General features: G+C 40.4%; 1 protein-coding gene and 1 pseudogene across 1 annotated transcript; one reads left to right on the plus strand and one right to left on the minus strand.

Annotated features, from left to right (window-relative positions):
• Positions 1-6,727: 6,727 nt before the first annotated feature.
• On the plus strand, positions 6,728-113,377 carry itgb5 (integrin, beta 5). The gene is made up of 15 exons (XM_069935299.1): positions 6,728-7,090; positions 7,274-7,359; positions 14,583-14,790; positions 15,588-15,837; positions 34,155-34,323; positions 35,030-35,191; positions 40,149-40,244; positions 40,334-40,423; positions 45,660-45,794; positions 52,864-53,293; positions 91,283-91,505; positions 91,780-91,880; positions 96,675-96,794; positions 102,486-102,652; positions 108,678-113,377. The coding sequence occupies exons 1-15, from the start codon at positions 7,018-7,020 to the stop codon at positions 108,771-108,773; spliced, it is 2,406 nt and encodes an 801-aa protein (XP_069791400.1). The 5' UTR covers positions 6,728-7,017; the 3' UTR covers positions 108,774-113,377.
• LOC138760250 (activating signal cointegrator 1-like) lies at positions 54,114-60,539 on the minus strand (annotated as a pseudogene).
• Positions 113,378-144,179: the final 30,802 nt, after the last annotated feature.

The following is a 144,179-nucleotide window of genomic DNA, read 5'->3' on the forward strand; positions in this document are numbered from 1 at the left end:
AGGGAAAAAGGAAAGATCATATTGCCCATCGACCCTGAATAAAGTTTGAAGGGCAGTGGTCAAATTAAGGACAAGATGGGCCAAATTATCTCCTTCTGTGATAAGGAGGAAAGGGATTGATGGATTTGCTCAGCATGGAGCCAAATGGTCTTCTTCTGAGTCATTAAAAGTAAATATGTAAATTGTCTGACCCAAACGAAGCTTATCAGTAGTGATAAACAAACTATCCTGCCAGAGAGCTATCTTTCTTAGCCCTCTGCCCTCTCCCCCATTGCCATCTAGCTTCCCCTTCCCATCTGCAAGCCTGATCTCCTCCCCCTTCCCATCGCCACCAGATTCTTAAACTGGTGTTTGTCCGATTTCTGGAACTCCTGAAGAAGAGTTCAGGCCCAAAGCATAAGCTGACAGAACAGCCTACTTCATGTGTGGGACAGCCTCTCAGGCCACAAGTTCCTTGTCGACACAGGAGCTGAGATAAGCGTCATTCCCCCACTTCCCTGGAGACGTGCATGAGACCACATGGCCCCACCCTAAGGGTAGGCAACAACTCCACTATCACCACATTTGACCACAAATTCATACGATTTGGGGAAATGGATTTTCAGTGGCAGTTCACTTTGGCGGCAGTGGACAAGCCCCTGCTGGGTGCAGATTTTCTCCGGGTGCACTCATTACTAGTGAACCTACACAAGTGTCTGGTCCTCATGGAGATGTTCCAAACTGTTCCCCTTGGTACGTCAAATGAACCAGCCACCCATCTGGCTGGGGTGGAGACTCCCAACAACCATTACACTCGCCTGCTCACCAACTTTCCCGATATCCTTCACCCACTATTCTCCTCCAGCACCACATCACGACTAATGCCTAACCCCCCTCCCATTTAATCGCGAGCCTGCAGGCTGGCGCTGGACAAGCTCAAATTGGCCAAAGAGGAGTTCACGCACATGAAGGAGTTGGGCACTGACTGCAGATCTGACAGCCTGTGGTCTTTCCCCCTTCCAAATGGTACCCAAGGCCAGTGCCGGTTGGCGACCGGACAGAACTATTGTCATTTAAATGAGGCTATAGTCCCTGACCGCTCTCCAGTCCCTCACATCCAAGACTTCACAGTGAACCTCAACGGTGCCTGGCTCTTCTCCAAGATCGACCTGATCTGTGGATATCATCAAATACCAGTGCATCCAGATGACGTACAGAATATGGCTATTGTCATCCCGTTCGGCCTCCTCGAATTCCTCATATGCTGTTCAGCCTGAAGAACATGGCACAGACATTCCAGCAGCAGGTGGATGCAGTGAGGCATGGCCTGCTATTCCTTTTCATTTACCTGGACAACATCCTGGTCACAAGCAGCACATCAGAGGAACACATGGTCCACCTCTCATGACCTTTTGCTCACCTGGCCCAGTTTGGTCTCACGATCAACCCCGCGAAGTGCGAGTTCAGCTGCGAGCAGACCAATTTCTAAATTGGGGGATTGTTATGATAATAATATTGAAGTCTTTTGATTAATTAATGATTAAATATGATATACCTCGTAATACTTTATTTTGTTATTGTCAATTGAGGTCTTATTTAAGAGAGAAACTAGGATCAGAAATTATTTTAAAAGACCCTTCAAATTTGGAACAAATGATGGTTGATGGAATGATTTAAAAAATTATTTTATTTGCAAATATATTATTACAAGAACAGACACCGAAAGTAGGCTTGTTCCCAAAGTCCTGCAGGAGTTCAGTGGAGATTGTCACCTTTTAAAATAGGTTAATCCCCAATGCTGCTGTCATTATGCACCCCCTTTTTAACCTGATGATCCCCTCCATCAAGGATCTCCACTAGACCGTCGACTCCATGGCTGCTTTCACTGCTACCAAGGAAGCCCTGGCGTGGTCCACCACGCTCGTGCACCCATGGATGGATGCACCCACAGCACTTATGGTCGATTCATCCAGTACAGCAGTGGGTGTGTTCCTCGAGCAATTGGAGGACGACACCTGGAAGCCGCTTACTTTCTTCAGCCAATACCTTCACCCACCGGAATGCAGTATAGCACTTTCAGCAGGGAGCTGCTCGCCCTCTACCTTGCCGTCTGCCATTTCTGTTACTTCCTGGAGGGACGGGCTTTCACCATCTACACCAACCACAAATGATTAACCACACATTCCGCAAGGTATCAGACCCGTCATCCACTCAGCAGCAGAGACACCTGTTGTACATCTCTGTGTTCACTACATCTGTTCGTCATCTCTCTGGAAAATGCAACATTGTCACAGAAGCCTTTTCACGACTGGCCATGTGCCAGATAATTTGGTGTTGGTACAGGGAGTCAACTTCTACAAGCTAGCCTGGGCCCAACAGTTAGACCTGGAGATAGACTGCTTCCACACGGCCATCACGGGCCTCCAGCTGCAGGACCGGCCCTTGGATGACGGCACCACCACCATCCTCTGTGACATCTCCACAGGCTTCCCCCAGCCAGCGGTACAAGCAAAGTGGCAAAAGGCAGTTTTTGATCTCATACATGGTTTGTCACACCCCTCCATTTGTTCCATGGTCCACATGATTTCATCCGGCATGGCCTTCGCAAAAGGGTCATGGAATGGGCACGGGCTTCCCCGGACAACCAGATGGCAAAGGTGCAGACCCATACATGAGTATCCTTCCAGCAGTTCGAGCCTGCCTCACACTGCTTCCAGCATGTCCATGTGGACATTGTCGGCCCATTGCCCATCTTGCGGAGGCACCACTACCTGCTCACAATGGTAGACCAATGCACCTGTTGGCCAGAGGCAACTCCACTTCTCGACATAGCCGCTCTCATGCGCAAAGGCCTTCCTGTCTACTTGGGTCTCCTGTTTCGCTGTTCTTTCCCAAATCACCACCGACCAGGGTGCGCAATTCACATCCACCTGTGGACCAAACTGTCCAAACTCCTGGGAACAGAGCTCCACCACAAGACTGCCTATCACCTGCAGTCCAACGGCCTGGTAGAGTGGTTCCATCAGCCCCTCAAATTGGCCCTCATGGCACACCTCAAGGGTCCAAACCGGTTGGACGAGCTACCCTGGGTGCTCCTGGGAATCCACACGGCCCCAAAGGATTTGCACTCTTCCACTGCTGAGTTGCTTTATGGACAGGCCCTCACTGTCCCAGAGCAGTTCCTTCCCACTCCCCCTGGCCCAGCCCAAGAAAATGAAGCCACATATGCACATATGGGAGAACTGGGTTCTCTTGCCCCTCCATGACCCTCACAGCATGGTCAGCCCCCCTCTCATGTTTTCCATGAATTAATGTCTTGTGCTTATGTCTTCATACACAGGGGTGGACACAGAGCACCTTTTCAACGTCCCTATGAAGGACCCTACCAAGTGCTCCGCAGAACGAATTCCACTTTTGCCTTAGAGATCAGAGGCAAAGAGGAACTTTTCGCATTGGGCCGCGTGAAGCCGGCCCACTTGGACGAGACCCAGCCGGTCCAAGTACAGCAACCAGCGGGCAGAGGCAGGCCACCGGTGCCGGTTCTGGGGGGTGGGGTCATGTAGTGACACGCAATTATGCTATGACGAACCGGCCCTACTTGTTACGTGCAGTCAGCGCGGCAGTCACAAAAAAGTTGGCGATGTACACCTGTCTCTTCTGCCCCAGAATGGAAGTTAGCATGCATGCTTGCATCAGCACGACACAAGCAGCGGGACGTACGTGCGGTCTGACTGCCAGCCTAATAAGCGAGTGCAAGAAGTTTGAATGAACATTCTGCTGTGACACTCGAGCTAACAGCCTGCTTCTCCAGTCTGTTCAGCCACTCTCTCAAAGCATGCTGCAGCCACATCACTGCATCATCTTGGACTTTCATTTTTTCAAACTGCAAAAATAAAAATACTGGGGTAGAGAGATCATCAGGATCAGGCAACAACTGTGGAAGAGAAACAGAATAACTATTTCAGATTGTTGGCCTTGCATCAGAACTAGAAAATCATATTTCAAGTTGCAGGGATGGATATGATAAATTGAATGTATGTTAATGGGTTGGAATTCTTTATCCACCCTTCCACAGGACAGAGGTATGGCAACCTTAGTCTCCATCCTATCATAGGCAACTCCTTGCCATTCATCTATCCTTCTTCAGTTTAAAACATGCCTATTTTAATCACATTTCCTGTTCTGATGAAGGATGAAAGGAAGTATTGGGGCAACCTGTAGCCTTGTTTTACACCAGTCTTCACTGAGATTGGGACTGATGTAGTTGCATTGATTAGGATCATGGCTTTATATTCCAGGTTGATGGCTTGCATCAACACTGGAAAATCATGTTTTAAGTGGAAAGGAAGCATGGGTTTAAGGTAGAAGACAGTAAAAGTCCAAAAATACAGAGGCCAGATCTGGACCACTCGAGAATCCTGACTTCTCAAAAACTCTCACCTGAAATCCAGACCACCCGAGAATCCGGATTTCTTAAAAAGTTCTCGCCTGAAGTCCAGACCACCCGAGAATCTGGATTTCTTAAAACGTTCTCGCCTGAAATCCAAGACCACCTGAGAATCCAGATTTTAAAAAAAATTCTCTCCTGAAATCCAAGACCACCTGAGAATCCAGACTTCTCAAAAACTCTCACCTGAAATCCAGACCACCTGAGAATCTCGATTTATCAAAAACCCTCAGCATTCTTGTGCATACTTGCATGAGTAAGTGCCACAGCAACAAGCGACCATGTGGAAGTCACAGAAATATAAGAATTTTTTTTCTCTACCTTGTATTTTATATGAAAAAATCTTTCATTAAAAACTTTCAAAATGTACCTCTTTCTCCTCCTTAAGTTTGAATTTTAAAAGTATTGACCAAGAATCTGGAAAATCTGAAAATCCAGACCGACCCAATCCCTGAGCAGCCGAGATTTTAGGACTTTTACTGTATCAGCCATTATCTTGAACAGTCTGCCAGTTTTGAATTCTCTACTGCCATTCCTATTTCTTATATTTTTATGTTCCAATCAAGGAATGCCTTACTTTTGCTGTCAATGAGCTCCTCAGCCTCCCGGTCATTCTCATCAAATCAGTCCTGCTTCTTAATAAACAGAGAATGCTACTTAACACCTTGTGTATGTCCTGCCATTCAATATGATGACAGAGATCATCCAAATTCAGTATGTTTCCCACTCCAGAAGTCAACTGTCTGTAAACAGCTATCAATTATGATGGTCTTCAGAGCAGCCCATAGAATTGACCCCAGCATCTGCAGATTTTCTTTTTAACTCCATGAATTCTAGACACTGTTATTCCTTTTGGGTGGGAGTTGACAGCTTGTCTTTGGGAAGGGCTGAGTTGAGGGTTCCTTGAGAGCTTCTTGGGGCAAAAGCCTCTTTTAAATTGCAACACCTGGGTAGCCTTCCTGGGACCACGGTGCGATTACTGGGGCAAAGATACTGGAAGCACCTTTTAAATTGCAGGGGGATCCACTCATTAAATTGCCAAACCGGCGATTTAAGGGGGAATTACCCCACAATGACGGGTCATGTACTCACCGGAAGCACTGCTGGATGTTCGGATGCTGCCTGCCCGGTGACGCACACTATGCAAGCACTGATGCCACTGGAATAAGCGGGTCGGCCATTTTTATTTTCAAGTCATCCGTGGACGTGACCTGGGTAAGTTTAACTGGGTTCCCTGACTACTTCTGAGGTAGGTCAGGGACCTGGTTCGATTCCGACAGGGTTGACCGGGTCAGACCATTTCTAACTGTGTTACTAGGGCACTAATTGCCTGGTTAACCCCATTTTACACGGCAGTTTGAAAGGGCCTGTCATGCACTATCAGTAACCACCGAGACTAGGCGGAGGGAACAAAAGGCTTTAATAAACAGAAGAACCTTGCTGGCCCGGATCCAGGTATAGGAATGGCGGGAAGGGAGAGGTGGCTCGACCTTTATGGCCCAAGACCAGAGGGGAGGAGTGTGAGTCACCAGTGGGTGGGCCAGCTCCGTCTATACAGTAGCCAACAATAACAATGTACAATGGAGGGAGCATATCGCCACAGGGCCTAATGTGACCGATAACACTCAAAAATGCCAAAGGAACTCAGCATCCATGGAAGGCAATACCTGACCTGCTGAGTTCCTGTGCGTTTCCACCATCGGCACACTTCTTGTTTACCGATCACGTCTAAAGGGGGTTTTAGGTAGGATTTTGTGGTCATCTATAATTACGCCACTAGGTCACCAGGTGACCTTGTTGATAGAGCCGTCCAGAGCTACAGTCGTCTTGCAGAGAGACAAGACCTGGTAGTGTCCATATTAGTTTATTAAAGCTGTCCTCTACTCGCATTGTCAGTACAGAGTTAAGATTATTCATGAGCCGAAACTTGGTCAAGGTGGACCAGTGGGGCTGGAGGGCCTGTTTCTGTGCTGTGTGACTATTATTAGGCTTTGGAAATGATCGCCTTTCACTGCGGACGAGCACTTTTATTGATGGCTTCCACGTAAAGACCTCTATGCAATGCGTGGACGTTGAAATGTACGGCATCGTTCTGCACGAATCGAGAATGGCCGTGAAACCTTGCAAGGGCTCACCTTGCAGTAGGTTCGGGACGGAAGGGGGCGTGGAACCGAACGGGTTAATTGGCGAGTGCGCGCTGATTGGGCCGGGGTGCCAGTGGCGCGGTCCGATTGGCCGGCCACGTTGACGGAGGCGGGCCGTCGCCCGGCGGGGCGGGGCGGCGTGCACGGTCGGGGGGGTGGCGACGATGGCAGGCAGTTGAAGCCGGGGCAAAGTCGGAGCTCTGGGCGCTGCGGGTGGGAGCCGGGCGCTGGACGGCTGGCCCGATGTCAGCATGAGTTTCCCACAGCGCGTCGGTGCAGAAGGCATTGAGGGAAGCGCTGGTCCCCAGACGCCCACCGTGCGACCGTGATCGTTGCAAAGTTGCGGGTGCTGTTCAGTCGTGGCCCCCGCGCTGGTCAGATCTGGGGGGGGGTGGGCGGGGGTGGACATGCTTTGAATACTGACGCTCAACCCACAAGCCCAAAGCCATGTCAAGGAGGACAGTTTTGAGTTGCTTGTTCTCAGCTTCTCTTGCTTGTCTGGTTTTGCAAGACGCTGGCGGTAAGTTGTCTTCTTGACGACGCCTCCCTCGGTGTTTAATTACGGGCGAGATCAAGAGCCTGGCTCGCACTTTGTGGGCAAAACAATGTTGCCCTTTGTGACTTTGAACGTCCAGTGTCTGTCCAGGTCGACAAAGGGGTGATCACGCACACAAACTGATCGCTTTCTCTCTTTAAATCGAAGGTCTAAATACTTGCACAAGTGGACGGGCTACCTCCTGCAAAGAGTGCTTGCTCATTCATCCCGACTGTAGCTGGTGTGTTCAAGAGGTACTTGGTCTTTATGAACTCGAATGGGGTGAGGTGTATTCATCACTTTGCTGAAGCGGATTGTTGCACTGCAAAGATTCAAGATTCCCTTTTATTGTCATGGAATAGATGAAATGTAACGTTAACTCAAGATGATCACAAGTTCTTGTTGATCTGACACTAATTAGAATTATTCGTCCACAGTGAAAGGTGATCATTTGGAAGTATGTTTAAATATGGGTTTTTTTGGGTTAAAAAAAACCTAATAATAGGCACACAGAACAGAAACAGGCCCATCTGGATACTTGAGCTAGGCCTATTAATAACCATGTACAGCACAGAACAGGCCAATTTGGCCCTACCAGTGAATCCCATATCATAAACCCTTCCTAAAATCTCCTTCAACCAGAGCCTTTAAAGGGAGTCACGTCAGATTTTCATCAGTGGTCCCTAGACTTGAGGGGGAAGGTAAAGGAAGTTCAGCCGAAACACTGACATACAGAGAATAAGTGCAGTTCAAAAGTCAAAATCGACAAGTAATGATTTTGGCAGAACTCCATTGGTATATATTGTGCAGTGTGCATTTAAAATGCATTTATGTTTCCTGAAGACTTCTTCCAGTGACCCACTTTGTATAGCACTTTCTCCTGATGAAAACTCTCCTTTATCACGACCAGTAGGATGGTTTAGATCAGTGGGTCTCAATCTTTTTCTTTCCACTCACATGCCACTTTTAAGTATTCCCTGTGCCATTGTGCCCTGTGGGATTGCTTAAGGTGGAAAGAAGAAGGTTGAAAACCACTACAGTTTAATCGTGGCTAATTGACTTGTTATGTGCACGGTTTCATAAACTCTGAAGGAAATGGGCCAATGACAAATTTTCTCAAGGAAAATATTTCAGTAACAATGAGGTCTAGAGCAGAGATTCTCAACCTTCCCTCCCCACCCACATACCACCTTAAGCAATCCCTTACTAATCACAGAGCACCAATGGCATAAAGATTGCTTAAAGTGGTATGTGAGTGGAAATAAAAAAGGTCGAGAACCACTGGTAGATGCAAAGGTTAAGTTTAGAGATGCTGTGCTCTTTAAGAAGAGAAATGAAACTACAATGAACAAGTATGAATTTCATTTTTTAACTTTACATCACAGCTGCTTAGTTGAAATATCACTTTTTTTTTAATGTATATTTTTCTTGACACTGGCATGTGTATTATAGGCTGTTGCCAACACATCCACACTAGCCACAATACATCTGTTTTTGTGTATCTGCTTAAAATGTAATTTAAAAAACAGATGCTTTAAGTGATATCACAAAGTAAGGATAAGGGAATATTATTTTGGGGTTTCCCAAGTTTGTTATTGATGCGTGATAAAAAATCTGTGAAGAAGCAGTCGGGTCTCAATTTAAGCTGTTGATGAATCTATCATGTGTGTACACTTTCCAAATTTGATGACAGTTTTTCCTGAGTGTGGAGGTATGAACCAGTGGATGTTAAAAGTGAGGTGGTATGTCATGCATGATGTCATTACACCACTAGGGCACCAGGTGGCTCACCTGGTGACCTTGTATACAAGCCCAGGGGAATCCCTGCCCCCTTATTCTGGCCTAGGCTTGTACAGAGGCAAGACCAAGGCCTCAAAGCTTAGCTGTATACCAGTCTATTAAAACTAGTGTTTTACCTGCGCTCTGCCTTGTGTGGTTTGATGCTAGTAGCCTACAAAAAGCTTTGGCATAAAATGTTGACAGTGTTGTGCTTTCTGATTTGCAGTCCCCTGGTAATCAGCAGAAATTAACAACGAAATATTCTGTTCTTTATACTAATGCAGGAAGAAGAATAGATAATCTTTTTAAACCTGATCATGAGTATTTTGTAATTGAGGTTCATTTAACTATTCTGGTTCTGTATCACTTGAAACAGTCATCCATCGTAATCCATTCATCTGTGAACAATTTATGAAAGTTAGCATCTAGAGTTGCTGATCAGTAATAGCATCAAAAGTGAGCATAATCAGGCTCATTCTGACTTATTTACCATTTGATGTAAAGTGCTAGATGCCCCTCCGACACTTCCTTTCTCCCCCCCACCCCCCCCCCACCCCGCCCCATCATCTCCAAACAGTCAACTAAGTATTGTTATTCTTGTTTTCATATAGAAACAAATGTGGATGCCATTGAGACTGCTAAATGACATTGAGGTTGTAATGCACAATGGTCAGCCTGCCCTTCTATGTGGGTTTCAGCTTGTCAAAAAAAGTAGAAAGATGCAAGCACTCTGGATGTGCACCTACCCACGTTCCTGTTCCATACACTCAAGACCTTGGGTGTTCCCAACAAACCCTGACCCCCACTACCGGCTTTATCTACTTGCCAGATCAAATGAACTTCACATTGGCAAACCAGATTCACTGACACCACATGAGAGGGCTGCGGAGGAATGTGTCATATTGATCAACACTCCCTGTAATCTAAGGTTGAACACATAAGTATGTAAATTCATGACTAACATGTCAGTAGATAGTGAAAACTTGGTGTATATTTTTCTTTAATCAACAAATCTGTTTAATTAGGAACATGGTGATGATATTCATATTGGCAACTTCTGGCAATTTGCACATTTTGGTTTCTCGTTCTCTGAATTCATGAGATCCTCTAACTTTACCCACAGCTTCCCCTTTCCTTCCCTCTCCCACCCTCCCCCAACCCGGACCATTTGCTGCTCTTATTCAAGATCATTTTTTAAACCATTTCTCTGCTGTTGCCCATCATTCCCTTTCTGACAACATCCTGTTTATCAGTATAAGTCAAAACTGCAAATGGTGGAGATCTAAAACAAAAACAGAAAAGGCTGGAAACACTCGCCAGGTCAAGCCACCTCTGTGGGAAGAGCAACTGAGGCCATGTTTCACATTGAAGATAGTTTGCCAGTTCTGACACAGGATCTTCAACCTAAAACATTGTTTCTCTTCCCACAAATCCTTTCTGAGACCCAGCACTCAATTCCTCAATCCTGGGATCAAACTATTGGCTACTAAATGTGCTTCATGACTACAGTATGAGGTGGTACATGTTTGACTCGTGTCTGTGCGCAGGTATTGTCCCCTTCCCTTTTGGATTTTTATCGTTGTCTCTCTTTGTACCCTCTGTTCTTGTAAGTTACTAAAACTTGCACCGAGATAGATTTCCAAATTCATTGAATGTGGTTCATCATCCATTTATTTCCATTTTTTTCATCTCTCATTTTTCCAATCGGTTTTCTTCCTCTTATATTAAAGTGATTCTTTATCAAAGACATCAAAAAAGTCCTATATGAATGTGACTATGATGAACAGTATTTATAAAAATAAGGTGTGTGTGCGCGCGTATGTATATATAATATATGTGCGCGCGTGCGTACATATATATGTGTGTGTGTGCGCACGCGTCCGTATATATAATATGTGTGCACGCGTGCGTATGAATATATAATGTGTGTGCGCTTGTACGTATATATAATGTGCGCGTGCATGTGTATGTGTATTTATATATGTACAAGTATACACATACTGTACATGCATACATATATGTGTATGTCCATGTATATGTTTATGCATATATTTGTGTTTGATATATAGTCAAAAATGTATATATGCACATATACTGTATATGGGTGAGCATATATTTTGTGTATGTATGGAGAGAGTTGTAAGAATTGATGTGTTGTCAAATCTCATGCTGTTGGATATAACACTTTGTGGTGTGGATAGAAGATTGATTAGCTGATTGAGAACAAAATGTTGGAAAAGGTGTCTTTTTCTGTTGATAAAATAGAATGAATAGTGTGCCATAGCGATCAGTGCTAGGATATGCAGATTTTATGATTTTATAATCGATGAAATGACCAATGGTCGCTAAACAAGCGAATAAAGGCAGGTAGGAAAGTTGGTCACAAAGAGGGTGCCTGAGCATACAAAGATGTTGATTTGTTAAATTACTGGGAAAACATCGAAATATCAACTATTACAGGTCAACGGTGAGAGGGAGAACATTTAAAGGGGATTTGAGACTTTTATGCGTAGTGGTATCTGGAATATGCTGTCAGGGGAAGAGATAGAATCAGATTCTGTTGCAATATCTAAGAAGAAGCATTTAAACCAACACGTGAACAGGTGGGGAATAGAGGGGATATGGATCATGTGGAGTCAGATGAAATTAGTTAGATTAGTATCATTGTCAGGGAAAATGATTGGCTGAAGTTTATGTCCCTATGCTCTACAGTTCTCTATTAGGTTTCAGATATAGTCTATTTGTGAGACTATATCTAGAAAATTGTGTACAGTGTTGGTTTTATTTAAAGAAGCAAGTTAACAGGAAGTATTATTCTGATACTTGGGCTGTGCATGTTGTTTTCTGAAGAGAGTTGGACAGACTTAGCATGTTTATCCTGGGGTTTAGAAAGCAACACCACTGACACCAGGCTTCACTCCATCGAGCTACCTTAACAAAGCAGCCTCTCTCCTCAAGGAACCCCACCACCCAGGCCATTCCCTCTTGTCCAGGAGCCTGAAGATGAGGACCCAGCAGCACAAGGACAATTGCTTTCAGATTTCTGAATGGACAATAAACCACAGGCACTACCTCACGTTCTCCTATTTTCTTGCACTATTTATTTATTTTTGAAATTTAATTTATAACAATATTTGCCCCTATGATCCTGCAGCAAAACAAAGAATCATAACAATAAATTCTGATTTCATTGAAACATCCAGGATTTTGAGGCATATTGACAGGGTGAATATGTTAGAGATTTAAGAACTAGTGGGGTATAGTAAAAGATCACTCATTTGGATAGAGGAGAGGCATTACATTTTTCTGAGAGTAATAGGGCTTCCTCAAAAGGCAGTGAAAACAGAGTCTTTGAATATTTTAGAGGTAAATAGATTTTTTATGTCAAGAGTGGGTGTATGGATTTGATGTTATGATCAGGTTGTCCTGGTCAACGGTAGAGCAACTTCAAGAAGCCGAGTTGCCTGCTCCTAACCCTGATTCATATGTTTTCAAATTGGCTGTTACTGCAGCATCCGGCTTCTCTTTCCCTCATTTCCTTCATAATTTTCCAATCTAAACACATAAAAAATTACTAATATATTCAGTTTAATCACTATTTATTATAATTCTACCATGCTGAAGATTTGTGCCTTAGGGTCTTTTATATTCTCTGTTCATGTTTTTAAATCAAATGATATTCTCACTTTGACATTCTTGCATTCTATTCTATGGATGATATTTTGTCCTCTACTACTGTCTGAAATGTGGGTGAAGCAGTCATCTTATTAATCTCTAAATAGTCCGTGTTCTCCTCTAAATACAGTGATTAAAAGTGTTGCCATTGATTCTTGGTGATTGGTTACATTTATTTTTGCAGCTGTTAGACTTCTGATTGCTCTCTGTTTTGCTCAATTTGAACTTTTCCTTGTATTTTCATGCATTTTCTTTTCCTTAAATACATTTTTTATCTCTCATTTTTGACTCTCTTGCTTAATGACACAAATTGAACATTTTTCCTTTTAGGATTTATTTACTGTAAATAACTCCCTCAGTTGATTTATTAATTTGCTCTTTGGGCTAAATTAGGGTGCACTATTTAATACTAGTTTATTCACAGTTTGCCCTCGTTTGTACATCTGTTTGTTTAAAGACTTTAGTTTCTTACTCTCAGTTCTATTCTTGAAACCTAATATCAAATGCATTGACATCACTGTCATTTATTCGGATGTATTTCTTTACTAAATGATTGTTATGGAGAAAGAAAAGATTTTTATACAATTTCTCAAACATTCATTGATTAGTCTGACTTACTTTTGGAGGGTTCTGTTAGTCACTTGGTAACTTTAATCAACAGTAAATAAATCTTGAACTCCAGATTTGAATTTGTAAAAAGTCAACAAATTATTTTGATCTTTTTGTATACCACAGTATTCCTCTGGATGAGATGCTTACAAAGCAGCATTGAATTGAAAACAAATCTGAGCCACCAGTTTTAAAAATATTTGTCCATGTGGTTTTGTTCCTCCAAAAATAAGAAAAGAATTCAACACAAGGAAATTATTATCTCAATTCACCCTTGATGGCTGGAATAGGCCAGACTTCTGAACTGTTTGGCAGAAGCCAAACTTGAGCCACTTCAGTTATTTACTGCAGTCAAGATTAATATTAAAAATGTTTGAGGTAGTTCTGGCCAGCTGAGGGTTGAAAGACTAATTCAATCAAAAAGTTTGAAAGGATCCTGAAAAATCACAGAAGTTCTGCTCTTTGATTTGTGACTTAAAGGAGAAATTAAAATGTGAAACCTATCCAAATTTATCTATGTATGCCCAAATAACTGTTTTGAGTCTGCTTGTCATGCAGAAAACTAAGGACCATGGTCTTGGGAGGGAGAGGTAGCTTTTTGAAGTTGCATTAGATATCTCATTACTTCATGAAAATATGCCATGATGTTTCATAGGGAAAATTGTTGACGACAAATTCCACAATTTTTATTTTCAATCCAACCTGAGTGGGAGGGTTTGGGTCAGGCCACCTTTTGCATCATCTCTGATGTCAGTGGAAAGTAAATTTGGCCATTTGCTGACAGAAAAGGGAAATGTGTAGGAGGTGAGTGATGGGAAAAATGCTAAGTTATTGTAGAAAAAGAAGTAACAAGATTAGAAATTTTCAGTTGAGTTTTGTTGTTGACACAATGAGACATGGCAATATGAAATAGAAGCTTGAAATGAACTGAAGCTGATGAAGGAAGGAATTTGGGGGGGGGCTCACAAAAATGATGAATAGTGCCTGTCATGTGTGTTATTCATATTTTTAAAATAGTTACTTCTTGTGGATCTGAAGTGTAAGATTATTGATTATATTTGTCCTGCCCTAAAGTAAAGCAAAATTAATTTGCACCTGAGGTTGTATTTACAGAGTTATTTATTTTTTTTGTCCTGCAATACCTTGTTTGCCTAAAAGGTTGAAAAATATAGCTCTTCTAGAATGGCTGAAGCATTCCTTAAAGAGTTTAATGCATTTTGCAGAATGTTAGTGGGAGAACACACAAAAGGAAATCTAATATTAAGAAAGTCATAATAATCCAGATATGATTTAAAAAAAGAACTGTGATTATTGTTTCGTCTGAATTTACTTAACAGAGGAATTTACATTTGCCCCAATTTTTGTATAATATGGCTAATTGATGTTTATTGTAATTTCTTCTTTTATCTTTAAGGAATTTGGCAGCAAAGTAAGCGTCTCTTCAAGATGTGACTTTAGGGAAAGCTTGATTAAAAGAGGATGCCAAGATCAGTTTATAGAGAGCCCTCAAAGCAGGATACTGATAGAAAGAAACCTCCCATTAAGCCACAAAGGATCTGGATCCTCACAATCTGATGTCATTCAACTAGTGCCTCAGAAGATTGCTCTCAATCTAAGGCCTGGTAAGGAGATGATTCTGCTCGATGGCGAGGGAGTACTTGGATTTGAAAGCTTAATTGTTTTCCAGTCGGGAGTTTTCAATAATGTGTTTTTGTGGCATCCTTGGCATTCTGTATCAACAAGTAACTGGATGATTTGGGCATGTAAGAGATGGACGGACGTCTGAGGTTTGACTCTCTGACCTGGCAAATGTAAACTGAAGGAAATGAGAGAGAAGAATGAAGTTTAGTATCACATGCTTAAGGTATAGGGAGATCAATCGGCCCTCTTCTGTACCAGTGATCTTTGGTTAATATTTTTCTTGGTGAGGGAAAGTTTTTTTTAAAAAATTGTGACGTGCAACCGTAGTCCCATTCTGCCCCTTATTGTATTAAGAAAGTTTCCTGCCCCAAAAATATTTTTCAGACTATTTGGACTGAGTGGAGGACATTGTGCATGTTAACAATGCTGTTGATACACAAGGTTTAGTCATTGTATTTAACGGTGGCTCTGAAATGTATTCCATTGACCAGTGAAATTACCCAGTAAAATAAGTTTTGATAGCATTTACTTTTTTTTCGCAGCTTTGATGTTTCAACATAATTATTACGCAAAAAAAATTTGCAATTTCTTTGCTTTTTAACTTTAATGTTTTAATTCAAAGATGGAAATTTTAAAATAAAAGTGTGTTTTGTTGCAAGCTCTGACATCCAAAAACTTAAAGGGGTGAGGATAATTTCAATGAACTTTGTTTGATGTTGTTGGTGGTGGATTATACCGAATTGTGTAAAGTCACAAACATTATTTTTATGGTATATAGACCACAAGACTACATTTCGCATAAAGGTTCGGCAGGTAGATGACTATCCTGTGGATTTGTATTTCCTTATGGATCTTTCACTCTCCATGAAAGACGACTTGGACAACATCCGGGTTCTAGGAACAATGTTATCACGAGAGATGGCAAAACTCACCAGCAACTTTCGTTTGGGCTTTGGAACCTTTGTTGACAAACCAACATCACCATTTTCGTACACGGGTCCCAAATATCAGAATAACCCATGTGTTGGGTGAGTGAAAATGAATTTCTGTTATTTATGTATTCCTTTGAATTCATTAAAAAAAAAAATTAGTAGTTCTCCAAATGAGTATAGGGTTGTAAAATTCCATATTGTATTCTTGTTCACGGTATTTGTTAAATGAAATATCTTTTTGAAATTGGGTTTCACGTTTTTAATATCTTAACGAACTAACCATCCCTTCTTTCCTCCCCCCCTCCCCATTAGTACTAACACAGGAACAGCAATGGAAGATTCACCAGATAGTGGTAAATTCAAAATAATAGGCTTTATTAAACTATTAATCACATAACAGTTATTACTTAACTCACAACTTGCTTAACTCCAAACTTAAACCCCACTATGTGCATAAAAGGGAACTTCTTCACTCAGAGAGTGGTGGCTGAGTGGAATGACCTTCTGAAAGAGGTGGTTGAAGCAAGGTCAATTTTGTCATTTAAAGAAAAGTTGGATGGAAGGGGATTGGAGGGTTTTAAGGCCCAGTATTTTAAAGTCATGTTGAACTTAAACGTCTATTAAATTATAGTTCAGAGGTGATTAAGAAACATCACGCTCTTTTAAATTGTTGCGTAAAGCAGTAATGAAGTGTGTGTTAACTCTGATTCAGTCCTTAGACTGTTGAAACTCACAAATCTTGTTGAGTTATTTCCCCAGGAAGAAGTTTCTCCTTAAACTCTCACACTGATGATCTTCAGCTCCCTCTTAGCTTCTTAAGAGTTCTGCAGCTTCTTTCAACAATTATGAGGCTGTCTTCTAATAACAAAAGGAGAGATTCTGAAGTGGCTTACTCAAAACCACTTAGAACAGCACCTCCTCCTTCTCCAGAGAATGCAGTCAATCTTCTGGTTTCTTCTTCTGGGCTCAAGATGTCTCTGCCTTCAGATACCCTTAAAAATTGTATGAAATTAAATCACCAATGAGGTCAGTCTAAATTCCTGGAAAACGTGATCAGTTATTGGAATTTTAAACAGTTGCCAACCCCAGTTTCTTGTAAACCATGTGACCCTCTAACTCTGGCTTGTAGATGTCATGACTTCGAAAGATGACCTCACTTCTTTTTTGAGAGCCTTAAGTATATCACTCAAATGGCTCTGAATTTTATTTCTCTTCTTCAAGAAGTTATCATTGCTTTTAAGAACCACACCTGGTGATTAAGTTTGAATTAAGAACACTTCTGTTCCATTATGATCTGGTTCTTCTAGACGCTGTGACTCCAAAGTGACACTTTGCTCCAAGTGCAATCATGTCTTTGCAAACTTGCTGTGTCCTGTGTGTGTAACCCTGTTCCAAACCCACTACATTACTTAAGACATTTGTAAGAAATCTAGCCTATCACCTATCACTAATAACCCAGATCCATTACAAATATCTTAGAAAATCTTGTTTTGTAGCTGATATTTCTCAAATAAATTGTTCCATTTCTAGTTCATATTTAAGAGATCATTAGTTAATAAAAGACCCAAATTCAGGATTATTGTAAATTGATCATTGCAAATTCATGATTGTGAAGCAAAATGCTTAGAAAACAAATTTAAATTTTAGAAAAGAATTTGAGACTAACTGATTCATCAATGTGTCATGCTCAGGTCATGCTTGTGGGGAAAAAAAATTGGAACTTAGTTTTATTGTACCTTCCTAATATCTCTTTTCATTCAGGCATTGCACAGAGGAATTAAAGACTAGTTAGGGTCTCAGAAATTGTGCCCTAACTTGATCTGTACGTCATTTGTTACCCCGAAATCTGACTCCTTTTCAAATTTGAATTGTACATCATAATGAAGAAAAATCCCCAAACACCTGTCCAAGAAATTAGAAACACTCTTTAGGAGGCAGGTGTTCATATGTCGATGATTATTGCCTGTAGAAGACTTCATGAACAGAAATACAGAGGCTACGCTGCAAGATGCAAATCATGTTGGCCTCAGAAATGATGGCCAGATTACAGTTTGCCACCCCTACCCCCAGAACCAGCAGAAAGTTTTGTCTGTCTTTTAGGTTGTAGACATCTGCAACATACAAGGGGAAGCCTTGTCCACATGAGCTGGTTTAAGCCTGTCAATAGTGAAAGACTGTGGCTTCCCTCCAATGTTCAAAATGCAGGTTGACTAGTTTGTCTGAATATCCTATTTCCTTCAAAATCAATAATTTCTTGGCCAAAAATGCATTTATCCGGATTGTTGGTCAGTCGAAAGTTTTGAAGACAAAGGTGTATGAAGATGTTCCAAATGCTCTTCCTTAGTCCCACTGGCCACTAAAATGTTGTTGAGGTAAAGAAAAACATTGGTCATTCCACGTCCTAAAGCATCCATCACCCATTGAAATGATTGAGCGGCATTCTTTAATCCGAATGGCTTTCATAAAAATTCGAACAACCCAAATGGGGTAATTATTGCTGTTTTTGGAATGTATTCTGGCTCTACTGGTACTTGGTGATGGCCACACACCGTCTATTTTGGAGAAGATCTTCGCTCCATGCAAATTAGCTGAGAAATCCTTTATATGAGGTAGCTGATAACGATCTGGGATTATGGCGTCGTTAAGCCACCTGTAATCTCCATAAGATCGCCAACCTCCATTGTGTTTTGGGACCCATATGTAATGGAGATGCCTAGGGATTGTCGGACCTACAAATTATGCCTAGTTCCTCCGTCTTGGCAAACTCTTCCTTAGCTAAGTGCAGCTTCTCTGGAGGCAAGAGGCACTCTTTAGCATGGATAGGAGTGCCCTTAGAACAAATGCGGTGAGTAACACCGTAGTTTGCAGTGGAGGCAGAAAATTGTATAGTAATCTCAGGGAAATCTTCCAACAGCTTAGAGAATTTATCTACTGGTTTACTTAATGTTTGGAGGTGCAGAGCAGGGGTATAGGCGTCTGCCAGAGGAATGGTCTGAAAAGTATTTCCATCTATTAGCTGATGCCATTTTAAGTCAACGAAGAATGAATGATCCCAAAGAAAATCTGCACCAAACACAGGTCGGGATACTGCTGCTATAATAAATGGCCAAGTGCAGAGATGATTCTTGAACTTGACATTCATCTTCCTGGTGCCAAAGATCAGAATATTGGAACTGTTGACTGCTCATAGTTGCAGGTCTGGGATAGGATGGCTTGTGTCAAAACCGGTGAGTTGAAATACACTAACTTCTGTACCTGTGTCCACCAGAAATTTTCACTGGGACAACTGGTCCCATACATACAGTAGGTTTGCAGGTTTCTTGCCAACTGCTGCAGCCCTTACTGGCAGTTGGCCTGGGTGTTTCCCGCATATGAGCAGGGTGGAAGGCCCTTGCGGGCATTTATTCCCCAATGCCTGTGGTAATAACACCAAGACCAGGTGTCCGCAGGCTGCTTGCTTTTCTTAGGATGGTGCCCACTTGTAGGGAGTGGTGTGCGAAGAGCCTTAGAGTGTGGCAAGGGGATGATATCAGAGGGGTTGGTTGTGCAGACTTTCCTTGCTATGCTTTTTAGCCAGCTATAGAATGTCTGCCTCCGCCACTACAGCCCTCGGGTCTTCAAATGAACACTTGGGTAACAAGAGACTAATATCATCTGGCATTCACGCTAAAAATAGCAGCTCAAATAAAATATTGGGTCTTTCGCCAGCTGTCAGGACAGCATTTCATCCATTAGTTCTGAAGAAGTGCGGTCTCCCAATTCATTGAAATATAGTAGTTTGGCTGCCCTTTCCCTGCGGGCTATACCATATACATTTAATAAAATTGCTTTTGAAAGCGTCATAATTGCTGGTACGTAGGATGTCATTGACCCTCTTGGCGACGGCCTGGTCCAGGGCACTGACAAGATGGTAATAACGAGTGGTGTCCAACTGAACTTTGCAAAGATAAAATTGTTCTTCGGCCTGTTTGAACCACAGTTCAGGCTCAGCTGTCCAGAAAGTTGGTAGCTTCACAGCAATGACTGCAGAGTCCATGTTTGTCCAAAAATGTTTTTGGACTCGTCGGGGTGACCAGTTGTGGCCACTAGAATCACTGTGGACACGACGAAATAACCACACAAGGTATTTTTAGAGTGAATCAAACAGATTTACTCCATCACCCATGCAACCTTTTAAAAGCCCAAATCTCACACTCTTGCATGCTGACATCATCACGCAGCCGTCAGTTTGATGCCTTCTGGGATTGTAGTGCCCCCATAGCGCTGCTACAATAGCAAGTAAAGCACAATACAGACGTGCAGAGTTTCAGAGGGAGTTAATTAGTACAGTGCAAAGGCAACAACTTATTAGTGTGTGGTTCATTCAAAAATTTGATAATAGTGGGAAAGAAACTATCCGTGATCTCACAATTGTGAATCTACTTCCCATTGGGTAGAGGGTTAAGGGAGTGTGGCTGGGGAGGGATGAGTCTTTTAATATGTTGGCTGTTATTCCAAGGCAGTGAGAAGAATGCATGGAGTCAATGGAGGGTAAAAGGGTGTTGTGATGGTCTGAGCTTCATTTATGGACTGGCTAGCAAGATAGGAGAAGATTAGATTTGGAATTCAATTCGAATTTGTGTACCAGGAAACAAAAAAAATTATTATCTGACATTTAATCTTTGTGCAATATAATCACTGTATATTAATCCCATGCTGATTAAAACTGGAACAGTTGAATTGACTTAAATTTGTATCCATTGATAGTAAAAATATACACTTGAATACAGAATTTACGATGTTCATGTTATGACATCACACAATGTAAGGTTCAATGTAAAAAAAAAAATCCATTTAACTATTGCTCCGAATAATATGTTGTTTTTCAGCACGAGGCTGGAGGGGTGCATAGCCAAACTGGTAAATTATATTTTAATAAATTGAGCTGGCCTTTCTCATTTGTCATCATACTCTATATCCTGACTCACTCCAACAATTGTTAGAATTGATAATATTCAAACACGAACAATTCTCTCCAAAGATCTCGATTTTAAATCTAGTTTCTATGCCTAAGTATGTTAAATGAGTATAAGAAAATGGGAACAGACGTGAGGCATTCAGTCTTTCGTAGCTGAAATGCCCTTGGTCTCGTCTCTTGGGCACCATTTCCCTGGAGCTCTCAATTCCCTAAATTTTCAAACATTTATCCATCTCTTTAAATGTTTCCAATGACCTAGACCAAGATATCACAAAACCCCGGGGAGGGAATTCCAGCAATTCTGTACCTTCTGCAAGAAATTTCAATTGACTACTTCATTATTTTACAAATATGTCCCCTGATCTGAGATTCTCCCACTAATAGAAATATCCTGTCTACCCTGACATGCCCCTTTATAATCTTGTATGTTCAAATAAGATTCAAATTTTTTAATCTTCAAAGTAAAATCTAATTTATTCATTGATAATAAACCTTCTCACAGCAGAAATTATTTTATTTAGTCTGAATTGCTCCAATTCTAGAATATAAACAAGGGGATAAAATCTGTGCTTGGAAGTTCCTGAACCAATCTTTTGATAAGACTGAATATTTTGCTCAATCTATTTGATCTGTTGAAAATACTATTTTCCTTTTAGTATTTTAAATGGCTCAAATAAATAATGAATTAACCTATTTACCATCATTCAAGTCCAAGCTTCTCTTTCATCATGAAAGTTGGATGTGCAAATGCAGAATATTTTATGAATAGATTTCTTTTGGTTTGTCTTTAATATGTGTAACATATTTACATGAACTACAAGAGTCGAATTGTGAGGTCTGTGGTCTAGTTCTTTGGAGCATACATGTGCCAGCATTACAGCCATGCAGACTTTTGTCAAAATCAAAATGATATTTTATGTTTCTGTGTTCATGGTTACATTGGAAGAAGATTAAATTTTATAAAACACATCTTCAATGTTTAATTTAAAAAAACCTTCAGAAATTGAAAATTAATGAATTCTTCATTTTGTGTTTTTTTTCCTCATGGGCTTCATTATGCACTGATGAAATGAGTGTCACACATGAAAATATGCAGCCAGATTTAGCTTCTGGTTTGTTAATGATGAAATCACTAATTGACAGCCTAAACCAAAATCTGGGATTTATGTTTAGCTATAAATGTATCCATTATCCTTTAAGTCTTTTCAAAATAGGTTTTTTTCCCAGAAATATTTTGCAGAAAATTGTCTAGCCATTCATTTCTAGTCAATTAATTGTCTTTGACTTGGCTTCGCGGACGAAGATTTATGGAGTGGGTAAAAGTCCACGTCAGCTGCAGGCTCGTTTGTGGCTGACAAGTCCGATGCGGGACAGGCAGACACGGTTGCAGCGGCTACAGGGAAAATTGGTTGGTTGGGGTTGGATGTTGGGTTTTTCCTCCTTTGCCTTTTGTCAGTGAGGTGGGCTCTGCGGTCTTCTTCAAAGGAGGTTGCTGCCCGCCAAACTGTGAGGCGCCAAGATGCACGGTTTGAGGCGAGATCAGCCCACTGGCGGTGGTCAATGTGGCAGGCACCAAGAGATTTCTTTAGGCAGTCCTTGTACCTTTTCTTTGGTGCACCTCTGTCATGGTGGCCAGTGGAGAGCTCGCCATATAACACGATCTTGGGAAGGCGATGGTCCTCCATTCTGGAGATGTGACCCACCCAACGCAGCTGGATCTTCAGCAGCGTGGACTCGATGCTGTCGACCTCTGCCATCTCGAGTACTTCGACGTTAGGGATGAAAGCGCTCCAATGGATGTTGAGGATGGAGCGGAGACAACGCTGGTGGAAGCGTTCTAGGAGCCGTAGGTGATGCCGGTAGAGGACCCATGATTCGGAGCCGAACAGGAGTGTGGGTATGACAACGGCTCTGTATACGCTAATCTTTGTGAGGTTTTTCAGTTGGTTGTTTTTCCAGACTCTTTTGTGTAGTCTTCCAAAGGCGCTATTTGCCTTGGCGAGTCTGTTGTACAAAATGTATAAAAAGTGCTTTGCTATTTGTCTTTTAAATTTGGGAGCATTGACATCATTCCAACTGAATTTAGAAAAGAAAATGGAATGTAAATAATTGTAAATTATTTAGTGTTATTGACCCTTCTGAATTTTTGCTTCATTAAGCAGATTACACGAAGCGTATTTGACTATTAATATGCATACATTCAGCTGTGTTATTTGAAATCTTTGCAAATCATTCTCGATTTATCCAGCAATTCTAACAAGATTAACCAGATGGTTTCAGGGCAGCTTATCACTGCAGCAACACTGGCTTCATCCTGTCGGTGTATTTATTCCCCTTGTTCCATCCCTCCTCCCCCATCCTCTCTGCAACCTGTTTCCACATTTTTCCAGTTCTGATCAGCCTTCCTCAACTTGATGCTTTAATTCTGCTTCTATTTGATCAAATGCTACCTGACCTGCTGAGTGTTTCCACCCTTTTCACTAATTCGGTTTTAAATCCTTCAAACCAGTGAAGTCAATTCACTGAATAGCAAAGTTAAAACTGGCACCTTTCGAGAACGATATAAAATTGTAAAAACTCATCTTTAAATTGAGGCAAATATAATTAAAATAAATGTGGTAGTTCATCAGTAATTCTTTATAAATAACAAAATGCCATATTTCTGGTTTTTAAATGCATGCTGATATTTTAAGTTTCAGATAATTTTACGTATGATATGAACTCAGTGGTATGAACATCTGTGGAGAAAGAAGCAAAGTTAGTATTTTATATTGGAAAACTTTAATCAGTTCTCGTTCTCTTTCAAGAGATATTTTCAGATTCCTCTGGCATTTTTGTGCTCGTATTGTATTTCAAGAATCTGCAGTATTTTACATTTAGTGTCATAAATTGGGCTATAAATTCCCTTAAATGTAGTAGTAAATATAGGTATGCTTAAGAATTTTAAATATAATCATTACGTTTTTGGATTGCTAATGTTTCCATTGCTTGCAACCATCACTTCAGCGAGCCTTGGGCTATAGCTCGAGGTTATAACAAGAAAGAAGACACACAAAGGGAGTGTAGTCAGCACTGATTTTATTGAGATGCAGCTCTGCCTTTTATAGGCAGCTGGCTGCATCACCACTGGGGCATGACTTGAGCGGAGCTGGCTTCCCCACCTCAGATCCGCAGGCCCAGATTGGACCTCCTGTGATCGCTGATGGTGATTGGTTGATTCTGGTGCTATTACTGCAGCCTCTGGGCATGGGTCTCCCATCCCGTGTGCTGCTTGCTCGATCTCCACGTTTGATGGCTATTTTCTGTGTCGGCCCGCGGAGTGGGCTGGCTGGCCCCTGTGCTGTGGGGTCGGGTTAATGACCGGCTGGTGAAAATCCAAGTGGGCCAGTTTCAGCTGGTCATGCGTGAAGGTCTCCTCTCTGCCGCCAATGTCCAACATGCAGGTGGAGCCGTTGTGTTTAATGACACAGTAAGGCTGTTGAAGAGGTGACCAGTGGGCCCTGTGTCAGACAAATACGTAGTGACAGTCTGAAAAGTTCTTTGGAACAAAAGTGCTGGCTTGGCCGTGCACTCTGGGCAGTGTGCCCAGGTGCTTGTGCAGTCGAGACACGGTGACTGCCGGAAGCTCCCCCATATCCTTGGAAGCAGCCAACAATTCACCTGGGATGACTAGAGGCGCGCCATAGACCAACTTGCCAGAGGATGCCTTGAGATCCTCCTTTGCGGCACTATGAATGTTGAGAAGGAGCCAAGGGAGTTTGTCATCCCAGTTAGGTCCAGTGAGCTGCTGGCCCTCTACTTGGGCTATCTTCAGGTGCCTGTGGAACCTCTCCACCAACCCATTAGCATGCGGGTGGTAGACTGTGGTGTGGTGGAGTTGGGTCCCCAGGGCATTTGCTAAGGCAGTCCATAGGCTGGAAGTGAATTGGCCGCTCTGTCAGATGTTAAGTGTTCAAGAACCCCAAAATGTGCCAGTAATGCCTGTTCACACGCCTCAGTAGAGCTTTCAGCCAGTGGCACCACCTCTGGCCATCTGGTCAGCCTGTCAACCATGGTCAACAGATAACGTGCACACCTTGATATAGTTAGGGGACCCACAATGTCTATATGCACGTGGCTGAAATGATGGTGGGCTGGTTTGAAGGGCTGTGGAGGGGCTTTCATGTGGGTCTGGACCTTGGATGCCTGGCATTGAGTACATATTTTGGCTCACTGAGTGACCTCCTTATGGAGGCTGTGCCAGATATACCTATTGGCCACCATTTTAACTGTAGTCTTGATATCAAGGTGAGCCAAATTGAGGACCAAATCGAAAACTCAACTCCTCCATGCGACCGGAATGATGGGGCAGGGTTTGTTAGTTGAGGTGTTGCAGATCAGTGTGTGGTTACCTTGGGCAATATGGATGTACTCTAGTTGGAGGCCGGTGGGAATGCCATCTGGTATGCTGATTTGTCAGGGTCCATCTGCTGCGCTTCAGCTGGGGCTGCATAGTCGATGCCTGGGGTGGGGGTGTGCACCGCTAGAGTAGCTGGATGAGAGAGAAGGTCGGCTATCTCATTGGACTTCCTGGCGATATGCTCAATGCCTGTAGTGGACGTCGAAAGAATCAAAGAAGGCTTGTTCATCCAAACCAAGGCTTTTTATTAACTAGAAGACTGGAGCGTATCACATGTAGGTCGACCAGTCCAGAATGATCTGGGTCTGGCTAGGAGCAACCCTTTAAGACCTGACAGTAGGTGTGGCTACGCTCTCAGCCAATTACCACCATCCTATACCACAATATATTTGGACAGGTGGTGCTGTTGCCTGGCTGACCATGGGTCTGACACCTTGCTGAAAGCAAAGGTGAATAGCTTGTGGTCTATGTAGATTTTGAACTTCCTGCCCTCCAGGAAGTAACGGAAATGCTGAATTGCTAGGTATACCACTAACAGCTTCCTATCAAAGACACTGTACTTGAGCTCTGGTGGCCTCTGGTGTTTACTGAAAAAGGTCAGCAGTTGCCATTGTCCGTTAACCAGTTGCTCAAGTACACCCCCAACCACTGTGCTGGAGGCGTCTACCATGAAGGCGGTTGGGGTGACTGTCCTTGAGTGCACAAGCAGGGTGGCATTGGCTAGGGTGTATTTAGTTGCTTGGAAAGCCTTGATTGCCTCCTCTGTTCATTGAATGTCCTTCCTGGGCCCTGCCATGAGGGGGAATAAATGGCTCAAGATGCGGCCCGCTGCCAGTAATAAACGATGATAAAAATTGACCATCCCTGCGGACTCTTGCAGTCCCTTCATGGTTGATGGTCTTGGGAAGGAACCAGTGGCGTTCACTTTTGAAGGCAACTACCTGGCCTACCATTTGTCAATGATATGGCCCAGGAAATCGATTGTCTCTCGGCCAAATTGGCACTTGATCAGATTGATGGTTAAGCCAAACTCATTTAGTTTGGAGAACAATAGTCTTAAGTTAGCGGTGTCCTGGTGCGGGAGTGACTGGCTATTAAAATGTCATCGAGGTAGATGAAGACGAAGTGCAGATCCCGGCACACTGCGTCCATCAACCTCTAGAAAGTCTGAATTGTGTTTTTTAGCCCGAATGGCATTCGGAGGAATTCAAACAATCCAAAGGGTGTTATGATGGCAGTTTTGGGAATGTCATCAGGGTGAACTGGGATCTGATGATAACCACTGATGAGGTCCACCTTAGAGAATATCCATGCCCCTTGCAGATTAATGGTGAAGTCCTGAATATGAGGCACGGGATATCTGTCAGGCGTGGTGTCCTCATTAAGGTGATGGTAGTCTCTGCACAGCCTCCAACCTCCTGCTGCCTTTGGTACAATATGGAGGGGTAAGGCCCATGGGGTATCAGCACCGCACAATGCCGAATTCCTCCATCTTTCAAAACTCTTCTCTAGCCAGGTTGAGTTTCTGGGGGGGGGAAGATGCCACACCCTGGCATTGAGGGGAGGGCCCTCCTTAATGATCTGGCGTCTCACCTGTGTTTAGGCTCTGCCGAGCTGAAATGAGGGGTAGTGATGGAAGGAAAATCCGTTAAGACCTGAGCAAATTCGTTGTCGGAAGAACTCACTGAGTGCAAGTGGGGGTCAGTAAGTTCAGTGCCCTTGAACAAGAGAGTTTAAAAAGTCTGGGCATGTACCAACCAAAGCTCCTTAATGTCCACTAGTAAGAAGTTGGCCCTGAGGAAATCGGCACCCAGTAACAGTTGATGTACGGCCCCCACTGTGAACTTTCAAGTGAATTGTCTGTCCCCAAAGTGAAGGGGGATTGTACAGGTGCCGAATGTCCGTATGTTGGAGCTGTTTGCTGCTTGAAGCTCTTGGCCCACCTTCCTGCTGCGTGCCTCGAGGCTGGATGGGGGAAGGATGGTGTACTTCACTCCAGAGTCTACCGAAAAACATCGGCCTGACAGGGAGTCTAAGATTTGGAGGAGGCTATGCAGTTGGCCAGTCATTGCAGCCATCAACGACGACTGGCCTTGACGTTTCCATGGAACGCTCAGGGGGAGCGGTATCGACGGGCCTCAGAATCCTACCATTGATGATAGAAACAATGTTGCTCACCAGTGGGTTTTGTTGTCTGGATGGTCGGTCAGTGGGCTTCCTGGCTGGGTGTTGCTGATGGGGTGCCATCACCTGTTCGAACGTAGCACAGGCATCCCTCCACTGCCCATACCTGCCTTCCTGGGCTCGTCAAAGTCTTCTTCTAAGATGAGCAGCTGGATCTCTTTGGGTAGCCGCTTAGGAGATCTGCTGGAACTGCGGTCAAGTGTTGTGGCCATCGGGGAGAGCGAGCATGTCGCTCATGAGGGCAGAAGGGGCCCTGCCCCCACACTGTCTACGTGCAGCAGTTGGGCCATGCGCTTATGCTTCAAGAGCCCGAAAGTGCAGGTTAATAGCTCCTTGATAGCCACATACTTCCCTTGCCCAGGGGGCTGCTGGAGGAAGTCGATAATGTGGGATGCGGTGTCCTGATTGAGAGCGCTAACTATGAAGTAGGCATGTCGCTAGCGGAGATCCAGCAAATGGCGAACTATACCTCGGTCTGCTGAAACCATACCCGTGGTTGCAACGTCCAGAAGCCCGGCAGCTTCATCAATACCGCATTGATTGTAGGTTGATCTTCCATCGTTGAGTCCAAGGCACTGTTTGGACCAATCAGGATCACCACTGTAGCGGGTTATTATGGTTATAGCTCAAAGTTATAACAAGAAAGAAGACTCTCACACGAAGGGAGTGTCGTCGACACTGAGTTTATTGAGATGCAGCTCTGCCTTTTTGTAGGCACTCAGCTGTGACACCACAGCTGAGTGGCTTGAGTGGAGCTGGCTGCCAATTGGCCATCTTGGATCCACAGGCCCGGATTGGACCCCGTGCGATCCGCTGATGGTGATTGGTTGATTCGGCTATTATTACTGCAGCCTATGGAAGCGGGTCTCCCATCTCGGGTGCAGGTTGCTTGGTTGCCATGTTCGGCCATTTCCTGTGTTGTCCTGAGGAGAGGGCCGCTACAACTTAAACATAAGAGTTTCATAAAAATTAGTCAGTGAGCCTACCATCTGTGGTTGGTAAACTTACTAGAGAGTATTCTGAAGGAGAAGATATACATGCACTTGAATGGACAAGGGCTGATTGGAGTATTCAGCATGGTTTTGTGGAAGGGCATGTATCACAAATCTGATGAAGTTTATTTTGAAAATGTGACAAAGAAGGTTGACGTGGCAGAGCTGTAGACATTTTTTATTTATGGCTGCTCTAGCATGTCAGATAGAGTAAGATCCAAGGTGAGATAGAGAATGATGGTTGAAGGTTGTTTTTGGACTGGAGACTCGTGTTGTGCCACAAGGTCCATTGTTGGATCCATTACTGTTTGTCATCTACATCAATAATTTAGATGAAATATAATCGGCATGATTAGCAAGTTTGCAGATGACACACAAGTATCTGGTATTGTAAATGGTGAAGGTGGTTACCAAAGATTTTAGCAGGATCTCGATCAGGAGGGTAGAGAATGGTTGTTGGAATTTAGTACAAAGAAATGTGAGGGGTTCCATTTTGGGATGTCCAACAAGGGTAGAACCTACACAGTGAATGGTAGGGATCTGGGGTGTGTTGTCGAGCAGAGGGATTGAGGAATGCAGATACATAATGCCTTGAAAATAGCATCACAATTTGATAGGGTGATCAAAAGGCTTTCGGCACTTTAGCCTTCATCAGCCAAAGTATTGTAGAAGATACAAGATCATATTGCAGAGGTCCCATTTGGAATATTACTTGGGTCACCATGCTACAAAAAGATGTTGTAATGCTGGAGAGAGTGCAGATAAAATTTGCGAGGATGCTGCCAGGACATGGGGATTGGGAGGTGGGGGAAGTGCTAAGATAGAGAGAGAGATTGAGCAGGCTAGGGCCATGAGCGGATGAGGGGTGATCTCATCAATGTAGACAAAATGCTGAGAGGTGATTGCAAAGTCTTTTACCCAGATTAGCAGAATCAGTAACCAGAGGGCATAGGTTTAAGGTGAAGGGGAAGAAATTTGCATTCAATGTTTGTTATTAGCTCATTCAGAATGGGATTCACGTGACATTTTCTCCCTTCTTTATTCTTTCTGTTTATTCTGCATTGGATTTGTTTAATCTTTGAAACTAAATAAAGTATTTATTGAATGCATATGAGATTGTGTAACTGACAAAATTCTTGTGCTACTTGTCATCGAGTACAGTAACTGAAAACAGATCTTTTATCGATGTTTCAGGAACAGTAGGATACATATCACTTGTCATTATGAAGATTTCCATTAAATTGTATATTCTTCGTCCTCATCCATTTAATCAGTAAACAAAAATCGATTGCGAGAAGTTCCATTGCACCCCAAGGCTGCTCTAGATGGGGAGAGCAATGCTTTGGTCATTGGTTCTCCAATAAAAACTTTACTTGGTGTCGTACAGCAGGGAGCAGGCTCTTCGTGTTTGACTCATTCGACCCAAGTTGGCATTTCAATCATAATCCTTCTAAGCCTATCCTGTCCAATGCCTTTGAAATCAGAAATTGTGCCCGCTTCTGGCAGGTCATTCTAGATATGGAGCACCCTCCAAGTGGAAAATGTTCCCGTTCAGGTCCTGCTTAATCTCTCCCCACAATTTGAGTTCTGGAATCATCTGCACTGAGAAAAATACTGTGGGCATTCACATTATCTATTATAATTTTATAAATTCCATAAGGTCACCCTCGTCCACCTACACTCCAGGGGATTGTTATGGGTTATATTATTTATAAATGTTTTTAAAAGAGAGAGGTTGTAGGGTTTAGTGTAGGTCACTTCTCAAACAGACATTAACATTTCACAAATTTGAAATGCAAGAACTAGGCATAAGTAGAGACTTCATGCCCACAGTGACTTTACAGAAACTTTGAAGAATGCCTATAGAGGCTTCACAAGTAGGTGTTAATTGAACTGATATTGTGGAATAAATGGACTACTGTCTTTAAACAAACAAGATGTCCAGGCTCAGAACTGATTCCGGTGCCAGAAATCTATCTGGTTGCAGTTTTCTGTTCTAAGATGGGTCATGTGATTTTTCAGACAAAGAGAGAAAAAACGATTTTTTTTTAGCAAGTGAGAGCGAAAAAAGTCAGTTCAACAGTTCTTCAGTAGCTTTTGAGACTGCAGCATCACAAGCTGGCAGGCTTGTTGAAAACCCCATTTTGAAGACTGGTTGTGAGTTCTGAGTTCAGCCTGTTTCAAACCCTTCTAGTCCTTATACGAGGAAATAGCTGGCTAGAGTGTTTCTCCTGAAATAAGGGGAACAAGAAGAACTCTGGTGACCTGGAAGAAAAGGTTATCATTTGGAAAACCTGTGATGGACAAGTTTCTTCGGCAAGACACTGAAGAGGCTGATTGGAGGAAATCAAATTATGCTTGTGTCCAATGATCAACAAATCTCTCTCTGAAACCAATGAGAACCTTCCTGAGTGGTAACCATTTAACTTTAAGCACCAGAGCCTGGTGAAAATTTATAAATGTTAAATTCTGTGCACAGTATAAGAATTGCCTGATACCGGTGAACTTGAAGAAGTAAGAAGTGAATGACTCGACTCTTAAAGCAAAGAACTTTCATGAACATATGCACATTACATACATGTGTGATTAGAATTAGAAGGGGGCTAATTTAATAGTAATAAGTTAAAATTTGATCCTGTTTTTATGTTTAAAGAAAATTAAAAGCAACTTTTAAGTAACCATTTGTCTTTGTGAATTTCTATTGCTTTTGGGTTTTGAGGTCCTCTGAGCTTATCTAAGCTCTCCCAGGAACTTAAGCACTTGAATCCCTGCAATATCCTGATCAATTACCTCTGCATCCCTTTCAACTAATAGATGGGAATGATAGGATTATTTTTAATGAATTAAGTATGTGCTCTCCTTTTAGAGGCCAGAATTGGTAGGCTGCCACTGCTCCAATATGGCCTGTGTGGTGCCAAGGGTAGAGAGAGTGGCATCAGACTATGGCAGGTCCTTTCAAAGCAATATAGAACCACATTGTCCCTCCTGTAGAACAAAAAGTGGTCCTTGTCGTGCATCACTGAACACAAGTAATGTTGGAGGGATACAAGGTTGATGACCTTGCATCACAGCTTGAAAATGTGACAAGGGTATTTAGATGTGATTTGGGAGGAATTGTTAGAGCAGCTTGCATATACACATTTTAAAAGACAGAATATTTGCAGGACTTTTGCAGAATGCTTTTTGTAGAAGGCAACAAAGTATCGACAGCAGCTTGCCTGGGAGAGCACGTGATCTTTTCAGGCAGGGGAGAAGAGAAATCAGTTCCTGAAGGACAAGCTGGCAAACTTTGGAAGACTGCCTGGTCAATGGAGAAGACTGTGGTCTGAAAAGGTGACCTGAAAGAAAGAGGATCATCTGGAGAACCCTGAAGGGGGCAAGTTTCGTCAACAAGACTGATTGAGAAGGAATCAGTTCCGGATGTTCTGGAAAAGGAATCTCCCTCTGAAAACCAGCAAGAACCCTCCTGAGTGGTAACCATTTGCCTGTTACGCACCAAAGACTGGTGAACTTTATTAATGCTAACTTCTGTGCACAGTACAAGAATTCCCTGCAACCAGTGAGATTGGACTGTGAGCCAAAGAATAAAATGTTACAGAGTCCAGAGGACCCTGAAAACCAGCAGCAATAGATATGCACCACAACACAGTAGTTTAGAATTATATTTGAACAAGAAAACAGAATTGAACTTTAACTTATTACTTAACCTACCTAACTACTTAATCCCCCCCCCCCCCTAATACTAAGCGCAGGTGTGTGTAATGTATATTTAAGATTAGAAAAGTACTTTGGATCACAAATTTTAGCGGCTGGTGAGCGTTCTTTGTGATTGCATTGATATGGAGGCTCCACAACAGATCATTGGAGATGTTAATACCCAGAAATTTGAAATTCGTGACCATCTCCACTACCTGAGCCTTCAATGAGGGCTGGGTCATGTTCCCCTGACTTCATCCTGAAATCCACAATTATCTCCGTGGTTTTGCTAATGTTGAGCACAAGATCATTGGCATGACACCATTCAACAAACTGATCTATCTTCTTCCTGTACGCTTCCTCATTGGCCGTTTGTAATTCTGCCGACAACTGTGATGTCATCGGCAAATCTGTAGATAATATTAGAATTGTGCCTGGCCACAGTCGTGGGTGTATAATGAATAGAGCAGTGGGCTAAACATGCTTCCTTGAGATGCGCCTGTGTCGATAATCAGTGAGGAGGAGATGTTGTTTCCAATTCATTCTGACTGTGGTCTTCAGATGAGGAAGTCAAGGATCCAGTTGCAGAGGAGGATGCAGAGGCCCAGAATTTGAAGCTTCTTGATCAGCACTGAGGGAATAATGGCGTTTAAGGCTGAGCTGTAGTCGATGAAGAGCAGCTGTATGTATGAGTTGCTGTTTCCACGTGTCTGTCTAAATGTCCTTTGAACATTGTAATTGTACGCAGCTCGTTCCATATACAGACTGCACTGTGCATGAAAATGTTATCCCTCACCTCTCCCTTGTATCTCTACCCTCTCAAATCAAATTATGCCCTTCAGTTCAAGAATCATCTCCCCTGGAGAAAAATGACAGTGAGCATTTAGTTTATCATTACCCCTTATGATTTTATAAATCTCTGATGTTTTCAGCCTCCTATGCTCCATTGAATGAAGACTCAGCCTAGCCAGCTCCCTATAACTCAAGCCCTCATAACAGAGTTTATAGATATGTTTTTGGAAGATAAATTGGGAAATGTTTGTTAGAGTAGGTCACATACAAAAACTTTAAAACAGATCTTATTTAAAATACTAGAGATCTGCCCCATGCTAGACATGTCGGGGCCAACAGTCTTTGCAAGAGATTTGGAGAGTGCCCAAGAGACTTCATTAATGGATTGTTGTTTACAAAAAGGCAACAGATGAAAGATCTTGTTGGAGCCGCAGATTGTCTGGAGCTATTCTAAGAGGGTCATGTGGTTTTGCAAGCAGAGAGAGAGTCAAACAGGCTTTCTCTCAGAGAGAGAGAGAGAGAGAGAGAGAGATATCACTTCTACAGTGTTACAGCCAGAAACAGCAGCTGGGACTGGAACAGGACAAGCTGGCAAAGTTGTGAAAAACCCCATGTGGAAGACAGTTTGTAAGTGCTTGATTCAGCCTGGTCAAAGCCCTTGTGATTCATGCAAGAGGAGAGGATTGGCTGTCTAATGTTTCACTTGGAATAAGAGAAACAAAAAGACACTCTGTGGCGACCTGAAAGAAGGAGGTTATCATCTGGAGAACCCTGAGGGGGCAAGACACTGAAGTGGCTGGGTGTCCATCATACAACAAATCAGTCTCTGAAAACCAACAAGAACTTTCCTGAACAGTAGCCATTTACCTTTCAAGCGCCAAGGCCCATGCACAGTGTAAGAATTGCCTGCAACCAGAACTTGGATGAATGAGAAGTGAGATTGGTCTGTGAACCAAAGAACTTTTCTGAACTTACCTATATGGGTGCTTAGAATCAGAAGGGGGTTAAGTAAGTCAATAGTGAAAAGTTAAAGTTTGATTCTATTTTCATGTTAAAGATCAATAAAAGCAACTTTTGTTTAAGTAACCAATCGTCTAGGTGAATATCTATTGCTGCTGGGTCTCTTCTTTGTCCCTTACAAATTATTGATCTTCCTAAAGTATTCTAAGTGTGGTTTCATCAACACTCTCCTTGTGTAGCTCTGCCACGAGGTACTCAATAACTTGACCAGTAAGAGCAAGCATGCTAAAATCTACCTTCATTAACGATCACTTAAAAGCAATAGAGCTTCTATTTTAAGACTTAATGAAAGCTCTCATTCTGTGTGGCAAGAGATAATATCCTAATGAAAGGGATAATTCACCTATGATAAATCATGTTCTTTTTCACGTAGATACAAGCTGTTTCCACAATGCGTCCCATCTTTTGGATTTCGACATCTGTTGTCATTGACAGACAAGTCTGACAAGTTCAACGCTGAAGTTCAGAGGCAAATGGTATCACGAAATCGTGATGCACCAGAAGGTGGTTTTGATGCGATACTTCAGGCAATAGTTTGCAAGGTGAGAAAGTGTGCTCTGACAGTATTTTTACATCATGCTATGAATTTTCAGGTTTATCTGAACATTTAATCCAATGGCAAAAAGCAGACTGATTGGGGGATCTCATTGGGGAGGTGGGAGGGAGGAGAATGGGATGAGTTGGTCAATTTCCAAGTCAAGACCCTTTACTTGGACTGATGCAGGATACCAAAGTGAAGCATTAACAATTGTTTTCCCTCCACTTGCTGCTGAACCCTCTCCTTTCATTAGTGTTTTATTTAAATTCCAGATTCCAGCATTTGTTATCTCCTTTGCCTCTGTTTAATCCAATATTCATTTCTGGTGCAGTGGATGGGAAGTTTAATCAACATAAACACTTTCTTAAATATTTCAATCCAGACTATTAAATCATGGAGTGATATTTCTTTGTAACTCTTATTTAGTTTTTCAATGCACATCACTTGATGCTCTTCAGTCTATCAAATGCGTACTTAAACTTTGAGATTACTCACTCACCTTGTACACTCTAAGGTTTACCAAATTACTTTTTGTTGATTGCATAGATTGGTACAGAATGATGCAGTAATGGCCCTAATGATTAGGATATTATCTGGACGTCTGCAATGACCCAAGAAGATCTCTGATTGCAGCAGTGATCCTAAATTCCTCATACTTACAGGAACGTAAGATTTAAAACTAAAAATTGGCATACGTGACTTTTTTTAAGGAAAAAATAGGCTGGCGGAAGGAGGCTTCCCACTTGCTGGTGTTTACCACTGATGATGTGCCCCACATTGCATTGGATGGCAAGCTTGGTGGCCTCGTACAACCCAATGATGGTCAGTGCCACCTGGATGAATATAATGAGTATGGCTTCTCTACAGTAATGGTGAGACAACTTCTTTGCAGCGTGATGAGTAATTTTTAGATTGTGAAGAATGAATGAGTTTTAATTCCAAATGTTTTTGAGTCAAGTGCATAACGCAACAATTCATTTGCATTGTATAAAATGTATATGTTCATTTTTTTAATAGAAATAATGGGATGTGAGCATTGGTATTATGCCAAATGTGTAGCAAACTTAATTACATCTGAGGGTATTGATATATCGATGCTGTCCCCTGATGAGGAGGCACCAAAGAACTATGATATATTTCCAAATTGCAGTGGTTAATGGCTTAGAGGAAGTGATGTTCCTGTGCATTTTCTACCCTTGTTCCTTTAGATCAGTGGTTTTCAAACTGCCTCCCCTAAACTCATATTCCACTTTAAGTAACCCCTATGCTATAAGTGCTCTGTAATTGGTAAGGGATTGCTTAAGGTGGTATGCGAGTGGGATGGGAAGGTTGAGAACTACTGCTCTAGACCCAATGGTGACTGAAATATTTTGTGGGAGAAAAATTGTCATTAGCCCATTTCTTGTGGAGTTATGAAACCGTGTACATAACGATTCAATTATGTACAATTAAAACTGTGGTTTTCAAACCTTTTACTTTCCATTCACATACAACCTCAAGCAATCCCTTATTAATCACAAAGTCTTTATGGCATAGGGATTGTTTAAGGTGGAATGTGAGTTGGGGGTGGGGGGGTGGCAATTTTAAAACAACTGTTCTGGATGATGGATGTTGTGGATTTGGATTTGTTTAAATTGCAGCAAGTGGTGACAGTGTAATTGCACAATGGTAAATGAGAATAAAGGAACCTTTATACCCCAATTCTGAGGGAATGTAACAAATTCAGATCATTTTGATTTCATTTCTTTGTCAAATCTGAAAGTACCACCAATTTTCCCTAAACTTTTTATTGCTGTTGAACTTGTCATTTTGCACTTTTGATATACAAGTGCCTTAGAACTGTCCCCATTAACCTTCATACATTATTGGTATTCTAGAGGGGAAATCTAGTTGGCCACTTCAGTTTGTAAATTTATATGTCAGATATCAAATTAATATTCTGTCATGTGCACTGTACCTGACTGTTTTGATTTGGTATTCATTGAAATTCATCCTTTTTTTGGAGGGGAAATAAAGAAAAACTGATGATAGAAATGGGATGTTAGCTTTCATTGGGGTTAATTTGGGTTCAGTTATGATGTAGCTTTTATACAGATTACACTGTTTATATTTGTATGCCATTTCATTGAAATAGGCCATGGTAAGCTAGTTGTGATATACACTTTAACATGTGGAATGCTGTCAGCCACCTGGCTTCCAATGGGAATGGGGGATGTATGTTGGGGAAATAAAACACAGGGCTAGAGAAGCTCAGTAGGTCAAACCATGTAGTTTATATAGCAAAGATAAAAAATACAGAACCAACATTTCAGGCTTCAGCCCTAGATGAAGAGTTCAAGCCTGAAATGTCGGTTCTGTATTTTTTTTTACCTTTTTGCTATTTGTGACAGATTATATTGTATTTTATATATAGATATGTTTTTGAAGGAGATCGATTGTGGGGGTAGTGTAGGACACAAACACTTCACAAAACTGAAATGCCAGAGCTCTGCTCAAGCCAGAGAGCCAAGGCTCCGAGTGCCTTTGCAAAAACTTTGAAGAATGCCTATTAAGACTTCACAAGTAGCTGTTAATTGGACATGCTGTGGAGTCATGCATTATTGTTTTGAAAGCAACGGATGAATGGACTCAGAAGATTGGGTCCGGTGCCGCAATCTGTTTGAATGCAATTTGCTGTTCTGAGAAGGTCATGTGATTTTGTAAGCAGAGAGAGAGAGAAGAGACAAAACAGGCTTTCTCTAAGAGAGAGAAGTGGTTTATGCAGTCATGGGAAGCTGACAGCTTGTACAAAACCCCATTCTGAAGACGTGTTCTGAACTCAGCCTGTTGAAAACCCAGGAAATGGCTGGCTAGAATGTTTCACTTGAAATAAGGGAAACAAAAGGAACTCTGTGGTGACCTGCAGAAGAAGAGGTTATCATCTGAAAAACCCTGATGGGGCAAGTTTCTTTGGCAAGACACTGATATGACTGATGGAAGTAAATTAGTTTGTGTGTTCAACGAGCAATGAATCTCTCTCTCTTTGAAACTGACAAGAACCTTCTTGAGTGGTAACCATTTAAGCACCAGAGCTTGGTGAAAATTCATAATTGTTAAATTCTGTGCACAGTATAAGAATTGCCTGATACCAGTGAACTTGGAGGAGTGAGAAGTGAAATTGGACTGTGAATCAAATAACTTTTCTGAACTTACACACATTACATACATGTGCACTTAGAATTAGAAGGGGATTAAATTAGATTAAGTTAATAGTGTTAAGTTAAAGTTTGATACTGTTTTTACATTTAAAGAAAATTAAAAGTAACTTTTGTTTAAATAACCATTTGTCTTGGTGAATTTCTATTGCTGCTGGGTTTTGGGATCCTCTGGGCCTGTAACGTATTGAAGAACACTGTTTAACTTGCTGAGTTTCTCTAGCATTATGTTTTTACTTCAACCATGGTGTCTGCAGACTTCCTTGTTTTACTTCCAGGAAATGCAAGTTATTTGAATATGCAAGTTGCATGGGGTTGCCAAAAAGTTATTGCATATCGCACGCTAGTATTCCCTGCATAAACCTTAAATAAATTGCCAACCTACATGTCATCCATTTGCCCTTTTAAATAAGTTTTGTGTTGCAATTTTATATTTTAAATTAGTATCAATGTTAAATTCAACAGAAATGATACCATCACATGAAGTGGGAATTAATCAGGGATTTCTGACACTAGTTGGCCTACCTCTGTGCCTCCCTTGTGTATAAATGGAAATAAACTAAAAATGTCTTGTGCTAATTTTGCATAGCGTGTGACATAAAATACACCTGAGTTTATTTTCATATAAACAAAACAAGTGCATAGATAGCTTTGTGTGTATAAAGTAAAATCATTTGATTCTAAAGTTAATAAGTGACAGTGCAATTTTTTTCACTCTGTTCTGGATACTCCAATGGCATTTCCTCATGTTTCAAAACAGAACCTTTGTGACTGGAAGTTGAAGGCTAAGGAGCATTATGCTTCCGAGCTAAGATTTGGATGGGCTGCTGTGCTGTTGGCATATGAATAAAATCATTTCAGAGCCAAGTGTGCCAATTCAATATTTTGCTCGTTTAATATTCTTGGAAATCTTCGGTTGCAAGAGAATTCCAGATGCAAACTTGCCAGATAATTGAGAGTTTACTATATACGTTATATTAATTGCACATAGATTTGCATAAAGAACTATTATGCCTTTTGAAAAGTAAATGAAGTGATCTGAGCAAAAGGTGCCATTTTCAATGGGGTTGTATCATCTTCACATATTATTCACTTTCTAAAACACTTTACGGTCTTACTACCAGGTGTGTGGATTTTTTGAGCATCTTTGCTGCTTTTTATTCAACATCCTCTGGATCGTTTGGAAAATTACTTTAATTGTGTTCAGTGTACTGTAAATTGGGATGGTTAGAGGCTCTGTGGTTAGAATTAATTCTAGTCAGTCTCATGGGAAGCAATGCTTTTGTTTGAGTCCTGCCATTCACAATGGGGAGTTCTGTGAAGTACAGCAAAGGGGAAAGGGATGCAAGGACAGCAGAATATTAAAACTAAGGATAGACAGTCATTTCCACAGGAGGAAGATTCTAATAAATCAATATAGGACAAGTGAAATGACATCCATATAGTCCATAGGAAAGTAAACTTATGTCAAGCATATATGAGTTTAAGTGATGTATGTTTCAGAAGAGAAAATACAAGTGGAATAGTTTCTAATCCTTATTCATTATTTAGTAAAGTGTCACTTGCTGCACAGCATGGTTCCAGTTGGTTCATTAAATCAAAGGTATGCAAAATTTGGAGGGCTATAGATAGGCTTTTTCTACTGAGGTTGGATGAGATAAGAACAAGAATACATGGGTAAGGATGAAAAGTAAGGTGTTTAAGGGGAACTTTTACACTCAGTGGTTGGTGAGAGTCTGGAACAAGCTGTCAGTGAAAATGATGGATGCAGGTTCAATTGTCAACATTAGAAAAAAGAAAATTGCATAGGTGCATAGATGAGACTGATATGGAGGGCTATGGTCTGGGTGTACATCAATATTACTTAGCAGAATAATTGTTTGGGATGAACGTGATGGATCAAGAGATCTGTTTCTGTGCTGTAGTTTTCAATGGTTCTTGCCCTATACTGAATCTCTGTAAAGCCATCCATTCAGTCCATATTCCCTGCTCGCTATGTGATTTGTTTTTAAATTTAGACATTCAGCCCGGTAATAGGCCTTTTGGCTCATGAACCCCTGCCACCCACTTACACCCAATTGACCTATAACCCCAGTACGTTTTGAAGGAATGGAGGAAACTGGAGAACTCGGAGGAAACATGCAGGCACAGGGCGAATATACAAACTCCTTGCAGGAGCAGATTCAAACCCCAGTCGCTAGGACTGTAACAGTATTGGGCTAACCCCTATGCTAAATGTGCCGTTCGATGCAAGTTTATTTCTGTCAAATGTCAATCCAATATCCTTTTGAGATCATCCTTGCTTCTCCCTCAGTGATTTCTAGATCATTGCAACTTGTGATTTTTTTTTTTTTGGAAATGGTTTTCCTTGCTTTGCTCCTTTTCTCTTTGTCCCATGGATTAATTTTCTTTGTTTATTCTAACCTTGTCATATTTTAATTTTTCTGATTTTTGTTTTCTACAACCCTGTATGTTCTTGCATTCTTTCATAAACAAGGGGGTCATATTGGCAGTTATCAACCTTATGCCATCTAGGGTTATGTAACTATGAAAAATGCAGCTTGGAATTGTGGGGGAAGAGCACTGGCTAAAGATGAAGGATGTGCTTATACTTTTGTTGTTCTTTTGGCTCTAGGATTATCCATCACTAGCACTTCTTGGTGAAAAGCTGGCAGAAAACAACATTTATTTGATTCTTGCTGTGACTCAGTCCCACTATATGCTTTATAAGGTACAAGATGTGTTTTACCTATTCAAAGATTTTTTTTTAAAAACCGTTGATTCAATACATTTATACTTCACATGTTTCTATTTCTGAAGAACTTTACCACTCTGATTCCTGGAACAACTGTAGAGATTCTTGACAAGGATTCAAAGAATATCATCCAGCTGATTATCAATGCTTACAGTGTAAGTTGACTTTAGCTTGCTGTTAATGTGGAATGTTGGGGTAATGAATAACTATGTGAAAGGCAATAGAATGGATTCTAAATGCCTCCTTTTGCCATGCTCCAAATGAACAATGTGGGATCACTAAATCTCCAAGAGTTGTTTTTCCTTTGCAGTTCCGTTGTCAGTTTGAGCAATTTCTATTGTATCAATAAAATGCCAATACTATTCATTGTTTGAGTAAAGGCAATATGACTGTCAGTGCAGTAAAATCCCTGATATCCAGCACCTATGGGAGCTAGTAGATGCCAGATAAGTGAGTTTCCCAAATGCTTGAGGCTGCGTGTTGCATGAATGGAGAAGTAACAGCAAGGCGTGCCAATTTTAAGCTTGTGTAGTTTTGATCCATTTATTTTCTGCATTTTTTTTTGCCAGTTGCTTGAGGTTGAACGGGTGCCTGATTTCTGGAAAACATGGATTTTACTGTACTTTAATATTTTCCTAACATGCAGATTAAGGTATGAATCATCATCATCGGGTAAAGTCTGATCAGGTCACCAATTCAGTTTATTTTAACCAAGCATGCAGTTGTGACTTAATAAAATGCGAGGATTTGGCTGTGGTGAAGAATAGCTTCTTTGAACACCTATACTTCCTAAGGAGGTTGAGGAGGGAAAGGATACTGGCCCCCACCTTAACAACATTTTACAGGAGCCCATTTGAGAGTGTGCTGTTTGGCTGTATCACTATTTGTTAAAGTAACAGCAAAGCATCAGATCAGAAGTCAATGTAGAGAATCATCAAAATGGCTGAGAAGATGACTGGGATCTCTTTTTCCTCTATTGATGTCATTGATCAGGAGTGTTGCTTAAAAAGGACTCCAATAATTATTGAGGAATCTTTCCATCCAGCACACAGCATCTTTGACCCACTACCATTATCAAGAGGTAATACTGGCTCAAATACTCCTTTATCTCTTTCCCGACGGGAGCAGCTGAAATATGCTGTATGCAAAATGGAAGAGGTCCTCAATGATTTTGCACACCCTCTTCAGATAACGATCCGAGTGGGACCCATTGATATGGGGGCTGGGGGAAGGAGACTCCAGTGATCCTTTCTGCCACTCATGGTTCTGTGGATTGACCTCCAGCCCATTTCTCTGGGGCAGCTGCACCACATTGTCCTCCTTCCTTCAGCACTGTCCTCAACCCACTCCTCTTCATGCTACTGCCCTGGATCCAGCTCCCACAGTGTCGTAAGTTTGCAGATGACACAACAGTAGTTGACCTCATCAGCAATGACGTTCTGTTGCACTATGAAGAAGAGGTGGAAAATCTCATGATATGGTGTGAGAACCTGAGTCCCAACATTGACAAGGAGATGGTGGACTTCAGGAAGACCAGGATCAGCCATCCTCCACTACAAACCAACAACTCTGGAATGGAGAGCAGCAGGTTCCTTGGACATATCCCATCACTTCACTTGTCTGGAAGGCACAACAGTGACTGCACTTCCTGAGAAAACTGGAGTGGGCAAGACTACCGGACACCATTGTGTGAATAGGAGCTCAATCAAGAGTGTCCTGGCCGGCTGCATCACAATATGGTGCAGCTGCCCCAGAGAAATGGACTGGAGGTCAATCCACAGATCCATGAGTGGCAGAAAGGATCACTGGAGTTTCCTTCCCCCAGCCCCCATATCAATGGGACCCACTGGGATTGTTATCTGAAGAGGGTGTGCAAAATCATTGAGGACCTCTTCCATTTTGCATTCAGCATACTTCAGCTGCTCCCGTCGGGAAAGAGATAAAGGAGTATTTGAGCCAGTATTACCAGGCTGAGGAACAACTTTTTACCCTGGGCAATGACTAAAGGGACACTTAAGCTAACCATCTGAGACTCTCATATTCATGAAACATTATTTGTTTATTTTTTATTTATTTGTATATATGAACACTTGTCCTGCATATGTATTTTTTGTCTGTATTTATGCTATGTCTGCCTGTTTTGCACTGAGGATCTGAGACCTCTGTTCCGACGAGTTGTACTGGTGCGATCAGATAACAATAGACTTGAGTTAAGGTTGCCGATACACTTTTCACATCAGTGAGGCTTGTTCTCCGTGTAATTCTGTAAGAGCAGAATTGTCTTTAGAATTTTGAGGAGCTGGCTCCGGAAATGGTGAGTAGCCCATCAGATAGTAATATAATAAATAAAATAGGAATCTGCTGGGAATAATGAATAACTGACATGAGAAACAGGAGGCAGAGATGCTTGTTTTAATGTCTCCTGCTTGTGATTTTAATCACTGCAAAATGGAAAACTGCATGCTCGCATTGGGTGACTTAAATATGGAGTTAGTTTAAAAGTTAAGAAAGATCTAAAATTTCCAGTTTTATTATTTTCTGAGAGGGGACAGATAAAGTTGCTTGTAGTTGAGGAATGGTTTAAAATATAGCTACTTTCATAGTTGAATATGTAAACATAAGCATTGGTTAGATTAATTTTAACACATTGTTGTAATTGATTGTCTGTATACTGATTATCAAAATACAGGGAGAATAATTGTAAAAGTGAAATCATTGATTGGTATTGACATTCCACATCCTGTCAAATTCAGTCAAAAGGGCAGTGTACAAGTTTTCATTAGGATTAAATGGAGCTTTACTTAAGGGTTATCATTATTTAAAGTGATGACTGCTTGATGTGGAAAGGTAATTAGATTGGACATCATTCGGTTTAGGTTTAAACCTTTGTCTGATTCAGCAAATACTTGGGCAAATTTTCCTATCTTAGTAGCATTGTTTTTAATTCTAGGCTAATGCTTTTAATACCTCTTAATTGCCCTTGGAAAGCTGATGGTAAAGGCCTGTGTGAACTCTTGTGGTCCTTGTTGAGATGGTGTTCTCAAGGACCCGCATGGTATGGAATTTCAGGATTTGATTCTATAGTAGTAAAAGATTGGTGACATACCAAGTCAAGATGCTGTCTGACTTGGAGAAAATGAGCAAGTGTTGATGGTCCATTTATTCTCCAGGATAAATCTGGCAGGATTTGCAGGATGCCTTTGGGAATGTTCCCAGATGTGATTTGTTGTTGATGTGAGTTCCTGGCATGTTGAAGAGACCTGTAAAAGTATTTCCCTAAAATTCAGGATTTCAAATGTTGCTTAAAATAGGGTCGAACTCCAATGGATCTGCATTTCATCCTCAATCTTAACCCTGCTATGAAATTCTAACTCTTCCTGCTAGAATTCTGTCTCCTGGGGATAGAATTTCTAGACTTAAGACATCAAGCTACATGAAAGAATCTTGGCTGTAAAGTGTTTATCCAGAGTATTTGTTTTATTTTTGTAAACACTGCAGATTAACCTGGGAATTTCTTTGAACTGAAGGCCCTCTTAGAAATATACTTGATATTGTTGCATCAGGAGGCAGAGATGTCTCGCATGATTTTTAGACTTTTGTGTTAGTAAATGCAACTTCCTTACCAAACGGTTGAGTCGCGTTATTCAAGATCAGAATTAAATAAGTTTGTTTTGTTTGTGGCCTGATGTAATTATTTTTTTGAAACTGAATTTTGTGCTAATGAGATGTGTAAATCTGCTACAATGCTGATGTTAAATTTAGTTTGTGGAGGGTATTTTTAGTATTTGAGTTGCTGAACTTTTAAAATTCTTTGTCATTGTGAATTGCACTTAAACATATTTCCATCCAAATATTTTAAAATCTGGCCTAGGGGTTCAATTGAATGATATTTTACATTGAACCTGGAGGAAACGAGTGGCAGTGAATGCAATTGAATGCCAGTGGTGAAATGGAATGTGTCTTGATTTGCCATTTGCATGCTGGTTGTGTGTCTGCTCTATTTCCTTCTATTTATGCATTTGGTGTCTATTGTGTTCACCATATTTCCTCCAGTTTTCTCCTTGAAATGATCTTTAGCAAAATGTTTCCGTGGGAAAATTCTAAACATCAAGTTAGGATTTTATGCTTGTCGTGCAGTCTTGTGGATGGAGATGAGGTTAGTCATGCACAGTAGCGATCCAATTCATCGCAAGGTTGGCCAAAGGAGAGCTGTGCTGCCAACCTGCATCCTTCTAATTTCTGAATGGAAAATAATATTAATAAAATCCACTGTTGTTTGGGCACTCCACATCTTAGCTCCAACTGTTTGATCAGTGTTTGTTAAAGTTAACTCCCTCGTGTGATGGTTTTAAACAGATGCATGCCCCTTAGCATCCTGTAAATATTTGGCAGAATTTGCTTCCAGCATGTCTATTTTAGTATGAAGGCTTTAATCGTATACATCTCATTAATTTCTTATCCATATATCAGATATTAGTTTAACTTCTAAACACCAGTTTCCAAAAAAGTGAAAGCGTTTTCCTGTTGGGGTCAGTGAATGAAGCTAGCTTTAAAGTTTAGCAGAATTAGTGCACACCATAAATGTTGATTTGTTTGTACCAACAAGTTTGTTTTTCCATTATGGGTCAAAATGAAATGCCTTTGGCCAGTGGTTGTAAAGAAAACCATCAACGTTCTACTGTTAAATGGTAAATATGTTCCTGATGTCCAGTGTCAGTTTCACAATATTGATTCCTTGGTCCTAACTGCCTCTTCTATTCTTTCAGTATTTCAGTTTTGGCTTCAGATTCCAGTAGGACAAATTAATGAACCAGAAGCTATTGTTTCTCTCCACAGATGCTACCTAATCATCTGAATACTTCCAGCATTTTCTATTTTTAAAAATTTTGTATGCCCATGGCATAATTGTGAATCCACTCTCTTGCTGCACTCAACATGGAGTCCAGTGATGGACCCAAGCAAGTTGGGACTGTTCAGCCTGAGATGAGGGAATCCTCCTCTGCAATCAAACCACAGCTAGACGGACTAGGATTGGAATTACCATTCAGGATGATGGGGGTTTCTGTGTTCAAAGTTACCATTCAACTTAAACATTTTTAAATATCTTAATTTTAATTTAGAGGTACAGCACTATGAAAGGCCCTTTTGCACCATAACACATACTGCCAAACAGCATGAATTAACCTACAAACTCTGTTTTTGGAACATTGGAGAAAACTGGAGCACCCAAAGGAAACCCACACAATCATGGGAAGAACAGAAAACTCCTTGCAGATAGCACTGGTTTTGAACTGGGTCACAGGGGCAATAATAAACACCAATCTTTAAAATTTATTTTATTGAATATTTTTATTCTGATTACATTAAAGAATTTATGTTTCTTTAATCCAGAGTATCCGTTCGAAGGTTGAGCTGACAGTTTGGGAGAAGCCAGAAGACCTTGAACTTTCCCTAACAGCTATATGTCAAGATGGCATTTCACGTCCTGGAGTTAGAAAATGTGGTGACCTCAAAATTGGAGACACAGTAAGTGGACAAGTTTTATTCCCATTTCAATGAATAAAATTTTGCCTTGCTTTATTGTTTAAGTTGGATTTTAAAAAGTGCAGCCACGTCCAGAAACATGAAGCCCTCCTCCGACACCATTTCCTCAGCCACATATTTAGCTCCCTTATCTTCCTAGTTCTAGCCTCACTAGCACATGGCATGGGTAGCACTCCTGGAATCACAACCCTGGAGGTCCTGACCTTCAACTTTGCACCTAATCCCCTGTACTTTTCTTGCCGGACCTTCTCACCCTTCCTTCCCACGTCATTGGTCCCTGCGTGGACCATGACATCTGGCTGTTCATCCTTCCTCCTGAGAATAGGGAGGACTCATGGATCCTGGCACCAGGGAGGCAACAGACCATCTGGGATTCTCTCTCTCTCCCACACAACCTCTTATCTGTCCCCCTAATTATGGAATCCCCTATCACTACTGCTCTCCTCTTTTCCCTCCTTTCTTTCTGAGCTGAGGGTACTATCTCTGTGCCAGAGACATGACCTCTACAATTTGTCCCTGGTAAGGTGTTTCCACCAACAATATCCAAAACTGCATACCTATTGTTGATGGGAATGGCCACAGCAGTGCTCTGCTCTTTCTACCTCTCCTCCTTCCCTCTCCTGACAGTCACGCATTTATCTGTTTCCTGACTTGTAGGGGTGACTGCCTCCCTGAAACTCCTGCATATCACTACCTCTGCCTCCCTTAAGATCCAAAGTTTATCCATCTCCAGACTTGGTTTATCAGGAGCTGCAGCTGGATGCACCTTTTGCAGGTCTAGACATCAGGAACAAACATTCTATCCCTGACTTCCCACATCCTACAATCAGAACATTGGACTGCCCTAACTTCTGCCTCCATTACCTACTCCTAAGTTAATTAAATGAATGAAAGAAACTTACCGGCCTTACCTCACTGGGAGCAAGCTTTTCTTCAGCCTCTACATGCTGAACCCTCTCAAGTCAAAGTGATCCTCCTTAACTGGCCGCTCCTCTTCAGCTACCCCTCCTTTTGTCACTTCCCCTTATCTCAATTACTCTTCCCACCAATTATTTTACTGTTTAACTCTTGCTTGTTTTTTAATCCACTTACCTCCAGCTAGCTCCCAACAAGCTGTTGTGAGTGTGGAAACCGATTTGGTCGGTCTCAAAGGCAAGGACTCTGGACACAATTTTGGTAGTAAAGGATTTTATATACTGAAGAAATGGTAACAGTTGCTGTCTTGGGTAAACTTATACCTCTCATTTTGTTCGTTTTAGATTGGTCACAGTGTTTGAGCTACCGAAAGAAAATAGACACACACACCGAGAGCAGTTCAGTTTATACAAATGTTTATTACAAATTCAAAAGCTGATTTCAAACTACAATATGCAAGCCCTTCCCAACCAAACTTATCAATGCCTGGACTGGTCCCAACTGCCAAAGCGAGGCAACGACTGCACACTTGTAGTAGGTTGTCAGGGCACCGGTAGCAGCTTCTCTACCTCCCCCAACTGGGACATTGGCTAGACTCTAGAAGTTCTTCTTCTTGCTGAGAGATGTTGCCACCTCTCGGAGAGTCTCAAACTTCAGCAGCGGGACCATGGCTTATATTACCCAAAAACTGCTTACCCAAGCACCTATTCCCAGCACAGCAAGAAAGATAAGCGAGCAAGCTAGCATGCTAGACTTCTATCGAATAACATAATTTTCAGCTTATCATTTTGAATACAATGGTTTATTTTGCATCAAGGCTAGGCCTCTGACAGTCTGTGACCAAAACAAGCAGGAAGATTAAATGTTCTTGGTACACAGATGTCCTTTCGTCAGATAACAGCATCTCTGGCCCCTTGGTGGAATTTAGCTTATGTCTGCTGATTCTAAAGCCTTGCAGAACCAAAGGCTGCAAAAGTTTAAAAAAAAAGGGTTTAAATTTTCCATTACAGTTGCAACACACACAATTTACAGCAGCCACGGGGGGAAAAAGTAGCGTCAGTGGAACAATGCCCATAGTTTATTAGCGGTCATGGAAAAAGTCGGGTCGGCAATGAATAACGTGTACAGTTTATTAGTGATCGTGGGAAAAAGTCGGTAAGCGATTAAACACATGCAGGCAACTAATGACAAACGTGGGAACAAAATACATACACACACAAACAACCAAGGGAAGAGTCAATACAATATGACAATACCTGCCACCCCTTGACTATGTGCAGGCACGTTTCTATGCTATTTCGGGACAATGATCAATGCTACCAACCCTATTTAGTGCACAGCTTACCAATAGTTTCTCCAGTGCTATTCCATGTTCCTCAACCTGGAGTGAAGCAGAGTGGTCCCTCAAAGACAGCAAAAGAGAGGGATCAAAGCACATGTGACACCTTTATGGCGCTGAAGGGCTGGGGGATTCAGCCCACGTTGTTAGCAGAGAGCCAATGGCCTGGTACCAGGAAGGTTAATCCAATTACAAGAGCCAGTGGCCCAAGGCCAAGTACAGGCAGGCAGGAGAGTCCAGCCCAGCTAATTTACAGGGTACCCATGGCTCAGTCAGGAACATTAATACAATTACAACAGCCAATGGCCTGAGGCCGAGTATAGGCAAGCTGGAGAGTCCAACCCACATAATTCACAGGGGTCCAAGGGCAAGGTGTGCACCAATGGATGGGGCAGGGCCAACCCTTGATTGGCAGGTGGGGGCAGTGTTGTCGTGTAACAGCCATGGCTCTTCCAAATACACAAGCCCAACTCACTTGCTCACCTACTACTCAGTCAATGACCCCAAGAAGACTACTCCAGGATCCTGCTCAGCACTTGCTTTTAAAGCCATTACCTCCAGCTGGCTCCCAATAAGCCCAGATCATCTGTTCACCTCTCCCACGCTCTTCCTACTCTGTCAACGGTCCATAGAAAATATTTTCTGAATGTTTCTATATTGATTGTAAGTTAGAGTAGATTATTTTGAAATGGTTCAATGCACTGAAGTTGTCAGAAATAATCTTTTTAATAAGATATTATCCTACAAATGGAAAAACATTTGATAAATCTTAAAATATCAGGTGCCATTTGCTATTCTTGATTTCTTTTTATATTTTGTTGGATGATTCACTGTTTTCTCCTGTTGATATAATAAGTTGTGCATTTTAAAAAATTAATTTCTCTGATTGTGAATTCATTTGATCTGAACTGTATGCTTCTAACCAGTGATATTTATTGCTTAAGTCAAGAACCATGAATCTGTATTGGTAGTGACCAGCACTGGGTTGGAAGAACATAGTCATTTTTAATGAAGGCAGATCAAACAAGGCGTTGGTGTACACCTTGATATCTAGCCTTCAATGCCAAGTATCTGTCTTGCTGTCAACCTGATATCTCCATCATCACAGATGTCAGTCTTTTGAATTTTCTGTTCAGAAGTAAGTACACTAGACACAGCACAGTTTATGGGGCATGACAATATCTTGGGTGTGAAGCTGAAGACTTCTTCCACATCAGCCTTATCCATAACTGAACAGTTCCAGTGGGGCTAGAACATTACCTTTATATTCATTAAATTGTTTAGTTGTGTCATGTCAACAAAATGTAGGACAGAATGCAACCTGACCAATAGTGTCATGCTTATTTTACACCCAGTAATTAACAATGTAACAGAAGTAGCAGTAATGCTATGTGGGATTGGGTTATTGTTACTGTCAGGTTAACTTATTTGTGCAATGAGCTCTAGGAAGCAATCCTTGTCTTACTAGCTTGTCACTGTACTGGAAAAAGTACAGCTCTTTCATGCAGCAGTCTTCCTCTCTCTTTCAATAATCTTATAGCCAAGGAATCTTGGCTATCCTCCATTAAGCCTGGAAACAACTAAAAAAAATCTGAGGCATGCAACTTCATTAAAATGTATAAATGAGGGAATTGCCTCCTGAGAGTGGGTTGCTAACCCACTCCCTTCCTGTCTCTGTAAAATCTGAAAGTAGAAGAATCCTAGGTGAATTTGAGATTGAATTTATTTTGTTTGCTTTTGAATTTATTTTGCATTGTTTGCTATGTTCAAAATTATTTTGCTTGGAAGTAAAATTTTACTTGGTGTTTGCTAAGGCACAGCACATAAATAATGAAGAGGTAATCTCAAAGAAGTAACAGTGTACAGTTGGGGAAAATTGTCATTAGTAGAGATGCACATTATTAAATTGGTGAGTTCCAAGCAGAGAAGGAGTATTTGGGTTGGCGTTGAGAACCTTAACATTAATTCATTTTGAAGCGGGAGAGTCTCTGACTAAGAGGTGGAAGGAGTAGACCACATCTTAGATTGCCTCTTGCCTACACCAATGGTTAGCCCCTGCTCCATCTGTGGAAGAGTCTAGAGTTGGTGAAATGACTCATCTTGTTTAACCAGAGTGGAAGAAAATAATCCCCCATTCCAATGCATCACCTAAGAAGAAGGAAAAGAGTTAAACAAACAATTGCATGTCCACTGAGATCATTTTTAAAGAGGATACTTTGATTAAAGACTGCAGGGAGGTTCAAATGTCAGTGGAAGCATCCAGTCCCCAGTCACTGTAACAAAGGATTTATTTATGACTATTTCTGGCTCCTATTCCAATTGCAGGGTCAGAAGCCTGAGGGCTGCAGAGAGAATTGGAGTGGTCGTTTGAGGGGCAGGGGGGATTAGCAAAGTAGAAGATCGAAAATCATGATGTTGGGTGCTCAGTAATAGAAGTTCTGACCTTTGTAAATTCACCCTCCAGCGACTTAATAAGCTAACAAAGGCATGCAGCAATTGGAACCTGTAGTCTTGCCCTGTAGTATTGCTATAAATCAAAATTCTTTCTTGGTTGGCCGCAAATTCAGCAGTGATGTCAGAAAAGATTTATTGCAATGATGCTGAAGGCCGTTAGTGTATTGTAAATTGATTTGCTGCCATTCCAAAGAACAGAACTTTGATCAAATTAATTGTTACAAGAACAGTAAGGGTCATGCAAAAAGATCTTTGGAATAACATGTGATTTAGGATTTCTAAAAATAAAATAAATAAATCCTTTAGAGTTGACAAACAGATATAGGGAGGATGACTATCCTGACTGCAAAATTTGAGGATGTGAAAATGCTTTGTTACAAGCTAACAACCCTTCCAATTTTGTTTGGGACTAAAAGGACTTTGTTAGCACTAACACAGGAACAGCAATGGAATATTCACCAGACAATATTACATTCAAAATAATAGTTTTTATTAAACTATTAATAACATAACTAACATAAATGTAACTAAATTTAACCCCATTATGTGCAAATGTAAATATGTTTGTGTAATAAAGTCAATCTTTAAAACTTCAGCATCATTTTAGTCTTGCTTGAAGGTCTTAAATTCTCAGTTCAGAAATAATTACAAAACACTTCTAAACATCATATTTTCAGGTCTCTTTACTCACAATTCTGCCCTCTTTTCAGAGAGACAGGGAATGTAGCTATTTTCTTCCACGATGAATTCACAAACCCAGACAAGGGTTATACAAAGTGGCCCTACAAAAATAGAGCCAGTAGAAATCTGTTCTCTTTTCCAAAGAGACAGCGAAGTGGCCTTCCTTATTTCAAAAGCCACTGATACTGTGTTCCCTTTCTCCCAGGAGTAACATACACAACAACACCTATTCTGGTTACTGTAACTCAACCCTGTTTTTCACAAAGTTCCAACCCCTGTGTCACAGAGCTTTTTCTTCTGTACTCTCCAAACTGAGCTGATCTCTTTGTCTCTCATTTTGATCATGTATTTCTCCAAACCATGTGACAGTTATTGGAATCTTAAATTGTTGCCATCCCCAGTTTCTTGTAATCTTGATCTTGTAAATGCGATCTTCATACTTCTGTCCTGTAGACAACATGACTCAGAAAGATTACCCCACTTCTGTTTCAAAGGCTTAAGTATATCACTCACATGGCTCTGTTTCATTTCTCTTGTTCAAGAGGCTGTAAATGGTTCAGTTTAAAAACAGATGGTATCTTTAACAGTTCTTATTGAGCACTTCAGTTTTTATTAAAGCAAACACTCAATTGTTCTTGAATAATGGAACTACTACAATCCATTAGCTCTGTCTTTCCAAGACGCGTCGACTCCGATCTCTCTTCTCTGAAAACAATGGTTCTCTGTAAATGTGCTATGGCCTGTGTGTGACTCTGTACCAGCCCACAATTTAACTTACTAAGAAGACAGATACAATATTTTATATCTATATATGAGAAATATTGTTTAGCATTAAATTAAAGGTTAACACAACTCTGTTACAGCTTCATGAAGAAATTTGATGCTAATGTCTCTCAACGGGGAATTAATATAAAAGAGGGTGAACAGATGAAAAGAGGGTGAAACAAAATCTGAGGTTGGAAAACCAGAGTAAGGAATTGGCTATTTGTGTCTGAGGAGAAAGAACTGGGTGGTATGATTAGCGAAGCAGTTATTGCAATGCTAATACAATGCCGTTGACCTGGTTCTAATCCAGCGCCAACTGTAAGGAGTTTGTATGTTCTCCCTGTGTCCACGGAAGTTTCCTCTGGGTGCTCCAGTTTCCTCCCACCCTCCAAATACTTGTAGGGTTTGTAGGTCAATTAGTAGTTTAGCAGCACAGGCTCATGGGACGGAAGGGCCCTATTACTGTGCTGTATTAACATTAAAACTAAAAATAAATTTATTTGATCAATGAAATCTTTTGATTTACCCTGGAATACATGAACAAAGGCCAATGGATTTTTGGGTTAAAAGTGATATTTGACTATATCAGGAAGAGGGATCAAGGCAAGATTACTCATGCTTTTATTGAATTGTAGCCCACCTCACTGACAAAAGGCAAAAGAGGAAAAACCCAACACCCAACCAACCAATTTTCCCCTGCAGCCGCTGCAACCGTGTCTGCCTGTCCCGCATCGGACTTGTCAGCCACAAACGAGCCTGCAGCTGACGTGGACTTTTACCCCCTCCGTAAATCTTCGTCCGCGAAGCCAAGCCAAAGAAGAAAAAGTAATACCTAATTGGGCTGAATTGAAGCTTTGCTCCTGTTTCTCATATTCTTGTGTTCTTATTTGTACTCAGGTATCCTTTGATGTCAGTGTTGGAGCCAAAAGCTGTCCAGAAGCCAGGACCAGAAATCGCTTTACAATTAAACCAGTTGGCTTCAAAGATTTACTCAGTATATCAGTTGGTTACATTTGTAACTGTGAGTGCACAAGGGCGATGCAAACCAATAGTTTCAAGTGCAATGGTAACGGAACTTATGAATGTGGGATCTGTACATGTAATCCAGGCTTTTTGGGAGCCAATTGTGAGTGCCAAGATGGAGAAACAAATAATGTATTCCAGATGCTCTGTCGTGAAGCAGAGGGAAAGCCAATCTGTAGTGGCAGAGGAGAGTGCAGTTGCAACCAATGTGTCTGCTATGAAAGTGAGTTTGGAAGGATTTATGGGACATTCTGTGAATGCGATGACTTCTCATGTGCAAGGCACAAGGGCATACTCTGTTCAGGTAAGGTCAGATTTTGTTTTTTTTAATTCCCAAAATGGTTTGTTTTGTATATTGCTTTAACTCAGTGATTATCAAATTTAACCTCCCCCCCCCCCCCCCCACAACAAACTCACATTTTGCCTTAAGCAATCCCTATGTCATCGATGCTCTGTGATTAGTAAAGAATTGCTTAAGGTGGTATGTGAGTGGAAAGAAAATGTTTGTAAACCACTGTTTTAATCGTAACTCATTGACTCGTTATGTGCACAGTTTCATAACTCCAAAGGAAATGGGCCAGTGACAATTTTTCTCAAGCAAAATATTTCAGTAACAATTGGGTCTAGAGCAGTGATTCTCAATCTTCCCTTCCCACTCACATCCCACCTTAAGCAATCCTTAACTAATCACACAGCACTTAGGGCATAGGAAATACTTAAGGTGGAATGTGAGTTGAGGGGGCAGTGTGAAAACTACTGCCTTAACCTTTTGCTCTTAAGGGGAAAAAAATGTTTTGGGGGGAAGTAAAGTTCCCTCAATGTTGAGAGTTTTCCGAGTAGCAGAAATAAAGGACGAATATGACCAATACATAAAAATCCCGATTCAATTGCTTATGTTTGTACAGTATAAACAAAGGTGCATTGCAACTAAGAAAGATCACTGTGAAATGGAATAGATTTCTAATTTTTAGAAATGTTCATCATTCACACACACTCCTTATCATCAAGTGACTACAATGGTGGTGGAGTGTGGTTGAATTTGTCTCAAAAACACTGCTGGAGGAAATCAATAGGTCATGCAGAATTTGTGAGGAGGAAAGGAATTGACAAAAGATTTTGGCCATGAGTTGTGATGTTTTTATTTGGTGTTAGGTGTACAGTTCACGATGAGAAGGCATATTGACAGCATTTCTCATTCAATGCCAATGTGTCCTTGATTTTATTTTTAGTTTCTTTGAGAGAAGATTCCATTGCCTTTGGGAATTTAAAGATACAGGACTAGAGTTTGAAACACTTCTGTCAGTACCACGACTTTTTTCACATTTTCGGTGGTTCTATTTATATATTATTTTCGTGTGTGTGTGTACACTAATAATATATGCATTTATTGAAGAAATTCTGCATTTCACTTTATTAACCCTCAAAAAACTGTAACGTGAGCTCAACATTCAGTACAACCACAAACCCCCTCACCGCCCTCTACCTTTTTGATCTTTTGGTAGGGAGCTTTTTTTGTGGCGGCTCCCATTCTTCCTGACTGAAATCATTTGGTTTGTAAAAGGTGGGAAAATACTCCATGCATTAATTCAGGGCTAACATTACAGAGTGAAGAGAAATTAAGAGGGGAGGAAAGATGAATGGCAAATTCAGCAATAAAGTCTACATTTCAAGAAATAGAGGATCTGAAGCTGAAATACAGACCAAATAAAGTGAGAAAGTAGGATGACATATCTGGTTCAGGAAGTATATTTTAAAAGTGATTGCATCAGGGAATGAGGTAAGAATATATGCCAGTGAGCAAGATTCTGACAATGATAAATATTTTGACATGTGAAGATTTTGTTCGAGTGAAAACGGGAGGCTGGCAAGCAAAATGTTGGAGAAATTTGAGACAAAATTCACATCCATCTTGTTGTGTTCGATGTACATTATTGCAGGAGCTACATGTTTTAATCTGCTTCTGAAACTTAGTTTCATTTAGATCAAAGAAACTGTCAGATGAAATAGATCAACACAGTTAACCTTCCAGGCAAATAAGTTTAAAGGTTTAAAAAAAATTAACAGCACAATGTAATGCATAACATGGGCAGCATGGTTAATTTAGTGGTTGGAACAACTCTATTACAGCATTAGGGCCCTGGGTTTGAATCCGGTGCTGTCCATAAAGACTTCTCCCTCTGTCTTCGTGAGTTTCCTCCAGCTACTCTGGTTTTGTCTCGCACTCCAAAGACGTATGGAGTTAGTAGGTTCATTGATCACATTGGGTATATTTGGGTGGCAAAGGCCTATTCCACTGCTGCATTTAAAAGAAACAAGATGCCACATGGTTTACCTTATTTGATCTTAACAGAATACTTTGCACTTCATTATGATGGCCAAGTCCATGGTCTAGATTAGGGGTGGGCAAACTCACATTTCACCTGCTGTCGTTGTTTGCTCTGTTTGTTCCACTTGCTAGAGGAGACATTTTTCTGTAAATTAGACTTCATTTCTTCCACAAAATCATTCAACATGCTGTAGAACTGATCCAATGATCCTTACTCCTCATGTATTTGGCTGCCAGCAAGGTCTGTTGTGAACTTTGTTTGATTGGATGAATGTTGCAACTCCCTCATTTCTTCATCTTTCTTGTGTAATGCCTCTCTCTGCTGCTTGGAAAGCCATAGGTTAGAGTCTGCTGCAAAGTAATCAGGTTCATCATCAATGACCTGGGTGCAAGAGCTCTGGTTTTGTCATATTTCAACAGCTTACAGTATCTCTGTGTTTAATGGCCTTATCCAGACTAGCCTTCAGAATGGCTTCCTGATGTTGGTAGCAGGTCCCTCTCAAAGCTATCAGGATTCTCCGACGCATCAGCAGTCCCCATGAGTTTCTTCTGCAATTTCTGACTATTTATAGAATCATGGTCAAGGATCTCTTGTTCCTCCTTTGTGCAAACCAGCAGTCCACAGAACATACATGGTCCTGATCCTTCCTGCATGCAAACAATGTGGCCAAAGCCCAGGCAGTTGTTGATGAGCTAATGCATCTGTCCTGAGTATTTGCAGGGATGGTGGCTGGGGAGTGTCACAGCGAGTCTATCCTCACCGTCCTGTGTGTCTAAGGACAAGCATTTTGTCTTCTTCACCCTTTATTTAAATGTACCAATCCACAGGAACTCCTGAGGCACTGCTTCTCTGTTTTCATCGCATGCACTTTTGTGTCTATCCTGTGCAGCTCCTTAGCTTGTTCTCATATGGTCTCTGCTGCCCTACACATATTCAGCCTTTTCCAAATCTTTTTCATGCAACAGTCCTTCTCTAAGTACATTATCTGGATTCCGCAAACCATTCTGTCTTTAATGAGTGAATTTTTCAAATCTCCAAATTCATGGGACTTGTTCAGTGTGTGAAGCTCAGCTAAGTATTGGTCAAAGTTCATACCTTGTTTTTGGTCACAGGAGAAAAACTTGAATCTCTCAAACATGTCATCAGAGTGTCCAACATGAAAGTTGCCTTGTCAATTTGAAAACTGTTATAGATGTCCAAGGCATCTTTGCCCATCACCTGCAGAAACGTAGACAATTTCTGTTTTGCATCAGTCTCTCCCATTCCACCAGCTTCTAAATAAAAGTTGAATCACTGTTTGAAGCATTTTTCCATTTATTGGCTAGATTGGATCAGTGTGGGAAGACTTAACATATCCATACCTACAAACTATTGTCTTCTCTTACTCACTCAGACACTTCTGAGCCTGAAGTGAATGGAAATCCTCACCCACCCAATTGGCTGAGCCTGGAGTGAATGGAAAGCCTCACCCACCCAATTGGCTGAGCCTGGAGTGAATGGAAAGCCTCACCCACCCAATTGGCTGAGCCTGGAGTGAATGGAAAGCCTCACCCACCCAATTGGCTGAGCCTGGAGTGAATGGAAAGCCTCTGGTTTTCCCTTCCTAAAATCCACAATCATCTTGTTTTTGGTGACATCGAGTGAGAGGTTGTTAGTACATCATTGAGCCAAGTTTACAATCTCCCTCCTGTTGCTGACTCTTTGCCCTTTTTTATACAGCCCACTTCTGTAGGATTGTTAGCATATTTTTAAATGGTATTGTTGTCGTACGGAGCCATGCAGTCATAGATGTAAAGTGAGAAGAGCAGTGGACTAAGAAAGCAGCTCTGAGGTGCTCCAGAACTAATCGAGATTGTGGAGGAGATGTTCTTGCCAATCCTCACTGATTGGGGTCGGAGGGGAGGAAACCGAGATACCAATTACACATTGTGAGGGCTTCGGGGTGGGGGTGGGGGTTGGAAAATCCCATGCATCTCAGTTTTAAATAGCTGTCCCTTGTCTAGTAATTGTGTCCTTCATTAAAAACCCTTCTACCACTGGAAATATTTTGACATCTATGCTACCATGCATACCCTTTAGGATTTTGTGTGCTTTATTATTGTCAATAATTTCTATAATTGCTGTAAGATCAAATTAATTTGTTATTTGTGCTGTCAACTCATCTATCCTATTACAAATGTTGTATGCATTCAATTAAAGTGCCTTGTGTTGTGTATACACTTACACAATTAGGACTCAGACGTGGTGCTTTTCTCATTCTTTAATACCATCAGACCAACATGGCTACTGACAAACAGAAATATGTATATAGAGGGGTGACATCGTGACATGGGTGCCATGATGGACAGCAGGGCGGGTTTATACACAACACTCTTCCCCCCCCCATTCAATAAATGTTGAATGGGCCCCCTCTAACTACCATTACTACATTGGGACCATGACTACTAGTGTGAAGTATGGTACATATAATGAGTGATTTATAATACAGAAAGGACCTTAATAATAATTATGGAACATAGTCTTCTTTCTCTCTTGGACTGCCTCGGCGTGGCATGCTGGACCTGTATTCGCTCAGGTCTGTTCTGAGTGGAACATGTAGTCTGGTTGATGGCGACTGCCGGCCTTCGCTGGCCTCCGGGGTTCTATGTGCTGGGCTGCTTGTCACAGTTTCTGGGCTACCGTCTCTGTCCCTCTTTCACTCGGCCCAAGCGGTTGGATTGCCATGGCACGGTCAGTCTGGTTCTACCTCCTCCAGGTTGCGAGGTAGTTCGTGGTCTTTGGTATCAGACAATGGCTGCAATTGGTCATTGTGTTGTTTCCCACAGTCTGTCCCCCACTAGAACAGAGTATGAGCAGGGGCTCAACTTTGTAGGATCACCCCTACCACCCATGGGTCATTGTATTGTCTGTAATCTTGTGTCAGTACTCTCTCACCCACCTCCAGTGTTCTAGGTAAGGTTTGTGGCGATGTGGATTTTTCTAAATGGAGGCCCAGATCCAGGTGAACCGTGGACAGTCTTGTCCACTGGTTGCAGCCAAACATCAATTCTGTTGGGGTGCATTTTGTGGTAGAATGTGGTGTGTTTCTGTTTTCCAATAGAAAATCTGCAATTCTGTGAGTCCAGGAGGCGTTTAGGAGTTTCATTGCCTTTTTGAATGTTTGTACAAAGCATTCTGCCTCCCAATAGTACTTGGGTGATAGGGTGTCGACAAAATATGTCTGATATTGTTGTAGCAATATCAGGTTCTGATGTAAACTGGGGTTCATTGTTTGTCCATGACCAATTCATGAGGTAATCCATATGCGACAAACATGGCCCATAGACATTCACTTGTAGAATTGGTTTTGGTGTTTTTCATATGCAAAACTGCTGGCAATTTGGAATGTGAGTCCACCACTATAAGGAAAGTCCCCATGAATGGCCCAGCAAAGTCTTCTTGAATCCGATGCCAGGGTTTGGAAGGCCATTTCCATGGGTCGGCTTCAGGCTGAGGCATTTTTGACTACATTGACTGAAGTATTTTGCATTCTCTCACTGTCTATTGATGGCCACCAAGCATGCATCTGGGCCAGTGTTTTCATTCGTACCATTCCTGAATGTGTTGTGGTGTAGCTCTGATAATATGGTGTTTTGCCATTTGGCCAGGATATTCAACTGATAGTTCATGGCAGCGTGTGAAGTAAGCTTTCAGGTCTTCTGGTATGACCTCAGATTCTGGCCATCCATTAAGAGTGAAGTATAAGACTTGGCTTAACTTTGCCTCCTTTCGAGTTTCTTTGCTGATCAAATGAGCTGTAAAGGGCTGTTGTTCTTGGTTGATCACTGCTGCCTCTTCTGTTCAATTAATAATTTCTTCTTTTTGTTCATTTTCGGGTAGTGGTAAGTGTGATAAGGCATCCACATGGCTGTTGAACATTCCTGGTTTATGTTTTACCTCTTAGTTATATGTGGCTAGTAGCATGGCCCATCTTTGAATTCCGGCTGCAGCTAATATTGGTATTATTTTGTGGGGGCCCAGAATCAAACTTAGAGGTTTGTAATTAGTAATTGGGGTGAAAGTTCTTCCGTAGAGATGTTGGTGGAATCTTTTTACACCAAAACTTACTGTTAATCCTTCTTTTTCCAGTTGTGCATAATTATGTTCGCTTGCAGTTAATGTCTGCGAAGCGTATGGCACTGGTTGCTCACCCTTCTCTGTGATTTGGGACAATACTGCTCCCAGTCATACTGATGAAACATCCACAGCTAGAGTCACTTCCTTGTTTGGGTCATAGTGGATCAGAACTTCATTTGTTGAAGTTAATATTTCCTTTAGTTGATCGACTGTTTTTAGTTCCTGTATTCCAGCACCATTTTTGATCTTTCCTGAGTAAGCATTTTAGGGGGGTGCATAGTAACATAGACATGTTAAGGATATGTTTCCAATAGTGATTTATAAGCCCTGGAAAGGTCCGTAATTCCAACTTGTTGGTTGGGTATGGGGCTTTGCGAACAGCTTCTGTGGCTTCCGGATCCATTGGTACCCTATCCTTGTCAATTGTTAGTCCTAAGTATGTCACTGAGGGCAGCATGAAGACACACTAATCCTGTCGTAATCGTACGTTGGCCTGTTGTAGTCTGCTTAGGACCTTTTCAAGGTTTTAAAGTGTTCTCTGTTTTTTTGGCCCATGATGACAATATCATCAAGGTAACATCCAACTGAGATTTCGTGCACTAATTTGTCCATTGTAGCTTGAAAAATCGCAGGTGCTGCTGAGATTCCGTATGGCATCTATGTATAGGTGAACAGTCCCAGGTGGATATTGATTGTCACATATTTTCTTGATTCTTTGTCCAACTCTATTTGTTGGTATGCCTGTGACAAATATAGTTTTGTGAACTTTTGCCCACCATTTACTGCTTGGAATAGTTCTTCTGCTTTGGGTATGGGATGTTCTGGTACTTTTAGTACCTGGTTGATGGTGACTTTGTAATCACTGCAAATGCGAATCTTGTCGTTTGCCTTCCGTACAGGTACAATGGGTACTGCCCAATCGCTGTACTCTATTGGTTCTAATATGCCTTCATCTTTTAATCTATTTAACTCAGCTTCAATTTTTCCTTTCATTGCAAGTGGAGCTGTTTTGGCTTTGATGAACTTTGGCTCCACATTCTCTTTTAATTGCAGTTTGGCTTGAATCCCTTTTGATCTTTCCCAACCCTTGTTGGAAGACCACGGCATGATTGTTGAGGATCAGGTTGAATTTTGGCTGGGTGTTGTCTTCGTAGTTTACAGTCAATATTGAACTGATCTCCAGCCAGTTTAGGGGAATGTGTTTTAGCCAGTTTCTTCGGAAAAGTGCTGGTCCCTGGGATTCTACAATGTAAAAAGATAGTTTTGTTGGTTGTTGGTGCTTGTATTGTATTGTACCTTGACCTTACATTTCCCAAACACTTTGACTTTGTCTCCAGTAACTTCAGTTGTTTTCACCAGAAGGTGTGGTAGCAAGCGTTGCTTTAAATGTAATGCCATTAGAGACACTGCAGCTCCTGTGTTGAGCTCCATTTTCAGAGGTTCGTTGTTTATTTTTAGTTGAATTTAAATCGTGGTGCTTTTTTTCATTTATCTTTCGAATGTGCAAGACTGCTGTTGTTTTGTCGTCTTCAGAGCTGTTGCTATGGTCGTCATCAGAACTGTCTCTCTCTCTCTGCTAGTGCTTTGACATCAGTTGGGTGGTTATCAGCATCTTGAGTCCAGCTGTGTTTTTACTGTTTTTTTAATTGGACATCTTGTTTTGATTTGTCCTTTTTTTGTTGCAGCGGTGCCATTGGGAATTTTTGAAGAAACAGTTTTCTGGGTGATGGTTGTTGTACTACCTGCAACGGAAGCCCTATTGGTGGGAAAACCTCCCGACCACAAGGTCTTGTTGGCCCACATGCAAATTTTTGTCTGAGCTGCAAGCAGTTCCATAAGTGATCTTGAGAGTTATTTCGTCATCCGTTGCCTGTAATCTCTGCTTCGCCTGGCGATCTGCCAACCCTTCACCAATCTGTCTCGAAGTGCTTGGACAGTTTATGCAATGCTGCCTGGTATTTATTACTGCCTTCCCTGGCATTTGTCTCCTTTCATAGAATCGTTGCCTTTCTGCCATAACTGGTGATCTGGAGCTTAAGTGGTTCCCCAGTGCTGTGCATTCACTCGGTGTATATCTTTGTCACTGGGTCTTCTGTGGACAGCAAAGTTTTAAGGAGATTGAATGTTATGCTGTCCATTATACTGAGGAATAGGGCATGTTTTTGGTTCACCGGGGGTTCAATATTATGGGCTATGCTGTAGTGGTTAAACCATTCTACGTAATTTCCCCAACTTTTATCTGCTCTGTTGAATTCTCCGAACTTTCCCTCCACCATCTTGGCGTGCTTTCACTTTGATCTTTTGGCAGGAACTTGTGGAGCTCGTTAGGTTTTACCTTTATCCTTTTGCATGGAGCACGCGTAGGTTTCATTTTGTTCCTCGTCATCGCCACTTTTGTGTATACACTTACACAATTACGACTCGCAGACATGATGCTTTTCTCATTCTTTAATACCATCAGATTAACATGGTTACTGACATACAGAGATATGTGTGTGTGTGTGTGTGTGTGTGTGTGTGTGTGTGTGTGTGTGTGTGTGTGTGTGTGTGTGTGTGCAGGGGGGGTGACATCATGACGTTGGCGTCAGGATGGACAGTAGGGCGAGCTTGTACACAACTCCTTAAGCTTTGACTTTACAATTTTTACTCCAGATTCGCTCTCTGTTGTACATTTGTGCTTGTGTTTTCTATCCCTGTCATGGTTCAATTTTTCATTCTCCACTCGAAACCACCTTCTCTCTAATTAGTTTGGATTTACTGCATAGCAGAACCAAAGTACTCACTGCATTTTGGACAAAACAGATTTACATGAATTTAATTTTTCCAGCTGCAGTATTTGGATTTGAACTCAAGTTTCTGGTTTAATTTTTTAATTGTTAGTCCAATGATTGCTAGAGTTTCATCAAGTTAAATGCATTGTTTTACAGTAGTTTCATTGAGCAGTTGGTTCATTTTCTTGCATGTATCTACAAAGTAGAAATTGTGAATAGTCCATTTTTTTCTCCAGAGTAAGAGAGTCTAAAACTAAAGGGCATAGGTTTAAGATGGGTGAGGTGGTGGGGGGGGGGGGGGGGGGGAGATTTAAAAATGACTGAAGAGCAACTTTTTCCACAGATTATGTTTTCTTTCTTTGGCTTGCCTTCGCGGACAAAGATTTATGGAGGGGGTAAAAGTCCACGTCAGCTGCAGGCTCGTTTGTGGCTGACAAGTCCGATGCGGGACAGGCAGACACGGTTGCAGCGGCTGCAGGGGAAAAATGGTTGGTTGGGGTTGGGTGTTGGGTTTTTCCTCCTTTGCCTTTTGTCAGTGAGGTGGGCTCTGCAGTCTTCTTCAAAGGAGGTTGCTGCCCGCCAAACTGTGAGGCGCCAAGATGCACGGTTTGAGGCGAGATCAGCCCACTGGCGGTGGTCAATGTGGCAGGCACCAAGAGATTTCTTTAGGCAGTCCTTGTACCTTTTCTTTGGTGCACCTCTGTCACGGTGGCCAGTAGAGAGCTCGCCATATAACACGATCTTGGGAAGGCGATGGACCTCCATTCTGGAGACGTGACCCACCCAGCGCAGCTGGATCTTCAGCAGCGTGGACTCGATGCTGTCGACCTCTGCCATCTCGAGTACTTCGACGTTAGGGATGAAAGCGCTCCAATGGATGTTGAGGATGGAGCGGAGACAACGCTGGTGGAAGCGTTCTAGGAGCCGTAGGTGATGCCGGTAGAGGACCCATGATTCGGAGCCGAACAGGAGTGTGGGTATGACAACGGCTCTGTATACGCTTATCTTTGTGAGGTTTTTCAGTTGGTTGTTTATCCAGACTCTTTTGTGTAGTCTTCCAAAGGCGCTATTTGCCTTGGCGAGTCTGTTGTCTATCTCATTGTCGATCCTTGCATCTGATGATATGGTGCAGCCGAGATAGGTAAACTGGTTGACCGTTTTGAGTTTTATGTACATATATTGGAATGAACTACCAGACAAACTGGTAGGGGCAGGTACAATTACAATATTTAAAAAAAAATTTGGATAGATACATGGATAGGAAAAGATTAGAGTAATATGGGCTAAATGCAGGTAGATAATTCTAACTCAGATGGCAACTTAGTCAACATAGAGCAGTTGGGCTAAAAGAACTGTTTTCATTTGATATAGCAGAATCTAAATTAACCTGTATGCAATAGGCATCAACCCTGATTGTTGCCTCAACCCTTTCACCTGCACCCCTGTATTGACTGGTTAGTTGATGCTTTCCTTTAAAATTCCATGTGACTGGTCCCAATGAAAAATGTTCAAACATGTCATTGACTCACTGATGTTTCATTGCTGGGGTTGAACAATCCATCGCTCCTACCTATTTCAGCATATTGTCCCAATCATCCCACTGTGTATACTTGTATATTCCAGGAATGGTTTTCATCTCGTGATGCTTTTGCCATTTTGCAAACTTGCCCAATATATTTTCTCCAATGTGAGTCTTCCATGTATCCTTTGCTCATTGCCAGTGCTATCTATTTATTGTAGGTTCTTTATCAACTGATCTTTACAACAGATTATCTTACTACTTACCTCTTTATTAAGGCACAGAAATAAACACAACCTTTATTTAAGCCAACAGGCCTTCAACTATGGTACAATGTTAACCATTTAACTGTCTCTAACATTACAGTAATGGACCAATCTCAGCAGCTGCCATGACTAAAACACACTTCACAAAAGAACCTTATAGTTTGATTTGTGAAGAATGCACAGATATGGGTATTGCAACTGAGAAATTAGATCTGTGATGAAAAAGGGCAGTATGTCAGTGATTACTTTGTGCAGTCCTGCTACCCTGAGACCTAACAGGATATTTCTTTCCAGCTTGTTCATTCGGGCCTGCTGATTCATGTCACCAAGATGGAGAATAGTAGATCTTGTTACAGGAAGAAATATACATAACTGAAATGATAATATGGTAATATGGTAATTTTCAAAACGTGTGTGGTAATAAAAGACCTCACACATTTATACTGTATAATGCTGCTATATCTAGACAGCATTAAAAAGGTTTTACTAATATTAATGAAATAATCATATAACCATATAACCGTTTACAGCACTGAAACAGGCCATGTCGGCTCTTCGAGTCCGCGCCGGTTCACTTGAACAACTCCACTAGCTCCCCCCTCCTGCTCTCCGCCCATAACCCTCCAACTGCCTCACATCCATGTACAAATCCAACCTTCCCTTAAATGACAGAAGGGACCCTGCTGCAACTATTTCTTTTGGAAGATCATTCCATTCTGCCACCACTCTCTGAGTGAAAAAGCATCCTCTAATATTTCTCCTAAAGTTTTGCCCCCTTACCCTTAACTTATGCCTTCTTGTTCCAACCTCCCCTGCCCTCAGGGGAAAGAGTCTATTTACGTCTAGTCTTATCTATTCCCTTCATAATTTTAAATACCTCTATCAAATCCCCTCTCAGCCGTCTACGTTCCAATAAGCATTTTTTAGTATTTCATTTGGAACAGTTTTTCTCAAAAAATTCTACTTCCTATGTGTATTTGTAGTTATCAGACTACCTACAGTTTAAGCAAAAAATATATTTTAATGTTATTTAGAATCCATATGTGAGCATAATGATTATTTTAAATTAGAATGTAAGTGAAAACAAGTATGAAACTCCAGGGATAGGCCCTTCAGCCCACATTTCTGTGATCAGATGAGAATGTCACATTGTAGTGTCAGTTTTAGGGGTTAAGGATAGTATTATGTACCAAACAATTTCTTTCTTTGGCTTGGCTTCGCGGACGAAGATTTATGGAGGGGGTAAAAAAGTCCACGTCAGCTGCAGGCTCGTTTGTGGCTGACAAGTCCGATGCATTACCTACACATAAAAGGGTGGTGGTTGTTGGGTTAATTTACTGCTATAAATTGCTTGGGGAAGGTGGGTAGCTGGGGAATCAGTAGAGTGTTAATCAACTTGTGAGAGAGAATAGGGTTAGGGTTAGAGGAATGGGATTGATCTGGCTGTCCGCGAACTGGCATGAACTTAAATGGCCATTTTCTATGTCGTGAGGAATACAAGACATTAGAATACTAATGCATTTTAATCTGGTAATGCATTCTAATTAACCAGGATATTTAAATTAATATTAATGAAGAATGCTTTGACCTGCACTCATTTTCACTTGTTATTGGATACATAAATGGCAAAACAGATGTAATTTTGCTGCTTCATCTGTGCTTTCACTAAAACTACCCCTGCAGCAATTTCTAAATTTTTAAAAATTTTACATGGCACACAAAGCATTCCCTAAGCATCAACATGTTAACCTCGAGATTGAACTAATCCTAACAGGAAGTAGGGATACACGACATCTATGAGGGGGAAAAAAAGAAGTGGTTTTATGTTCTGTCTCCTTTATTGCCATCAGGAGACGTCTAATTCACTTGAGCTATTAGAGCACAGCTACTGTAAATGCAGAGATATTGTTCATTCTCAGCTGTGATTCTTTTAACAAGTGTCTTTTGTTAACAGAATAATCAATGCTTTGAGGAGAGAAAGAGAATTTAAATCCTGTTCTTTCAAATATATTTAGAAGTTGACTTTTGAACATGCAGTATTTCTTGAAAGTAGAATTCAGACACTGAGCCAATTTAAAAGGCATCCTCATTATATCAGGTTTAAATAGCCATAATAAAGCTGGATGCTGATAATCTAATTTCAGCTTGATGTGTGAAGGGAATATCTTAACGAATCACAAATAGAAGTAGCAGAAAGTCAGGGACAGATATTCTTCATCTCCCTGATGAATTTGCTTTGTCAACTAATTATTTTAAAGGTGAAAATATGTCACCCCCAAATAATCTTCTGTAAGGTCATCTGCTTTTCAAAATGGTTAAAGCAAGGAGTTTCTGGACAATCAATGAAAGAACCAGCTTGCTAGTGAGACCTTGGCATGGAGAAACACAGTAAACTCTTTAATTATCTTCAATGCTATCAAGTGGAATGCCCGGAAAAATGTAGTGGATGCAGCTCAATGCATCGTAGGCAAAACTCTCCCCACTGGGAAAATCTACATGGATCGCTTCTGTCGGAGAGCATCAGCAATCATCAACAGGAAAGAGGTCTAGATGCCACAAGACTCATACCACCAGGTTCAGGAACAGTTGCGAAACCTCCACCATCAGACTCAGAGAGTCATTTTTAGGGCTCTTACTTAGCACATTATTTATTATTGAATATTTATTTTCTGTATTGCACAGTTTGTTTACACTTCTTTCTTTGTTTGCATTTCTCTCTTTTGCATATGTATCTTTTTCTTGAGTGCATTTTGCACTACAAATAAGTATAAATTCTGCCTGGCCCACAGGAAAAACAATCTCAGGGTGGTATGTGATTCAAGATTGTACAAGTACAATCCGACAAAATAGCATTCACTGGCCCTTGATGCAAAAATGTGCAGGCATCTAACCAGACATAACACATATAGAGACAATTAATTCATATTCAGGACAAGTATTATATCTATAAAAATAATTATTGTTTTGTACAAATGAGAGTCTCAAATGGTTAGTGTGAGCAGTTCCTTTGGCCGTTCAGTATTCTCACTGCCCATGGGAAGAAGCTGCTCCTCATCTTGGTGGTGCTAGCTATGTTACTACTTTATCTTCTCCCCCCACCACGGAGCAACTGCAAGATGCTGTCTGCAGGGTGGAAGGGATCCTCAATGATTTTGCATGCCCTCTTCAGACTGCGATTTCAGTAGAGCACATCAATGGGGCAAGGAGACTCATTGATCCTCTCTGCCATTTTTGTGGTCCTGTGGATTGACCTCCGATCCATTTCTCTGCAGCAATCATACCACACTGTGATGCAGCCAGCCAAGATGCTCTCGATAGAGCTCCTATGGATGGTTGACGTAATGGTGGCTGGTAGCCTTACCCGCTTCAGTCTTTTCAGGAAGTGCAGTCGCTGACAAGTGAGGAGATCTTGAGTGTCCTCAATAGGTCATTAGTTAAGTGAACTCCAAGGAACTTTATGTTTTCCACTCTCTCTGCTACAGACTTGTTGATGTGTAGTGGAGGTTGGTCGTTCTTGATCCTCCTCTAGTCCATGATCATCTCCTTCATCTTGTCCATATTGAGACTCGTGTTGTTATTCTAGTACCATTTCATGAGATTTTCCACCTCTTTAGTGTGACTCATCGTTGTTGCTGATGAGGACAACTACCGTCATGATTGGGCTCTGACAATAAATTTGAACTTTCCCGAACACAACCTAACTCTTTAGATTGCATTGCTTGGTTATACTTCCTCTGTGGAAAAAGACCCAATGCTTAATTCTTCAGCATGTTTAGTCCATTTATGCTGTCATGGCTCAGTGTCTGACATGCTCAGTGTCTTGTAGAAAACTTTTTATTTCTGTGATGAGAACATCACAGATGATACCAATTTGTATTGTCTGTCACTAATTATCCTTGACAAGGTGGCCATCAGTCACCACCTTGAACCAATGTAGTCCTTGTAATGAAGGTACTCCCACAATGCAACTGGGTAATGAATTCCAGGATTTAACTACGTTTGTAATAAGATGGAGATGTGTTTTCAAGTCGACGTGGCTTGTGCTTTCTGCCTGCTACCTTTGTTCCATGGATTGATGGTGATCAAGTCTATGACATGTTTTTATACCCAGTGGCCTGGGTGAGTCACTGTTGCAAATTTTGCAGATGGTATACATTGCAACCATGACATGTTAGCAGAGGAGTGCCTGTGTAGAGTTGGCCTGTCTTCCAAGTGACTGTTCCTCTCACATTCCGAAGATGTGCTGGTGAGATTAAAAGGTGAATTGTAAATTACAGAATAATAAATGGTGAAATGAAATTGAAGGAAATGCTCTGAGAACCATTGTTGATCCAATGGGCAGATCAGAACCTCTTCATGTCACAAGACAATATGAAGTAAAATAATAAAATAAAATTGGACATGCATATAGAATATCAACTGCATGCAAAATGAATGTAATCCCACTACAGGTAGTAATCAACTGGGTATGAATTTGTTATGCTGAGAAACTAATTTTAAATGCAATTTTAAAAGTATTATTGTATAGCTTGTAAGAAAATATGAGATATTTGCATGGACGGAGGCTTGTCTCACCATCAGAAAACTGAATTGGGGTGAAGGGACGTAGATACTAAGATGGAACAAGGATACAGCTTCTCAGATCCAGGGAACTGAATTCAGTGCAGGTACTCCCCAACTTGCAACCTATATGACTTGCATCCATTGGAACATACGACCGATTTAATAATAAATAAATAAATATAGATTATTCGTTCACTTGAAGTATGTGCAAGAGCCAAGCGCCCTGATAATAATGAATTTGTGCCATTAATTTTCATGCATGTGCCAACTGAACTAAAATACATGAACCTGCCATGCATGTGCCAACCAAAGCCTCGCACATGCACACAGGAATCAAGATGGCCGCACCCAGCCTATGAATCCCGGGACCCCGACTAACAATGTAAATTTGGACCAGAATGAGGAAAGATTTGAGAGAAAGCTTTTAAGTTGTCATCGTCAAATCTACAATGAAAGAAAGATTTGATTTAAAAAGTTTACTTTAAGACTTTGGTACTCCATGCAGGCAAAAATCTGATTTATGTCCATTTCAAGATGCGACCAATCCTTCGGTTTCAATTATGGTTTTAAATTGGGGAGTATCTGTACTGACTTCTGGTGCTGTGTGTCTGAAATCCTCTCTGTAAATACACATATTCCCTTTAGGGGCCCCTCATGGACCCAAGAGATGTGAGGGTTAGTAGATAAATTTGGCACTGTAAATGACTCACTGTAAAGTTTATTAGTACTTGGTGGACTTTGGGAAGAATTTAGTAGAATAGGTTAAAGGGAAAATTTATGTGGAACCGGCTGCTTTTTTTTAGCATTGTAAGGAAAAGTGGATTGTCACATGAGAAATAGTTGAGCAGCTTGGCCAACATCCCTTGGAGTTTGGAGGAACAAAGAATTATTTTATTGAAACATGCAACATTTAAAGGGGCTTGATAGAAGTCCTCAAATTGTACAGCACAGAAACAGGCCCCTTGGTCTAATGAGATCATGCCAAATAAGATGCCTTCATATACTAATTCCATTTGTTGCATTTGGTCCATATCCCTGTAAACTTTTCCTCACCATACACATATCCAAGAGTAATTTTAAACATTGTAATTACAGTATACCTGCCTCTATCACCTCACTGGATGTGCCCACTATGCTGTGTGCGCGTGTGCGGAGCCTGCTCCTCGGAATGGACATCAACTGGATATTTTTTTCTAAAATGACTCTCTGAGTTTGTTGTTTAGAAGTCTGATGGTGGAGGTTTCGCAACTGTTCCTGAACCTGGAATAAATGGGACAGGCTTTCAGAATAATTAGTTGGTCATTTAAATTGGAGATTAGAAAGATTTCAATTCAGAGCTGTGAATCTTTGTTTTCTACATTTGTAGTATGGATAGTCTGAAAGCTGGTAGGAATGTGGATTGTGGAGAGTCATGTGCCCTCTTTGTCTGAATCCAGGTGGGAATGTGGAGTGTCACATGATCTCTGGAACCTAATCGGAAGTCACGTCACCTGAAAATCAAGGTTGGACTCTGCCCACCCATTAGTGCACATCTCACCATTGGCCCTCTGGGCTGGACTCTCCAGCTCACTGCACTTTAAAAGCCTACTATGTGCGGCAGATCATCCATCCTCTTTACTCCACTGACTGTGCCAGGTTGCAAACTGGACGTGGCTGGAGAAGTTGTTGGTAACGTGTGCACTCCATTGAAAGTGGGACTGTAGTATTGTGTGGGAATACTTAGCATTGAACCGTACCCCATTTGAACAGGGAACTAGGAGTGTGCATTGAAGTCCCTGTATAGAAAGAGTGACTATTACTGCGTGTGCATGTGTGTGTGCGTGTGTGTGTGAGAGAGAGAGAGAGCGTGTAAGCATCTACTGGTACACTCCATTGAGAGTGGGTCTGTAGTATTGTGTGGGAATACTTAGCATTGAACCGTACCCCATTTGAACAGGGAACTAGGAGTGTGCATTGAAATCCCTGTATAGAAAGAGTGACTATTACTGCGTGTGCATGTGTGCGTGTGTGTGTGAGAGAGAGAGAGCGTGTAAGCATCGACTGGTATCAGAGATCTCTACATCTGATGTGACTGTTTGCACTTTTTAAAATACGCAGTGTTGCTTTGTGTCTTCTCGTTACTATTTCCCCGTGTGTGTAATAAAGATAATCCCTTGTTTGGCCTGCGTCTGGACTCGTTTCTCTGTGAACCCCTGAACCTGATTTGATCTCGTGTTAGAGCATTGGAGGATACATCAACTGAACATATTCAAGGTCAAGATGGGCTGATCTTTGGATGTTAAAGGAATCAAATGATATGAGGTAACAGGCAAAAGGTCAGAACCAAGATCAAATCAATGATGACTTTATTGAATGGTAGAATTGGCTTGAGGGCCATATGACCTTGCAGTGCTTAATATGTGTTACACTAATAGCATTTTTATGGCTGGCTGCAGTAGCAGCAGAGCGAATGAATGCCACTGCCATAATTATTTGGCTGCATGCTCTACAGTCTTCTTTGTGACATTTGGTTCTATTTTTAACTTAATAGTTATTTGCCTTCCTTGTATTGAAGGGATTAACACCATCTAAGCTGCTTTTGTTAAAAGAGTTTTTTTTTCCCAGATGTCATTGCTGCCATTCAGGTTTCTTCTTCAATGAGGTTACTTAATATTACAATTACTAGGAATAACTTGTGAATGCTGGATCTAAAGCAAAATCAGAAAATATTGAATCAGTAGCTATTAGAAAAACAAATCAATACGTTCACTTTGAATGAACAGATTTCTTTTTACAGAAGAGTTTTAGCGGAAGCTAGTTAGCATAAAAACAGGAGTCGGGAAATTAGAATGGAGTGAAAACACACGATGCTGGAGAGACTCAACAAGTCAAACAGTGTCCCTTAAGTAGCAAAGGCAGAGATACCTAACTGAAGTTTCTGGCTTGTTCCGTTAGGTATCTCTGCACTTGCTACCTAAAGGACACTGACCCGCTGAGTCTCTCCAGCATTGTGTTTTTACTTCAACCACAGAATTCTGTGTTTTACCTCTGCTATTGAATAGAAATGATCTTGTATCAAAATTTTGAATGCTGAAGAAATCAAAGATACTGGGCAAGCATTTCATCTTTAGAGACCTTTCATAGCTGTGATAACTGGAACTGACTCTATGATGTCTGAATGATAGCTTTTAGTTCTCAGTAATAACTCACCTACTTTTGCACTCAGTGCATCTATTTATGAAGTCGAAAATCCAATGTATTTTAAAAGCTCATGATGAACTGAAAATTGAAGGGAACTGTGAATATTCATCAGACTGGTTTAATTAATTTACAAAAATGCACTGCATTAATTTTAAAGATTTGTGGTGAAAAATCAGAGAGACAGAATGTTAATAAGGCAGATGACACTGGAGGAAACATTTGAAAAAGCCATCAAGGAGAATTTCCAGTGTTGGGTGGTGCATTTATTATCTTTTGTAAGCTCAAGTTTTTTTTTGGTAGCGACAACATTATTTGATGAGAATTTTCCATTTGTGGCGTCATGTCGGTCGGTGCTCAAAAAGCCTGCCATTGTTTGTCATTACTGTTTAACTGCTGATGCAGGTATCCTGTTGATGCTATTGTGTTGCTTCGTTCCACTGTTTTGCAAACCAAAAAGACCCAAAAACTGAAAAATGTCTCGTTCCCAAGCATTTTGGATACACAGTTGAGTACATCTTATCCGAATGTCTGAAATGATCCAAAATCCAAAACTTTTTTTTTGACCATGATCCGATAATGTAATAGAGTTCAGAAATCCTGATCTGAGAACAGGATGTAGCGGATGTAAATAGTGCATTATAGAGTGCAGATGCATATGTAAATGGCAGCACTGCTGCTGCTGTGGACCCATGGGGAGCGGAGATGCAGTGAATATTCAGAACTATTTTGGAATTGATTGCTGGAAGCCACATTAACCTTATAGATTCCAAAATAAGCTCAGTTATGAATTCATGTCAAATATTAGCATTGTTTGGCTACTATAAGCAAATTACTTTGGATCTGCTTTCAGAATATAAACCCTTATAGAAGTGGTCAAATAACATTACCACCTATTACACTTTCCTAATAATAAATATTGTCGCTGAGTCACGAAGGGTTTTTAAAAGGAAGGGATCAGGTTGTTATTTAATCCAGGGTTTTCAGTTTACAGCTGATGAAAGGTTTGTATCACAACCAGTTAATGCAACTGACAAATTCCTGAAACTGCCTTGTTCCCCAATCACCTTTGCCTATGGTTGTTAATGGAATGGTGCAGCAACGTTTTTTTTAATCCAGCTATATGCAATCTCTAGGCTCGACGTAAAAGGGAATACAGACATTACACCAATACTGAATTGTATACAACTTTGGGTCGTAAACTTAGTCATATAGAAAGGATTGATACATTAGAAAGCAAAAAATATTTACAATTTTTTAAATGTTCTGAACTAATTTATTGCAAAGGCAGGCAGTACGTGCTCTGTGTTCAGTAAGTACCTTCAAACCAGGCAATAGAAGATATGAATGGGTTGGTTATCTGCATTTGGAATCTTCCCATAATGGTTGGGTAAATTGAAAATATTATTTTTCGTTGATTCTTTTTCACTTGGTACAGAAAAATCAGGATGAATATAAGTATCTATTTCCATTAGTTTCTGTCATTTTTACAATTGACAGATGTCAGACGTCCACAAAAAAAATGCTGAAAAAACTCTAGTCACACAGTATATATAAAAGGCAGTCAACTTTTTGGTCGCTCCTACTAGGTACTGTACCATCTCTTTTGACCGTATTCTTCACTTTTTCAGCCACATAAGATGGGATTCCACTACCAAACAGCTTCCCCCTCCCCTATCTGCTTTTTGTAGTGATCACTTACATCCGTGACTCCTTCATCCACTCATTCTTTCCCACCAATCGCCCCCTTGGTACCTTCCTATGGATCCTGGTGACCTGAGTTTCTCCAGCACTTTTTTTGTGTACTGCATCAGACCCCAGCATCTGCAGCTTTTCTTGTTTACCATTTCATGCCAGAAGATGTTGTGAAATTGAACCATGTAAGACTGTAGAATTATTATGAAGCAAACCTGGAAATAATGAAATAGATGCAAAAATATATATTTTTTAAAGTAGCGAAGGATTTTTTCCTCCGTTTCCATTTGTGTATCTTCAAAGTCGCATATGATTTTCAACGCTGAAAGCTATTAGATAATGACAGTGTACATGAGTTGTGGTTTTGCTTTTGTTGACTGGCTGTGCTTTGCCCAGATGAGTTGAGCTGTGTTTTAAGATTCTGACTCAGCTTTGACTTCAGCTGTTATGATTTCAGCACCACACATGGTTTATTGTTCTTAACAATGCACAACGCTTAACATTTGCAAAAAAAAGTATGCCTCAGGTTCATGTTAAATCTCTCCCTGTTCACATTAAATGTACAGTGCCATCCATAATGTTTCGGGCAAAGATACATTTTTCCTTTATTTGCCCCTGTGCTCCACCGTTTAAAATTTGTAAACAAACAATTCATGTGTGATTTAAAGTGCATACAGGTACACAATTCTTTATCCGGACATCTAAAATCCAGAAAGCTCCAAAATCTGGCAAGTGGGGAGAGAGTTGGCAGCGCAAGTTGGGCGGGCGAGAGACCGGCAGCGCGAGGCGGGCGAGAGACCGGCAGCGCGAGGCGGGCGAGCGGAAGAGACCGGCAGCGCGAGGCGGGCGAGGGGGAGAGACTGGCAGCGCGAGGCGGGCGAGGGGGAGAGACTGGCAGCGCGAGGCGGGCGAGGGGGAGAGACCGGCAGCGCGAGGGGGAGAGACCGGCAGCGCGAGGCGGGTGAGGGTGAGACCGGCAGCGCGAGGCGGGTGAGGGTGAGACCGGCAGCGCGAGGCAGGTGGGTGAGGGGGAGAGACCGGCAGCGCGAGGGGGAGAGACCGGCAGCGCGAGGGGGAGAGACCGGCAGCGCGAGGCGGGTGAGGGTGAGACCGGCAGCGCGAGGCAGGTGGGTGAGGTGGAGAGACCGGCAGCGCGAGGCGGGTGGGTGAGGGGGAGAGACCGGCAGCGCGAGGCGGGTGGGTGAGGGGGAGAGACCGGCAGCGCGAGGCGGGTGGGTGAGGGGGAGAGACCGGCAGCGCGAGGCGGGTGGGTGAGGGGGAGAGACCGGCAGCGCGAGGCGGGTGGGTGAGGGGGAGAGACCGGCAGCGCGAGTCGGGTGGGTGAGGGAGAGAGACCGGCAGCTTGAGTCGGGCGGGCGAGGATGGGGAGACGGCAGCGTGATGGGAAGGGGGTGGGGGTGGATACGGCAGCACAATTCGGGTGGGTTTAATCTGGCTTTCTGAAATCCGGAAAAATCCGAAATTCGGAACACACTGTCCCCCAAGGGTTCCGGATAAAGGATTGTGTATCTGTATTGCAGGTTTTATTCAATGTTATTTGTATGCATTTTGGTTGACCATGTAGAAATTACAGCACATTTCGTGGTACAATAATGTTTGGGACATTTGACTTTACAGATGTTTGTGATTACTTAGGCATGTTTAATTGCTTAATTGGTGGAGGTGTAAGCAAACTAGGCTTGCTTCTAAGCTTTTGATCACTTTTGGAAGGACAAAGCAAGAAAGGACATAGACAGTAAACTAGGGTACCGAGGAATGCAGTCGAACACATGAATCTGGGAATACAGATACATAATTCTCTGAAAGTGCTGTTACGGCTAGATAGGGTTGAAAAGAGAGCATTTGGCATAATTGGCCTTCATAAATCAAAGTTTTGAGCATTGTTTTGGAGTTGGAATGTTATGGAAAAGTTGTAAAAGACATTGGTTTAGCTAAATTTGGATTGTTGTATGCAGTTTTGGTCACTTAACTACAGGAAAGACCTCAATAAGATTGTAAGAGTGCAGAGAAGATTTACTGGAATGTTGCCCGGACTTCTGGAATTGAGTTACAGGGAAAGGTTAAACAGGTTAGGACTTTATTCCCTGGAGCATAGAAGAATGAGGGGAGATTTGATAGAGGTATTTAAAATTATGAGGGATACAGACAGTAAATGTAAGTAGGCTTTCTCCACTGAGGGTAGGTAAGATGCAAACCAGATGACTTGGTTTAAGGGTGAAAGGGGAAAAGTTTAGGGGGAACATGAGGGGGACTTCTTCACACAGAGAAGTGGGAGAATGAAACATGCTGCCAGCTGAAGTGATGAATGTGGGTTCAATTTTAACATTCAAGATGAATTTGGACAGGTACATGGATGGGAGGGGTATGGAGACCTATGGGCTGGGTGTAGGTCAGTGGGGCAAGGCAGAAAAATTGTTCAGCATGGACGAGAAGGGTCAAAGGCCCTGTTTCTGTCACTGCCCACTTCTCCTCGATTTGGTTCCCCTGACCTCTGGTCCCTGAACCATCCGCGCCGACAGCACGTTGCTGTCAACTTGGCCTCAGCTGTGCCCCTGTGACCTCGGGCCTCCGCCTCTCCCACGCCCAACAGCACTCTTGCCACTTTGGTCGCATCCTTCCCCTGACCCTCTCGAGATCCAACCTTATTGGGGCCATCCTGTCTCTCCCTCCCAGGCGAGTCCCGTTTCCTTGGAAAGCTTCAGGGCTCCATTTGGCACTGCCAACACTACCAATGGCCCACTAGGCCCTGGGTTGGCCTCTCTACCTCCACCATTCCTCCATCTTGACTCTTCATTCTTTTTCCCATCTTCTTTCTTGCCGTTCTCACTCTCTTCTATTCGTATTCTTGGTTGTCTATCTTTTTGGTTTTTTTTATTTTAGGGGATCTTCTTGTATCTATCATTTATTCTCTTTTCCTTGGGGAGCTCTTGGATCATCCTACAAGCCTTTCACCGTAATCTTGGATCTCCTGGTCATGACATTTCTTCACTCTTAATTAGATTTCTTTATCTTCATAACCAGGCATTTTTTTTTAAATGAGCTCAGCCACTGTGACACTTAGCTGATGTAAGTATATCAGATGTAATAAAAAGTGTTGATGGTTGCCATTTATTGTTCCACAGAATTGCAGAATGGTTGCAGCGCAGGAGATCATTTAATTTCTTGTGTCTGTACTGATTCTTCAAGAGCAATCCAGAAACTCCTGTTCTCCTGCCCTCTCCCCACATTCCTGTAGATTCTTTCCTTTCAGATCCTAAATGAACTCCTGTTTGAATCTGATAATGAATCTTCTCCATTCCCACCCATCAAAATGGATTCCAGTACCTAACTTTTTTTAAAAAACCTTTATATAATATTTGGTTCAATTGCCAATCGCCTTCATCCTATGGCTCTTAGCTCTTGCCTCTTCTGTCAATGGAAGCATTTTCCATACTGTCTATATTTGTCAGATTCCCTTATAACCCACTCTATTACAAGAAGAACTTTGGTTTCGGTATATCTAATTAACTAAGATCTTCCAATGTAGACACCATTTTGATAAATCTAAACTCCAGTCATGTGTGAAACATTTGGCATTTTCAAAGTATAGCACACGGAATTGGACATTGTACTTTAAATGATGTCCAAATTATACATTAAAAACACAAAAGTGCTGGATGAACTCAGCAGGTCTCGCCATGTCCATAGCAGGTAAAGATATATAACCAAGGATTCAGGTCAGTGTCTAGCCTCTCTGATGTAGAGGAAACCACAACAAGAGCATAAGATGCGGTAGATCACCCCTGCAGATGCACAAATAAAGTGTTGTTTCACTTGGAAGGACTGTTTGTATCCCCGAAAGTTGGTGAGGGAGCAGGTGTGGGTGTAAATGTAACTCTCTCTCATCTACTGTGTGTGCTGCTTCCATTGTAGTCTGCTCTACATCAGAGAGACTGGATGTAGCCTGGGTGATTGCTTCGTTCAACATCTTAGCTCTGTCTGTTGCAATAACAGGGTTCTCCCAGTGGCAAACCATTTCACTTCCCCACCCCATTTCCATGCTGACATGGCTGTACCTGGTCTCAGGCACTGCCACACTGAGATCACATGCAAAGTAGGGGGAACAGTACCACGTATTCTGTCTGGGCACTTGCCAACCAGATGGGATTTCCTCTCACCCTCTTTTTCCCTCTGTCTCCTTTCGACCAGCTCTGATGGAGCCACATCCTGCCCTGATCAATTCTCACCTTTCCTCCCCTGTCTTTTTATCCAGACCTTTTGTTTGTTGGCCCTCCACCTGTCCTTTCTTTGGTTCTCCACCAGCCTCTACGCAGATGCTTGCCTGCTTTTTGCTCATACCTTGAAGAAGGGCTCGGGTTCAAAACATTGGTTATGTATCTTTACTACAATTCTAGTGTCTGCTGACTTGCATGTTTCACACCAAATTAAACAGTTACATTGTGATTTCCTTGTTCTTCTATGCTTCTCTTTATAATGATCAGGATTCATGATGTGCATTTTTTAGCCACTTTCTCAACCTATTCAGCTGTTTTCAACAGTATGCAGATTCAATCCTTCCAACCTTGTCCTCTTTTTAAAAGTGTCAACTGATTAATATTGGATCTTCTCACTTGTCCTTCCAAAACATAATACTATCTATTTCCCAACATTGTTCTCTTTGACAATTATCCAACCATGCCACCAGCTTCTTTATATCTTAGTGAATTCCATTAGGGTTCACTGTACAGTTCACTGTGTATTCAAATCTTGTGACACTTGATAAATTTGAAAGTTGTGTTCTATCCAGCTAAGTTATTAACACACATTGAGAAAAGCAGTGATCTTGTTACCACAGTGAACCTCCACCTCACTCTGCCCACCAGTCTGGAAAATAACATTTCACAACTACTGTTTCCTATTAACAAGCCAATTTTTTTCACCCATTCTGTTACTGCAGATTTTGTCCTTTGGTTTTGATTTCTTGCCAATTATGTGCAACTTCTCTGAATACCTTCTGGAATCCACATGTTCCACATCAACAGTGTTTCCCTCATTGACCCAGGCGGTTCCTTTATTTCTCAAAAGTCTCTAATTGAGCCATATTTGTCAAAACAATTGCTCATTCTATCTTGACTAGCTCTAGAACTTTTCCTATTGTGAAGATTAAACTAACAGATCTATTCTTTCTGGGTTTAACTCTATATAATTTTTGAACAAGGATACAACATGTGCTCTTTTCCATACTCACAAAACTATCTCTAAATGTGGGAAGATCATTTCCTCCTTACTTTCATCAGCTACTAATGATGTATTCCCCAGTGACATATCTACATTACATTTTTCTAACCATTTTACCACCTCCACTATCAATTTTTATCCCTATCCACAAACTCATCTCCATTTTCCTTTGCTGAGATGCAAAATAGTCTTTCTCTGTAAAGATTGATGTAAAACGCTCATTTAGTATATCAGCCAAAATCTCTGCCTGTTCTTTGGTTTCGAATTAGCCACACTTCACTTCTCTTACAACTCTTCTGTTGATATGCTGAAAGGGTTCCTGTTTACACGCTGTTGGTCTTTTCTTATAATCTCTCATTATCTCCCATTTTCTTATTTTAGACCAGTCAAACCAAGCTTATTGTCATCTGATTGTACAACCAGCAAAACAGCATTCTTCGGTCCTTGGTGCAAAATAAGCAGACACATAACCAGGCATAGCACACATACAGACAAATAATACAGAACAAGTATTATATCTAGAAAAATAAATATATATTGTTTTGTACAAATGAGAGTTTTGGACGGTTAGCATGAGCAGCTTCTTTGGTCGTTCAGCATTCTTTTTGCCCATGAAAGGAAGGTGTTCCTCAGCCTGGTGGTGCTGGCACTGATATTCCTGCATCTCTTCCTTGACGGCAGCAGCTGAAAGATGCTGCGTGCAGTGGGAAGGGGTCCTCAATGATTTTTGAGCACTTTCTTCAGACAACTATCCTAGTAGATCACGTCAATTGTTGGGTGGAGGGGGGGGGGGGGTGGTGGAAAGAGAAACTCCAGTGATCTTCTCTGCCACTCTTGTGGTCCTTTGGATTGACCTCCAATCCATTTCTCTGCGGCACCTGTACCACATTATGATGCAGCTGACCAGGACACTCTTGATTAAGATCCTATAGAAGGTTGACGTAATGGTGGCGAATAGCCTTGCCCACTTCAGTCTTCTCAGGAAGTGTAGTCACTGTTGTGCCTTCCTGACCTGAGGAGATGTTGAGTTTCCATTATAAGTCACTAGTTGAGTGAACTCCAAGGAACTTGGTAATCTCCACTCTCTATTGGAGTTGTTGATGTTTAGTGGAGGGTAGTCGTTCCTAGTCCTCCTGAAGTCCGTGATCATCTCCTTTATCTTGTCCATGTTGAGACTCTCTTATCCATGTTGTTACTCTCGCACCATTGCACGAGATTATCTACCTCTTCTCTGTAGTGCGACTTATCATTGTTGCTGATACAATGAAAGTCTTATTTGCTGTAGCTTCCCGGATACATAAAAAGGAGAAAAAGTATTATAAATATTCATAGTTGGTCAGTAATGCAAAAATGTGCTATCAGTAGTGCAGACGCATTATTGGTGGTCATGGACTGCTGTTTTGTTAGGGTAGTCCAGGAAGGTCTAGGGCCTGATAACTTTTTGGGGAAAATTTAGTGTTCTTGAACCAGAGATGTCAGATTTCAGTGAAGCTGAGTTAAAGTTCGGTTGAGGAGTTAGTGGACCTGAGAATGGAGCAGTGGAGTTTCTCTTTCTGCTTAAGGAGCTCCCAAGACATTAAGAGCAAATCATTTTCAACTTGACAGTGAACTTTTAGATGTTCCTATTATTTTATGTTATTGCTTTTATCCTTACTACCATATTTTAACTCGTATAAGGAATAGAAAATAGTAAATTGTGTAAAAATATTTTTGTATAACGCACACCAACATATAAGTGTGGGTGAAGTATTCTAAATTCTAACTGACAAAAGGACAAAAGCATATGAGACAAAGCACATACCTGTTTCTGCCACAGTAATCGCCAGCAATTAACACCCATTTCAACTCCCCCCTTCCCCCCAGAGGTGTCAATTGCCCATTATATAGATGGTATCCTGCTGCACATTAACAACTTTTGGAGAGGAGTAATTAAATAGATTGAAGACAGGCTTCAGAGTTTAACAGGATTTTAATTCTAAAGTCTCAAATCAGAGTCACTTTATATGTTAATCTCCCTCAGGGACAGGTCTGGGCAATTAGCATGGATAAAACAGTGCCTCAGCCAGAATGTCCTGTTTATAGGAATACCATGGGATTCAGTACAAAGAGATATTCCCAAGATCAGAATCTCCCATGTCCACTATAAATTGTGCATGTTCTTTCATTGCCGATATTACATTCTCATGCTGGCTACAACATTCCCCTGCTTGCTATAAATTGGCGGTGCATCTTTCCCACGCCTGCTATAAATAGTGCATGTTATTTCAATGCCACTTTTATATTCCCATTCTTGCTATAAATTGCCGGTTCAACTTTCCCACGCCTGCTATTAATTTTGCACATTCTTTCAACATGTGAAAATATTCTCATAGGGTGCACATGCATATAACGTGCCTGATTTGTAAAATATGCATATAACACACATTATATGCATAAAACTACGGTATTATTTCTGATGTAAAGGTCAGATGTAGTGTTGCTATCCTTCCAGTCAAATATAATGCTGATAAGAAACTATTGTGTTGTGATGGCTCCCATCTTTCCATTTGCACAGTATTTCATTGCAAAACTGTCTTAGGATTGCAAGCTAAAAGATGTGATTGAGGCACTCATCACTGAATGACTAGTTGTGACTGATTCCTAAATCTAAAATGACATTCCTTGTCTATTTTGACTTCTGTCGTAGATTCAAGCCCACCTTCTGGATCATGATTTTGATTTTGTGAAACTCATAATAGTGGACTGCTTCCAAGGAAAACAGATCGGGCCTTTTCCTGTTTGAAAATTTGTTGAATAAGTATTAAAATCTTTGATGTTGATGAGAAAAAGGAATCCTATTTAAAATGAAAAACTGAAGGCCTTAAAAAAAAAAATGGGGAGTCCACACAAATAATTAAAAGGATTTACAATAGGTTGTAGTTAATTCTCTGAGGCAGGGTGTACTGCGCAAGTACCTATGTGCTCATTATTTAGTATGCATTTTTAAATAAAATACACAATCATTGTTGGTATATTGAGGATCAGATGCGCTTACGAGAATTAGAAGCAAGTAATTTTACACAGTTTGTTAGGTATTTATAGAAACTGTAACTGCTTTACTTCCTGTCCATGTGACAAGTCAGCTGCTGCTACAAGAAGAGGCTATAACAGTTTCTCCTAAATAGTTGGATATAACATCATTTTGCAGTTGTTTTTTTTTTTCCACTTTTTTTTGTACTGCTTTTCAATTTGGATTTGGAAGACTTTCACTCTGTTTTCTAAACTGTTTTTATTGGTATATTTTTGAGATCAATGCAAAACAAAAGAAGACAGAAAATGCTGGAAGTAATCATCAGATCAGATCAAGGAGAAATTTGATTGGAAATGAGTTGGTATCTCAAGCTAATTACCCAGTTAGTTTACAGCAGACCAACCACTGGAAAATTCAGTCATGAACAAGGCCTGTGGAAAAGGCCTGTACTTTCTTGGCCAATGTTGTAAAGGGTAACTAACAGGGCCAGTGTTGCAGGGTGTAGAGATCATAATGAAATTATATGTACAAGGACTAGGATACGAATTGACTGCTAATGGATTGGATCTGGATGAAAGAGGAGCTCGATAAAGGGAGGATATAAATGGATGTAAGGTTATTCAGGATCTTGATTGTATAGGATGGTAATAATGATATTTATATTTATGAGAAGGTACACAACTCCAGAATGGAGGACCATCGCCTTCCCAAGATCGTGTTATATGGCGAGCTCTCCACTGGCCACCGAGACAGAGGTGCACCAAAGAAGAGGTTCAAGGACTGCTTAAAGAAATCTCTTGGTGCCTGCCACATTGACCACCGCCAGTGGGCTGATATCGCCTCCAACCGTGCATCTTGGCGCCTCACAGTTTGGCGGGCAGCAACCTCCTTTGAAGAAGACCGCAGAGCCCACCTCACTGACAAAAAACAAAGGAGGAAAAACCCAACACCCAACCCCAACCAACCAATTTTCCCTTGCAACCACTGCAACCGTGCCTGCCTGTCCTGCATCGGACTTGTCAGTCACCAGCAAGCCTGCAGCAGACGTGGACATACCCCTCCATAAATCTTCGTCCGCGAAGCCAAGCCAAAGAAGAAGAAGAAAGATGTAGCCTTAATATATGGAGGGTTAAGATGCTTATGGGCTTGATCGTCAATGTGAAAGGATGAGAGATAGAATCAGTAGTCATCTTTCCACGTTCAAGGCAAGATGGGTGAGATTTGTGATTTTTGAGTGAGGTGGTATACCCATTTTTAAAGGTTTTGCACCCAAGTCAAGTTCCATGAGACAGTAGGAAGTCATTTAAATCTGAAACATTTAAAATTATCTTTCCTTGACAGGGATGTGAGATCTATTTATCTACCTGTATTGAATAATTATTGCACACAGAATCTAAACCACATAAATATAGTTATTTCATTGTAAAATAATATTCATAAAGTGAAATAGATTGGATTAAAAGTGAAAACAAGAAAAATATTAAAGGTCAACATAATTAAAATCTCAAGGAATAGTCTGTAAAAAAAAATTTCACTGTTTAAGGAATAATTATGATTTTTCTCACATGGAGTTAAAAACTAACATTTTATGGCATGCTTGGTGGGTGTAAGAACATTCGTAGTAATGGCAGGTGTAATCCATTCACACCCTCATGTCTGCACTGCCATTCAATAAGATAATGGCTGAATTTAATACAGTGCTTTTCACTCATCTGCCAATACTTGCCCATTTATTTTACCCATACAAGCTCCATGTATCCTGCTCACCCACCATACTTGTATCAGCAGCATATTTACCTTCAGTATACTTTATTGTTTCATCTCAGTCATAGATATAGATAGGAACTATGAGGTCCCAGCAGAGATCATAATGGAAACCTAATAGTTTTGATTCTGTAATGACCTTTTATGAGGTACTTGTGATAGTTCAGATTCTATCACCAATGTGTATATGTACAGATTGTAGTGTAGGATGACTGTGATTGGCTGAGAGCGTAGCCACACCTACCAGCAGGTCTTAAAGGATTGCTCCTAGCCAGACCAGGTCATTCTGGACTGGTTGACATACATGTGATATGTTCCAGTCTTTTAGTTAATAAAAGCCTTGGTTTGGATCAATGAGTCTTTGGTTCTTTCGACGCGCTCTACAATTTTATTAACTAAAAGACTGGAGCAAATCACAAGTAGGTCGACTAGTCCAGAATGACCTGGTCTGGCTAGGAGCAATCCTTTAAGACCTGCCAGTAGGCGTGGCTACACTCTCAGCCAATCACAGTCATTCTATCACCAGTACTTTATCAAATGCTTTCTGGAAATTCAAATACTGTATGTCTACTGATTATCCTTTATCCACCTTCTTTGGATATAACTTCAAAGAATGACAATCATTGGGCTTAGATCAGCAATGAAGTCAATTCAGATATTAAGATGAAAAGTTCAAGTAGAAAGACTGCTATCATTTGATTGTAGCTTATCAAAAATACAAGTCTTCAATGTGTTTGATTGTTTATCCCTGGCATACTTTGTGCAAGTAGAGTCAGGAATAGTATGCTGGAATCCTCCACCCTATTTTGATTCCAGAATGTGATAGAATATGTTGTGTTTTATATTGTACATAGCTATGTTTTTGGGAGATAAAGTGCAGCAAGTTTTCACTTACAAACACTTCAAAACAGATCTCATTTAAAATACTGGAGCTCTGCTCAAGCCAGAGTCCAGCTCTGAGAACCTTTGCAAAAACTTTGAAGACTGCCCAAGGGATTTCACTAAAGGATTGTTGTTTTGAAAAGCAACAAAGGAAAGAACTCGTCGGAGCCACAGACTGTCTGAGTGCAGTTTGCTGTTCTAAGAGGGTCATGTGGTTTTGCAAGCAGAGGGCGTAAAACAGGCTTTTCTCTGGGTGAGAGAGAGAGAGAATTCAGTTCAGCAGCAGCAGTTGGGACAGGAACAGGACAAGCTGGCAAGTTTGTGGAAAAACCCCATTTTGAAGACTGGTTGTGAGTGCTTAGTTCAGCCTGGTCAAAGCCCTTGTGGTTCATACAAGAGGAGAGGACTGGCTGCCTAATGTTTCACTTGAAATAAGAGAAACAAAAAGGAACTCTGTGTCGACCTGAAAGAAAGAGGTTATCATCTGGAGAACCCTGATGGGGTGAGTTTCTTCGGCAAGACACTGATGTGGATGATTAGAAGGGATCAGTTTAGGTCTAGCAAACAACAAATCCCTCTCTGAAAACTGACAAGAACCATCCTAAGTGGAATCCTTTCAAGCACCAAAGCCTGGTGAACTTCAGAAATGGTAAATACTGTGCACAGAATAATAATTGCCTGCAACCAGTGAACTTAGTGGAATGAGAAGTGAGATTGAACTGTGAATCAATGAACTTTTCTAACATTCTACACAGACATTACCTTAGAATTAGAAAGGGGTTAAATTAAATAAGTTAAGTTAATAGTAATAAGTTAAAGTTTGATCCTATTTTCATGTTTAAAGATAATTAAAAGCAACATTTGCTTCAGTAACCATTTGTCTTGGTGAATTTATATTGCTGCTGGGTTTTTGGGGTCCTCTGGGCTCATAACGTTTTGGGGAATCGTCCTTTTGGATTGAAAATTGGAGTTTTGGAGTCTTAAACTTTTGGAGTTTGTGTGTGAAAAAACAGTAGCAATGGAGATTGAAACATTTTTGTCACAACCATCGCCTGAAGAGCTAGAGAAAAGAGGAACTGATGGTTATTTATAAGGCATTAACGCTGACTGAAGTCAAGCATTGGATGGATGAGGAAAATACAAATACAGAGGATTATAGAGGTGAGGGAAAATTTGTTGAGAAAGACTTAGATCATTTTCTGGAGGATTGATCTTTTGAATTGGATTTGGAATTGGAGAAATTGAGGGTGGAAGAAGAAAGAGAGAAATTGAACTTTGAGTTGCAGAGACTACAATATGAAACAGAGGAAGCTGAAAAATGGAAGGAGGAAATTGAAAGAGTCAGACAGTTTCAATTAGAGAAGTTTAAAATTGAGATGGAGAGAAGTAAGAGAATTAAGGCTATAACTCCCGGGGAGAGGTTTTTGGCAAGTAGAGAGGTAAATCTAGTTCCTCCTTTTTGATGATAGAGATATAGATATATATTTCAGCTTTTTGAAAAAGTTGCCAAAAGAAAAATGGCCTCTTTCCCCTATTGAAGGGAAAAACACAAAATGCATTCTCTAGTTTGACTACAGAGTAAGAAAAAGTGCGCTGGATGGGTCACGTCTCCAGAATGGAGGACCATCGCCTTCCCAAGATCGTGTTATATGGCGAGCTCTCCACTGGCCACCGTGACAGAGGTGCACCAAAGAAAAGGTACAAGGACTGCCTAAAGAAATCTCTTGGTGCCTGCCACATTGACCACCGCCAGTGGGCTGATAACGCCTCAAACCGTGCATCTTGGCACCTCACAGTTTGGTGGGCAGCAACCTCCTTTGAAGAAGACCGCAAAGCCCACCTCACTGACAAAAGGCAAAGGAGGAAAACCCAACACCCAACCCCAACCAACCAATTTCCCCTGCAGCCGCTGCAACCGTGTCTGCCTGTCCCGCATCGGACTTGTCAGCCACAAACGAGCCTGCAGCTGACGTGGACTTTTACCCCCTCCATAAATCTTCGTCCGCGAAGCCAAGCCAAAGAAGAAGTGGCAAATTATGATACTGTTAAACAAGCAGTACTGAAAGCTTATGAGTTGGTTCTAGAAGGATATTGAAGGAGTTTGGTGAAAACATGGAACCAATCTTATATGGATTTTGCTCTGGGCAAATTTGTATGTTTTGACCATTGGTGCATCTCAAAAGGAATTTTGACAGATTGAGAGAATTGATATTAATTGAGGAAATTAAAAGGTGTGTCCTAAATGAGATTAAATTATACCTGGATGAGAGAGATGTGGGGACGTGGCAGCAAACGGCTAGGTTAGCGGATGAATTTGCCCTGATTCACAAAAATAAATTTCAGAATAGTGCATATTTTCAGAAAGTTAATGTAGAACAGATTAGTAAGCCTGTTCAGAGGTATAATGTGGAGCAGACTAGTAAACCTGAAATTAAGTCTGGAACGAATGTTAAGAGAAAAGATGAAGGTAAGGTGGTTAAGGACAGAACATCTGGATTTGTGTGTCATTTTTGTAAGAAACCTGATCATGTTATTGCGAATTGTTTAGTGTTGACAAAGAGATGAGAAAAGGAGGTTTTTACCAGAAGCATGTGTTCAGACAGTTGATTTTAAGGAGACCAGATGTTCCAAACCTCCTAAGGGTGCCATGTATGTTTTCAAACCTTTTGTGTCAGGGGGCTTGGTTTCAATCAAGGAGGGAGGATCACAGGTTCCAGTTAAAATTCTTAGAGATACTGGAGTTCCTCAGTCATTGTTTTAACTCTTGATCAAAAGACTGACACACGGGAGAGGACTTTGATTAAAGGTGTTGGAGGTGAGGTGGAGTCAATATCTCTTCACAACATAGTGCTGAATTCATAATTAGTTAAAGGACCTGTTGTAGTAGGAGTAATTTCAAAGTTACCCATGCAGGGTGTCTAGTTTTTATTTGGGAATGATTTGGCAGAGGATAAAGTTGGGTCAGTTTTGAGATGAACAAATCAGCCTCGTAAGGATTATGTTAAGGAGAATTGTGAGGTATATCCAGCATGTGCTGTAGCAAGGTCTTGTCTAAGAAAATGATGAGAGCAGAGGATGATCCAGTTGATAGAGGCTTGCCCAGTGCTTCTGAAATAGTTTTGAAAGAGCAAGTTAATTGTGAGAGGAAGGATTTCTCTTTGTCAAGGAAAGAGTTAATTTAGCAACAGAAAATAGATAAAGATCTTATTGACTTAAGGAACAAAATAGTTAGTGAACAAGAGATTAAAGAAATGGTTTGAAGGAGGAATTGTTGATGAGGAAATGGAGACCTCTTGATATTCCTGCTAATGAAGAGTGGGGGGATGATTCATCAGGTGGTCATTCCTAGAAATTACCGGAATGAAATTTTAAATCTATCCCACATTATACCTTTGGGTAGTTTTCTTGGTGTAAAGAAAACCATGAATAAGATTTTGAGACAATTTTTCTGGCCTGGTTTGAGAAAGTATGTGGTCAATTGGTGCTGGTTGTGAGGAAACTTGACCAAGGTCCTCCAGTGGCTCCATTACCACCTATTCCTGTTGTTGGGGAACCTTTCACTAGGGTTATTATCGATTGTGTAGTTCCCCTGCCGAAACTAAGTCTGGAAGTCAGTACTTGTTAACAATTATGTGTACAGCATCGAGATTTCCAGAAGCTATACCATTAAGGAATATTCAAGCCAAAACGGTGGTAAATGCTTTGGAAAGATTTTTCAGTTTTTGGATTACCTCAAGAGATCCATAGTGATCAAGGATCTAACTTTATATCTGGGTTGTTTCAGCAATTGATTTATGAATTGGGAATAAAACAAATCTCTTCATCTGAATAACATCCTGAAACTCATGGAGCTTTGAAAAGATTTCATTCTATGCTTAAAAATATGATGAGGATTTATTGACTCGAGAATGGGAAAGATTGGGTCAAAGGTATTCATTTATTGTTATTTGCAGCAAGGGAGGCTGTGCAGGATTCATTAGGTTTCAGCTGTTTGCAGGACTTCTGCAGAATGCTTTTTGCAGGAAGCAACATACCCCATGCCTGGGAGAGCATGTGATTTTTGCAGGCTGAGAGAGAAGAGTTTTGCTCTCAGAGAGGGAGGGTGTGAAACAGAGAGGAGAGATACCGTAATTAGTTACAGAAGAACAAGCAGGCAAACTTAGGAAGGCTGCCTGGTCAAAGGAGAAGACTGGCAATCTGAAAGGTGATCTGAAAGAAAGAGGATCATCTGGAGAACCCTGAAGGGGGGCAAGATTATCCAAAGCAAATTTATTAATTTAGCAAAAATTGAATTTGCAAATGCCACTGTAAAATACTTAGGTCATTTAGTTGGCCATGGCAAAGTTGCACCTATTCAAGATAAGGTGAATGCAATTTCTGAATTTCTTATTCCAAATGGCAAGAAAGCAGTGAGAAGGTTTTTAGAAATGACTGGAAATTTTACTGAGATTGCTCTTCCTTTAACCAATCTTTTGAAGGGGAGAAATCTGTGTGGACTAAAGCTTGTCAGACAGCTTTGGAAAATTTAAATGAGATGCTACGTCATTATCCTGTGTTTAAAATCTCGTGATTTTGACAGACCATTTTCTTTAACAATGGATGTCAGTGAGGGAGCAGCAGGTGCAGTTTTATTACAAAAATATAATGAACTTGACCATCCAGTTGCCTACTTTTCAAAAATATTTAATGTTCATTAAAGGAACTATTCCACTATTGAGAAAGAACTGTTGTCCATAATACTTGCTCTGCAGAATTTTGATGTATATCTTGATACCTCTCATGAACCAATTGTGATATTTACTGACCACAATCCTCTGGTGTTTTAGAATAAAATGAAGAATAAAAATAGAAGATTGTTAAACTGGAGTTTAATAGTACAAGAATATAATCTGCAAATTAATCATATCAGACATACAAATAATGTGATAGCACATTGTCAAGATGTTAAAATTGATCATGTATAGAGATGTATACTCTCAACCTTGGGTCAAATTGTTATAACATGAATTATTGTTTATTATTATCACTTTAGTGATTTTTAAAGTCAGTTTAGTTATAACTGAATTTTAACTTGAGTTAAAATTCCTTTGTAGGAGTAAAGTGTGACAGAATATGTTGTGTTTTATTTTGTATATAGTTATGTTTTTGGGAGATTAAGTGTGGCAGGTTTTTTTAGTGTAGGTCACATACAAACACTTCAAAACAGATTTAATTTAAAATGCTGGACCTCTGCTCAAGCCAGACAGTCGAGCTCCGAGTGCCTTTGCAAAAACTTTGAAACATGCCCAAGGGACTTCACTAATGGATTGTTGTTTTGATAAGCAACAGATAAATGAACTCATCGGAGCTGCAGGCTGTCTGAGTGTAGTTTGCTGTTCTAATAGAGTCATGTGGTTTTGCAAGCAGTAAGCGTAAAACAGGCTTTTCTCTGGGTGAGAGGGAGAGAGAATTCAGTTCTGCAATTTTACAGTTCAGCAGCAGCAGCTGGGACTGGAACAGGACAAGCTGGTAAGCTTGTGGAAAAACTCCATTTTGAAGACTGGCTGTGAGTGCTTAGTTCAGCCTGGTCAAAGTCCTTGTGGTTCATACAAGAGAAGAGGACTGGCTGCCTAGTTTTTCACTTGAAATAATAGAAACAAAAAAAAACTCTGTGTCGACCTGTATCTTGGGTAAACTTATACCTCTCATTTTGTTCGTTTTAGATTGGTCACAGTGTTTGAGCTACCGAAAGAAAATAGACACACACACCGAGAGCAGTTCAGATTATACAAATGCTTATTACAAATTCAAAAGCTGATTTCACACTACAATATGCAAGCCCTTCCCAACTATGCTTATCAATGCTTGGACTGGTCCCAACTGCCGAAGCAAGGCAACGACTGCACACTTGTAGTAGGTTGTCAGGGCGCCGGTAGCAGCTTCTCCACCTCCCATGACCGAGACGTTGGGTGGACTCCAGAAGTTCTTCTTCTTGCTGAGAGATGTTGCCTCCTCTCGGAGAGTCTCAAACTTCAGCAGCGGGACCATGGCTTATATTACCCAAAAACTGCTTACCCAAGTACCTATTCCCAGCACAGCAAGAAAGATAAGCAAGCAAGTCAGCATGCTAGACTTCTAACGAATAACATAATTTTCAGCTTATCACTTTGAATACAATGGTTTATTTTGCATCAAGGCTAGGCCTCTGACGGTCTGTGACCAAAACAAGCAGGTAGATTAAATGTTCTTGGTACACAGATGTCCTTTCGTCAGCTAACAGCATCTCTGGCCCCTTGGTGGAATTTAGCTTATGTCTGCTGATTCTAAAACACAAGCAGGTTCTCAGCCTTGCAGAACCCAGAGCTGCAAGTTTTAAAAAAAACAGGTTAGAATCTTCCATTACAACCTGAAAGAAAGAGGTTATTGGGGGGGGTTCTTGGGCAAAACGCTGGTGTGGCTGATTAGAAGAAATCAGTTTGTGTCCAGCAAACAACACATCTCTCTCTGAAAGCTGACAAGAACCTTCCTGAGCGGTAACCACTTACCTTTTCAAGCATCAAAGCCTGGTGAACTTCATAAATGTTAAATTCTGTGCATAGTATAAGAATTGCCTGCAACCAGTGAACTTGGAGGAATGAGGTGAGATTGGACCGTGAATCAAAGAATTTTTCTAACATTCTAACACACACATTACATTAGAATTAGAAGGGGGTTAGGTTAGTTGTTAATAGTCAAAAATTAAAGTTTGATCTTGTTTTCATGTTTAAAGATAGTTAAAAGCAATCTTTGTTTCAGTAACCATTTATCTTGCTGGGGTTCTCTGGGCTTGTAACAAGAGAATGAGTAAAAATAATCTTGTCTGTGGATTATTGCATTGCATCGAGATTTGTCAAGCTTTATCAAATAACCCCTCTTAACACAAGTTTCTTCTAAAAAGTGTGTTATTATCTGAAAGAATATTTCATCAAAACTTCTTGTGTTAACAGGTCATGGAGAATGTCATTGTGGTGAATGCAAGTGCCATGCAGGCTGGATGGGAGATAACTGTAACTGTTCAACAGAATTAGAATTCTGTCTCTCAGATGATGGACAGATTTGCAGCGGTAGAGGAAACTGTGCATGTGGTGAATGTTTGTGCACTGAACCTGGAGCTTTTGGGGATACCTGTGAGAAGTGCCCAACCTGCCCTGATGCCTGTGGCACAAAAAGGTATGGATCAAACAGCATTCCAGAATGGACAGTCATTTTGGTGTGCATGGATGTATTTACGTCTTCTTAATATCCAACAGCTAAAGATAGTTTCAAATTAACTGATGGCAGAAATGGCAAGAAGTTATTTGTAGTATTTCCCCAGAGAGTACCACCACCAAAAGTTGCACTTGCATTTATTTTGCTTGTTAAGATGGAAGATTAATGAAGATGTTTTATTTTAAAGTGTTGTGAAAGCATAAAGAATAATTCTATGTTATTGTGTCTATTGCAGGGAGTGTATAGAGTGTAGATTGTTTAACTCTGGAAGACTGGCTGACAATCAGACCTGTCAAAATCTCTGTAAGGATGAGATCCTGACAGTAGACGTTCTCAGTAAGTGACTCCCATTTCTAAAAGTAAAAATCACATATCAGTGATGAAACATATCTGTATAATACACATATTATTTTAAAACTACATCTCAGAATCTGTCTTTGGATTGCAGAGGCTTCAAAATTCAGAACTTCTAATGTGGATTTAATGTGCAGGTATGACAATTTTGATATAATCCACAATGAATTTTAAGCATAAAATCAGTTCCTTATACATTCTACCTGGCCTTTCAGGGTGATCTTTAAAATGAAGGCAGCAATAGTTTCTACTGCAGTAAATAGATATGATTTTTGAAAACTATTATTGCATTCCTGCCGCAGATTTGGATGTTGAATACCTTGATGCCTCCTAAGTAAGGCCTTTGGCAGAAGAAAACCTAATTAAAAACAATAAAATTAATTAAAGAAAAGGGTGAAAAATCTTACACTTGAACTTACCTTTTCAATTTAGATTAATGACCCTATTCAGGTGAATTATCCCTGGCATTCTTCTGAGGGACCAGCTGCAAATTACATCCAGCCCTTCCACTAAGAGCATTTGTGTCTCCTCTCCAAATTCCATCCCAATATTCTTTCACTCATTACCTTTATTCAATGTTCACTGCTTTGTGACTCTTGCCAATGAATGGTTCATCTCATTTACTTAGAGCCTTTATGATTTTAAACAGTTAACAATTTCCAAATCATGGTTATTTAGACAATTTTCTGTCTATGCTGCTAAAGCCCATTTAATTCAATGATCTATAAATAACTCATCAGTTCAATGTTAAAGGCAAGTCGCAAATCCATGCTAGCTTTCTCTAGTCAGTGCCCACTTATGTAACTGAAGGCTAATTTTCACCTTGAACTTTTCCTCACCAACAAGGTTAAACTCACTCATTCACAGATAAGCACTGGTGTGACCATTCCAGTATTGTGATATGACCACCTCGTTGTTTGTTATAAACAACGGTATAACATTTCATTGCTCCAATCCTCTAGCATTTCTTCTCTTCTAGTGGATGATGATAGCCTTGGGCTCTGCAATTATCTCCCTTACAGGATGTTTCTGGCGTTTTATCCATGAGCTTGGCTACTATGTCCTCTTTAATAATGCAACTCATCATCTCAACTACAGTTACCTTTTCCTGGGACTCCAAGAGCATTGGTAAATTCCTTGGTAAAGATCAATATTAAGTAAGCAAGAAGAACCTAATGTAAAGTAGCTATGCCTTTCCTTTGCCTCAGTGAATCTTTTTTATTTTTGTCTTTGATCACCCTAACGCCCCCCTGCCCCCCCCCCCCCCCCCCATCCAACTGGTTCTCAGCAATCTGATAGCCACCATGTATTCTCTCCAATTTTCTTTTTCACTCACACCCTTCCTAGTCATCCAGGTAGCTCTGGCTTTTAATTTCATAATTATTTTTTTCATAGGAATGTGCCAGGACTGCAGTTAAAGCATCTAGATCTTAAAATTATTCAATATCAGTTTTGCTTGGCAAGGTGTGGTTCTAGCTTTTCTATTCTCATCTTACTGACATTGGTCCTCCAAGTTGTAGTTGGTTCTTTTTGCCTTGCTCTGCTACATTATACTGTACCTTAAGATATTCCCCTACTGTATCTGCTTGACGTAGACGATCATTTCCTAGATCTAAGTCAAGTGATCCCACATTCAGATCAAATCAGATGCATACCGAGAAATATTCTCCTGAACTCACTTAGGAAGCTCCTCCATGTCCTTGTCCTTGATCCCCATGGATGTTTGAGATCTATTATTATCACACTATGGCTTCTACAATTGTCTAATTTCCTTGTAAATTTGCTCCACGATTTCCTTCTATTAAATAGACCAATTAAGTATCATCTCATCTTTAGTGTTTCCTGTCTCTGAACAGATGGTATTTATTCATGAACATTCCAAGGATATCATCACTATCCAGTACTGCACGTTAATCTCCTTCACTACTGCATTTCCTGTTCCTGTCTTCATTTTACTATCTTTCCGGGACCATTTATTATCTGTTTATTACAAATAAATAAAATCAAAATGGCAGTTACTGCAATGAATTTAATAAAGGGGATAAATCACATCTAAAGTATAGGCACCAGGAAAATCCATTACTCAGAGCAGCCATGTTGTGGGATGGACTATATAAAAGTGTGGTATGTACAGATTAAATGTGGCCTTTGAGAGGGAATTAGACAATTTTTTTGTTGAATTAGAATATAATATTTATAATTGTAAACCACTGGATTCCTGTTGGTGAGAACGGTGGGTCAAAAGGCATGATTCTGAGACATATAACTCTAACTAATATTGCAAGGCTATGGAAGGGGGAAAAGCTTATCCGAGTTACTCTGCAAACAGATAGTACAATCAAATGGGCTCAGTGGAAATTCTACTGTATGCAAAAAGATGAGCTCGTCAGACATTAAATGGGACACCACTGAATCATTCTTTGTCCACTAGCCTTGGGCACAATCACAGGACACTTGATACTCTCTTCAAAGGTCAGTAGGGAGTGATGGGTCATCAGAAAATAATGTTATGGATGATCAAGTGGGGATGTTAGGAAAAGGTAGCAACAAATGAACAGTCAGACAAATGTGTATAATGGTTGAATATTAGAAGCACACGCTAGTCAAAGAATATTGGAACATCACATCCCAGCTATGGTCGATGGTCAGATTAAACTATCAGCTTTAGACTGTGGATTAAGTTGTCAAAATGGAATTCACCGGGGTGGTAGGGTTGCAATCACTGTGCTAGGTATTTGGCCACAAAGGATTAAGGGTAAATAAAATGGCTTGCCTGGTAGCCATTCCAACCTGGCATGGTTATCCTTGAACCAAAATGTTTGGAAGTGGTCATTGTTGGCAAGCCCAAGTTCCAAAAGTGCTCCAAAAGCACTGCTGGAATAGGAATGACATTTGGGTGGAAGAATGTCCCTTACATGTGGAAGTGGCCACTCGGAATTCTGTGGTGACAGCACTAATGCAGAAATTAAGAGGAAGACAAATTGGGGAACTACTGAACTGCTGGTCCAGTGTGAATGACAGGGAAAATACTGGAATGTTAGAATGAAGGATGTATGAACAGAACACCTTCAAAAGAAAAATGGGAATAACCACTAATGTTCTCGCATGAATTGAGAATTGGTTATTAGGCAGGAATCAAAAAATGGAAATGAAAAGATTCACAGGTTGTAGTGGCCAAGCCCCAACACGGATTGGTGCTTGAACCCCACCTCTTCATGTCTATAGTAATGATCTGGTTAAGAGGACCAAATGTCATATTTCTAAGTTTACTAATGATAGTATGTGGAATTGTGAGCAGGAAGAGGATGTGAGGTCTTTGTGATATGTACAAGCTGAATGATTAGGTGAGTAGATGGTTGATCAATACAATTTGTGATTGTAGTAAAAACACAGAAATACTGGAATAACTCAGCAGGTATTGCAGCATCCTTTGAAGGTAAAGATGTATTACCACTGTTTCGGGCCTGAGCCCTTCCTCAAGGGGCCATAGGCCCCTTACCTGCTTTTTCGCACACCTTTACTAAAACTGCCCGAGTCCCTCCAGCATTTCTGTGTTTTCACAAAAGGATATTATGTGGCCTTGATGAGACCGTACACAGAATATTTTGTACAGCTTTGATGTCTTTTCCTGAGAAAGCACATTCTTGCCAATAGGTTTGCAGCATATATGCACTAAAAATTTAGAAGAATGAGAGGAAATGAAAGGTCTTGTTTGGTTGGATATAGGTAAGACATTTCCCTTGGCTGATGTGAAGAATTTTTTTTTTCACTCTGTGAATATTTGGAATTCTCGACCTCACGTGGCTCTGAAGAGTCAGTCAAAATACATATTTGTGACTGCAGCAAGAATGAATTTCAGTGCGTCTGTAAATTGAAATTTTATTGGCATATATACAAGTACATTCTATGAGTATTAAGGGAAATCAGGGATAATGCTGGGAAAGAACAGTATGGTCAAAGTTCAGATATGGTTTTTCTGAAGGGCTGCACCTATTTCTTATTATTGGGGCTGAATAGTTTTTTAATACCTGTACTGCTGGAAAGAAGGAAATGTTACATAATTGAACTTCCAGTTAAGTTCAGTTCAATGTAACTGGCACATTTCTTTTGTAAACACAGACACAAGAAATTAATCTGTAGCAACGAAATCCAGTTAATACTTGGTGCATGACAATCAAACACAAGGCTTTGCAAAACTTAGCCAAAAAAATGGACTAAGTCGGCATTCCTACTTGATAGATTTTTTTGGTTTTATTTGTTGAAAGTATTTAAGTTAGGCTAAAGATCAAGGAATTTAAAATGTAGTGTTATTTGGAAAATGCTCGTAACTTATGGCAAAGATGATGAATGTTGATTTTGTTTTAGCATGCTTCTCTTTTTTTTTCCCAAAAGTATGTTGTGAAATTTAATAAATCACAGATGTTTGTACAGAGTATGTTTCATGCATGCAAACTTGTCAAAATTACAATATTGTGCAAGAAGCTGAAAATGCATCACATGCAGAAAATTAACTATTAACTGTGATTACAAATTCTAAGATTTCACTGTATGCTGACAGACATCTTGTTAACTGTGGATATTTGGCTGTTTCCTTTATGGAAAACAGTGGAAACTCTCAGCCTGCTTGAAGTTATGATTGTTTGCATGTTCGATCGTAGCAGCAGGAGTAGCCACTCTGGTCTCTTTGGCCACCATTCAACAATTAAATGGCAGATCTTCCACCTCAGCAATGTTGTCTTGCCATTGGACTGAAGAATATTCCTTTCTGTTTCTCAGAAACCAATGATCAGGATGCAGTTCTGTGCCTATACAAAACAGAAAACGATTGTGTCATGAGGTTTACTTACTCAGAACATATTAGCGGAAAATCTGTCCTTACTGCTCTGAAGGAACCAGGTTAGTTTGTTTTGCACACATATCATATCATTAATTGTGTTCTTCTGACTTTCATGAAATTTTGTTTTATTGTGTATGCAAAACAACGTTTTGTGTTGTTATGAGCCCAAAGGACCCAAAAACCCAGCAGCAATAGATATTCACCAGGACAAGTAGTTACTTAAACAAAAGTTGTTTTTAATTATCTTTAAACATGAAAACAGAATCAAACTTTAACTTACCACCATTAACTTAACTAACCCAATTTAACTCCTTTTTAATTCTAAGCGCACGTGAATGCAATGTGTGTGTAAATTTAAGAAAAGTTATTTGGTTCACAGTTCATTCTCACTTCTCATTCTTCCAAGCTCACTGGTTGCAGGAAATTCTTAACGTGTATAAAGTTCACCAAGCTTTGGCGCTCAAAAGGTAAATGGTTCTTGTAGGTTTGCAGAGAGATGTGTTATTCCAAGATTTCCACAACTGATATACCACCATTAGTCACCTCAATGTCTTGCTGATGAAACTTGCCCCATCAGAGTTCTCCAGATGATAACCTCTTTCTTTCAGGCCACCACAGAGTTCCTTTCTGTTCCGCTTATTCAAAGAGAAACATCAGACAGATAGCACTTTCAGCCATCTGCCACTCTGGAGCTTCTGTTTCAGTTCAAACAAACTTCTCCTGGCTTGTTACAGCTTTCTTTGTCACACATTCACTCACTCAAACTGCCAGGCAGCATGTCCTTCTCTCTCTCACTTGCAAAAACTCCTCACCTTCTCCAGCAAACATTAGGAGTTTGTCTTTTGCTCAATCTGTTGTTTTAGGTAAATAAGAACCTCTCAATGACCTTTCTGTGAAGAGGTATTAGAAGATGGCCTGTCTCTTGCTGTGACTTTTAAAGACAATAGTCCATTCATTTTCTTCAATTAACAGCCAGTTGTGAAATCTCCATAGTTTCTGTAAAGTCACTGAATATGAATTCTTCAGTATTTCAAATAAGATCTGTTTTAAAATATGCAACTAATTTTACCAATTTATCTCCCAAAAACATTCCCAAATATTCTCACAGTGTAGAAAATGGAAGTAAATTCATGAATTCAATGTAGTGCAATTATGTTTGTATATTATCTGTTTAGACAATTAGATATTTTTTGTTATTCTTCTGCTTTATTTGTGACACAAACTTGCATTGGATTTCCTCACTTTTACTTCAGTTTATTTTAAAAGCATGTGAATTATTAAATTAGTAATCTTCAAATTGTTGAATATCACCCTTAAAAAATATTGAAAAAGGGGCCATTCACATGTATGGAATCTAAATTCACACCCAAATCCAGTGCTCAAGATAGAGTTCTTAATTTACCAAACAAGGTTATGGATTCAGATCTAACTTCAAGAAATGGAAATTGGCCCCAGTGCATATTGTCCTTTCAATGATTACTCAGAGACACACCCTTGATAACAATGTTAATTATCCCATGGTACAACAAAAAATGTAAATAATTCATCTTAATTTTTCCTACCAATCTTGATCTGCTTTAAACCATGTCAGTTCAGGAAGTTATCTGCCAACACATATGGCTCTTGACATTTTTTTACCCCCATGCGATTTCAAATTCTAAGATTTCACTGTATGCTGACAGACATCCCTGGCTGCCACGTGAAAAGAAACTGAAGAGCCCAGTGCAAACACCCCTCAATTGATCAAAGTGAATTTCACAATCTATGCTGTTTGTTTTTAATATTGAATTACATTTGGTTTCTACAGCTACAAATTAAGTTGTTGAAAATGTCAGCCAAGTTTCAGCTGTGCACTCACTCTCCTTACTGATTTGACAAGCTCTTGCATGCTTGTCTGATCTGCAAGGTTGGATCACATGGGATCCTGAGAGAGCTAACCAATTGGATTCAAATTTGGCTTGGTGGTAGGCGAACAGAAGATAGGAGTGGTGGGTCATTTTTCTGATTGAAGGCCTGTGGCGTACTGCAGCTATCTGTGCTGGGACCATTGTTGTCATCTTCTTCAGCTATTTGGATTGCATTATAGTCAATGTGTTTAACAAATTTGTGGGTGATGCCAAAATTGATGGTTTAGTTGGAGAAGTTGCTCAGAAAGCTGGATTGCAACATCAGGTTCTGAAAGAAGTAGCTGCAGAGATGGTGAAGGCATTGGTTATTATCTTTCAGGAATCAATAGATTCTTGCATTGTCCCAGAGGACTGGAAAATCACAAATGTCACCCCACTATTCAAGAAGGGGGAGAGGTAGCAAAAAGGAAATTATAGACCAGTTAGCCTGACATCAGTGGTTGGAAAGATTTTAGCATTGATTGCAAAGGTGAGATTATGGATTACATGGAGGCACATGACAAGATAGACCAAAGCCAGGATGGTTTACTCAAGGGAAAATTTTGCTTGACAAACCTATTGGAATTCTTTGAACTGACAAGCAGTCTAGAGAGAAAAAAAATGCAGTGGATCTGTATTGGATTTCCAGAAGGTAGTTTGACAAGGTGCCACACACAAGTCTAAAAGATAAGAGCCCATAATATAACGGGAAACATACTAGCGTGCATAGACCATTGGTTGAGTGCGAAGATGCAGAGTTAGGAAACAGAGATGATAATTTGGTTGGCTGCCAGTTGCTAGTGGTGTTCCTCAGGGGTCAGTATTGGGCTGCTTCTTTTATGTTGTACAATATAATCAATAATTGAATCATGGAATTAATGATTTTGTGGCCAATTTTGCAAATGGTACAAAGGTAGGTGGAGGAGCAGGTAGTGTTGAGGAAATGAGGATTGCAGAAGGACTCAGATTAGGAGAATGGGCAGAGAAGTGGCAAATGAAATACAATGTCGGAAAGTGGACGGCCATGCACTTGGGTAGAAAAAAACAAATGGGTCGACTGTTTTGTAAATGGGGTGAAGATTGAAAATTCCCAGATGCAAAGGGACTTGAGAATCCTTGGGCAACCTACCTTGAAGGTAAACTTTCCAGTTGAGTCAGTGGTAAAGAAGGCAAATGCAATACTGGCATTTATTTCAAGAGGAATAGAATATAAAAGCAGCAATGTGATTTTGAGGCTTGACAGAGCATTAGTGAGCCCACACTTGGAGTATTGTGAGCAGTTTTGGGCTCTTCATTTAAGAAATTATCTATTCTCATTGGAGAGGGTTCAGAGAAGGTTCACAAGGATGATTCCGGGAATGAAAGGGTTATATGAGGAATGTTTGACAGCTCTTGGCCTGTACTTGTTGGAATTTAGGAGAATGAAGGGGAGATCTCATCGAAACATATTGAAGGTTTAAAAGCATGGACAGAGGAAATGTAGAAAGTTTGTTTCCCATGATGGGAGAGTCTCAGGCAAGAGGCCACAACTTCAGGACTGAAGGGCATCATTTAGAACAGAGATGTGGAGGAATTTCTTCAGTCAAAGGGTGGTGAATTTGTGGATTTTTCTTTGCCACAGATGGTTGTGGAGGCCAAGTCATTGGGTGTACTTAAAACTGAGATTAATAGGTTCCTGATTAGCCAGGATCAAAGGTTATATGGAAAACGCCAGGCAGTGGGGCTGAATGGGAGAATGGATTGTTCAAGTGAACCGGTATGGACTTGAAGGGCCAACATGGCCTGTTTCCGAGCTGTAAACGGTTATATGATTGAATAGTGGGGAAGACTTGATGGCTGAATAGCCTACTTCTGCTCCTATGTCTTATGATCTTAGACAACCTTCCTCACTACAAGTTTACAACAGAATTCAGATCAACTGAGAAAGTGGGCCAAGGAATGACAGATGGAATTTAACTCATGAGGTGGGGTATTTTGACCTGTCAAACCAAGGCAGAATTTAGGGTGAATCGAGAACTGTATACCACAAAGTGACCCAAGGGTGTAAGAACTGAAAGTGGCGATGTAAGGGCATGGTAGTATAAAAGGCATTTAGTATGCCTGCCTTCATTTGTAAGGGCATTGATTATAGGAGTTGAGACATCATGTAACTGAAGTACAAGATGTTGGTGAGATCACATTGGAAGTATTTTTTATTGTGGTTTGGCTTCCCAATTATAGGAAATGATGTCATTTAAACTGGAGAGAGTGCAAAATAAATTATGAAGATGCTGTGACTGGAGGATTTAATTCTCCCTGGAACTTAGTAGGCTGAGGGGGTGACATCATAGAGGTATATAAAATAATGAGGGGTTTAGCTAAGGTAAATAGTCATGGTCATCTTCCCCTGTTGGAGAGTTTAAAACTGAAGGCATAGATTTAAGGTTAGAGGGGTAAGATTTTTAAAGAAATTACCCAAGACACATCATTTTACAAAGGGTAAAACACAAAAGTCTCAACAGTTGAAATAAAAACACAATGTTGGAGAAATTCAGCATGATGAAGGGCTGAAGCCTGAAATGTTGGTTATTTATCTTTTTCTTTCTTTATAAAGGATACTCACCTGCTGAGTTTCTCCATGATTGCATTCTTACTTTCTACAAAGGGTAGTCTATGAAAACTACATTATCCCAGTTTCTTCAAGCTTGTAGTTTCTACTACAATTTCCATTCTTTTCATTGCTATGCCATCTCCAACATGTTTCTCTTGCACTCATTGCACTCAAGGTCCATGCCTGCTTCACATCCAATTCAAAGTTTGTCAAGACTCTCTTTCAAAGGGTTATAATTGCTGGGGTCAAAATCACAAATGTTTCAGTGACTATCTTACCCTTGTTTGTTTTTCACTAACCCTATAGCAATTCACAATATATTCGTCAATTGCATTACCACTATTGGACTGCCCATCTGAGATTTTTGCTCATATTTTTCCAATTTAAAAATTGTATGTTTCAGAATGGCTTCTATCCTGTTCCTACAAATCATCTCTGGAAAGTTAAGCTCTTCAGCACCATCTACATTCCACCTCTCATTGCCATTATTTACTAGCTTCTACTTTAACGTTGACAAGCATTTACATTCCTGGCTCAACTACTCTCATTCCTTCCCTAGACTCGCAGTACTGTCAGGCTATTGGTCCACTGTCATGGATGAGTCAATTTAATCAAACTGAATCATTGAAAATTTGAAAGTTGTTTTTATTTTCTTTGACCAGATTCTACCATTGAGAGAGAGGTCCTGCCCTGGTTCTAAATGTCCACCTGATAGACACTTTGTACATGTGAATAAGTATTTTTGGGAGGGATAGATGTACCAGCTGCAGGCAGGCATCTTCAGCTATCTGGGAATAAGGCATTTGCACATTCCTTCTCCTTCCCACCAACCACCCCTGCCAATCACCCATTAGGAACTGAGTCAATCACCAAGTCGGTGAGACTGGGTGGAGGCCACTTTTACCTGTGTGACTGCTGCAAAAAAGAATTTTGTACATGAACATGACAATAAACTCTTGAACCTGTACTCCTTTATCTAAGCAACCTACCGAGGAGCCCAGCTAGGCTCAAAGACATGCATCTAATCATCAAGTAAAATAGTCGAGGGAAAATATTAAATACTCATCTCAATAATCACTCTTAACCTCCTCTGAAGTGTTGGCATTTCTCTTTCTCACTGAACCACTTTGGGAGTTTCAGATATTAATTATATTGTTATGGAACAATTAAATAGTACTATTTTCAAGATAATTAGAATTTGAAATCTGCATTTGCAGAATTAGATGGACTTATTCACCTGTTATCCTATTTACCGACTTGCTCTCATTTTCCAGATTGTGCAAGTGAAACCAACCCAGTGACAGTACTGGTAGCAGTGGTTGGTAGTATTTTGGGAGTGGGCATTGCACTGCTTGCTATTTGGAAACTGATTGTGACAATTCATGATAGGCGAGAATTTGCCAGATTTCAAAATGAACGATCCAGAGCACGATACGAGATGGTAAGAATTTTGGTATACCTTGTACTTGTGTGAAATTAATAATTGCAAGCAATAAACAGAAATTTTCAAGTATACTTTACATTAGGTATATTGAGTCTTGAAGGGTGCAGCAGGGGAGACCATGTTGTGAAGAGTCTCAGTGTAAGTTCAGATCTGTGTGCAATTTAAAATAGGCTGTATAAATAAAGCTACTACTGTTTTGTGCTGCTGGCTTTCTGAAGCACTTCTTTCCTGGCTAAGAGGCTGATATCTTGTAACTGGCATGCACCAGTTTCATCCTATGTTCCAAAGGCTTACAGTTAGTAAGTCAATTGGTCACATCGATGGGGTGGGGTGGAAGGTCCTGTTTCTGTGCTGTATCTCTAAATTATGTAATTAAACAAGTAAAGCCTACAAGAAAACCATAGGACTAAGTTATATCAGTTTTTTTTGGACACAGAGTAATAAAGCACAGAACAGGTCCTTTGGGCCAACTTGTACATACCAACTAACTTGGTATTCTATGTTTGTCCCATTTGTATGCATTTGGTGCATATCCTTCAAATCCTTTCCTGTCCATGTATCTGTCTAAATGATAGACATATTCTAAATATACCTGCTTCTTTTGCATCCTCTGAGGTCACCCTTCAGCCTTGTGCACTCGAGGAAATAAAGACCGAGAATATCCAACCTCACCTGGTAGTTCAAGCCCTTCAGTCCAAGCAATATCCTGCTGCTCCTCTGCACCCTTCCAACTAATTGATACCCTTCTTATAGTTGGGTAACTAGAACGACACACAGTACTCCATGTGGTCTTACCAGTGAAGACATGTATGTTCAACCTTTCTTTATCACCCTGTCCACTTGAGTCACCACTTTTATAGGAACATCGGAACATAAGAAGTAGGAACAGGAGTAGGCCAAAAATGGCCCATCGAGCCTGCTCCGCCATTCAATAAGATCATGGCTGATCTAATTTATGACCTAATTCCACCTACCTGCCTTCTCCCCATATCCCCTAATTCCTCTATCATGTAAAAATTTATCTAAATGAATTTTAAATATGTTTAATGAAGCAGCCTCAACCACTTTCCTGGATAGAGAATTCCAAACATTCACTACTCTCTGGGAAAAACTATTTTTCCTCATCTCTGTCCTAAATCTACTCCCCCAAATCTTGAGACTGTGTCCTCTCGTTTTAGTTTCGCCGGCCAGCTCAAAAAACCTTCCTACATCTATCCTATCCATACCCTTCATAAACCTATATGTTTCTATAAGATCTCCTCTCATTCTTCTGAACTCAAGCGAATACAATCCTAGACGATTTAATCTTTCATCATAAGTCAACCCCTTCATCCCAGGGATCAACCTAGTAAACCTCCTCTGGACCGTCTCCAAAGCCAGTATATCCTTCCTCAAATATGGAGACCAGAACTGGACACAGTACTCCAGGTGTGGTCTCACCAGTACCTTATACAGTTGCAACATTACCTCCCTACTCCTGAATTCAATTCCTCTAGCGATGAAGGCCAACATTCCATTTGCCTTCTTAATAACCTGCTGCACCTGCAACCTAACTTTTTGCGATTCATGCACAAGCACTCCCAAGTCCCTCTGCACAACAGCATGCTGTAGTTTTTCACCCTTTAAATAATATTCAGCTCTTTTATTTTTCTTGCCAAAGTGGATAACCTCACACTTACTAACATTGTACTCCATCTGCCAGACCTTTGCCCACTCATCCAGCTTAACTATATCCCTCTGCAGACTCTCCACATCCTCATTACAATTTGCTCTTCCACACAATTTGGTGTCATCTGCAAACTTGGCTACACCACATTTTGTCCCCTCCTCCAAGTCATCAATGTAAATGATGAAGAGTTGTGGGCCTAACACTGACCCCTGCGGCACCCCACTTACCAACCTGAAAAACTCCCACTTATCCTGACTGACAACCAATTTTCAATCCAGGCCAATATACTTCCCCGGACTCCACTTTCCTGTAACTTACTGATAAGTCTCTTGTGCGGGACCTTATCAAACACTTTCTGGAAATCCAAATATACAACATCAACCTGTTTCTATGCAAAATTCATGTAACAATGTATCTGTATTCTCAGGTTTCTGTACTGCAACACTCTCCAGAGGCCTTGCCTTTGACTCCGCAAATCTTTACATTATACTTACTAAAAGCAACACCTAGTTAAATTCCATTTGTCATTCCTCGGCCCACCTTTCCGACTGATCTATATCCTGTTGTACTTGGATTTCTTTCATCACTGCCCACTACACTACTAATTTTGGTGTTATCTCCAAATTTAATGGCCATGATAATTGCTTTGTTAAATACATTATGATCTGGAAGCCAAACAGTGGACCCAAAATCAACCCTGCAGCACACCACTGGTCACAGGCCTCCAATTAGAAAATCAGTTCTCCACTTTACCCTTGGACTCCTTCCAGTAAACCAGCTTTGAATCCAATTGACCAGCTCACCTTGCAAAATAACCTGCCGTGTGAGACCTTGTCATAGGCTTCACTAAAATCCATATGTACAATGCTGACTGCCTTGCCCTCATCAATCCCTTTGGTCACCTCTTCTTTTAAAAAAAATTCAGATTTGTGACCCATGATAGCGCACACACACAAGTTATGCCTTATCCAAATGCTGGTACAGCTAACAGTGAGGAAGCGTACAGGAGGGAGATAGATCAGCTCATTGAGTGATACCAACAATCTTGCGCTCAATGTTAGCAAAACCAAGGAGATGATTGCGGACTTCAGGAGGAAGTTATGGGACCCAGTCCTCAGAGGGCTCAGTAGTGGAAAAGGTCAAGAACTTCAAATTCCTGGGTGTTAACATCTCCGAGGATCTGTTCTGGAGCCTCCATGTTGAAGAAGGCTCACCAGTCGCTATACTTTGTGAGGTGCTTGAAGAGATTCGGTCTGTCACCAAAGACTCTCAAAAACATCTACAGGAGAGCATTGTGGCTGCTTGCATTGCTGTCTGGCATGGATGCACCAACTCTCAGGACAAGAAAAAAAACTCCAGAGGGTTGTTAACTCAGCCTGCGACATCACAGACAACAGAGTTCACTCCATCGAGGACATCAAAAGAGGTGGTATCTTGAAAGCAGGCTCAAACATCAAAGACCCCTACCACCTAGGCCATGCCCTCTTCACTCTGCTACCATCAAGAAAAAGGTACAGGAGCCTAAAGACGAGCACTCAGCAACACAAGGACAGCTTCTTCCCTCTTACCCCCTGCCATGAGATTCCCGAATAATCAATGAACCAAAGACACTGCCTTATTTTTCGTGTACTATTTAAAAAAAATTATTGTGGTAAAAGTGATTTTTATAAATGTTTGCTCTATGATACTGCCGCAAAACACCAAATTTCGTGACTTGTTCATGACAATAAATTCTGATTCTCCCCCTCAATCTCATCCTGATGTCAGGCTCATTGGCCTATAGTTCCTTCCAATATCCTTGCTGCCACTTTTTTTAAATAACAGCACAACACAAGTCACTTTCCAATTTGGCATTTCACACAAAGCCATAGATGTTGCAAGTGTCTGTATGGGCCTCCTTAATTACTTCCCTAGCTTTGTTTGCTTGCTGGTCACCACAGTACCTTCTCACTGACTTGTCCTTTCCAATCTTTTTATTAATCATATTATAGATAAACAATACATGAGGAGAATAGTACATCATCAAAAAGGCAAAAAAATCACTATATGCATCATATGATACAACATATTGCATTCAATTAATGAATATATTATCTCCTCAAACTGAAATCGTCAAAGAAAAACAAAATTATACAAAACCCCACCTAATCGAAGTAGAAAAAAAAGCAAAAAAAAAAAAAAAGACTCTGCAGTCTATCCGGAAAATTTATTAATAAAAATTAATTGTCTGGTCTTCACCAACAAAGAAAAAGGAAGTAAAATTAAGTATATTCAGGAAGGGAAAGTAATTATATTAACTAAGTCATGTAGGAGTAATTTATAAACGGTCACCATGTCTCTTCAAATTTAACAGAAGTATCAAATGTACCACTCCTAATTTTCTCTAAACTTAAACATGACATAATTTGAGAGAACTATTGAGTTAAACTAGGTAGATTTCCATTTAAATAAAATTGCTCTTCTAGCCAACAATGTAGAAAAGGCTAAACCCAATGTGTGGAAATGGGAACTCATCCCATTTCTGGAACTATAATTCCAAAAAGAACAGTCAATGGGTTAGGTTGCAAATTGATATCCTGTATAGCTGATAGTCTTAAAAATATCTATCCAATACCTCTCCAACATAGAGCATGACCAAAACATACGAGTTAGAGAAGCCACTTCTCATTTACATCTATCACAAGTAAGACTGATGTTAGAAAATATGGGCCAATTTGTCTTTCGACATATGAGCCCGATGTACCATTTTAAACTGAATCAAAGAATGTTGAGCACATATTGAAGAGATATTAACCAATCCAAAAATCTTCTCCCGTAATTTCTCTGGAAGATGTAACTCATGTTCCTCTTCCCAGGCCCTTTTAATTTTGTCATTAGAATTTGATTGCAATCTTATTATAAATGTTATCTAATAAATATTTATGAGAAGGGTTAAATGGAAAAAAAAGTATCAACTAATTCTGGTTGGTATGATGTTGGAAAATTAGATAATAAAGTATTCAGAAAATGTCTAATTTGGCAGTATCTTATAATATAATATATTAAAATATAATATATTTATTATATAATTGTTCAAAAGATATTAAGCTACCATCTATATACAAATCTGAAAAAAATTCCTTTAACTTTACAAATTTCTACATGGTCAAACCAAAATGTATACAAATAACCTTGAATAAAATCTGGAATGTGCATTTTAATTACATATGAATTATTTGATTACAATTTTAAAACTATGGAGAACAGGGGCAAATAAAGAAAAAAAATGATGGAGAGCACTGTATATCATGGCCAGGGAGAGACCTCCCAAGAGTGTTTGGCCTTAGAGGAATGATGAAACAAGGTTATAACAATCAGGAATAAAGATGAACAATATCATTATCAAGGTAAAAGAAGCAAAAATACAGATCCTCTGAAATCCTCATTTATCCAATTTGTAAAAAACAATTCAGAAATCCTCATTTATCCAACATTTTTTTGGAGCCAAGCTAACATGGGACATCGGGCTGTTAGTGGCAGTGTGGACTTTGGGCTCTTGGCATGAGTGGGGCTACGCTGGGGAGGTGTCAGTGACCAGCATTTTTTTTAGTGAGAATTAAACATTATTTCATGCTTAAAAAGCCTTCCCTTGTGGTTTGTTGTTGTTTAAACACTGTTACAAGTGATTTGTTGTTGCTACTGGGCTGTTTTTAAAAAATGACCAGTTCTACAAAAAAGATTATCCAACATAGGCCAGATCCCAACCATCTCGGATAATCAGAGTTGTAATGTATACAAAAGGAATCTATTAGGAATTTCAAGAGAACTTACTTGCATTAACACAAGGTACAGTGTACAAGTTTTACAGTTAGCTGATAAATCAGAAGAAAAGAATTGAAGGTTACAAGAGGAGCAAGAGGAGGGTTATGTCACCAAATGGCAAACCTAATATTGCCCATTCTCCTTTCTGAATTATCTTAAGCAAATTTCCACCCTTATTACAAGCAGTTGGACTTCATTTCTCAATGATTTACTTTGTAGGCCTGAATTTTAATTTCCATCCAAATGTCACTTTTTTTCCCCACAGTCAGACCACTAGTTGACTCCAGCTAACAGAGTTGGGAAAGGGAGGGTTTAGACGGGATGCTTCTCGGTGAGAGTGCTAATGTGGACATGTGAATACTTCTCTTGGGTCCAGGTAATGATACTTGGATCTTGCAACAAGAGGTTGGGTGATCAGCAGATGCCACAGAAACAAATTCCACCATAAATGTAAGCCTTACTTATTTGATGTAGGTAGGGGTTTATGTGGGGAAAGAAATTACAGAAATAAACTTCATTAGCCTGTACTAAAGCCTTTCTTTTTCCTTTCAGGCAACCAATCCATTATACAGACAACCCATCACCATTCATTCGGTTGAAATTCTTCCAACAATGCACAACAAATCTTACAATGGAATTGTTGATTGAATTGTGAGCAAGATTGCAGTGCCATGAATTTAGGACGTGACTGGGATGGCATTACTGAACTTAGGGACTAGAAGCTGCCTTTCTTTTTCGCACAGTTATCTGAAAGACTGAAATTATGGTCCCCTGATCCGGAGGAAAAAAAACACAGAAGTCTTAATTAGATCTATTAACTAATGTACTTGAAGAAAACATTTCAATGGGTTTGTTACTTTGTTTTGGGTTGATGGAGATGCAAGCTGCATCTTTTAACAGGACAGATAACTTTTACAAAGAAAATACATGTTGTTGTGTGATTTAATAAATCAAGAGCCTATTGCAGGATGTTTAAGAAATTTGAGACATGCAGCACAATTTACACCCCAGGTGCATTTCAAATAGTGGGAGGAAACCTGAGCCCCCGTGGAAAACCCATGCAGACATAGGGAGAATGTACAAACTCCTTACAGACAACGCAGGATTTGAACCCTGGTCCCAATCACTGGCGCTGTTAAGGCTTTGTGCTAACTGCTATGCCAACTGTGTCGCCCAATTAATCCCATGTATTTTTTTTAGTGCAATGAACCACAAGCAATGTTAGCCTATTATTCCCAGAAATGAACAGAAGAGGCATTAAGGGATTTTAGCATACCTATACTATAATAATTTTTAAATACAATGCAAAATGTTGTCTGAGCCATTTTGGTATTGAAAATTTGTTTGGTATAGACATTGGTAGGTCTCCAGCTCATCAATAGCAGAAAATGTGGCATTAAACCAATCAAAACAGAAGTGGGAAGTTTAATAGTCCTGCATTATTTTCAATCTGGTATTTCTCAACTTGGATAGGGTGTCTGAGTAAAGCATTACGCAGTTTTGATATTCTGCAAAACAACTTGGGCCACAGCCATTATAAGTTCATTTCTGTTCTGCTCTACCCCTTACCCAATAACAGAGTATCCCCCATAACCACTAACCTCACCTCACTTTTTCACTTTCAGAAACCAAGCATTTTGTGGATTGCTGACAAGCCTGAATATTAAAATTGTAGTGGTTCAAAGTTGATGGAATGGCTCCAAAGGTCACCTTTTGCTTCACTTTTTTGAGGATCTTTGTCCAAGGTTGATCTGTCAATGCAATATCCCTTGCACATTCAGAATATATTCTTACTTTAAATTGACTCATCCAGGCTATTGAGGCAAATTATCAACTTGTTGTTTTAATTTTTTATTGCAGACCAAATTCCTAATATTTTTTTAAATGAGGTTGTAGAATGATACCCAGAATTGAGACATTAACGGAATTGTATTACTTAGTTCTTTTTATATAAGAATAGGTAGGCATCCTGGGAGAAGTTAAACATTCATTACATGAATTGCCTTCAACTTATTGAACCATTTTTAAAATAATATTATGAAGCATTTTGTATTTGTAAAGGCATTTTAGCGAAGTTAACTAAAACAATGTGGAGCTTCAAATCTCTTCTGAGATTTCAACTTTCACATTATACAAGTATTTCTTTTATAATATGAAGGTATTTATTTGATCAGAATAACCAATGTTGATATGTTACAAATATAATTGAAGTTTGGCTTTTGAGGCGGCAAGAATCAACAGGTTTTGTTTTCAAATTCAGATGTGGCTAAAATGCCTGAGGATAGAATTGTTGTTTTTAGCTAATCCTTATATTGAGAAAATGTTGGCCAATATATTGTTTCATGTTTAGGCAGTGGTAAATACTTGAAAAACAATTAATAAAAATACAAAAGTAGTGAGATAATGCTAACCTACATACAGCTTTTGATATTTAAGAAAGGAAGGGGTCACAAATGGCTATGAAATTGATTATTAATGACAGGGTAACTACAGTTTGGAATATTAATATTAAAGTCTACAAGCTTTTCTTTTCATTAAAAAAAACTGCAGATGCTGGAAATCTGAAAAAAAATATTGGCCATACTCTGTAAGTCAGGCTGTGACTGTGGATAAAGAAACCAAGATGTCAGCTTAATGGCTCATCAGAACCATTAGCTCTATACAGTAGAAGTCCAAAATTCCAATCCCAGAAATCCAGACCCATCCTTGAATCCAGATTTTCAGAAACTTTCAAACTTTTAAAATTTAGCAGGCTTTTGTGTGTACATTAGTGCCACAGATGTACAGCAGTATTTTTGTTTTCCTTTAAAACTGCTCATTTTAATAAATGAAGCATGCTGCGTTTGCTAACAAATAAACTATCATTATTTACCTGTTCATCTCTTCTTTCTTCCTCCTTAAATTTGAATTTTAAAAGGACTGCCCAAGAATCTGGAAAATCCAAACCCACCCAAATCCCGAGCAGTCTGGAGTTTTAGACCGACTGTATTTCCCTAGCCTGTATAAAGTATCCCCAGCATTTTCTATTTTTACTTTAAGAAAGCTGTGGTTGATACATTTTGAGAATATAACTAGCAGAATAGATGAGAAAGAATAATATCTGTATTTTTAAAAAAGATAGTTCATAAGCTCAAGGTACAAAATAAATGAGGGTAATATCATGGATAGAGAATTTTTTGATTGATCATTTATGGGGTGCCACAAAAATTGATACTTGGGGATAAATTACATTCTATATAATGACTCAAATTAATTAATAGAGCAGAATGTAGCCAAGCATGTCAATATCAAATTATGTGAGGAAATGTGACAAGTAACAGATGGAGAATAACTTTGTGAAATGACAAGTTAATCATTTTGATACCACAAAAATATTTCTTTAAGTTATAATAAACTAGTAAATAATTGTCCATAGTAGAATTTGGATTGCATGTATCCAGTGCAGGAAATATTACACCAAAGTCGCAAATTGGTTTGTTGTCCTTTTTGCAAGATTCTTGGAATACAATAGTAAATGCGCAGGTGTTTACTTATGGTACACCTGAAGTACTATGTACTGTTTTGTTTAAAAATAATTTATTTGAAGGCACATAGCATCATTTCTCGGAGTGAGGGATTTAATCTAATCAGGAATTATACAGCAATTCATTCTTCCCCCATACAATTAAAGCATGGAATAATCCTCACCCGACCAGTCTCACACAAACGGACCCAGTTAAATTTCAGACAGCTCTTCAAAAATCTCCTCCTTAAGCACATCCACCCCCACCTCCAGTTTAAATTCCATACGAAATACTTTGGAGGATCAAGAACCAAGGAAATGATAAATAGATTGGACCCATGATCACTGCAATTTAAAAGAATGAGAATGGATTGTTTTTCCTTTAAATAAATGGATTTAAGAGGGATTAATGGTGGCTCCCTAGCCAGAACTAGGGCGTATGATGTTCATAAAAAAGTCAGCCATTTATGTTGGAGACCAGGATAAATGTCCTTATCCCTGACTTTGGGAATCTTTGAAATTTTCCACTGCAAGAGAATAGGAATGGTCACTCATATTCTCTGCAGTGAAAGAGAGGATAATAATCTGGAGTATATACAATAATAAAATAATTAATTTTTGAATTGTAATAGGAAAACGTGAACCTGAAAATTAAGTGGAGAAAGTGAATAAGAAATGTGTAAGCCCTATCCTCTGCTATGTACTCTGAGCACGATGTCTTTTTGTCTTATTCAACAGCCGAGTAAACTGAATGCTAATACAATTTTTTATTTAATTTAGACATGCAAAATGATAACAAGTTCTTTCAACACATGAGCCCACGTTGCCCAATTACACCCAATCAACCTATAACCTCTCCCTTTTCCCCCCCCCCCCCACCTTCAAATAGGTTTTCAACGGTGGGAGGAAACCGGAGCACTCATGAAAAATCCACACAGTCATGGGAAGAATGTACAAACTCCTTACAGACAGTGCTGGAATTGAACCTGGGTTGCTGGTGCTTTAATACCCTTGGTTTAACCGCTTTGCCAACCGTGCCACATTTCTACTCATATTTTCTTGTTAGGTTCTTGTGTTCAGGTGATATATTCTTAATTTTAGGATATTTGGTGAGAATGGCAACTCCAACAAAAAAAGAGATTTACTGAAACCTTAGCATTAATGTTGCTATTCTTTGCACTTGAAGATTAAGAAATCTGATGGATGTTCATAGTTTAAAATTTTAAGATTGGTAGAGAAAACTGATTTTTCTTGGTCAGAAATGGAAATTATAAAGGAGATTTAAAGGTTTAAGTATTGCATAGGGTACATGACAAAAAATAAATGAGAAAAGAATGAATTTATAAAGTATATACTTTTTCCCCCCATTTCTTCCTATGAAATTGCAGCACTTTTACTCCATTGGCTAAGATGTACTCAGAAAAAACATCAAGATTGTCCTTTTAACTTCAATTCTTGTGTACACACAACTAGCTTTTAAATACTGTACTATGAAGTGTTACCATTATGGAAAGAAGTAATTTGTCAAATCTGCCTGTGCTCATTCTTTGAAAAAGGTGCATTAGTCCCCTCTCTTGATACACAGTATAATAACCTCTTCCCACCTCACACATCTCGCTGATTTTCTTTTTGAAAGTTACAGACAAATCTGCTTTACAAACCTTTTACACAGTACAAGATTTACTGAGATTGTTTACGATAATCAAATTGCTTTTGGAAATTATGCAATAAAAAAAGTCCATGGAAAGAATTTATGACTTTCAGTAATTGTGAAAAGTTTACATTAGTTTCAATATAATTATGGAAAGGGATAGGTCTGGTCCAAAGATTAAGATTTTTGAGTGGGGGAAAGCCAGATTTGAAGAAATGAGAAGGGATTTGCAAGGTGTGGTTTGGGCTGATATGTTTTATGGGAAAAAGGTAGAGGAGAATTGGAGGGCATTTTAAGGTGAGATTTTGAGGGTGCAGAATCTTTATATTCCTATTAGGATAAAAGACAGAGCCAAAAGTTTGAGAGAGCCGTGGTTTTCAAGGGAGATTAGAAAGTTGGTTCGAAATAAAAGGGAGGCCTATATTAAATACAAGAAACAATGTATAGACGAGATGCTTTGAAAATACATGGATTGTAAAAAGAAGTTTAAGAAATTAGGAAAGCAAAGAAGGTACGAGGTGGCTATAGCGAGCAGGATGAAAATAAATCCGAAGGGTTTTTACAAATATGTGGATAGCAAAAGGAGAATGAAGGATAAAATTGGTCCCTTAGAGAATCAGAGCAGACAAATGTGAGTGGAGCCGAATGAGATGGGGGAGATATTGAATGGGCTCTTCAGGGAAAAGGATATGGAATCGTGTAGGATAAGAGAAGCAAAAGGGGTGATTATGGAAAATGTAGGGATTAGGAAAGAGGGGATGTTGGAACTTTTGAGGCATATAAAGGTGGATAAGTCTCAGGTCCCAAAAAGATTTTCCCCAGGACCTTGAGGGAAGTCAGAGAGAAAATAGCGGAGACTTTGACATTGATTTTTTTCAAAAGTCACTAGAGGAGGGCATGGTGTCACAGGATTGGTGTGTCACAAACGTGGTTCCTCTGTTTAAAAAGGGCTACGGGTGTAGGCCCAGCAATTATAGGCCAGTAAGTTTGACGTCGGTGGTTGGTAAAATAGTCTTAGAGATAATATGTACAAGTATCTAGAGGCAGGGACTGATCAGGGACACCCAACATGGGTTTGTGGAGGGAAGGTCACGTTTGTCAAATCTTGTTGAATTTTTTGAGGAGGTGGCTAGGAAGATTGATAAGGGTAGAGCAGTAGATGTAGTCTATATGGATTTCAGTAAGGTCTTCGATAAGGTTCCACATGGAAGGTTGGTAAGGAAGGTTCAGGTGCTGGGTATTAATGTTGAGATAGATGGATTCAATGCTGGCTGGAAGCTGGGTGCTAGAGAGTCATGGTGGATACCTGTCTGTCAGGATGGAGGCCAGTGATGAGCAATATGCCTCAGGGATCGGTGTTGGGTCCCTTGTTGTTTGTCATTTTACATTAATGATTTGGATGATGGAGTGGTAAATTGGGTTAGAAAATATGCAGATGATACAAAAATTGGGGAAGTTGTGGATAGTGAAGATGGTTTTCAGAGACTGCAAAAGGATTTGGACTGCTTAGAAGAGTGGGCTGGAAGGTGGCAGATGGAGTTTAATGTAGATAAGTGTGAAGTGCTTCACTTTGGGAAGAATAATCAAAACAGGACACATGTAGAGAAGGGGAGGGCATTGAGGAATGCAGACGAACAGAGATCTTGGAATAACGGTTCATCGTTCTTTGAAAAGTGGAATCTCATGTGGATAGAGTGGTAAAGAAGGCTTTTGGTATGCTGGCCTTTATAAATCAAACCATAGAATATAGGAGGTGGGAGATGATGTTGAGACTATTCAAGGCATTGGTGAAGCTGAATTTGGAATACAATGTGCAGTTCTGGTCCCAAAATTATGAAAAGGGTATCAATAAGGTAGAGAGGGTGCAGAGAAGATTTACTAAAATGTTGCCTGGATTGTAGTATCTAGAATACAAAGAAAGATTGAGTAGACTGGGTCTTTATTCATTGGAGCATAGAAGGTTGAGGGGGGGATTTGATAGAGGTATTTAAAATTATGAGGGGGGTAGATTAGATGTGAATAGGCTCTTCCCCTTGAGGGTAGGTGAGATCGGAATGAGGGGTCATAAGTTGAAGGTCAGGGGCAAAAATTTAGAAGTAACATGAGATGGAGCTTCTTCACTCAGAGAGTGGTGGCTGAGTGAAATGCCCTTCCGGAAGAGGTGGTTACAGTAAGGTCAATTTTGTAATTTAAGAAAAGGTTGGATAAGTGCATGGATGGGAGGGGATTGGAGGGTTATGGGCAGGGAGTAGGTAAGTGGGACTAGAGGGCCTGTTTCCGTTCTGTAATTATATGGTTATTTACTGTTTTAAGAAAATGTTAATGCTTTCTATTGCTACATCTGGAAAGCATCTAATTACTGTTGTTACACAGCTGGTGTTCAATGCTTCTCCTCTCCCTCACTATATATTCTGAAGAAGCATTTCAATATCTTCCAAAAATGAATGCATTTTATATAATAAAAGTTGAAACTCCCACACTCATGGTACCTGGACTGGTGCCAGATTGCAGAAAATCCAAACTACAGAAATTTCCCCTTGACTGAGCAGAACAGATTCCAGCTAAGACACTCACCAAGCCAGAAAATGTCCCTTGGCCTAGGTTTCCATAAATTGGAACCACTGTCCGCAGAGATTGCCAAATTACAACAGAGATTGGGGATTAGTAGAAGTCTTGGTTAATTTTATATCTTGGTTAGAATAAATTAGTACCGATCTATACTATAAATTCAAAACATGCCACAACCTAGGAGTTAAGACCATAAGACAATAGGGACAGAAATAGGCTATTCAACTCATCAAGTCTACCCCACCATTTAATAATGAGCTGATCTATGTACCCCCTCAGTCCTCTGCTTGGCCAATTCCCTACAAATTTTGATGTCCTGGCTATTCAAGAACTATCAATCTCTGCTTTAAATACACCAATGATCTGGCCTGGTGCCAACAAATTCCACAGATTTACCACCTTCTGACTGAAGAAATTCTTTCATATCTCTGTTCTAATAGGACGCCCTTCAACCCTGAAGTCATGTCCTGTTATCCTGGACTCTCCCTCCAGCATTTGAAATGTTCCAATGAAATCTCCCCTTATTTTCCTAAATTCCAATGCAGGCCAAGAGCTGTCAAACACTCCTCATTATATTAATCTTTCAAAATCTCAAAGTCCCATCCATCCTCTTGCTACCTGATGGGTGCCAGACCACAGAAATTGCCCCTTCACTGAGCAGAACAGATCTGCTCATGGATCTCCCCTGATGATCTTATCACGAGTCAGTATCCGAGGATAATATGCGGGCTTCCTTCAGAAGAGTGAATCTGAGGAAAGCATCTGGCCCGTATGGAGTACCTGGCTGAACATTAAAAATCTGTGCTGACCAACTTACCAACGTATTCACAGATATCTTCAAACAGGTGTCAATCATACTGGTGCCCTTATTGACTATCGATCAGTAGCACTGACATCAACAGTGATTAAGTGTTTTGAAAGGTTGGTGTTGAAGCAGATCAGGTCCTGTCTGAGCAGTGACATGCACTCATTCCAGTTTGCCTATTGTAGCAACAGTTGGATGCCATCTCATTAGCTCTACACAAAGCCCTGGTACTCCTGGACAGCAAAGATGCATTCATCAGGATGGTCTATCAACTACAGTTTGGCATTTAGCACCATCATCCCCTCAAAATTTATAAGAAAACTCCAAAACCTGGGACTCAACACTCTGCTGTGTAATTGGATTCTGGATTTCCTCACCTCAAGACCACAATCAGTGAGGATCTGTAAGAACAAGTTCTCCACAATCTCGATCAGTACCGGAGCTCTGCAGGGCTATTTACATTTACTTTACACCCATGACCGTGTGGCTCTGTACAACAGTAACACCATCTACAAATTTGCAGACAATATTGTGGATTGTATTTAAAAAAAGCCAATGAGTCAGCATTCAGGAGGGAGATTGAAAACTTGGCTGAATGATGCACCAATTAGCACAGTAACCTGAGTAGTAAATAAAATGCACCAAAAAAGTGGAATGTAAATATGGTCTATAAATGTCATTTTATGTTCTTCATTAAAGTTTTATTACCATTTTCTGTATACAATGATGAATACATTCAGTGCATTTGCAGACTATCATGTACTACCACAAGAAACAGAAGGATCAATTATTCTGCCTGGTTGTCTGAGCTGCATAGATGTTGACACACTGTTTGCCTCCACTTCTGCCCTTGCTAGTTTCTGCATTAGATTGATCCTAATTGATTCAAATTATTATTATTTTTTTTAAGAGATCTTGAAACACTTTTTATTTTGCTAACAATGTTAAAATCCAGTAGAAATTAGAATTCAAAGGCAAGACTTATTCTGCTAAATTACTGTTCTGAGTGAGTAGCATGCCAAAGCTAAATTTTAGATTCACTGATGAAGAAAGGCAATCTGGATAAGGTATTGAAGCGTTGCTAATGTCCGTGGAACTGCAGCCCAGCATGGATTGAATCAATTTTCATGCATTCGTTCACTACATTCAGGATGCAAAGCAGAGACTGCCATTCAAGTAGAAACACAAAGCAGGGAAAAATACATATGCGGTTGCATGCTGCATCTTAAACTATTTACAATAACATTCCATACTAATACATGCCTTAATGTTCAGTTACCTCAAAATGATTATTTCTCCAGCACAGCAAACTGCATTTCCCAGAAAAAAAAGTTACCGTTTCAGTGGTGGAACTTACTAACAGTTGGCATGAGCACAGCTGTTAAATGGTTCATCGCACAGAATTCTCATGACTCCACATATTATTCATGCATTCATTCAGCCCTTTGGCCACCAGGAAACAAAGTGGCAAGGCGTGCCAAACTAATCTGTAAAACAATTTGCCATATGCTGGCTGTGCTTACCCAATATGCTACCCATAATGCACCTTTTCTGAAAGGGTCCAATTGTCAAAAACAAATGGCTGCTTTTCTTTGCCGATTCTTAAATAAAATATTTGACTGGCTACAGAAAATGTTGATGCTTTTTTAAACTTTTAATAGCAATTTGTTTGGGTGCTAATTGCTTTCTTTATCTTTCATAAAAATGCATGAAAGTTTTTTTTTAAATGATGAAAGCTTTGTGTGGGAATACAATTTGGATTTAATGAGATGTAATCCTGGACAGAAAGTGCTTATTTTCCATATTAATTTTGCTTTGATTTCTTCCATATGTAAAACTTTTTAAAAAGTTAAAAATATTTTCAAGAGTTTTTTTAATTACTCTACGATGGGCTAAATATATTTTCCTGCCACATACTAACTGACCAAAGATTAATTAACAGGTGTTAAGCGTACTGCCTTCGTACTGTGACTACATGGAATCTGCTTCTCTTCCACAAAGCATCTTCTGTTGATCTGCATGTTCTGGAGAGTAATAAATAAAAAAAACCACACTGATCAAGTGGACTTACAGCTTAATTATCTAGAAAGGATTCACCATATGCCTCTGCATGCGGGCCAAGGCAGACCTACACATATACAGGAAGAAATGGATGCAAAATCCTTATTTATTTTTGTAAGGTGGTTTATATTTATAGCTTTTTCAGAAGTCACATCACCTATCAATCAAGGTTAGACTCCAGCCACCAATCAATGCACACCTTGCTGTTAGCTAATTTAAATCACCCAAGGTCATTATTGGCTAGAAGCACAGATTAGCACTGTAACACTAACGCACAGCACATTCTTTTTCTCTGTCTCGTGGTCCAAGACCCGGACATCACTCCACGCTAGTGGACATCGCTGGAAGTGTCATGGGTAAGGTTTATACTACATTGAAACTGAGCCATAATATTGTGATAGATCAATACTGGCAGGGAGCTTCACCCCTGATGGTCAGGGTATCGGAGAATGTAAGAGTCCCTGTAAGTGGGTCGAGTATAGGTTTACCATTGTCAGAGTCCAACTAAAGTTCAAGGTGAATGTCTATATCGTCACTTAAGTGAAATAGTGATCGAATACTGTTTAGCATTCTCCCTTGTTTGTTTCCCGTGTGTTACATGCAATTTTAACACTTGTGTTCGGACTCATCTCTCTGTTAGCCCACTGAACCTGAAACTCTTTCTAACATGACACAAGGTGACAAGATTTCATTCTGCAGTTTAGTTCTGGTCCATTCTCTGATTACATTTATGACAGACAAGATCCTGTGTCATACCACAAGTTGAGCAGGTATCTCAGGTTTAAGCTAAGCGAATCATGAGAGATAACAGCAATCTTGAAGATCACCAGAAAGTCTGATGATTTAATACAAGGCTAAGGGTTTTTTCATGATTTTTCACAAAATCATTAAAAATAGAATGATTCAAATCATGAAATCTCAAGTCCCATTACGCTGAACACTAGCACACCTTGTGACTGAGTGCTCAACCCACTACAGTTCACGCTGCTGATGCAGGACTGCACTGTCAGATTCAGTTGAAACAAAATCGTCAACTTTGTAGATGATACAACAGTAGTTGGCTTCATCGACACAATGATGACTTGGTTTATGGAGAGGAGGTTGGGTGGCTTGTAAAATGGTGTGAGATCAACAACCTAACTCTTATTGTGGCCAAAACAAAGGAGATGATTGTGGTCTTCAGGAGGATGAAGGTCAGCCATTCTCCATCACACATTGTTCAGTCATGGAGAGACTGGAGAGCATAAATTTTCTTCTTGTGCACATAAAGTACAACCTTTCCAGCACCTACACTTCCTGAGAAAGTTGAGGAGGGCAAGGCTACCAGCCCCCTTATGACATCATTTTACAGGAGCACATCTTCATTATTGTGCGATACGGTAGCCGCAAAGCATTGGACTGGAAATCAATACAGAGAATCATCAAAACAGCAGAGATCTCACTCCAGCAGGGTGTGGTATCCACCTGTTTCAAACAAGCATCATTCATACCGGTGCCCAAGAAGAGTGCCTTAATATCGACCAGTAGCACTTACATCAACAGTGATGAAGTGTTTTGAAAGGCTGGTGTTGAAACATCAGTTCCTATCTGATCAGTGCCATGGATACATTCCAGTTTGCCTATTGTAGTAACAGGTCTATGGTGGATGCCATCTCACTAGCTCTATACAAAACCCTGGAACACCTGGACCGCAAAGGTGCATACATCGGGATGTTCTTTATCGAAAACATTTCAGCATTTAACACCATAATTTCCTCAAAACTGATCAGCAAAATCCCAAGACCTGGGAGTTAACACCCTACTGTGCAATTGGATCACGGATTTCCTCACCTCCAGATCGCAAGTGGTGAAGATTGTTAAGAATTTCTCCTCCACAACCTCCATCAGTACCAGAGCACCACAAGGCTGAGTTCTTAAGCCCATGCTCTACTCACTTTACACCTATGTCTATGTAGCTCGATATGCCGATAACACCATCTACAAATTTGCTGACTATACCACAGTAGAGGGTTGTATAAAGGAAGGGGATGAGTCAGCATGGAGATTGAAAACTTAGCTGAAGGGTGCACCAACAACAACAACCTTACACTCAATGCCACCAAAACTAAGGAGCTGATTGTTAACTTCAGGAAAAGAAAGCCAGCGGTATACAATGCAGTGATCATTGGAGATTCTGAGATGGAGAGGGTAAGCAAATTTAAGTTGTTGGGTGTCACTATCTCAGAGAATCTTTCCTGGCCCCAACACACCAATGGCATCATGAAGAAAGCATGTCAGCACCTCTACTTCCTCAGAAGTTTGTGGAGGTTTGGTATGACATAAGAAACCCTGGCAAATTTCTACAGAGGTGTGGTAGGAAGTGTGCTGACGGTCTGGTATGGAAAACACCAATACCGCTGAGCATACAGCCCTCCAAAAGGTAGTGGACACAGCCCAGGCCATCTCAGGCTAAACCCTCCCCACTACAGAGAATGCTACTGTCGGAGAGCAGCAGCAATCATCAAAGAAACTCACCGCCTAGCAGATGCTCTGTTCTCACTGCTGCCATCAGGAAAGAGGTATAGGTGCCACAAGACGTGCACCACCAGGTTCAGGAACAGCGGCTACCCCTCCATCATCAGACTCCTCAACAACAAACTCAATCAGAGACTCATTTAAGGAGTCATACTTGTGCACTTTATTGATTTTCTTTTTGTTCTCTCTGTATTGCAGTTTGTTTACAGTTCTTTGTTTGTTTACATGTTTACACTATGTAGAGTTTATTTTTTGTACTACCAATTAGTGTCAATTCTGCCGCACCCATGGGAAAGAAGGAATCTCAGGGTTGTATGAGATATCATGTATGCACTCTGACAATACATCTGAAACCACTGAGATTTCCCTTCCCTCTATTGACAACATCTACTGGTAACATTGCTTAAAAAGGACTTAACAAATTATAGAAGACCCTTTCTAACCCACTACCATTAGAAAAGTGGAACAGCAGCCAAGCTGTGAAATAGCTTCTTCACATAGACTGTGAGATTGATGAACACTGTTTTGTCAGGTTGCATGATGTTGTCATTCTCCCAGTTCTACGGAAACCACCAATAAGGACTGATTGGTCCCTGCAGGTCAGTTTGTATGCTGCAGGAAAATAGCATTTGGTTCACCAAAGGCGGCCCAAGTATAGATGGGAGGGGGAGATTGCAACCTTCTCATTTATGGACCAGCTCAACAACTTGTTGCTGAGATTTTTCAGTCACTGGTTGCCACTATGACTCTACTCTCCATAATCCATGTCAAGGCATTACAGGGTAAAGCTGCATAAAATGTACCATGTGACAATAAGGCCAACTGATTTTAAGGGCATCTTTGAAAGTTGAGACATCTGAACCTTTCAAATTCATTATCTTTGATTGTACATATACTGACCCCCATCTGATAACATTTTACAGACACAGAATTGAGAGTGTCCATTCTGCCTTGATCATTGTGTGGTATGGTAGCTGCAAAGCATCAGCACAGATGTCAACACAGGGGACAATCAAATGGCGAGAAGATCACTGGAGTTTCCCTTTCCTCTATTGCAACAAGTCAATGAGCTGGACCACAAATTGGAAAGTTGCAACCTCCCCCTCTGATCTATACTTGGCTTCCTGTGGTGAACCAAATGCTATTTTCCTGCAGCATACTAACTGACCTGCAGAGACTAATGAGTCCACATTGATGATTTCCATTGTGTGAGCAGGTCCTGCAAGGCCTTTAGTTGAAGATGAAGATCAGGTAATCATTTCCTTCCTTGTACACAAGTAGTGAGTGAATATCAAGAGCTAGAAATGAGGCATTTGATCTCACAATTTTTACATTTTCTCTGTGATTGCAAACTCAAACAAGAGCTGTGCACAGGCATGGAAGGACGAGAATAAGTCAGGAGCATCAAACCAATCATTTCAACTCTTCAACGTTACAGATAAATACTATGTTCATGAATGATTTTATTCAAGTGGGAAGCAGCAATCTGTTTAAACATAAATCAGCAAACCCAGAGTCTGAGGGCTATTTAATATCTGGTTCCAAAGTTATACTGTCCTGGAGTCAGAGTTGTAGGATGCAGAAAGAGGCCCTTCAGCCAAATTTATCCATGTCAACTGTAATACCCAAATGTGCTCATCCCATTTGATCATATTAGGCCTGTATCTATTATTCCTTTCCCATTCATGAACCTGTTCAAATGCCTTTCAAATTCTGCAATTATATCTGTCTCATCTCTTCCTCTGGCAGCTTGTCCATAAAACTACCAGAATCTATGCAAAAACCTATCCCTTAATCTCCTTAGTTTTCTCCCACTTCACCTTAAACTAATGACCTCTAGTTCTAGACACCCCCATCCCAGAGGAAAAAAAAATCTGATTTATACCCCTCATAATTCATACATATAAATTCTATAAGGGAACTGTGAAATCTGCAACACAAGGTCCAGGAACAGAGCAAGATTGATGTATGAAGAAAAGGCCGTAATGTTTGTAAACAACTCAATAAGGTCCCTAAGCCTTGGAAAAGTATGACAAATTCAAAAGGAAATGGTATATGGATACGTGGAAAATAAAACCGGTTTCAGCCTTCTTAAAATGGAAGTTGAGACAAAAAAAAAGATGAAAAACTAGAGTGTGCAAATCTTGGAACATGTTAAAGATCTGATTGAAGTTAGATTTGATAAATTTAACCAAATATCCTGGTATATTTATGAGTGTTTCTTTTCTTTAAAAAGGGTTCATCTTTCATAAATGCAAAATCTGAGTCAGCGGGCATGGTTCGTATCCCAAGGACATGCCAGACACAAACATGCTGCACAGACATGTCAGAACATATGCCAGATACAAACATAAAAACCTTCAATTATGTAGAAGGATATTTATTCTAACAGCTCCTGTCCTCTCCCACACAGCTGTAAATTATGACCTCAACAGGCAGGCCTGCTACAGCTGTATTGCATTCAAACAAAAGAAAAAAGTTCAAAGGATTTAAGTGATACTTTAGTTCCCTAATACAATTTTTGGAATGGCATGGGAGCCAGGAAGTCATGGAACAGAGCTTTAAAATTCTATATATCCAAAACAGTTTTATATCCAACTGTTGAACTTCAACTTTTTTGGTTGAATGGAATTCAAGTAGGACAGTAGCCAAAACATGATACCGCCCAAGTGATATTTTATGACTTGTTACAGTTATATTTGAATAGTTATCAAAGAAAACTCATTTGATCTGTTCATTTTCACAGTACATTCATCAAAATATATTTCTGTCTCGATCATCCTGCTCAGCATGTCAACTCAAGTTTATTACCAATTTTTGACATTTATTTTCCATTAATTTAAATGTGCACTCCAAACTGGCAAAGTTTTTAAAGATCAGATAATGTAGATCAGAAAAAAAGTGTTAGGAGCAAGTGTGAAATTCTTTTTCACTAACCAGGTTCTCTAGTGCACAGCTGCTTTTATTCAAATAACCATACCAACCACAGCTCTGGTTAATATAGATGAGAAAGATAATAGACAGAGTTAAAAGATCTCAGTTGGAAGTCACCACAGGAGCAATAAAATTGCATTCAGGATCAGAAATTCCTACAAATATTACAATTGCACCCCCTCTATCCCTGTCCCTGACAGGTCATTCCATATACCTGTGTGGAAGAAGGTAGCTCTCAGGTTGCTTCTAAATCTTTCCTCTCTCACCTTAAATCTTTGTCCTCTAGTTTTAGACTCCTTTATCACAAAAAAATTGATTATTTACCTTACCTATGCTTCTCATAATTTTATATACCTCTAAAAGATGCCTCTTTAGCCTTATACACCGCACAGAGAAAAGATCTAGCCGATTCAGCCCCTCCTTATAATTCAAACCCACCAACCTTTTTACATTCTCATGAATATTTTCTCCACCATAATTACATTTTCCCCATCGCTGTGTGGCCAGAACCGTGCATAAGACACCAGTTATCGTCTGTCAACATCCCAGCTCCTATTCTCAATGTAAAACACTAAAACAAATAAGGAAATAAGGCAATCGTCTAGGAGTTTAACAGCACACATCACATTATAACACAATTACTTCAAAAGATGACAGGAACACCAAAAACTAAAGGTTGACCACTAGGCCAAATTAAGTAGAGGTTATACATGTCGTCAGATGATAATAAACTTGAAGAAAAAAAACCAAGATTTTTTTTTCCCCAAGAGTGCAACATTGTGACTGCACTTCACTGTACAGTTGCTGGCACATAGATACAAGGACAAACTGGCAATAGTGTGCTGTGCAAATCTATTTATGTATTCTGGCATGTGGCTAACTGAACTTGGACCAAAATCCCAAATGCTGCTTTGTTAGGTTTCTCTTTCCCAAACTTTGCATGGGTCTGCTCATTTTTGTTACAAGGATCTAATTCGTCTAATTTCAATAAATTCAGAATAAATTGGTCCCCTGCTGAAATTATTGTTTTTCCAACTCCATTAGCTTTGTTCACCCAAAAATACAGAAGTGTTTTAATTTGATGCTGACATTTTGAAGTTCCCTTTTCAACATTTGTTTATTGTTGCGTGTGAATTTCTGTTGGCATGTGGTCCTTCAGAAATCTACATCTTCACTGTTCTTGGACTGATTCTGCTGCCAATTGGCAGAAGTACAACTCTCCCTCACATTCCACCACTGTTTTTTCAGGATTCGATCATCACAACCTTCATTGCGTTTGTAGTAAGCAACTCAGTGCCAGAGTTTTTCTTAAGTTTACTCAGGAAACCTTAGATCTGAAGATATGAACAAAATTTTTGAGGAGGCAATAAAGGTAGGTGCAGTCCTAATTCTCTTCATGTGTCTTGAACAAGGCCGTCTCCAAGACTATCCATTCCCTAAACGTTATCAGCAGACAGTTTCAACACAAAGATTCTTCTGCCTGTTGCCGCAAAGGTGCCTTGTCTATTGGATTGCTTAACCTTCCACACTCTTTGCAGACATCTGCCAGGTCTGAGATCTATGCAAATGACAGAACCTTACCAATCGAAGGAAAATGTAATCTTTTCCTATTGGTAAAAAGCAGCAGTGACGCAAAGAGACTAACGAAGGTGGCAGGTCTAGCAAAATTATGGCCCTAATTGATGTTACTTGCTAAATCACAATTCTTTCTTCTCTTTGGCTTGGCTTCGCAGACGAAGATTTATGGAGGGGGTAAATGTCCACGTCAGCTGCAGGCTCGTTTGTGGCTGACAAGTCCGATGCCGGACAGGCAGACACGGTTGCAGCGGTTGCAGGGGAAAATTGGTGGGTTGGGGTTGGGTGTTGGGTTTTTCCTCCTTTGCCTTTTGTCAGTGAGGTGGGCTCTGCGGTCTTCTTCAAAGGAGGTTGCTGCCCGCCGAACTGTGAGGCGCCAAGATGCACGGTTTGAGGCGAGATCAGCCCACTGGCGGTGGTCAATGGGGCAGGCACCAAGAGATTTCTTTAGGCAGTCCTTGTACCTCTTCTTTGGTGCACCTGTCACGGTGGCCAGTGGAGAGCTCGCCATACAACATGATCTTGGGAAGGCGATGGTCCTCCATTCTGGAGACGTGACCGACCCAGCACAGCTGGATCTTCAGCAGCGTGGACTCGCACAATAATCCTGATAGAAATGGGGAAAAGATTTCACCTCGTAAAGATGCAAGTGGCTTCGAACTGTAAGTAGCACATGACACCATGTTGGCAACCAATGTTTCAATCTTGTTTTCTGCTTCCAAATGCAATCTGATCCAGACAAGAGGAAAGACGACCACTATAAACATAATAGTTTTGTATTTCGCCCCCCCCCCCAAGAATTGTTTCCTATTTTCAACATTCCCATTTTTTTTGCCCATTTTTACAATTGTAACAATGTTTAATTAAAGGTAAGACTTAATATTATGTCATAGAGGTGTCAATTTAAAAATACTTATTGTTATGAAAAATCAAAGTAATGTAGATTTAGACATCTAAACTAAAAAACAAAATGCTGTAAACACTTGGGAGCATCCACGGAAAGCGAAAAAATTATCAGTTCTGATCAAGGTTATTCACTAGAACTGGGAAAGAAAAAAAAATCTAGTTAGTTTTAGGTAATGTAGAAGAATGGATGGCATTAAGGAAACTTTTCTGATGGGCATTTTCATGTTACGTTGGCTTGACTGGAGTTAAAGTCAGGAGACAAATCAGTATTTCCACTAACTCTGACCCTCCCCGTTACAATTTCAAGTTGCACCAACAGCATTTTAGTTTGATTAGTAAACCATCTTATTTTCTTCCCAGACTAAAAAGAATGACAAAAATAATAATTACAAAAGAAAGTCTCATGTGCTTATTTTGTACGTGACGATCTCTCGTAAGAATGTTAAATAACCAAGAAATGCAATGACTAGACATTAAAATTATAGTGTAATATCAAAGTGGTGATTAGTGTGAAAGATTGTTATTTATCCATTACAGAGGGTGTGCTTCAAAACACTGCAATTGTTCTCTTCCACTGAACAAACTCTTTGCATTGGCTGCTGTGAAATCATTACTGTTTCAGTAATTAATCTGATATGCAAAGCAGGAATCTTGTGCTGCGTTCTAACTGAAAACAGTCCCCAAATCACTATGCTGCTGTATCCATCCACTTCCTCCAAAAGTAACAGCAATATGTTTTACGCTGGTCACAGACTATTGTCAGATAAATACGCTTTTATTTAACAACTAAATTCTCATGTTGTAGTAATAACAAACAAAGCTGAATACAAGCTCAGGTAAACTCCCATAAGGGCTGCATTTTTCACAATTATCCTGGTTATTTATTATTTATCAAATGTTTATTAAGATATAATGCTTCCTTCAATTACATGAACTGATACAATTATTCCAAGGTGAAAATCATCAATAAATATTAAATTCTATAATTAATTTTTAAACTATGTAATAATAAATATCTATTCTTGTACATGAATTCTTGCATTTTCTGAACAAAAATGTAATGTATTTATTGTGATTTATTAGAGTGCAAATATTCTTAAATATACATCATGTTCCATGACATGATCAACTTTTCTTGTAAGCTCAATTTTACAAATGTAATCAATGACGGCAGCTATCGGCTTGGTCTTGTTTCTATTTCTGATGCTCTTTGGCTTAGAATTTTATTCACACTGTTCAAAAATCAGTTCAGTATACTTTTGTAAAGTTCTGGAAAAATTTGGAATGGACAAGCATTTTTCAACTGGGTAAAAATGCTGTACGACAATCCATGGGCAAAAGTCAGTACAAATGGGCAAACATCATCAACATTTCCCCTTAGTAGATCCAGTATGCAGGGACGTCCCCTGTCACCAGGGCTTTTTGTCCTAGCAATTGAACCATTGGCAGAGACTATTAGAAAAGATCCATTGATAAAGAGATTCAAAGTGGGTGAATGTGAGCACAAAATAAACTTAATGGCAGATGATGTATCATTGTACCTGACAGACCTGGTCAGGTCCTTGCCAAAGCTGCTTGCCACACTGGAGGACTAGGGTACAATATCAGGTTGCAAGGCCAATAATATTATGCCACTGAATAAATTTAACTATGAAGAGCATCAAAAAAGTAGCAACTTTAGTTGGCAGACAGGAGCCATAAAGTAACTAGGAATAAAGATTGATAACAATTTCATAAACCTATATAAACTTAATTACCCCCCTCCCCCCACACCATGCTTGAGAAGATGGAGGAAGAGCTGACGAGGTGGAGGGACCTGCCCATCACTCTAATGAGGCGGGTCAACTGTATAAAGATGAAGGTGGTGCCAGGTCTTCAATACCTCTTCCAATCATTGCCAATTCCACTCCTGCAAACTTTTTTTTTAAAAAATGCTGAATGGCAACATAAGGAAATTTATTTGGAATGGGAAAGTACCCAGAATAGCCTTAAAGAAATTGACTACAACCTGGGAGGGCTAAAATTACCTGATTTAAAGAAATACTATCTAGCAGCCCAGTCAAGGTTCCTCGCATACTTCTTTGAAGAGAGAGGGGTGGAGTCATGTGATGGAGTAGTGATTGGTCGGGAAAACCAGCCCTCTCCAGAAAAATAGAAAAAAAGTTAGGAAAAGATAAAGCACAACAAAAATAAAATATAAGAAATAGAAGATAAAGTTATAGAGAAGAGAAAGAAGATGGCAACCAAGAAGGAGAAAGTAAAAACAAACGAAAAAAATGTAGAAAAGTCACCGGAGAAGAAAGAAGAAGGCCGTACCTGCATGAAGGAACAGGGAGCTGTGGTGGCGAGGAGTGCCCGATCGCAGAGGTTTGTGCCTGCCCTGTGGAGTTGCGACCTCCCGACCGGTGGCCTTCAAAAATGGCTCTCAGAGCCAAACAAAAGTGCGCAATTAAAAGAAAAAGAGGACACTGACAGGAGGGGGGCTCAGCAGAGGAGCAGGCTGCCATAGCACAAACACCTGAGGGATGCCCGACACCAGGACACTCAGCTGGATGACGAGGAAGGCAGCAGAGGAGGGAGCAAGGAAACAGACGAGGGAGAAAGACGAAGGAGTGACTGACAAGGGGATCAATGACAGGAGGCCCGACAGACGAGCAGCCCAGGAGGGGAGGACCAACAGCAAAAGGCCCAGCAAGAGGAGGCCCGACAAAGAGATATAAGCAGCTCATCAGGAAAAAACAGAAGAGAAACAGACACAAAGAAGAGAAGAAGACACAAACACAGGTACAGACACAGAAGAAGAGGACGAAGAAGACCAAGATCTTCACAGAGAAATGGAAGGTAAAACTGATGGACAGAATATAGATAAAGCTTTTTTTGAAGAACAAATGAGATCATTAAAAGAATAGTTATCATTAGAATTTAGTACAATTACTGGTCATGACAGAAATAGGGAAAAGAATAGAGAATGTGGAAGAGCGGGAAATGGCTGTAGAAATGAAAATAAATGATTAAGAGAAAAATTGAAAGAAAGTGACAAAAAAATTAAAGAGACACAAGAGTTGTTATCTCAGAAAATTGATATGTTGGAAAATTATAGTAGGCAAAACAACATAAAAATAGTGGGCCTGAAGGAGGGTGAAGAAGGCACAGAAATGAAGGAATTTATAAAAGGATGAATCCCGAAGGTCCTGGGAATGACACAAATACAGGAAGAAATAGAAATAGAAAGGGGTCACAGAGGACTATCTCCGAAACCACAGACACATCAAAAACCAAGATCCATCTTAGTAAAATTTTTGAGATATACGACAAGAGAAAATATACTGGAAAGGACAAGGAATAAAGTTAGAGAAGAGAAAAAGCTATTGGAATACAAGGGTCAAAAAATATTTTTTTACCCAGACATAAGTTTTGAACTCTTAAATAGGAGGAAGCAGTTTAATACAGCGAAAACAATTTTATGGAAAAAAGGTTATAAATTCATGTTAAGACATCAAGCTGTGCTTAAAATATTTATACCTGGGAAGCAAAACAGGCTGTTCTCGGATCCGGAGGAAGCACAAGAATTCGCAGAACTTTTGCAGGACAGAAGAAGAGATGGAGAGATGTGACAAGAATGAAGAATGGTGATGAAGTATATAAGAAAGATGTAAAAACAATGTATATATAGAGAACTAAAGAGGGAAAAGAGAAGGGAAGGAAGGAAGGGGGGAAAAAAAGAGCTTTGTTTTCTGGGGGGGGCTGGGGGAGAGCGAATAACCGTAATTGCAAAATCAGTTGATGCTTGTGAGCAAGATACAAATGGAAAGGGGAGTTGTGGTTGCCCGGCAAGGAATAAGAGGCAACTCAGAGATGGGGCAGGAGCATTTGGGGTTAAGGTATTATTGGGTGTGGGAATTGTTGGGGTATTTTATGTTTTAAATGTGTTGTCGTATATTGAATTTAATAAGGTAAAACTAAGAGATGAAAATGGGAAAAAGGGGGATGGAGGTGGTGAGGAGGTGGAAAAGAGGTGTAAGCAAGATACAAGATGGCCACGTTGAACTATATGACTATAAACATTAATGGAATACATAACCAAATTAAAAGGAAGATGCTACTAAATTTATTCAAGAAGAAAAAAATAGATATAGCATTTGTGCAGGAAACACATCTAAATGAAGTGGAACATAACAAATTAAAGAGAGACTGGGTAGGACATGTATACAAAAGCTAGAGGTGTAGCCATATTAGTTAACAAAAATTTACCAATCAAAATAGAGGAGGAAATAATAGATCCGGCAGGGAGGTATGTAATGATAAAGTGTCAGATATATTCAGAATTTTGGAATTTGCTCAATATATATGCACCTAACAAGGAGGATCAAAAGTATAGTTTTTTGAAGATTGCAGACACACAAGGAAACATATTGATAGGAGGTGATTTTAACCTTAATTTGGATCCAATGTTGGATAAAACTGGACAAAAGACAAGCTAAAAAATAAAGTAGCCAAATTTATTGTTAAATCAATGCAGGAAATGAAACTTATGGATATATGGAGGAGGCAACAGCCAAGGGAGAAGGAATAATCATATTATTCGAGTAGGCACAAAACATACTCAAGGATTGATATGTTTTTTGTTTTAGGCCCATATTCAAGGGAGAGTTGGGAAAACTGAGTATAAAGCTAGTCTACTATCAGATCATTCACCCCTCTTATTAGCAATAGAACTGGAGGACATCCCACCAAGAATATATAGATGGAGGTTAAACTCCATGCTACTTAAAAGGCAGGAGTTTAGAGAGTTTATTGAATGTCAAATTAAAACATATTTTGAATTAAACACAGAATCAGTGAAAGACAAATTTATATTAAGGGACGCAATGAAAGCCTTCATTAGAGGACAGATAATAAGTTATGTAACTAAGATGAAAAAGGATTACAATCGGGAAATGGAGCAGTTGGAAAGGGAGATAGCAAGTACAGAAAAGGAACTAGTAAAAAGGGATGATATAACGAAAAGGAGAGAATTGGCGGACAAAAAACAAAATATGCAACATTGTAAACATATAAGGTGGAAAAGAACATAATGAAAACAAAGCAAAAGTATTATGAACTGGTAGAAAAAAAAACCCCGCATAAAATATTAGCCTGGCAACATAAAACAGAACAAGGTAAAAGAACTGTATTGGCATCAAGGAAAAAGGACAAACAAATTACATATAACCCAACAAAGGTTAATGAAAATTTTAAAGAATTTTATGAACAATTATTCCAAACTGAGAATGAAGAGAAAGATGATGAAATAGAGGAATTTTTAGCTAAAATTGAACTGCCAAAATTGCAAGAAGAGGAACAAAAGAAACTAATAAAACCATTTGAAATAGAGGAAGTAATGAACCAGGTAGAAGAAACACAAAACTTGCCAGATTCTTGCAAGACAGCAGTAATTACAGTAATACCAAAGACGGGAAAGGATCCATTAACACCAGCATCATATAGACCAATATCTCGACTTAACTCAGATTATAAGATAATAGCAAAATTATTAGCAAACAGATTAGCTGATTGTGTACCAAAAATAGTGAAACAAGATCAAACTGGATTTATTAAGAAAAGATTAACAGCAGATAATGTCTGTAAACTTATTAATCTAATTCATGCAGTTCAAGGAAATAAGAAACCAAGAGTGGGTGTTGCTTTAGACGCAGAAAAAGCCTTTGACAGAATAGAGTGGAACTACTTATTTAAAGTATTACAGAAGTACAATCTACCAGAAAAATATATTAATTGGATTAATGCAATGTATAATGGACCGTTGGCGAAGGTAGCAGTAAATGGATATGTATCAAATCAATTTAAATTACGTCAACTAGACAGGGATGTCCATTATCCCCCTCATTGTTCGCCTTAGCAATAGAAACTTCGGCAGAACTGATAAGAATAGAAAATAAAATAAAAAGGGATAAAAATAAAGGAGTATAAAATCAGCTTATTTGTAAATAACATCATAGTATACCTAACAGAACCAGAGATACCAATAAAAGAATTACATAAGAAATTGAAGGGGTACAAGATCAATGCAAATAAAAGTGAAGTGATGCCAATGAGTAACGCGGATTATACAGAATTTAAAAAAGAATCACCATTTAAATGGCAAGCACAAGCAATCCGATACCTAGGTATTAGGTTAGATAATAACTTAAGCCACTTTTACAAACTAAATTATCAGCTACTAATAAAGAAATTGCAGGAAGACTTAGAACATCGGAAAGAATTACCGCTAATGTTGATAGGGAGGGTAAAATGCATTAAAATGAACATATTCCCAAGGATACAATACTTATTTCAAACGTTACCAATTCCCTTAACAGAATTTTTTTTAAATTAACTAAAGAGAATAATAAGGAAATTCTTGTGGAAAGGGAGGAAACCGAGGGTAGCGTTAGATAAATTAACAGAGGTATAACCAAGGTGGTTTGCAGTTACCAAACTTTAGAAATTATTATAGAGCCACACAATTAAGGTATTTATCAGATTTTTACCAGACAAGGGAAAAACCAGACTGGACTAAAATAGAACTAGATAAAATAAGGGAGAAGGTACAGGAACATATACTTTATAAGTGGGATGAAAAGTTGGTGCAATATAAAAGCTCACCAGTATTGCATCATTTACTTAATACATGGAAGAAGATCCACTTAGAAAGGAAAAAAAATGGATTACCAAATACCAAAATTAGTACTGACGCAAAATCCACAAATCCCTTTTTACAATAGATAACCTTTCTTTTAGAGAATGGGAGAGAAAAGGAATCAAAAGAATAGAAAATTGTTTTTTTGGGAAATAATTTATTAACATTTGAACAGTTGAAGTACAAATATGGAATAACTCATGGTACAATGTTTGCATATCATCAATTAAAATCTTATTTAAAAGATAAATTGGGAAACAGATTGAGATTACCTGAAGGAAGCAGCTTTGAATATGTGATTACAGACACAATTATAATTAAAAGATTTATAACAAACATGTACATTAAGCTGCAAGATAAGGAAAATGATGAAATAAACTATAAACCTAAACAGAAGTGGGAAAAGGATTTAAACATAAAGATAAAAAATGAAATATGGGAAAAGTTATGTTCTGGAACTATGAAGAATACAATAAGCACAATGTTACGCATGATACAGTATAATTGGTTACACAGGTTATACATCACTCCTCAAAAATTTAAAAAATGGGATTCAACATTATTGGATAGATGTTTTCGCTGTAAGATGGAAATGGGAACAACACTACATGTAATTTGGGCATGTACGAAAGTGAATACGTTTTGGGAAGAACTAAATCAGATATTAAATAAAATCACAAAAAATAACATACCAAAAAATCCAGGGATCTAAGTAACTTAAGAAGTAAATAATTAGGCCTCAAATTGGATAAAGCGCAAAAAAGATTCATTATAATAGAAACATAGAAGATAGGAGCAGGAGTATGTCATTCGACCCTTCGAGCCTGCTTCGCCATTCAATGAGATCATGGCTGATCTTAAAGTTCAGTACCCCGTCCCCGCCTTCTTTTCGTAACCCCCAATTCCCTTATACTGAAGAAATATATCTAATTCCCTCTTAAATATGTTCAATGAACCTGCCTCTACTGCCCTCTGTGGCAACGAATTCCACAGATTCACCACCCTCTGGGTAAAGAAATTCCTCCTCATCTCGGTCCTAACTGGTTTGCCTATTATCCTCGAACCATGGCCTCGGGTTCTGGACTCCCCACCATTGGAAACATCCCTTCCGCATCCATTCTGTCCAGTCCTGCCAGAATTTTATATGTCTCTCTGAGATCCCCTCTCAATCTTCTAAACTCCAGTGAGTACAATCCCAAATTGCGCAATCTTTCCTCATAAGTTATTCCTGCCATTCCAGGTCTCAGCAGCAAAAAAATGTATAATATCAACTTGGAAAATGGAAGAGAATACGAGAATACAGCAATGGTCCATGGAAATGAATAAATGTATTCCATTGGAAAAAATAACATAATTTAAAAAATAAAGTCACATTGTTTGAACAAATTTGGGAACCATACATGGAACATAACAAAGAGAGCTTGCCTCGGGCCTCCATCCCCTAAAATGATAAGAAGACAAAATGACTAGATTCAGTGTGTAACAAATAGATGATGCATTTTTCTTGTTTATTTTCCTTTGTGTGAAGATATTGTTTTATGGTTTTATTGTATTGTATATGTTGAATATTTATGGGTTTTGGAGGGGTGTGAGAAGAGTGGAGGGAGGGAAAGGGGGGAAAAGGGAGAAAATGCCACTGTGTAAATTTAATGAGAAATGTTTGTACATATTTTGGTTGATATGGTTCACAGTGTGAAAAATAAAAAAATATATAAAAAAAAGAAGTGAGGGAGACACACACCTGGGTGCAAATGGGATTACATGCATTGGGGAGGAGACAGTGAAGGATTTCATATACAAATGGGACCCCAATCAATAATTTAAAAAAAAACCTGGGCAATCCCATACTGAAACACCTGATCAAAATTTGGTACAAAATTATCGAAAGCACAAGGAAAAAAGTGGAAATATCTCCTAATGCACCACTGATTCAAAATGAATTGATGCCCATGAACAAAGGCAACAAAATCTTGGAGATTTGGCACTGACAGTGGATCCAATATATTAAGGACTGCTACGAAGGCAGACAACTTGTGTCCTTTGAGCAGCTAAGGGGAAAATACGATTTGTTTTATGGAACCTTTCACTGTTTCCTCCAATTAAGATCATTCCTGAGGGACAGGTGGTTCCCTGCAATGATCCTGCCTGCACCTAATGAGGTCAAGAGGTTGCTTCTAAATGTATATCAATAATGTATTCAATACTCCAAGCTGAAAGCCCAAAACAAGAGTTATATATATCAAAGGAAAGATGGGAGTTGAACAATTGACAAAAGATGCTGGTCAGACTGGTGCAAGGACAGCGTCACAATAATCATTAACTCTAGATATAGAATGGTCAAGTACAAATTTTAGCATCAGCTCTACCTCATGCCCCAAAAAATCTACAACAAAACCAGAGGTGCCTGAATCATGCTTCAGATGTGTAGTGGAGCAAGGAACATTTCTTCAAGCAACTTGGTCCTGTGTAATGGTAGCCCCATTCTGGCAAGATTTGGCCAACACATGAGCCAAAATAATGAAGGTAACCTTCCTGATGGACCCAACACTCTATCTACAAGGGGATCTTATGGATATAGGCTACAAATTGACAAAAGTTCAAATTCAACCCACATTTATATCCCTGTCCATAAGCAAAAAAAAATGCATAGTGATGACCTGAAAGTATGACTCCCCTCTTCTTGTCAAAAAATGGGTTACCGAGATACACAGCTGTATTCTCATAGAAAAGATTACTTATAACCTTAGGAACTGACACAATACCTTCATTGGAATATAGCAACGATATCTGGAAAATACAGAGGCATGACTATAGCCACTCTCCATCAAAAAGGTTTACAGAGAACTGCTAACAGATAGATTAAGGAAAAGTGCCAACACAGGGAATGGCTCCATGGTCTCCTTGGACACATATGGGAAATGCTGATGCCACATTCAACCTCTCGTTTCTTCTCTGTTCTTCTCCTCATTTTCTAACTTTTCTGTTTTATATCACATCTATCTTTTCTTACATCATAAGTAAATCACTGGATTAAAAATGACATGGTCTGTAACAATCAATGATATACTCTCCTGTTTAAGATTGAAAAATCAAAATAAAATATTTTAAAAATCAGTGCAGTATACTTTGATATAACTAACTTATAACACAGCAACATTTCACTTTTTTCATGGCCATCTTCATGGATGTCAGGAAATCCGACAGGATTTCCAATTGCTCTGGAATCCTCCTCTGGAACATACAACTCACTCTTATGACATCACTGTGAGTGCAGCACTAACATTTGTTTCCAGCATTTTTTAGCTTCATTGATCAATAAAAGCACTGTCCTTAAGTGCAGATAGAACACCCATGTGTTAGTAACACACTTCCTCTGAAGCCAGTTTAAAAGGGCCACTCTCAATATACATTTTAAGTTTCACAGAAAATTGTGGCCACGTGTGACATGGATGTAACTGAATTGCTTCACCTATAGATGTGGAAAAGAAGTCAACCTCACAATCACTTCCAACAGTCGGGGTCTTTACAGGCTATAAAATGGCCTGTTTCCCAAACTTCACACTCATAATGCTGAAGATTTTATCTCATAACAGCAGGCAGACAGGGTACAGGGATTTGCTTACATTGCTATTGTTATGTCTCTGGAGTTACTTGGGAGGCTTCTTAAATAACTTAGAGATGCAAGATCCAAATAACAAAAGAGACTTTACTTTCTGCTGCCTTCCACCATCTCAGGAAACTGTTCACACACACTCATATACATACGCCCCACAGTGGTGCACTACAGTTACTGCAGTGAGAAGGGTGTATTTTTATGCGGTTACAAAATAGTTCCCATTATCCTGACTAGATAACATCCCTCCTTCTCAAGATAAAGAACATTTTACTGTTCTTTATCACTTTTTTTCCAGTGCAACTTAAGTAACTGAACTATTTACACAACTATTTTTAAATAGTTCTTATCGATATCGCACCAGCAGCAGTATGTTGCTTTGCCATCTTGTGGATTTGACTGCGACTGTTGGGCTCTGTGTTTCTGCTACATGTGTAGGTGATGTAGCTTGTTCTGCTTCACCTGAAAACTGATGTGTTGATGTTTCAGTATTAGTGATTGTGGACTCTTCACTTGATATTGACGTTGCAGGCTTTGCTGGTATTAAAACTTCAGGCTTCATCACATCTTGTGTCGGCTGGATGTGAATTCTGTTCCTCCTCAGCTGATTGCCAGAGTCTGTCTCGACAATGTATGATCTTGGTGTCTCAGCTTCTCTGACCTTTGCTGGGGTCCATGTTTCCAACATTGGCTCTTGAATATGCACATGCTGCCCTCTAAAGACTTCTGGCAATGTTTGTGCAGGTTTGTTATAACGCTGGTGTCCTTCTTCTTGCGTGTCAGCCAGACTTGTTCTGGTTTCCTCCTGGTCTTCTGAAGCATGTATTTTGCTTGGCAGAGTTGTTTTAGGTCTCCTGCCATTTAGAAGTTCTGCCAAGGACTTGATGTCAGCCTTAAAGGTGTTGCTCGTAATGATAGAAGAGCTAGAGATGGGTCTTCTTTTGTTTCGCGACACTTAACTGGTGTGCATTTCACAGTTTGCACTTGTCTTTCAATGAACCCATGTCCTTTGGGGAGGTATGGGGATGATGTAGTGTTAATAAGCCCATACTCTGCAGCCAGCTTGCTGAATTCTTGTGATGCGAACTGTTGCATTGTAACATATTACTTGCTCGGGTATTCCTTGTTCAGCAAGGAGCACTCTCATTTCTGAGGTGATAGTTGACGCTCTCAGGTCTTTCACCCTTTGGACGAATGGAAACTTAGAGTGGTAACTGGCTCCACTTTTTTTCTTGTACCATGGTAACTGTAAATATTTAATTTTTTGTTATTTAATTGAATGTAGCAAATTATTTTTAAAGTGAAGTACATTTGACTGGAGCAAGTACATTGTACTATATGTGTCAATAAACTTGTTATTATTCCTGGATTGTACTTCTAGTGCCCTGGAGGATCTGTGACCATCTTGCTCTTAGGACATTACTCACTTTCTGATTATTGCAACTGTATAATACAATACAGATGTTGAGTGCTCATGCATATGAACTCCTGCTCTGCTGTCAGACTGAGCAACAGGTCCAGGGAGGCACACACGTCTTAAACTGAAAGAATGAACGGACTCCACATCAGGTCCTCAGTTTTGTGCCAGGCATACTTGGCACATGTAGTGTGGTTCCACTTATTTGAATAGTCACCAATCTTGAGCTATCAAAACATCCTTAAGAATCCACCAGCTGAGGCTTAGTCATCATATTCTGACCACTATGTTTGATGATAATAAGAAATACAGAATATTTCAATTTGGGGGTTCATTAAAAGCAAGGTATGGGTCATGACGACAAGGACTAGACCAAATTGGACAGTTATTCAAATGGGTAAAAATAAATGCAGTCTGTTACACAAGAGTCCAGTACCCAAGAACTGTCCATTACCATATTTCTTCATAAGTCAGGAGTCCATTTCCTTTTGTAGCCCACATTGTATTGCTCTAGATTCACTTCTTCCATTTCATTGAATAATCATTCTCACACTACCCATAATTTAACTAATGGAATGTTGTATCCAGTCATTAATGAATACATTGAAAGATTTTATTATTATTAAAAATTTGTAAATTGCAAGGGTGATTGAGTAAAGTCCATTTTTGTAAGGCAGGTCATTTACAATTCAGGGAGCCCCTATAAGGGTTACAGTATATGGCACCACTCTGTGGAATAAAAAGGAACTGCAATCTTAATAGATGTACAACAGGATGGGAAAGTTCAGATTCAGATTTATTGTCAGAGTACTTACATGACATCACATACAACCCTGAACGAATGCAAGCAAACTGACTCTGCAATACAGGGAGAGCAAAGAAAATCAGTGAAGTCCTTAAATTAGTCCCTGAATGAGCTTGCTGTTGAGGAGGAGCCTGATAGTAGAGGGGTAGTAGCTCGTCCTGAACCTGGTGGTGTGAGTCTTATGGCACTTATACTTCTTTCCTCATTACAGCAGAGAGAACAGGGTGTGTGCTGCTTTGATGATTGCTCCTGCCCTCTGACTTCTGTGTTCCCTATAGATATATTCAAAAGTGGGGAGGGTTTTTTTTTGCCTGTAGTGTCATGGGCTGTGTCCACTACCTTCTGGAGGGATTTACGCTAAAGGGTATTGGTGTTCCCATACCAAACAGAGATGCAGCCAGTCAGCATATCTGTAGAAATTTGCCAGGGTTTCTGATGTCATACCAAACCTCCACAAACTCTTGAGGAAAGAGAGGCATTGACGTGCTTTCTTCACAATGCCATTGGTGTGTTGGATCCAGGAAAAATCCTCCAAGATCGTGACTCCCAAGAACCTACATGTCTGATCCCCCAATTACTGGATTGTATACCCCTGGCTTTCCTTTCCTGAGATCAACAATCTGCTCCTTAGTTTTGATGACAGTGAGTGTGAGGTACCATTGATGTACCATTCAGCCAAGCTTTCATTCTCCATCCTTCATACAACCCACTACTATGGCATCATTGGCAAATTTGTAGACGATGTTATTGACGTACTGAGCTACACAGTTGTAGCTGTAAAGTGAGTAGAATAGCGGGGTAAGAATGTAGCCCTGTGGTACTGATGGAAATTGTGGAGGAGAAGTTCTTAACAATCTTCACTGATTGTGGTTAAGCATACACTAATATTGTATTAAAATATAGCACAGTTTGCATGGACATATGCATATTCACTCAGAAGTCATTCTGCTTTACATTCCAGGGGTTACCAGCCAAAAAAATTGATTTCCTGATCGTGGCCATCTTGTTAGCTGTCCTCAGTATTCTCAATCTCAGCTGAAGCTCAGTGTCATTTAAGATATTCAAAGGACATTAATTCATGCAACTGAAGAGTGCATAAGGAAGAGGTGCTTTGTGAAGTGGTAGTCACACACCTCCTCATTAGTCAGGAAAATGCTGAAGTGCCCATGCTTCCTAAGAAGGTTGAGGAGGGCAAAACTATGAACTCCCATCTTAAAAACATTTTACAGGAGTCTGGTGGAACACAGTAATGCAGGTGGGGGACCTCACTGGACCACTCTGGCTGGCCCGCCTCTGACCAGGTAAGTCCTCCCAATAAAGGCTGAGAGCCCTAGTCTCCTCCCTCATTTCCAGCTTTGGATCTGGGACAGATGCATGCTGGAGGTTTCAGGACATTAAAGCCTTTGATTTTGTGTTTGTGCGTGGTCATTGATCGAGCTTCAATTAAACGCCATGGACAAGGTGATACAAGTGGAAAAGCTTGAAACCGATCCCAAGGAACCAGAGGCCTACATTAAATTTGATATGTTTCTACACTGTCTGAAGGCCTTCATGAGGTGCCACAAGATCTCAGCCGACGGCGATAAGGATGATCTGATTTTTGGATCAGTGGGCCAAGCCTACCAAATGATATGGGTCTGCGAGAACTATGACGACATGATGACCCTCCTGCGTCAGCAATATGGGGCCCCCATGAACTCGATGTATGCACGGTATTTACTGGGCACCCGATGCCAGGGCTCTGAGGAGCCCATCAATGATTTTGTGAGGCCCATGTAAGAGTTGGGACGATCCTGCAGATGCAAAGAACTAACAGCCACTGCCTACCAAGAACTCATCCATGATGGGTTAGTGGCCAGTTTCCATTCCGACCACATCTGTGAGCGACTCCTGCAGAAGGGTGACTGGACCCTCCAGTAAGTCATACTGCTGGCTTGATCATTTGAAACAGCCCAAAAGAACACTGAAGCCTACTCAGCAAACCAGGCGGCCGCTAGATGGGGTGCACGGACACTGCTATCTTTGGACTCAGGACCCTGACTGTCATTGCAGCTGCTGAGCACATTTAGTGTAATTACTAAACTCAACACCTGAGAAAATATTGCCCAGCTCGTAGTGCAACTTGCTTGAACTGCCAGAGGAAGGGGCAGTACGCTAAGCTATGCCACTCTAAAGCCCTTTACAGCAGCGCTGCATGCGGGTCGTGACCCACATCGCCATCTTGGCTCAGCCTTCTTCCAGTGTCAATTCTAGTAGCCAAGAACCGAATGGTGGGAATGGGAGACCGACAACAGAGGATGACGTCATGTCATCCTTCTCTTCCAGACCCCTCCACGAGCGATTCATGGGGGTGGCCATCTTTGAGATTCCCTGCATGGCCACCTTGGAGGCAGCCATTCTAGAGGCAGCCATCCCAATGTTAGAGGAGCAGCAATTCTGACAATGAGTTGACGTTGCCTTCCATCATGCTGGATCAACACAGGCCACACCAAATAATGCAATCGATGATGGACATCGAGATAAATGGCCACACCACAGGATGCTTGTTCGATATAGGGATTATGGAGGGCTTTACACACCCAGGCATAATCCAACACTGTGCCCTGCCAGTGTCTACTGCCAAGAGTAAGGTAGCATTTGCGGCCATGGAAATCAGCAGGTGCTGCACTATGACCCTAACCATTTGGAGCACAAAGTATAGAAACTTTAAACTGCTAGTAATGCCCCATCTCTGAATACTAGTCATACTGGGGCTAGATTTCCAGTGTCAGTTTAAGAGTGTTACGAGTCCAGAGGACCCCAAAACCCAGAAGCAATGGATATGCACCACAACAAAGGGTTACTTGAACAAAAGTTTCTTTAAATGATCTTTGAACGTGAAAATAAAATCAAACTTTAACTTACCTCTATTGACTCACTTAACCTACTTAATCCCCTTCTAATTCTAAGCGCACGTGTGGGTAATGTGTGTGTAAGTTCGGCAAAGTTCTTTAGTTCACAGTCCAATCTCATTGGTTGCAGGCAATTCTTGTACTGTGCACAGATGTTAACATTGATAAAATTCACCAGGCTTTGGTGCTTACCAGGTAAATGGTTACCACTCAGAAGGGTTCTTGTTGGTCTTCAGAGAGAGAGTTTTTCTTGTTTCAGTTCACCACAGAGTTCCTTTCTGTTTCTCCTATTCCAAGGGAAACACTGGACAGCAGTTCTCTCCTTTGACCAGGCCATCTTCCAAAGCTTGCCAGCTTGACCCTCTGGAAATGATGTCTGTGTCTCCTCTCTCTCTCACTCTCACTCCCTCCTCTCGGAGAGCAAAGTCTGCTTTTTTTCTCTGTTCTCTGCCTGCAAAGATCACATGAACTTCCAGACAGCAAGTTCTGTTTTCCAGGCAAAGCTGCCCTGCATGTTGTACATTTGTTGCCCTTTTTGCAAATGACAGTCAATCACGAGTCTGAGCACGCTTGCAAAAGCTCCTGCAAAATTCTGTGTTTTAAGTGTTTGTGTGTGACCTGTTCTAACAAACCTTTACCAATTTATCTCCCAAACACCTCTATATATTCTGTCACAAGAGCGTACAGACCCAGTTTGACGGGCCCATCTCCCAATCACAGTCAGAAATAACCAATTCCTGGAGGGCCCACCCCCCTTCCAAATGTGGCCAATCGAGGGCAATCGACCTGTGGGCTAGCCACCCTTTGGGTTCCTCTGCCCCCCTGTTCCAGAACCTCACCCCCAACTGCAAACTTGTCACCATGAAAAGCAGGTGATACAGCCCTGAGGTCAGGAAGTTCATAAAAGCTGAAGTGAGGTGGCTACTAGTGGAGGGTATCATCGAACCCAGTAACAGGCCATGGAGGGCACAGGTGGTGGCAGCTAAGAGTGGGGAGAGGCACTGGATGCTCATCGATTATAGCCAGACATCAATTCAACCTCACGAATGGAGTGTCATTGCTCCAAAGGGAAATGGACCACATGGAGGTTGGCAATAAATTAAAAGCCATCTGCGGCCGTACCCAAGAGGAACACGATGAGAACCTGCAAAAGTTTCTGGCCACCGTGAGAACCCTGAACTTAACATATAATCAGAAAAAGTGTGTTCAGTACCACGAGGTTGGCCATACTGGGTTACATGGTGGAGCATGGTGTCATTGCCCCCAACCTCGAGCGAAAATACCCCCTGCTGGAACTTCTACTGCCCCAGAACCCCAAGGTTTTTAAAAGGGTGTCTGGGATTCTTCTCATACAATGCCCAGTGGATCCCCAACTACATGGACAAAGCCCACCCCCAGTTAAAAACAACCACTTTTCCTCCATTGGCGGAGGCCCACGAAACATTTGAGGGCATTTAAAGGGAGATTGCCAAGGTGGCCATGCATGCTGTTAATGAATCCATCCCTTTCAAAGTAGAGAGCGAAGCCTCTGACTTTACCCTGGCTGCCACGCTGAACCAAGCAGGCAGGCCCGCAGCATTCTTTTCCCGAATCCTCCAGGGCCTCAAACTTAGGCACTCGGCCATTGAGAAGGAGGCACAGCCTATAGTGGAGGCAGTGCGCCACTGGAGGCACTATTTGGTTGGCAGACCTTTCAACCTGTTGATGAACCAGGGAGCCGTTGCTTTTATGTTTAATAATAAACAGTGGGGGAAAATCAAAAATGACAAGATCATGAGGTGGAGAATTGAGCTGTCCATCTTCAATTACGAGATCTTGTATTGGCTGGGGAAGCTCAATAAGCCACCCGATGCTCTGTCTAGGGGAACCTGCACCAGGGCACAAGTAGATTGCCTCCAAGTCCTCCACAATAACCTCTGCCACGCAGGGTCACTAGGCTCTACCATTTGTGAGGGCCAGCAGCCTTCCTTATTCGGTGGAGATCAGGGAGCTGGCCCATAACTGCTTGGACTGTGCTGAGTGCAAGAGCATTCTACTGGCCAGAGAGAGCTCATCTGATCAAGGCCACTCACCCCTTCAAACATCTCAGTATGGACTTCAAGGAATCGAAATGTGTACTTCTTGAATATCATT

Source organism: Narcine bancroftii, chromosome 4, assembly GCF_036971445.1.
Source record: "Narcine bancroftii isolate sNarBan1 chromosome 4, sNarBan1.hap1, whole genome shotgun sequence".
NCBI classification, from domain to species: domain Eukaryota; kingdom Metazoa; phylum Chordata; class Chondrichthyes; order Torpediniformes; family Narcinidae; genus Narcine; species Narcine bancroftii.

Coding starts and splice junctions, on each gene's coding strand:
- itgb5 (XM_069935299.1), top strand. CDS start 7,018: ATGTCAAGGAGGACAGTTTTGAGTTGCTTGTTCTCAGCTTCTCTTGCT. Junction 15,838..34,154: donor CAGAATAACCCATGTGTTGG/GTGAGTGAAAAT, acceptor TTTTTCACGTAG/ATACAAGCTGTTTCCACAAT. Junction 96,795..102,485: donor TACTGCTCTGAAGGAACCAG/GTTAGTTTGTTT, acceptor CTCATTTTCCAG/ATTGTGCAAGTGAAACCAAC.